Here is a 138,609-nt window from a genome sequence, read left to right as displayed (position 1 = left end):
AGATTTAAAGCTTTCGTGACTGCTAGGATCCATACTCTCGTCCCTTCACCTGATGAAGGCCGCTTGTGTTGTGGCGAAACGTCGTGATTTTTTATTTGATTTTCACCTACGTGACTTTACCCAATAGAACCAAATCGAAATAGCTTTAACCGTTCGGATAGCTACCGCCTTAGTGCTGCGTGTGAGCGAATCATCAAATAATGCATTAGTTAAATGCATGCCTACAAAGGGCGGCGTACTTCAACAGGGATTATCGTTGGTCGGGCTATTTTATTCAACACAATAGACAGGAAAGACAAGTGCAAAGGGCTCGCATAATGCACATGCCTCATGTGCCTTGCCTCAGTAATCACTCCACCCCCCCCACCCATGATTGTGCAAGAGCGCAGAAGGGTGGTCACCACATCTAGGCCTCTATATAAGGAACGAAACAGGAAGACTTCACAAATCTGTCTGTCGCCTGATGAAGCTGGTTGTAATTACTGGTGAAACGTCACGGTACTCAGACTGTAAATGTTGTGGCTTGGCTCTCCAACACACAACTGGTGTGCTGTACTAGTACACTACACTATACACTACACTATACACTACACACTAGTGTTGTACTAGTGACGAATTGGCACGTTCTGTTTACGTGAGAACCCTTACTAGTTGGCTGTGTCGGGTGGTGGCGGGTTTTAACGACACAACATTTATACATTTACGCGACCTAACCCAAAAACCTTTTATGGATGATATTGGTCGCGTACGCCAACTACGTGTTAACCTGAGCATCATCATCATCATCAGTAGTAGTAGCATCACCACCCACCCACTCAACCACCCACTCACCCACTCAATCACTCACCCACCCGCCCACTCACCCGCTCAATCACCCACCCACTCACCCACCACTCACTCATCCACCCGCTCACCCACCCGCCCACCCACCTACCCGCTCACTCAGCAGCTCAATCACCCACTCACCCACCCACTCACCCACCCACTCACCCACCCACTCACCCACCCACCCACTCACCCACCCACTCACCCACTCACCCACTCACCCACCCACTCACCCACCCACTCACCCACCCGCTCACCCACTCACCCACTCACCCACCCACTCACCCACCCACTCACCCACCCACTCACCCACCCACTCACCCACCCACTCACCCACCCACTCACCCACTCACCCACCCACCCACTCTCACCGTGCTCGTCACGCCCCTCCTTGTGGAGACCTCTGCCTGCAGGTGGTACAGCACGTCACACTGCGCCATCCTCCTCCTCCAACCACTCCTCATGGAGACCCCCACGGAGAGCTCCCACGCCTTCGGCTCTCCCTCGTCATCGTCGTCATCGTCGTCATCGTCGTCATAGTACTCATCGTCGTCGCCATCGCCGTCAGCCCCATCACCGTCGGCGCCAACACCCTCATCATCATCATCATCGTAGTCGTCATTGTCGTAGCCATCGTCGTCATCTTTGTAGACCTCATCCTCACCCTCACTACCACACTCCTCCTTCTCCTCACCACCATCACCACCCTCCTCCTCCACCGTCGCGTTCTTGTGAAGCATCACTGTGACAGTCGGAGCGCTGAGCACAGCTGAGACACGGGGGGGGAGGGGTAGTCACAGGTGGGGAGGGGTGAGTGACATCTCGCTCACCCGGTGAGGGAGGTGACATCTCACTCACCCGGTGAGGGAGGTGACGTCTCACTCACCCGGTGAGGGAGGTGACGTCTCACTCACCCGGTGAGGGAGGTGACGTCTCACTCACCCGGTGAGGGAGGTGACGTCTCACTCACCCGGTGAGGGAGGTGACGTCTCACTCACCCGGTGAGGGAGGTAACATCTCACTCACCCGGTGAGAGAGACACTCACACAGAGACACCCAAAGAGACACACACAGACACTCAACAACAACAACTGCCATTCGCCACCAAGTGGCGGTGACGTCACCACGATGCTTGTGCCAGGCTATGTGCACCCTGAGGCCACGTGAAGTGTCGAACGCCCGCTGGCAGGAGGTCACAGGGCAGACCCAGGTGCCACAGGTCGACTGACTGAGATGACTGGCTGATGCACCACCTGTTCCCCCTACTGTGGCAACCTGCTTTGCTTTAGCCACCCGGCGCTCCGCTCGTTGTTGTGAGCGTCACTCCTCCGCCCTCCGTTGTTGTTGGAGGGCGACTGCCTCCAACTGCCCAGTAGCGTCCTTCACGAGCCTCCCCCACAGAGGCTGATCTTGACACCGCTGGTACCAGTCATCGGCAAGTCCAATCAGCTCCACGTCCTCCTGTACCACAACACTCCATCTCTTCTCTAGCCCGTGCCGCGCCCGCTTAGCCCCCTCAATCCGGCCGAACAAAAGCTATTTCGGCATGCGGTGGCTGGGCATGCGGGCTACATGACCCAGCCATCGCAGCCTTCCCCACCGGAGGAGCTCACCGATGGGACCTTGCCCAGATCTTTCAAGGATTTGTGAGCTCCTCACACAATCCAGTCTGGTTAAACCCAGGATGGATCGTAGACAGGCCAGCCTAAATGTTTCTAACCGGCGAAGATGTTCCATTAGGGGGGTCCACGTTTCGCAAGCGTAGAGAAGGGAGGGAATGACCGTGGCCGAGAAGACCTGACGCTTAGTGCGGAGCGACAGACCAGGTAGCTTCCACACAGCGTTACGCAACCGATGAAAAGATATTGCCGCTCGACTGATTCGGAGTGAGACCTCTGCTGTTAAACTGGAGCCAGTCATAAGCACACTGCCCAGGTATGGGAAACTCTCCACTCTCTCCACAACTGCCCCATCACCGATAGGGAGTTGTGGGGGTGGAGTGTCCGATGGTACAAAATACCCAGGCAGGTGCTTAGTTTTGGTGGGGCTGATGGTAAGGCCCCACCTCTTAGTGGCACGCTCCAGTCTCAGCAGCAGCGGCTCCAACTCCTCCTCTGAATGAGCAGCTATTACCAAATCATCAGCATACATAACGTGGTTGAGCAATTGGGAGCCATCCCTTGACCGCACCCGGGCATCGATCAGCCTCCCATTATATCGGTACCATATGGAGATTCCCCCGGTACAGCGATTGAAGGCTTCACGAACTACGTGGTCAAAATAGATGTTAGCCAGAGGACATCCCTGTCGCACCCCAAGGTGTACAGGGAATGGCTCTGACTCCCGGCCACGTAGTTTTACCTGGGCCTGCTCACCATCATGATGGTCCTTAATGATCGTGAGCAGAGGGTCAGGTACTCCAAAAGCACGAAGAACAACCCAGAGCCCAGGCCTACTGATGGTATCATAGGCCTTGACCAGGTCAATAAAGCAGAGATGTAGGTCTTGTTGGAATTCCCTACACCTCTGCTGTAGCAGACGGACAGAAAATATGGCATCTGTGCAGGACCGCCCTTTCCTGAAACCGCATTGGGGCTCCGCAAGCCTCTCCTCAGCGTGCCTGGCAAGGCGATGCTGAATAATCCTTGCCAGGACCTTTCCCTGCACACTGAGGAGTGAGATGCCCCTGTAGTTGTTACATTCTGTGCGGTCCCCCTTCTTAAAAAGGGGGACCACCAGAGCATCCTTCCAATCCTGCGGAACCCGTCCAGTGGTCCAGACCGTTGTTATGATGTCATATAGGGCAGTCTGTGCACAAACGCCACCCTCCCTCAGCACCTCGCTTGGGAGATCATCTCTGCCCGTTGCCTTTCCTGGTCTCAGACTCCGGATCGCCTTCAGTACTTCCTCAACAGATGGCACCTCAGGCAGCCACTCACAGGGGGTGACTTCTTCCAATATTTGAGGCACCGCAGCCTCAGCAGGGTCATCCTCACTTTGTGCCACGATGTTTTCCTGGCTGAGGGATTTTTCCTCCCCCAGGATCTCACAGAAATGCTCAGCAAATCTGCAAACCTGTTGCTGGGGGTCGGAGATTGGATCACCGTTTTTTTCCCTAATGATGGTAATAGGTGTGGCGCTGCAGGTTACTTTTTTGATGGAGTTAAATAGAGATTTGTGATCACAGGCCACTGAGGCAGACTCCATCTCCTCAGCAACCCGCGACCACCACCCATCCTTGCAGCGCCTCACGGCTCTCTGAACCTCCGAGCGAAGGCTGCGGTAAGCCTCCTCATTCTCTGACGTGGGATTCTGTAGCCGATGACAGTGGGCCTGTCGCTTTTTCTCAACCATCCTGAACACCTCCTCTGTCAGCCAGGGTCTCTGGGGAGGTCTGGACCGCGTACCCAAAGCAGCCATTGTAGCTGCATGAGTCACAGTCCTAAACCTCGCCCATTTACCCTCGACATCAGGAGGAGTCGGGGACGATGCCAATCCCAGCCGCAAGCGATGATGAAATTCTCGCTTGCAACTTTCATCAGATAACTGAGACCAGGCCATTTTTGGTTGGAATGGGGTCCTGGGTGTACACCCACCACCGGAGTGGAAGAATGGCAGGTGCATCTTACAGATGACTAGTCGATGGTCAGAGGGTAGATCAGCTCCACGGTAGGTATTGGTATCAAGGACATGGGCTCGCATCCGCTGGTCCGTCACTATGTAGTCCAGCAGATGTTCTTGCTTGGACCCGGCACGCATCCATTGAAGTCACCCAACATGATGACTCTATCCCGAGGGGCCACTTTAGCCAGCACCTGTGACAGGAGGTCATAGAAGGCATCTGACTCATCGGCTTTGCTTGTGTAGAGGTGTTAACTACGCACTGTTGCGTAACCTGCGTTGCCACCAGGGCGGTGCAGCATTACCCCTGGGTACAACGGTTGGGGTCAGTCGGGGTGAAACGGATCGTGGCCAGGGTTTGGTGCGAACCAATCAGACGGTTCCACGTGGGAATGTATGATTGGTTCTACCTGGCCACGAAGGGGTATAAGACGGGTGACCCAACGGACCTGGGGGAGTTCTCTCCCTGCACGAAGACAGAAGACTGGACTGAAGCCTAGCTGGGACCCTGGACCAGCCTCCCAGCCCTTCTAAGGGCTAAGGCTCGGCATACCCAGTGGTCAGGACCCACCGGGCCAGCGGTGGGTCAGATAGCCTCCCCTAGGTCCTAGCCGGAGGACTATGATAGCGGTAGACGTGTGAGTCCCGCCAAGTCCGGAGGTTGTACCTCCTTAGGTATCAAGGAGGTTAGCGGTAGACGTGTGAGTCCCGCCAGGTCCGGAGGCTGTACCTTCCTAGGGTATCGGGTGAGGGGACCGAATATCCCTCTGTGTGTGTTAAGCGTTGTATAAGGAAATAATACAATAAACAGAGTGTGCCTCCTAAAGAAGTCTGCTCGTCCTTACAACACTACAACTGGAGTCAGAAGTGGTTGGAAATGGAAACCAGAAGTTCAGCCCACGCGCGGAGCCAGAACGAAGATAACGCTGTCTCACCTGCAAGCACCACCAGCTCCGCTGAAAACGCTGCCGCGTTGACGGCCGCCCAGCCACCGGTTGAGCAGCCGGTTGCTCCCCCTGCCATGGGGGACGGACTCAGGGCAGCACACGGCCGTCTCGCTCAACTCCTACACGCCGCGGCCTCCATTCTCGAAGAGATCAACTTGGAGGTTGCGGGCGGGCCGAGTCAGCCGCCGGCGGACGTTCCTGCCATCGACCAGGGCGAGGACATGTCGTTATTGAGGTTGCGTCGCCACGCGAATAATGCGGTTCCAAGACAGGACAAATTTAATTCATTTGTCATGAAGCGCGGCTTGTTGATGCATTGGGATGCTGACTCGTGTCAACATAAAATCGTCGTGCCATCCGCCTTGCGATGCAAGGCCGTATGGGCGGCGCATGAGCGTTTATTGCACCTGGGTGTTCATAAGACCATTGGGTTGTTGCGGTTGCAATTTTTCTGGCCGGGCATACTGCGCGACGTCACTGACATTTTGCTGGGATGCACCCATTGTGCGCAACGTAAACCGCCGGCTAAACCGGCATGCCCACCCCTGCAACCCATTTCGGTCTCTCGTATAAATGAGTTGGTGGCTCTCGATATTTTGGGCCCTTTTCCTACTATGCCACGGGGTAATAAGTACCTTCTGGTTGGGGTAGAGTATTTTACACGGTGGCCTATGGCCTGGGCCCTCCCCAACCAGTCGGCGGCGGCCGTTGTGGACGCCTTTGTTCAAGGCTACGTCCTGGACAAGGGCGCACCAGAACGGTTGCTGACCGATCAGGGAAGACATTTTTCAGGAGCCTTGCTGACTGATGTGTGCCGCCTGTTGGCCACTAAGAAAGTGCGCACTTCGCCCTACCATCCCCAGACCGACGGCATGGTGGAGCGCCTTCATAGAACTCTCACCGCTATGTTATGCCATCAGGTCGATGAATCCCACCTCGATTGGTACTTGCAGGTTCAGGGGGTCCTCGCCGCATACTGTATGGCACCTCACGCGGCGACGGGATTTTCACCGTTCTTTCTAAGGTACGGCAGGGATGCCTTTCCTCCCGCCGACATTCGGCTGGAAATCGAACAGCCACCGCAAAAGTCAAAGCTCGTTGACCACTTGCGATTCAACCTCCGTAAGTTGGCCGAGGCACGGGAGGCCGCCATTGAAAATTCGGCTTCCCGCCAAAGGGCGAATTTGCGACTGCGGGACCCTCGGTCGTACACGCATCGGTGGGCACCGGGAGACAGGGCATGGCTCCACTGCCCCCAGGTGCCGGTGTCCACGTCGGCCAAACTCCTCAGACCATGGCGAGGCCCGGTTGAGGTAGTGGAAGTCCTGCGTCCCCAATGTGTTAAAATTAGCTGGGGACGGCGTCGCTGGTGCGTTCACCCCTCTCGGTTAAAACCCTTCGTCACGCCACGCGTCCCTCCACAACACACGCGAGATGGGGGCCGAGTGTGCGACGCGTCCGACGAGCCGGATGTTGCCCCGTTGGTGCCTAACCCGCAGCGCAGGCGTGTCATTCCTCCTGCAGATGACGCGGGAGTGACGGCTCCATGCAGGCCACGTTCGGCCTCAATGGACCGTGGAGCAGCAGGTGTCCCCGTGGAGATGCATAAAGGCCCACCGGATGCTCTAGCTCATCCTCTTCCTTCCCTTGTGCCGCCGACAAAGCCTGCCATCCCCTACGATGGTCCCGCGAAACGCACGCGCGCGAAATCTCGCCGGTTGTTATAATGTATTTTTGGCATGTCTAGTGCCTTGTACATACGTTATGTTGTTAAGGGGGTATTTATAGGGGTTTAATTGTTCTTGTTGTTCGTGAGGCACACTCACAATTCTTCTACCATTGGTAATTTCGGAGTTTCCCATTGTTGCAGCCGGGATGGCTGGAGCTTCCGAAGGAGGGGGTGATGTAGAGGTGTTAACTACGCGCTGTTGCGTAACCTGCGTTGCCACCAGGGCGGTGCAGCATTACCCCTGGGTACAACGGTTGGGGTCAGTCGAGGTGAAACGGATCGTGGCCAGGGTTTGGTGCGAACCAATCAGACGGTTCCACGTGGGAATGTATGATTGGTTCTACCTGGCCACGAAGGGGTATAAGACGGGTGACCCAACGGACCTGGGGGAGTTCTCTCCCTGCACGAAGACAGAAGACTGGGCTGAAGCCTAGCTAGGACCCTGGACCAGCCTCCCAGCCATTCTAAGGGCTAAGGCTCGGCATACCCAGTGGTCAGGACCCACCGGGCCAGCGGTGGGTCAGATAGCCTCCCCTAGGTCCTAGCCGGAGGACTAGGATAGCGGTAGACGTGTGAGTCCCGCCAAGTCCGGAGGTTGTACCTCCTTAGGTATCAAGGAGGTTAGCGGTAGACGTGTGAGTCCCGCCAGGTCCGGAGGCTGTACCTCCCTAGGGTATCGGGTGAGGGGACCGAATATCCCTCTGTGTGTGTTAAGCGTTGTATAAGGAAATAATACAATAAACAGAGTGTGCCTCCTAAAGAAGTCTGCTCGTCCTTACAACACTACACTTGCATCCCTCCACGGATGTTCTTCTTCGGTGGGGGCATAAGTAACCACGACCACCATTCCTCGCCTCCGGTTGATAGGAAGGCGAGCCCAAAGTAGCCTGGGGCTTACAGCTTCCCACACCTCACCGCCACGCTCCCACGCCCCCTTCATTCTTTTGTTCAAAAGAAGAGCCTCACCCTGTTGTTTGGCAGTCTGCTGCCCCGAGTAGAGGACTGTCCACCCTTCATGGTGGCAGGAGCCAGAGCCGGTCCACCGGACTTCCTGAATGCCACATAGATCCAGGCGGTACCGGTACAACTCCCGAAAGAGGAGTGGCAGCCTCTCCTCCGCAGTGAGCGTTCGAACATTCCACGTGGCCACCCGTAGTGGCTTTTCGTTGTTTCTGGAGGAGCCCCGAGGGTAGATATTCAATCTCCTGGCTCCGCCAATTGGGGTTTGGCCAGGAGACGTCATAGACGCCTGGCCCCCCGGGGCCTCCGGCACAAGCTTATTAGTTACATATTTCAGTTTAACTCGTGGTTTAGTGGTAATTAATTGAAGGTGGAGGGGTTACCAGCCCCTCGCACCCGTCCAGAGCCCCCGTTTAGCCCCTGTGGTGGACACATATGCCATGAGGGGAGGAGCCAATCAAAATTGGACCTCCCCCCACAGCACTGTCCACGACAGAGTTGTCACACACAGAGACACACACACAGAGACACTCACACAGAGAGACACTCACACAGAGACACACAGACACTCACACACAGAGAGACACACAGAGACACTCACACACAGAGACACTCACACAGAGACACACAGAGACACTCACACACAGACACACACACAGAGACACTCACACAGAGAGACACACAGAGACACACAGACACTCACACACAGAGACACACACAGAGACACTCACACACAGAGACACTCACACAGAGACACAAACAGAGACACACACAGACACTCACACACAGAGACACACACACAGAGCACAGAGACACTCACACACAGAGACACTCACACAGAGACACACACAAAGACACACACAGACACTCACACACAGAGACACACACAGAGACACTCACACACAGAGACACTCACACAGAGACACACACAGACACTCACACACAGAGACACACACAGAGACACTCACACAGAGACACTCACACAGAGACACTCACACACAGACACACAGACACTCACACACAGAGACACACACAGAGACACTCACACACAGAGACACTCACACAGAGACACACACAGACACTCACACACAGAGATACACACAGAGACACTCACACACAGACACTCACACAGAGAGACACACACAGACACACAGACACTCACACACAGAGACACTCACACACAGAGACACTCACACAGAGACACACACAGAGACACATACAGACACTCACACACAGAGACACACACAGAGACACTCACATGCAGACACTCATACACACAAACACACACACAGACAGAGACAGAGACACACAGACACACACACAGACACACAGAGACAAAGCCACTGACTTGTCTTCAAGGGTAAGACCTCAACCACGACCCAGTGCAAGGAGATTGGTGCGGCCACCGGTGACGACGATGAAACAGTGGCTCTGACGCGCAGCTGATAGCGGTCACCGGGATGCCGCAGAGCTGAGGAGACGTCGCACCGAGTCTTTGTTGTGGCAGCGCAGACGGTCCGCCAGTGGGCTCGTCCATAGCTGCACAGACAGAGACACGGGGAGGAGGTGGTGAGGAGTGGGTGAGTGAGTGGGTGAGTGGGTGGGTGAGTGAGTGAGAGAGTGGGCGAGTGAGAGAGTGGGTGAGTAAGTGGATGCGTGAGTGGGTGAGTGGGCGAGTGAGTGAGTCAGTGAGTGAGTGGGTGGATGAGTGAGTGAGTGGGTGAGTTGGTGAGTGAGTGGCTGGGTGAGTGAGTGAGTCAGTGAGTGAGTGGGTGGGTGAGAGAGTAGGTAGGTGGGTGAGTGGGTGAGTGGGTGAGTGGGCGAGTGAGTCAGTCAGTGAGTGAGTGGGTGAGTGAGTAGGTGGGTGGGTGAGTGAGTGGGTGAGTCAGTGAGTGAGTGGGTGGTTGAGTGTGTGAGTGAGTGAGTGGGTGGGTGAGTGACTGAGTGAGTGAGTGGGTGAGTGAGTGAGTGGGTGAGTGAGTGAGCGAGCATCTCACCGTTTGCTCTCCACTCTGTAGGTGACGCTGCTGGTGGCGGGGTTCACGTCAGCTGGGTCCCAGCGGAGTTGTGTCAGCAGGTCTCGAGACTCCACGCGCACATTCAGTGGGGAAGCCGGGGCTGGGGAGATGGGCAAACGGCACTCAGTGTGCGCTAACCACTGCACCACCGCTCCCCACACATTCACAGTGCGCTAACCACTGCACCACCGCTCCCCACACTCATACACAGTGCGCTAACCACTGCACCACCGCTCCCCAGACAAACACAGTGCGCTCACCACTGCACCACCACTCCCCACTCACACACACAGTGCGCTAACCACTGCACCACCGCTCCCCACACACTCACAGTGCGCTAACAACTGCACCACCGCTCCCCACACACTCACACACAGTGCGCTAACCACTGCACCACCGCTCCCCACACACTCACAGTGCGCTAACCACTGCACCACCGCTCCCCTAACTCACACACAGTGCGCTAACCACTGGACCACCGCTCCCCACACTCACACAGTTCGCTAACCACTGCACAACCGCTCCCCACACACACACAGTGCGCTAACCACTGCACCACCGCTCCCCACGTCCACCACAACCTGGCACCCGATGTATCGACCGGCCTGGCTCACCGTGGCTGCTGCACCACGTGACGAGGTGGAGGAGGAGCAGGAGGAAGAGTAGGCCAAGTCTAGAGACGAGTTGAGAAATTCGATTCCCGGTTCGATTAACTATACTCGCATCGATTCTTAATGGGATAACATTAGGAATCGATTATTGTTGAGTAACGGATGTATAGAGTCGATTTCATTTGGGATAACATGGGAATCGATATACAGTTGATTAAGCTAATTAAATCGATTTCCGTTCGGATAACATGAGAATTAAGCGGTCGAAAATGAATCTTAATGAATCGATTCCTACTTTGATTACATGAGAATTGAACATGATCGACTATCGTGTGTGGGTGTGATGCCCACCTGTGTGTGTACCTGTGTGTGTGTGTACCTGTGTGTGTGTACCTGTGTGTGTACCTGTGTGTGTGTACCTGTGTGTGTACCTGTGTGTGTGTACCTGTGTGTGTACCTGTGTGTGTGTACCTGTGTGTGTACCTGTGTGTGTACCTGTGTGTGTACCTGTGTGTGTGTACCTGTGTGTGTACCTGTGTGTGTCTACCTGTGTGTGTACCTGTGTGTGTGTACCTGTGTGTGTGTACCTGTGTGTGTACCTGTGTGTGTGTGTACCTGTGTGTGTACCTGTGTGTGTGTGTACCTGAATGCCCCCACAACTCCCAATCGGTGATGGGGCAGTTGTGGAGAGAGTGGAGAGTTTCCCATACCTGGGCAGTGTGCTTATGACTGGCTCCAGTTTAACAGCAGATGTCTCACTCCGAATCAGTCGAGCGGCAATATCTTTTCATCGGTTGCGTAACGCTGTGTGGAAGCTACCTGGTCTGTCGCTCCGCACTAAGCTTCAGGTCTTCTCGGCCACGGTCATTCCCTCACTTCTCTACGCTTGCGAAACGTGTACCCCCCTAATGGAGCATCTTCGCCGGTTGGAAACATTTAGGCTGGCCTGCCTACGATCCATCTTGGGTTTAATCAGACTGGAATGTGTGAGGAGCTCACAAATCCTTGAAAGATCTGGGCAAGGTCCCATCGGTGAGCTCCTCCGGCGGGCAAGGCTGCGATGGCTGGGTCATGTAGCCCGCATGCCCAGCCACCGCATGCCGAAACAGCTTTTGTTCGGCCGGATTGAGGGGGCTAGGCGGGCGCGGCAAGGGCTAGAGAAGAGATGGAGTGATGTGCTACAGGAGGACGTGGAGCTGATTGGACTTGCCGATGACTGGTACCAGCGGTGTCAAGATCGGCCTCTGTGGAGGAGGCTCGTGAAGGATGCTACTGGGCAGTTGGAGGTAGTCGCCCTCCAACAACAACGGAGGGCGGAGGAGCGATGCTCACAACAACGAGCGGAGCGCCGGGTGGCTAAAGCACAGCAGGTTGGCACAGTAGGGGGCACAGGTGGTGCATCAGCCAGTCATCTCAGTCAGTCGACCCGTGGCACCTGGGTCTGCCCCGTGACCTCCTGCCAGCGGGCGTTCGACACTTAATGTGGCCTCAGGGTGCACATAGCCTGGCACTAGCGTCGTGGTGACGTCACCGCCACTTAGTGGTGAATGGCGGTTGTTGTTGTTGTGTGTACCTGTGTGTGTGTGTACCTGTGTGTGTGTACCTGTGTGTGTGCACCTGTGTGTGTACCTGTGTGTGTGTACCTGTGTGTGTACCTGTGTGTGTACCTGTGTGTATGTACCTGTGTGTGTGTGTACCTGTGTGTGTGCCTGTGTGTGTGTACCTGTGTGTGTGTACCTGTGTGTGTGTACCTGTGTATGTACCTGTGTGTGTGTGTACCTGTGTATGTACCTGTATGTGTGTGTGTACCTGTGTGTGTATGTGTGTGTGTAACTGTGTGTGTGTGGAGCGATAGTGTAGCGGTTAGCGCGCTGCGCTATGAACCTGGCGACCCAGGTTCGATTCCCGCTCACGGCCAACACCAGTGACGATTATCTGAACCGGTTCCGGGCCTCCCCTAGGTCGACTCAGCCTCAAATGAGTACCTGGTGCGGTGTGTAAACATTGCCACTAGGGAAACAAAGGTGGTCGGGCGTGGTGTTGGCCACCCACCCCCTCGTGTACCGTTCCGGCCTTCATAGGTGCTCGCTAACAGCACTTGCCCCTACAGTCTATTAAGGCTATATGGGGGTCCTTTGTCATTTGTGTGTACCTGTGTGTGTACCTGTGTGTGTGTACCTGTGTGTGTACCTGTGTGTGTGTACCTGTGTGTGTACCTGTGTGTGTGTACCTGTGTGTGTGTACCTGTGTGTGTACCTGTGTGTGTGTACCTGTGTGTGTACCTGTGTGTATGTATACCTGTGTGTGTACCTGTGTGTGTACCTGTGTGTGTACCTGTGTGTACCTGTGTGTGTGTACCTGTGTATGTACCTTTGTGTGTACCTGTGTGTGTACCTGTGTGTGTACATGTGTGTGTATGTACCTGTGTGTGTGTACCTGTGTGTGTACCTGTGTGTGTACCTGTGTGTGTGTACCTGTGTGTGTACCTGTGTGTGTGCACCTGTGTGTATGTACCTGTGTGTGTGTGTGTGTACCTGTGTGTGTGTACCTGTGTGTGTACCTGTGTGTGTGTACCTGTGTGTGTGTGTACCTGTGTGTGTGTACCTGTGTGTGTACCTGTGTGTGTGTGTACCTGTGTGTGTGTTCCGGTGGTGGGTGTACACCCAGGACCCCATTCCAACATAAAGTGGCCTGGTCTCAGTTATCTGATGAAAGTTGCAAGCGAGAATTTCATCATCGCTGGCGGCTGGGATTGGCATCGTCCCCGACTCCTCCTGATGTCGAGGGTAAATGGGCGAGGTTTAGGACTGTGACTCATGCAGCTGCAATGGCTGCTTTGGGTACGCGGTCCAGACCTCCCCAGAGACCCTGGCTGACAGAGGAGGTGTTCAGGATGGTTGAGAAAAAGCAACAGGTCCACTGTCATCGGCTACAGAATCCCACGTCAGAGAATGAGGAGGCTTACCGCAGCCTTCGCTCGGAGGTTCGGAGAGCCGTGAGGCGCTGCAAGGATGGGTGGTGGTCGCGGGTTGCTGAGGAGATGGAGTCTGCCTCAGTGGCCCGTGATCACAAATCTCTATTTAACTCCATCAAAAAAGTAACCTGCAGCGCCACACCTATTACCATCATTAGGGGAAAAAACGATGATCCAATCTCCGACCCCCAGGAACAGGTTCGCAGATTTGCTGAGCATTTCTGTGAGGTCCTGGGGGAGGGAAAATCCCTCAGCCAGGAAAACATCGTGGCACAAAGTGAGGATGACCCTGCTGAGGCTGCGGTGCCTCAAATATTGGAAGAAGTCACCCCCTGTGAGTGGCTGGCTGAGGTGCCATCTGCTGAGGAAGTATTGAAGGCGATCCGGAGTCTGAGACCAGAAAAGGCAGCGGGCAGAGATGATCTGCCAAGCGAAATGCTGAGGGAGGGTGGCGTTTGTGCACAGACTGCCCTATAGATGTCACAGTGATTCTGCAACATTGTTCTCCACTCCTTGAATCAATTTTTATAACCTGTAAACCTTTTTACTCGCCTCGCGAGTTCGCGTCGCTCATTTTGGTCGGAGTTTATTTGCCGCCTTGTCCTCAGGTTAAAGAGGCCCAACGCATGCTCGCCGATCAGATTCTGAGTGTGGAGCGAGCAAATCCAGATTCGTTGGTTATCGTACTTGGCGACTTTAACAAAGGTAATCTCAGCCACGAACTCCCCAAATACATACAATTCATTAAATGCCCAACCAGAGAAGGGAACACTCTGGATCACTGCTACACTACAGTCAGTAGAGCCTACCACGCCGTCCCCCGAGCAGCACTAGGACACTCTGACCATGCCATGGTCCACCTGATTCCTGCATACAGGCTGAAACTAAAACTCTGTAAACCTGCTGTGAGGACATCTAAACAGTGGACCAGTGAGGCTGTGGAAGATTTGCGGGCGTGCTTAGACTGTACTGACTGGGATATGTTCACGACTGCTACCAATAGTCTGGATGAACTCACAGAGGCTGTGACGTCCTACATCAGCTTCTGTGAGGACTGCTGTATCCCAACACGTACCAGGGTGAACTTTAACAACAATAAGCCCTGGTTCTCAGCAAAGCTCAGAAGGTTGAGGTTGGAGGAGGAAGCGTTTAGGAGTGGAGATAGAGAAAGATTCAAGGAGTCGAAGAACAGGTTTAGCAAAGCGGTGAGAGAGGCTAAACGACTGTACTCAGAGAGACTAAAACACCAGTTCTCTACAAACTACGCTGCTTCTGTCTGGAGAGGGCTCAGGCAGATCACCAACTACAAACCCAGAGTCCCCCACACCACTAACGACTCCCGCCTAGCCAACGACCTGAACGAGTTCTACTGTAGATTTGAAGGACAATTGGACTGTCCTGAACCACCCCTTCCGACCCAAGAGGCCCCATCCCCCACCAATACCACAGAGACGACTATTTCCTTTCAGGAGGGAGAAGTTAATAGACTTTTCAAGAGGCAGAATCCACGCAAAGCAGCCGGGCCGGACTTTGTCTCTCCAGCCACCCTCAGGCACTGCGCTGACCAGCTGTCTCCGGTGTTCACCAACATCTTTAACACCTCCCTGGAGACATGCCATGTACCAGCCTGTCTCAAGTCCTCCACCATCATCCCTGTGCCCAAAAAGCTAAGGCCAACAGGACTAAATTATTACAGACCGGTCGCCCTTACATCTGTGGTAATGAAGTCTTTTGAGCGCCTGGTCCTGGCACACCTCAAAACCATCACAGACCCTCTCCTGGACCCCCTTCAGTTTGCCTACAGAGCCAACAGGTCTGTGGACGACGCAGTTAACATGGCCCTCCACTTCACCCTACAGCATCTGGATGCCCCAGCATCCTACGCCAGGATCCTGTTTGTGGACTTCAGCTCTGCCTTCAACACCATCATCCCTGCCCTGCTTCAGGACAAGCTCTTCCAGCTGAACGTGCCCTACACCACCTGTAAATGGATCACACTTCCTGTCTGACAGGAAGCAGTGCGTTAAGCTGGGAACACAAATCTCCGACTCCAAGTCCTTCAGCACCGGAACTCCTCAGGGCTGCGTCCTTTCCCCTCTGCTCTTCTCCCTGTATACCAACAGCTGCACCTCCAATCATCTGTCCGTCAAACTCTTGAAGTTTGCGGACGACACCACCCTCATTGGGCTGATCTCTGGTGGGGATGAGTCTGACTATAGGTGGGAAGCTGACAACCTGGTCACCTGGTGTAGCCAGAACAACTTAGAGCTAAATGCTCTAAAGACAGTTGAGATGGTTGTGGACTTCAGGAAGAATACAGCCCCCCTCACCCCCATCACCCTGTTAGACTCCCCAGTCAAAATTGTAGAGTCCTTCCGCTTCCTGGGCACTATTCTCTCCCGGGACCTCAAGTGGGAACTGAACATCAGCTCCCTCAACAAGAGAGCTCAACAGAGGATGTACTTTCTACGGCAGCTGAAGAAATTCAACCTGCCAAAGACAATGATGGTGCAATTCTATACAGCGATCATTGAATCCATCCTCACCTCCTCCATAACCATCTGGTACGCTGCTGCCACTGCCAAGGACGAGAGCAGACTGCAGCGTATCATCCACACTGCTGAGAAGGTGATTGCCTGCAATCTACCAACCCTCGAGGACCTGCACACGACAAGGTCCATGAGGCGAGCGAGGAAGATTGTGGCGGATTCCTCCCACCCTGGACACTCTCTGTTTCAGCTACTCCCCTCCGGCAGAAGGCTTCGGTCCATCAGGACCAAAACCTCACGCCATAAAAACAGTTTCTTCCCATCTGCTGCTGGCCTGTTAAACGAGGCCAAGGGCTAACACTGATTCTAACATTTTATCTACATGATGACACCTTGCCGATATTAACTATGTTAACCTGTTTGTATTTTTTTATTTTTTAATTATATCTTAAAGCTATTTTATATTCGATATTTATTCAATTTTATATACTTCAGCCCCTTGGTGTTAGTTAGACTTTTAACCCTTATAATAGTAAGACTTGTTTAAAACTTATTTAAGATTTTAGATTCCTATATGTTGAATGTATGCACCATCCTGCCAAAGTAAATTCCGTATTTGTGTGAACTTTCATGGCGAAAAAAACCCTTTCTGATTCTGATTCATAGACTACAATGTTATATCAATAGGAATCGATTCAAACGCTCTCCTTTTCTAACACAATCGATTCTCATGGTAGGTATCCCAATGGGATTCGATTCTATACGCTTTAAATCACTAGCTAGATCGATTCCTATGTTATTAGAACAAATCGCCATAATCAATTCCCATGTTATCGAAAATGTATTCGATTCCATTTTACACTCACGACCAACGTCAATTCCAATGCAGTCCCAATAGGGATCGATGCCATCGGCTCCATTTTTGACCACTATCGATTCGCATATGTTATCCCCATAGGAATCGATCCGAGTTTTTAATTTAACCTTGAATCGATTTCCTCAGCACGTGACTTGGGTGAGGCGGGCGCGTGGGTGCGTGTGGGGTTAATGGCGATGTCGAAACTCTACAAACTTGGCCTACTCTTCCCCTTCATCCTGCCTCTCCTCCTCCTCCACCACCTCGTCACGTGCAGCAGCCACGGTGAGCAGAGCCCGAGGCGGTCGATAAATCGGGTGCCAGGTTGTGATTGTGGGGGGAGTGGTGGTGCAGTGGTTAGCGCACTGTGTGAGTGTGTGTGTGGAGAGTGGTGGTGCAGTGGTTAGCGCACTGTGTGAGTGTGGAGTGGTGGTGCAGTGGTTAGCGCACTGTGTAAGTGTGAGTGGGGAGTGGTGGTGCAGTGGGTAGCGCACTGTGTGAGTGTGGAGTGGTGGTGCAGTGGTTAGCGCACTGTGTGTGTGGGGGGAGTGGTGGTGCAGTGGTTAGCGCACTGTGTGTGTGAGTGAGGAGTGGTGGTGCAGTGGTTAGCGCACTGTGTGGGGAGTGGTGGTGCAGTGGTTAGCGCACTGTGTGTGCAGAGGGAGTGGTGGTGCAGTGGTTAGCACACTGTGTGAGTGTGGGGAGTGGTGATGCAGTAGTTAGCGCACTGTGTGTGTGAGTGAGGAGTGGTGGTGCAGTGGTTAGCGCACTGTGTGTGAGTGTGTGGGGAGTGGTGGTGCAGTGGTTAGCGCACTGTGTGTGCAGAGGGAGTGGTGGTGCAGTGGTTAGCACACTGTGTGAGTGTGGGGAGTGGTGATGCAGTAGTTAGCGCACTGTGTGTGTGAGTGAGGAGTGGTGGTGCAGTGGTTAGCGCACTGTGTGTGAGTGTGTGGGGAGTGGTGGTGCAGTTGTTAGCGCACTGTGTGTGTGTGAGTGGGGAGTGGTGGTGCAGTGGTTAGCGCACTGTATGTGTGTGGGGAGTGGTGGTGCAGTGGGTAGCACACTGTGTGTGTAAGTGTGTGGGGAGTGGTGGTGCAGTGGTTAACGCACTGTGTGTATGTGAGTGGGGAGTGGTGGTGCAGTGGTTAGCGCACTGTGTGTGTGTGAGTGGGGAGTGGTGGTGCAGTGGTTAGCACACTGTGTGGGTGTGAGTGGGGAGTGGTGGTGCAGTGGTTAACGCACTGTGTGTGTGTGGAGTGGTGGTGCAGTGGTTAGCACACTGTGTGTGTAAGTGTGTGGGGAGTGGTGGTGCAGTGGTTAACGCACTGTGTGTGTGAGTGAGGAGTGGTGGTGCAGTGGTTAGCGCACTCTTGAGTGTTTTTTCCCCATCTGCCCAGCTCCGCTGTTCCCACTGAATGTTCGTTTGGAGTCTCGAGACCTCCTGGCGACCCTTTGCTGGGACCCCGTTGAAGCGGCTCCCAGTGGGGAGGGAGGGGATAGACCCCCACTTGTTGATCCTTTAACCATCAACTCGACCACCACCACCACGACCAACTCAACGTTCCTGAATGTTACATACACAGTTCAGAGCAAACTGTGAGATGCTCACTCACTCACTCAGCCACTCACTCACCAACCCACTCACTCACCAACCCATTCACTCACCCACTCACTCAGCCACTCACTCACCAACCCACTCACTCACCCACTCACTCACCAACCCACTCACCAACCCACTCACCCACTCACTCACCCACTCACTCACCCACTCACTCACTCACCAACCTACTCACTCACCCACTCACTCACCAACCCACTCACCAACCAATTACCCACTCACTCACCAACCCACTCACCCACCCACTCACCCACTCACTCACCAACCCACTCACTCACCAACCCACTCACTCACCCACTCACTCACCAACCCACTCACTCACCCACTCACCAACCAACTTACCCACTCACTCACCAACCCACTCACCCACCCACTCACCCACTCACTCACCAACCCACTCACCAACCCACTCACTCACCAACCCACTCACTCACCCACTCACTCACCAACCCACTCACTCATCCACTCACCAACCAACTTACCCACTCACTCACCAACCCACTCACCCACCCACTCACCCACTCACTCACCAACCCACTCAATCACCCACTCACTCACCCACTCAATCACCCACTCACCCATTCACCCACTCACTCACCAACCCATTCACCCACTCACCAACCCACTCACCCACTCACTCACCAACCCAGTCACCCACCAACCCACTCACTCACACACACACCCATTCACCCACTCACTCACCAACCCACTCACCCACCAACCCACTCACACACACACGTCTCTCTCACCCACTGGCTCCTCACCACCCTCACCACTCCTCCCTGTGTCTCTGTCTGCGCAGCTTCAGACGAGCCCGCTGGCAGACCGTCTGCGCTGCCACAACGGAGACACGGTGCGACGTCTCCTCGGCGCTGGACGATCCCGGTGGCCGCTACCTCCTCCGTGTGAGATTCTCCTTCTCATCCTCGCCATCACGATCCTCACCCTGGGTAGCGGTTGTGGTCGTGCCCTTGAGGGAAAGTGAGTGGCACGAGATTGTACATATGCCTGTGTCTTTGTGTGTGTCTCTCTCTCTGTGTCTGTGTGTGTGTGTCTCTCTCTGTGTCTGTGTGTGTGTCTCTCTCTGTGTCTCTCTCTCTGTGTCTCTCTTTGTCCGTGCCTGTCTGGTGCTCACTAACAGCACTTGCCCCAACGGTGTTTTTCAGGCTACACGGAGGATCTTTGTCATCTTTGTCTGTGTGTGTCTCTCTGTGTGTTTGTGTCTCTGTGTATGTCTGTGACTTTTTCTGCCTGTGTGTGTGTCTTCGGCTCACAGGGGGAGATCACACAAACTCCACTCACTCGCTGTGTAGGACAGGGGAAGATCACACAAACTCCACTCACACTGTAGAACGGGGGGAGATCACACAAACTCCAGTCACTTGCTCTGTAGGACAGGGGAAGATCACACAAACTCCACTCACACTGTAGAACAGGGGGAGATCACACAAACTCCACTCACTCGCTGTGTAGGACGGGGGGATGATCACACAAACTCCACTCACACACTCTGTAGGACAGGGGGAGATCACACAAACTCCACTCGCTCTGTAGGACAGGGGGAGATCACACAAACTCCACTTGCTCTGTAGGACAGGGGGAGATCACACAAACTCCACTCACTCGCTGTGTAGGACAGGGGGAGATCACACAAACTCCACTCACACTGTAGAACAGGGGGAGATCACACAAACTCCACTCACTCACTCTGTAGGACAGGGGGAGATCACACAAACTCCACTCACTCGCTGTGTAGGACAGGGGGAGATCACACAAACTCCACTCACTCTGTAGAACAGGGGGAGATCACAAACTCCATTCACTCACTCTGTAGGACGGTGGGAGATCATACAAACTCAACTCACTCACTCACTCTGTAGGACAGGGGGAGATCACACAAACTCCACTCACTCTGTAGGACAGGGGGAGATCACACAAACTCAACTCACTTGCTGTGTAGGACAGGGGGAGATCACACAAACTCCACTCACACTGTAGAACAGGGGAGATCACACAAACTCCACTCACTCACTCTGTAGAACAGGGGGAGATCACACAAACTCCACTCACTCACTCACTCTGTAGGACAGGGGGAGATCACACAAACTCCACTCACTCTGTAGAACAGGGAGAGATCACACAAACTCCACTCACTCACTCTGAAGAACAGGGGGAGATCACACAAACTCCACTCACTCACTCTGTAGGACAGGGGGAGATCATACAAACTCCACTCTGTAAAACAGGGGGAGATCACACAAACTCCACACACTCACTCTGTAGAACAAGGGGAGATCACACAAACTCCACTCACTCTGTAGGACAGGGGGAGATCATACTAACTCCACTCACTCTGTAGGACAGGGGGAGATCATACAAACTCAACTCACTCACTCACTCTGTAGGACAGGGGGGGATCACACAAACTCCACTCACTCTGTAGGACAGGGGGAGATCACACAAACTCAACTCACTTGCTGTGTAGGACAGGGGGAGATCACACAAACTCGACTCACACTGTAGAACAGGGGAGATCACACAAACTCCACTCACTCACTCTGTAGAACAGGGGGAGATCACACAAACTCCACTCACTCACTCACTCTGTAGGACAGGGGGACATCACACAAACTCCACTCGCTCTGTAGGACAGGGGGAGATCACACAAACTCCACTCACTCGCTGTGTAGGACAGGGGGAGATCACACAAACTCCACTCACACTGTAGAACAGGGGGAGATCACACAAACTCCACTCACTCACTCTGTAGGACAGGGGGAGATCACACAAACTCCACTCACTCGCTGTGTAGGACGGGGGGATGATCACACAAACTCCACTCACACACTCTGTAGGACAGGGGGAGATCACACAAACTCCACTCGCTCTGTAGGACAGGGGGAGATCACACAAACTCCACTTGCTCTGTAGGACAGGGGGAGATCACACAAACTCCACTCACTCGCTGTGTAGGACAGGGGGAGATCACACAAACTCCACTCACACTGTAGAACAGGGGGAGATCACACAAACTCCACTCACTCACTCTGTAGGACAGGGGGAGATCACACAAACTCCACTCACTCGCTGTGTAGGACAGGGGGAGATCACACAAACTCCACTCACTCTGTAGAACAGGGGGAGATCACAAACTCCATTCACTCACTCTGTAGGACGGTGGGAGATCATACAAACTCAACTCACTCACTCACTCTGTAGGACAGGGGGAGATCACACAAACTCCACTCACTCTGTAGGACAGGGGGAGATCACACAAACTCAACTCACTTGCTGTGGAGGACAGGGGGAGATCACACAAACTCCACTCACACTGTAGAACAGGGGAGATCACACAAACTCCACTCACTCTGTAGAACAGGGGGAGATCACACAAACTCCACTCACTCACTCACTCTGTAGGACAGGGGGAGATCACACAAACTCCACTCACTCTGTAGAACAGGGAGAGATCACACAAACTCCACTCACTCACTCTGTAGAACAGGGGGAGATCACACAAACTCCACTCACTCACTCTGTAGGACAGGGGGAGATCATACAAACTCCACTCTGTAAAACAGGGGGAGATCACACAAACTCCACACACTCACTCTGTAGAACAGGGGGAGATCACACAAACTCCACTCACTCTGTAGGACAGGGGGAGATCATACTAACTCCACTCACTCTGTAGGACAGGGGGAGATCATACAAACTCAACTCACTCACTCACTCTGTAGGACAGGGGGGATCACACAAACTCCACTCACTCTGTAGGACAGGGGGAGATCACACAAACTCAACTCACTTGCTGTGTAGGACAGGGGCAGATCACACAAACTCCACTCACACTGTAGAACAGGGGAGATCACACAAACTCCACTCACTCACTCTGTAGAACAGGGGGAGATCACACAAACTCCACTCACTCACTCACTCTGTAGGACAGGGGGAGATCACACAAACTCCACTCGCTCTGTAGGACAGGGGGAGATCACACAAACTCCACTCACTCGCTGTGTAGGACAGGGGGAGATCACACAAACTCCACTCACACTGTAGAACAGGGGGAGATCACACAAACTCCACTCACTCACTCTGTAGGACAGGGGGAGATCACACAAACTCCACTCACTCGCTGTGTAGGACGGGGGGATGATCACACAAACTCCACTCACACACTCTGTAGGACAGGGGGAGATCACACAAACTCCACTCGCTCTGTAGGACAGGGGGAGATCACACAAACTCCACTTGCTCTGTAGGACAGGGGGAGATCACACAAACTCCACTCACTCGCTGTGTAGGACAGGGGGAGATCACACAAACTCCACTCACACTGTAGAACAGGGGGAGATCACACAAACTCCACTCACTCACTCTGTAGGACAGGGGGAGATCACACAAACTCCACTCACTCGCTGTGTAGGACAGGGGGAGATCACACAAACTCCACTCACTCTGTAGAACAGGGGGAGATCACAAACTCCATTCACTCACTCTGTAGGACGGTGGGAGATCATACAAACTCAACTCACTCACTCACTCTGTAGGACAGGGGGAGATCACACAAACTCCACTCACTCTGTAGGACAGGGGGAGATCACACAAACTCAACTCACTTGCTGTGTAGGACAGGGGGAGATCACACAAACTCCACTCACACTGTAGAACAGGGGAGATCACACAAACTCCACTCACTCACTCTGTAGAACAGGGGGAGATCACACAAACTCCACTCACTCACTCACTCTGTAGGACAGGGGGAGATCACACAAACTCCACTCACTCTGTAGAACACGGAGAGATCACACAAACTCCACTCACTCACTCTGTAAAACAGGGGGAGATCACACAAACTCCACACACTCACTCTGTAGAACAGGGGGAGATCACACAAACTCCACTCACTCTGTAGGACAGGGGGAGATCATACTAACTCCACTCACTCTGTAGGACAGGGGGAGATCATACAAACTCAACTCACTCACTCACTCTGTAGGACATGGGGGGATCACACAAACTCCACTCACTCTGTAGGACAGGGGGAGATCACACAAACTCAACTCACTTGCTGTGTAGGACAGGGGGAGATCACACAAACTCCACTCACACTGTAGAACAGGGGAGATCACACAAACTCCACTCACTCACTCTGTAGAACAGGGGGAGATCACACAAACTCCACTCACTCACTCACTCTGTAGGACAGGGGGAGATCACACAAACTCCACTCGCTCTGTAGGACAGGGGGAGATCACACAAACTCCACTCACTCGCTGTGTAGGACAGGGGGAGATCACACAAACTCCACTCACACTGTAGAACAGGGGGAGATCACACAAACTCCACTCACTCACTCTGTAGGACAGGGGGAGATCACACAAACTCCACTCACTCGCTGTGTAGGACAGGGGGAGATCACACAAACTCCACTCACTCTGTAGAACAGGGGGAGATCACAAACTCCATTCACTCACTCTGTAGGACGGTGGGAGATCATACAAACTCAACTCACTCACTCACTCTGTAGGACAGGGGGAGATCACACAAACTCCACTCACTCTGTAGAACAGGGAGAGATCACACAAACTCCACTCACTCACTCTGTAAAACAGGCGGAGATCACACAAACTCCACACACTCACTCTGTAGAACAGGGGGAGATCACACAAACTCCACTCACTCAGTAGGACAGAGGGAGATCATACTAACTCCACTCACTCTGTAGGACAGGGGGAGATCATACAAACTCAACTCACTCACTCACTCTGTAGGACAGGGGGGGATCACACAAACTCCACTCACTCTGTAGGACAGGGGGAGATCACACAAACTCAACTCACTTGCTGTGTAGGACAGGGGGAGATCACACAAACTCCACTCACACTGTAGAACAGGGGAGATCACACAAACTCCACTCACTCACTCTGTAGAACAGGGGGAGATCACACAAACTCCACTCACTCACTCACTCTGTAGGACAGGGGGAGATCACACAAACTCCACTCGCTCTGTAGGACAGGGGGAGATCACACAAACTCCACTCACTCGCTGTGTAGGACAGGGGGAGATCACACAAACTCCACTCACACTGTAGAACAGGGGGAGATCACACAAACTCCACTCACTCACTCTGTAGGACAGGGGGAGATCACACAAACTCCACTCACTCGCTGTGTAGGACAGGGGGAGATCACACAAACTCCACTCACTCTGTAGAACAGGGGGAGATCACAAACTCCATTCACTCACTCTGTAGGACGGTGGGAGATCATACAAACTCAACTCACTCACTCACTCTGTAGGACAGGGGGAGATCACACAAACTCCACTCACTCTGTAGGACAGGGGGAGATCACACAAACTCAACTCACTTGCTGTGTAGGACAGGGGGAGATCACACAAACTCCACTCACTCTGTACAACAGGGAGAGATCACACAAACTCCACTCACTCACTCTGTAGAACAGGGGGAGATCACACAAACTCCACTCACTCACTCTGTAGGACAGGGGGAGATCATACAAACTCCACTCTGTAAAACAGGGGGAGATCACACAAACTCCACACACTCACTCTGTAGAACAGGGGGAGATCACACAAACTCCACTCACTCTGTAGGACAGGGGGAGATCATACTAACTCCACTCACTCTGTAGGACAGGGGGAGATCATACAAACTCAACTCACTCACTCACTCTGTAGGACAGGGGGAGATCACACAAACTCAACTCACTTGCTGTGTAGGACAGGGGGAGATCACACAAACTCCACTCACACTGTAGAACAGGGGAGATCACACAAACTCCACTCACTCACTCTGTAGAACAGGGGGAGATCACACAAACTCCACTCACTCACTCACTCTGTAGGACAGGGGGAGATCACACAAACTCCACTCACTGTAGAACAGGGAGAGATCACACAAACTCCACTCACTCACTCTGTAGAACAGGGGGAGATCACACAAACTCCACTCACTCACTCTGTAGGACAGGGGGAGATCATACAAACTCCACTCTGTAAAACAGGGGGAGATCACACAAACTCCACACACTCACTCTGTAGAACAGGGGGAGATCACACAAACTCCACTCACTCTGTAGGACAGGGGGAGATCATACTAACTCCACTCACTCTGTAGGACAGGGGGAGATCATACAAACTCAACTCACTCACTCACTCTGTAGGACAGGGGGAGATCACACAAACTCCACTCACTCTGTAGGACAGGGGGAGATCACACAAACTCAACTCACTTGCTGTGTAGGACAGGGGGAGATCACACAAACTCCACTCACACTGTAGAACAGGGGAGATCACACAAACTCCACTCACTCACTCTGTAGAACAGGGGGAGATCACACAAACTCCACTCACTCACTCACTCTGTAGGACAGGGGGAGATCACACAAACTCCACTCACTCTGTAGAACAGGGAGAGATCACACAAACTCCACTCACTCACTCTGTAGAACAGGGGGAGATCACACAAACTCCACTCACTCACTCTGTAGGACAGGGGGAGATCATACAAACTCCACTCTGTAAAACAGGGGGAGATCACACAAACTCAACTCACTTGCTGTGTAGGACAGGGGGAGATCACACAAACTCCACTCACACTGTAGAACAGGGGAGATCACACAAACTCCACTCACTCACTCTGTAGAACAGGGGGAGATCACACAAACTCCACTCACTCACTCACTCTGTAGGACAGGGGGAGATCACACAAACTCCACTCACTCTGTAGAACAGGGAGAGATCACACAAACTCCACTCACTCACTCTGTAGAACAGGGGGAGATCACACAAACTCCACTCACTCACTCTGTAGGACAGGGGGAGATCATACAAACTCCACTCTGTAAAACAGGGGGAGATCACACAAACTCCACACACTCACTCTGTAGAACAGGGGGAGATCACACAAACTCCACTCACTCTGTAGGACAGGGGGAGATCATACTAACTCCACTCACTCTGTAGGACAGGGGGAGATCATACAAACTCAACTCACTCACTCACTCTGTAGGACAGGGGGAGATCACACAAACTCCACTCACACTGTAGAACAGGGGAGATCACACAAACTCCACTCACTCACTCTGTAGAACAGGGGGAGATCACACAAACTCCACTCACTCACTCTGTAGGACAGGGGGAGATCATACAAACTCCACTCTGTAAAACAAGGGGAGATCACACAAACTCCACACACTCACTCTGTAGAACAGGGGGAGATCACACAAACTCCACTCACTCTGTAGGACAGGGGGAGATCATACAAACTCCACTCACTCTGTAGAACAGGGGGAGATCACAAACTCCATTCACTCACTCTGTAGGACGGTGGGAGATCATACAAACTCAACTCACTCACTCACTCTGTAGGACAGGGGGAGATCACACAAACTCCACTCACTCTGTAGGACAGGGGGAGATCACACAAACTCAACTCACTTGCTGTGTAGGACAGGGGGAGATCACACAAACTCCACTCACTCTGTAGAACAGGGAGAGATCACACAAACTCCACTCACTCACTCTGTAGAACAGGGGGAGATCACACAAACTCCACTCACTCACTCTGTAGGACAGGGGGAGATCATACAAACTCCACTCTGTAAAACAGGGGGAGATCACACAAACTCCACACACTCACTCTGTAGAACAGGGGGAGATCACACAAACTCCACTCACTCTGTAGGACAGGGGGAGATCATACTAACTCCACTCACTCTGTAGGACAGGGGGAGATCATACAAACTCAACTCACTCACTCACTCTGTAGGACAGGGGGAGATCACACAAACTCCACTCACTCTGTAGGACAGGGGGAGATCACACAAACTCAACTCACTTGCTGTGTAGGACAGGGGGAGATCACACAAACTCCACTCACACTGTAGAACAGGGGAGATCACACAAACTCCACTCACTCACTCTGTAGAACAGGGGGAGATCACACAAACTCCACTCACTCACTCACTCTGTAGGACAGGGGGAGATCACACAAACTCCACTCACTCTGTAGAACAGGGAGAGATCACACAATCTCCACTCACTCACTCTGTAGAACAGGGGGAGATCACACAAACTCCACTCACTCACTCTGTAGGACAGGGGGAGATCATACAAACTCCACTCTGTAAAACAGGGGGAGATCACACAAACTCCACACACTCACTCTGTAGAACAGGGGGAGATTACACAAACTCCATTCACTCTGTAGGACAGGGGGAGATCATACTAACTCCACTCACTCTGTAGGACAGGGGGAGATCATACAAACTCAACTCACTCACTCACTCTGTAGGACAGGGGGAGATCACACAAACTCCACTCACTCTGTAGGACAGGGGGAGATCACACAAACTCAACTCACTTGCTGTGTAGGACAGGGGGAGATCACACAAACTCCACTCACACTGTAGAACAGGGGAGATCACACAAACTCCACTCACTCACTCTGTAGAACAGGGGGAGATCACACAAACTCCACTCACTCACTCACTCTGTAGGACAGGGGGAGATCACACAAACTCCACTCACTCTGTAGAACAGGGAGAGATCACACAATCTCCACTCACTCACTCTGTAGAACAGGGGGAGATCACACAAACTCCACTCACTCACTCTGTAGGACAGGGGGAGATCATACAAACTCCACTCTGTAAAACAGGGGGAGATCACACAAACTCCACACACTCACTCTGTAGAACAGGGGGAGATTACACAAACTCCATTCACTCTGTAGGACAGGGGGAGATCATACTAACTCCACTCACTCTGTAGGACAGGGGGAGATCATACAAACTCAACTCACTTGCTGTGTAGGACAGGGGGAGATCACACAAACTCCACTCACACTGTAGAACAGGGGAGATCACACAAACTCCACTCACTCACTCTGTAGAACAGGGGGAGATCACACAAACTCCACTCACTCACTCACTCTGTAGGACAGGGGGAGTTCACACAAACTCCACTCACTCTGTAGAACAGGGAGAGATCACACAAACTCCACTCACTCTGTAGAACAGGGGGAGATCACACAAACTCCACTCACTCACTCTGTAGGACAGGGGGAGATCATACAAACTCCACTCTGTAAAACAGGGGGAGATCACACAAACTCAACTCACTTGCTGTGTAGGACAGGGGGAGATCACACAAACTCCACTCACACTGTAGAACAGGGGAGATCACACAAACTCCACTCACTCACTCTGTAGAACAGGGGGAGATCACACAAACTCCACTCACTCACTCACTCTGTAGGACAGGGGGAGATCACACAAACTCCACTCTGTAGAACAGGGAGAGATCACACAAACTCCACTCACTCACTCTGTAGAACAGGGGGAGATCACACAAACTCCACTCACTCACTCTGTAGGACAGGGGGAGATCATACAAACTCCACTCTGTAAAACAGGGGGAGATCACACAAACTCCACACACTCACTCTGTAGAACAGGGGGAGATCACACAAACTCCACTCACTCTGTAGGACAGGGGGAGATCATACTAACTCCACTCACTCTGTAGGACAGGGGGAGATCATACAAACTCAACTCACTCACTCACTCTGTAGGACAGGGGGAGATCACACAAACTCCACTCACTCTGTAGGACAGGGGGAGATCACACAAACTCAACTCACTTGCTGTGTAGGACAGGGGGAGATCACACAAACTCCACTCACACTGTAGAACAGGGGAGATCACACAAACTCCACTCACTCACTCTGTAGAACAGGGGGAGATCACACAAACTCCACTCACTCACTCTGTAGGACAGGGGGAGATCATACACACTCCACTCTGTAAAACAAGGGGAGATCACACAAACTCCACACACTCACTCTGTAGAACAGGGGGAGATCACACAAACTCCACTCACTCTGTAGGACAGGGGGAGATCATACAAACTCCACTCACTCTGTAGGACAGGGGGAGAACATACAAACTCCACTCACACACTCTGTAGAACAGGGGCAGATCATACAAACTCCACTCACTCACTGTAGAACAGGGAGAGATCACACAAACTCCACTCACTCACTCTGTAGGACAGGGGGAGATCACACAAACTCCACTCACTCTGTAGAACAGGGGGAGATCACACAAACTCCACACACTCACTCTGTAGAACAGGGGGAGATCACACAAACTCCACTCACTCTGTAGGACAGGGGGAGATCATACTAACTCCACTCACTCTGTAGGACAGGGGGAGATCATACAAACTCAACTCACTCACTCACTCTGTAGGACAGAGGGAGATCACACAAACTCCACTCACTCTGTAGGACAGGGGGAGATCACACAAACTCAACTCACTTGCTGTGTAGGACAGGGGGAGATCACACAAACTCCACTCACACTGTAGAACAGGGGAGATCACACAAACTCCACTCACTCACTCTGTAGAACAGGGGGAGATCACACAAACTCCACTCACTCACTCTGTAGGACAGGGGGAGATCATACAAACTCCACTCTGTAAAACAAGGGGAGATCACACAAACTCCACACACTCACTCTGTAGAACAGGGGGAGATCACACAAACTCCACTCACTCTGTAGGACAGGGGGAGATCATACAAACTCCACTCACTCTGTAGGACAGGGGGAGAACATACAAACTCCACTCACACACTCTGTAGAACAGGGGCAGATCATACAAACTCCACTCACTCACTGTAGAACAGGGAGAGATCACACAAACTCCACTCACTCACTCTGTAGGACAGGGGGAGATCACACAAACTCCACTCACTCTGTAGAACAGGGGGAGATCACACAAACTCCACTCACTCTGTAGAACAGGGGGAGATCACACAAACTCCACTCACTCAATCTGTAGAACAGGGGGAGATCATACAAACTCCACTCACTCTGTAGTACAGGGGGAGATCACACAAACTCCAGTCACTCTGTAGAACAGGGGGAGATCACACAAACTCCACTCACACACTCTGTAGGACAGAGGGAGATCACACAAACTCCACTCACACTCACTCTGTGGAACAAGGGGAGATCACACAAACTCCACTCACTCTGTAGAACAGGGGGAGATCACACAAACTCCACTCACTCTGTAGAACAGGGGGAGATCACACAAACTCCACTCACTCACACTGTAGGACAGGGGGAGATCATAAAAACTCCAATCACACACTCTGTAGGACAGGGGGAGATCACACAAACTCCACTCACACTCACTCTGTGGAACAGGGGGAGATCACACAAACTCCACTCACTCTGTAGGACAGGGGGAGATCATACTAACTCCACTCACTCTGTAGGACAGGGGGAGATCATACAAACTCAACTCACTCACTCACTCTGTAGGACAGGGGGAGATCACACAAACTCCACTCACTCTGTAGGACAGGGGGAGATCACACAAACTCAACTCACTTGCTGTGTAGGACAGGGGGAGATCACACAAACTCCACTCACTCTGTAGGACAGGGGGAGATCACACAAACTCCACTCACTCACTCTGTAGAACAGGGGGAGATCACACAAACTCCACTCACTCACTCACTCTGTAGGACAGGGGGAGATCACACAAACTCCACTCACTCTGTAGAACAGGGAGAGATCACACGAACTCCACTCACTCACTCTGTAGAACAGGGGGAGATCACACAAACTCCACTCACTCACTCTGTAGGACAGGGGGAGATCATACAAACTCCACTCTGTAAAACAGGGGGAGATCACACAACCTCCACACACTCACTCTGTAGAACAGGGGGAGATCACACAAACTCCACTCACTCTGTAGGACAGGGGGAGATCATACAAACTCCACTCACTCTGTAGGACAGGGGGAGATCATACAAACTCCACTCACACACTCTGTAGAACAGGGGCAGATCATACAAACTCCACTCACTCACTGTAGAACAGGGAGAGATCACACAAACTCCACTCACTCACTCTGTAGGACAGGGGGAGATCACACAAACTCCACTCACTCTGTAGAACAGGGGGAGATCACACAAACTCCACTCACTCTGTAGAACAGGGGGAGATCACACAAACTCCACTCACTCAATCTGTAGAACAGGGGGAGATCATACAAACTCCACTCACTCTGTAGTACAGGGGGAGATCACACAAACTCCAGTCACTCTGTAGAAGAGGGGGAGATCACACAAACTCCACTCACACACTCTGTAGGACAGAGGGAGATCACACAAACTCCACTCACACTCACTCTGTGGAACAAGGGGAGATCACACAAACTCCACTCACTCTGTAGAACAGGGGGAGATCACACAAACTCCACTCACTCTGTAGAACAGGGGGAGATCACACAAACTCCACTCACTCACACTGTAGGACAGGGGGAGATCATAAAAACTCCAATCACACACTCTGTAGGACAGGGGGAGATCACACAAACTCCACTCACACTCACTCTGTGGAACAGGGGGAGCTCACACAAACTCCACTCACTCTATAGAACAGGGGGAGATCACACAAACTCCACTCACTCTGTAGAACAGGGGGAGATCACACAAACTCCACTCACTCTGTAGGACAGGGGGAGATCACACAAACTCCACTCACTCTGTAGGACAGGGGGAGATCACACAAACTCCACTCACTCACTCACTCTGTAGGACAGGGGGAGATCACACAAACTCCACTCACTCTGTAGGACAAGGGGAGATCACACAAGCTCCACTCATTCACTCTGTAGGACAGGGGGAGATCAAACAAACTCCACTCACACACTCTGTCGGACAGGGGGAGATCACACAAACTCCACTCACTCTGTAGGACAGGGAGAGGTCACACAAACTCCACTCACTCACTCTGTAGTACAGGGGGAGATCACACAAACTCCACTCATTCACTCTGTAGGACAGGGGGAGATCATACAAACTCCACTCACTCTGTAAAACAGGGGGAGATCACACAAACTCCACACACTCCTTCTGTAGAACAGGGAGAGATCACACAAACTCTACTCACTCTGTAGGACAGGGGGAGATCATACAAACTCCACTCACTCACTGTAGAACAGGGGGAGATCACACAAACTCCACTCACTCTGTAGGACAGGGGGAGATCACACAAACTCCACTCACTCACTCTGTAGGACAGGGGGAGATCACACAAACTCCACTCACTCTGTAGAACAGGAGGAGATCACACAAACTCCACTCACTCTGTAGGACAGGGGGAGATCACACAAACTCCACTCACTCTGTAGGACAGGGGGAGATCACACAAACTCCACTCATTCACTCTGTAGGTCAGGGGGAGATCACACAAACTCCACTCACTCACTCTGTAGGACAGGGGGAGATCACACAAACTCCACTCACTCTGTAAAACAGGGGGAGATCACACAAACTCCACACACTCACTCTGTAGAACAGGGGGAGATCACACAAACTCCACTCACTCTGTAGGACAGGGGGAGATCACACAAACTCCACTCACTCTGTAGGACAGGGGGAGATCACACAAACTCCACTCACTCTGTAGGACAGGGGGAGATCACACAAACTCCACTCACTCTGTAGAACAGGGGGAGATCACACAAACTCCACTCACACACTCTGTAGGACAGGGGGAGATCACACAAACTCCACTCACACACTCTGTAGGACAGGGGGAGATCACACAAACTCCACTCACTCTGTAGGACAGGGGGAGATCACACAAACTCCCCACACTCTGTAGAACAGGGGGAGATCACACAAACTCCACACACTCTGTAGGACAGGGGGAGATCACACAAACTCCACTCACTCACTCTGTAGGACAGGGTGGAGATCACACAAACTCCACTCACTCTGTAGAACAGGAGGAGATCACACAAACTCCACTCACTCACTCTGTAGGACAGGGGGAGATCACACAAACTCCACTCACTCTGTAGGACAGGGGGAGATCACACAAACTCCACTCACTCACTCTGTAGGACAGGGTGGAGATCACACAAACTCCACTCACTCTGTAGAACAGGAGGAGATCACACAAACTCCACTCACTCACTCTGTAGGACAGGGGGAGATCACACAAACTCCACACACTCACTCTGTAGAACAGGGGGAGATCACACAAACTCCACTCACTCTGTAGGACAGGGGGAGATCATACTAACTCCACTCACTCTGTAGGACAGGGGGAGATCATACAAACTCAACTCACTCACTCACTCTGTAGGACAGGGGGAGATCACACAAACTCCACTCACTCTGTAGGACAGGGGGAGATCACACAAACTCAACTCACTTGCTGTGTAGGACAGGGGGAGATCACACAAACTCCACTCACACTGTAGAACAGGGGAGATCACACAAACTCCACTCACTCACTCTGTAGAACAGGGGGAGATCACACAAACTCCACTCACTCACTCTGTAGGACAGGGGGAGATCATACACACTCCACTCTGTAAAACAAGGGGAGATCACACAAACTCCACACACTCACTCTGTAGAACAGGGGGAGATCACACAAACTCCACTCACTCTGTAGGACAGGGGGAGATCATACAAACTCCACTCACTCTGTAGGACAGGGGGAGAACATACAAACTCCACTCACACACTCTGTAGAACAGGGGCAGATCATACAAACTCCACTCACTCACTGTAGAACAGGGAGAGATCACACAAACTCCACTCACTCACTCTGTAGGACAGGGGGAGATCACACAAACTCCACTCACTCTGTAGAACAGGGGGAGATCACACAAACTCCACACACTCACTCTGTAGAACAGGGGGAGATCACACAAACTCCACTCACTCTGTAGGACAGGGGGAGATCATACTAACTCCACTCACTCTGTAGGACAGGGGGAGATCATACAAACTCAACTCACTCACTCACTCTGTAGGACAGAGGGAGATCACACAAACTCCACTCACTCTGTAGGACAGGGGGAGATCACACAAACTCAACTCACTTGCTGTGTAGGACAGGGGGAGATCACACAAACTCCACTCACACTGTAGAACAGGGGAGATCACACAAACTCCACTCACTCACTCTGTAGAACAGGGGGAGATCACACAAACTCCACTCACTCACTCTGTAGGACAGGGGGAGATCATACAAACTCCACTCTGTAAAACAAGGGGAGATCACACAAACTCCACACACTCACTCTGTAGAACAGGGGGAGATCACACAAACTCCACTCACTCTGTAGGACAGGGGGAGATCATACAAACTCCACTCACTCTGTAGGACAGGGGGAGAACATACAAACTCCACTCACACACTCTGTAGAACAGGGGCAGATCATACAAACTCCACTCACTCACTGTAGAACAGGGAGAGATCACACAAACTCCACTCACTCACTCTGTAGGACAGGGGGAGATCACACAAACTCCACTCACTCTGTAGAACAGGGGGAGATCACACAAACTCCACTCACTCTGTAGAACAGGGGGAGATCACACAAACTCCACTCACTCAATCTGTAGAACAGGGGGAGATCATACAAACTCCACTCACTCTGTAGTACAGGGGGAGATCACACAAACTCCAGTCACTCTGTAGAACAGGGGGAGATCACACAAACTCCACTCACACACTCTGTAGGACAGAGGGAGATCACACAAACTCCACTCACACTCACTCTGTGGAACAAGGGGAGATCACACAAACTCCACTCACTCTGTAGAACAGGGGGAGATCACACAAACTCCACTCACTCTGTAGAACAGGGGGAGATCACACAAACTCCACTCACTCACACTGTAGGACAGGGGGAGATCATAAAAACTCCAATCACACACTCTGTAGGACAGGGGGAGATCACACAAACTCCACTCACACTCACTCTGTGGAACAGGGGGAGATCACACAAACTCCACTCACTCTGTAGGACAGGGGGAGATCATACTAACTCCACTCACTCTGTAGGACAGGGGGAGATCATACAAACTCAACTCACTCACTCACTCTGTAGGACAGGGGGAGATCACACAAACTCCACTCACTCTGTACGACAGGGGGAGATCACACAAACTCAACTCACTTGCTGTGTAGGACAGGGGGAGATCACACAAACTCCACTCACTCTGTAGGACAGGGGGAGATCACACAAACTCCACTCACTCACTCTGTAGAACAGGGGGAGATCACACAAACTCCACTCACTCACTCACTCTGTAGGACAGGGGGAGATCACACAAACTCCACTCACTCTGTAGAACAGGGAGAGATCACACGAACTCCACTCACTCACTCTGTAGAACAGGGGGAGATCACACAAACTCCACTCACTCACTCTGTAGGACAGGGGGAGATCATACAAACTCCACTCTGTAAAACAGGGGGAGATCACACAACCTCCACACACTCACTCTGTAGAACAGGGGGAGATCACACAAACTCCACTCACTCTGTAGGACAGGGGGAGATCATACAAACTCCACTCACTCTGTAGGACAGGGGGAGATCATACAAACTCCACTCACACACTCTGTAGAACAGGGGCAGATCATACAAACTCCACTCACTCACTGTAGAACAGGGAGAGATCACACAAACTCCACTCACTCACTCTGTAGGACAGGGGGAGATCACACAAACTCCACTCACTCTGTAGAACAGGGGGAGATCACACAAACTCCACTCACTCTGTAGAACAGGGGGAGATCACACAAACTCCACTCACTCAATCTGTAGAACAGGGGGAGATCATACAAACTCCACTCACTCTGTAGTACAGGGGGAGATCACACAAACTCCAGTCACTCTGTAGAAGAGGGGGAGATCACACAAACTCCACTCACACACTCTGTAGGACAGAGGGAGATCACACAAACTCCACTCACACTCACTCTGTGGAACAAGGGGAGATCACACAAACTCCACTCACTCTGTAGAACAGGGGGAGATCACACAAACTCCACTCACTCTGTAGAACAGGGGGAGATCACACAAACTCCACTCACTCACACTGTAGGACAGGGGGAGATCATAAAAACTCCAATCACACACTCTGTAGGACAGGGGGAGATCACACAAACTCCACTCACACTCACTCTGTGGAACAGGGGGAGCTCACACAAACTCCACTCACTCGATAGAACAGGGGGAGATCACACAAACTCCACTCACTCTGTAGAACAGGGGGAGATCACACAAACTCCACTCACTCTGTAGGACAGGGGGAGATCACACAAACTCCACTCACTCTGTAGGACAGGGGGAGATCACACAAACTCCACTCACTCACTCACTCTGTAGGACAGGGGGAGATCACACAAACTCCACTCACTCTGTAGGACAAGGGGAGATCACACAAGCTCCACTCATTCACTCTGTAGGACAGGGGGAGATCAAACAAACTCCACTCACACACTCTGTCGGACAGGGGGAGATCACACAAACTCCACTCACTCTGTAGGACAGGGAGAGGTCACACAAACTCCACTCACTCACTCTGTAGTACAGGGGGAGATCACACAAACTCCACTCATTCACTCTGTAGGACAGGGGGAGATCATACAAACTCCACTCACTCTGTAAAACAGGGGGAGATCACACAAACTCCACACACTCCTTCTGTAGAACAGGGAGAGATCACACAAACTCTACTCACTCTGTAGGACAGGGGGAGATCATACAAACTCCACTCACTCACTGTAGAACAGGGGGAGATCACACAAACTCCACTCACTCTGTAGGACAGGGGGAGATCACACAAACTCCACTCACTCACTCTGTAGGACAGGGGGAGATCACACAAACTCCACTCACTCTGTAGAACAGGAGGAGATCACACAAACTCCACTCACTCTGTAGGACAGGGGGAGATCACACAAACTCCACTCACTCTGTAGGACAGGGGGAGATCACACAAACTCCACTCATTCACTCTGTAGGTCAGGGGGAGATCACACAAACTCCACTCACTCACTCTGTAGGACAGGGGGAGATCACACAAACTCCACTCACTCTGTAAAACAGGGGGAGATCACACAAACTCCACACACTCACTCTGTAGAACAGGGGGAGATCACACAAACTCCACTCACTCTGTAGGACAGGGGGAGATCACACAAACTCCACTCACTCTGTAGGACAGGGGGAGATCACACAAACTCCACTCACTCTGTAGGACAGGGGGAGATCACACAAACTCCACTCACTCTGTAGAACAGGGGGAGATCACACAAACTCCACTCACACACTCTGTAGGACAGGGGGAGATCACACAAACTCCACTCACACACTCTGTAGGACAGGGGGAGATCACACAAACTCCACTCACTCTGTAGGACAGGGGGAGATCACACAAACTCCCCACACTCTGTAGAACAGGGGGAGATCACACAAACTCCACACACTCTGTAGGACAGGGGGAGATCACACAAACTCCACTCACTCACTCTGTAGGACAGGGTGGAGATCACACAAACTCCACTCACTCTGTAGAACAGGAGGAGATCACACAAACTCCACTCACTCACTCTGTAGGACAGGGGGAGATCACACAAACTCCACTCACTCTGTAGGACAGGGGGAGATCACACAAACTCCACTCACTCACTCTGTAGGACAGGGTGGAGATCACACAAACTCCACTCACTCTGTAGAACAGGAGGAGATCACACAAACTCCACTCACTCACTCTGTAGGACAGGGGGAGATCACACAAACTCCACACACTCACTCTGTAGAACAGGGGGAGATCACACAAACTCCACTCACTCTGTAGGACAGGGGGAGATCACACAAACTCCACTCACTCTGTAGGACAGGGGGAGATCACACAAACTCCACTCACTCTGTAGAACAGGGGAGATCACACAAACTCCACTCACACACTCTGTAGGACAGGGGGAGATCACACAAACTCCACTCACTCTGTAGGACAGGGGGAGATCACACAAACTCCACTCACTCTGTAGAACAGGGGGAGATCACACAAACTCCACTCACACACTCTGTAGGACAGGGGGAGATCACACAAACTCCACTCACTCTGTAGGACAGGGGGAGATCACACAAACTCCCCACATTCTGTAGGACAGTGGGAGATCACACAAACTCCACACGCTCTGTAGGACAGGGGGAGATCACACAAACTCCACTCACTCACTCTGTAGGACAGGGGGAGATCACACAAACTCAACTCACTCTGTAGTACAGGGGGCTATGACACAAACTCCACACACTCTGTAGGACAGGGGGAGATCACACAAACTCCACTCACTCACTCTGTAGGACAGGGGGAGATCACACAAACTCCACTCACTCTGTAAAACAGGGGGAGATCACACAAACTCCACACACTCACTCTGTAGAACAGGGGGAGATCACACAAACTCCACTCACTCACTGTAGGACAGGGGGAGATCACACAAACTCCTCTCACACACTCTGTAGGACAGGGGGAGATCACACAAACTCCACTCACTCTGTAGGACAGGGGGAGATCACACAAACTCCACACACTCTGTAGGACAGGGGGAGATCACACAAACTCCACTCACTCTGTAGAACAGGGGGAGATCACACAAACTCCACTCACACACTCTGTAGAGCAGGGGGAGATCACACAAACTCCACTCACTCTGTAGAACAGGGGGAGATCACACAAACTCCACTCACTCACTCTGTAGAACAGGGGGAGATCACACAAACTCCACTCACTCACTCACTCTGTAGGACAGGGGGAGATCACACAAACTCCACTCACTCTGTAGAACAGGGGGAGATCACACAAACTCCACTCACTCACACTGTAGGACAGGGGGAGATCATAAAAACTCCAATCACACACTCTGTAGGACAGGGGGAGATCACACAAACTCCACTCACACTCACTCTGTGGAACAGGGGGAGCTCACACAAACTCCACTCACTCGATAGAACAGGGGGAGATCACACAAACTCCACTCACTCTGTAGAACAGGGGGAGATCACACAAACTCCACTCACTCTGTAGGACAGGGGGAGATCACACAAACTCCACTCACTCTGTAGGACAGGGGGAGATCACACAAACTCCACTCACTCACTCACTCTGTAGGACAGGGGGAGATCACACAAACTCCACTCACTCTGTAGGACAAGGGGAGATCACACAAGCTCCACTCATTCACTCTGTAGGACAGGGGGAGATCAAACAAACTCCACTCACACACTCTGTCGGACAGGGGGAGATCACACAAACTCCACTCACTCTGTAGGACAGGGAGAGGTCACACAAACTCCACTCACTCACTCTGTAGTACAGGGGGAGATCACACAAACTCCACTCATTCACTCTGTAGGACAGGGGGAGATCATACAAACTCCACTCACTCTGTAAAACAGGGGGAGATCACACAAACTCCACACACTCCTTCTGTAGAACAGGGAGAGATCACACAAACTCTACTCACTCTGTAGGACAGGGGGAGATCATACAAACTCCACTCACTCACTGTAGAACAGGGGGAGATCACACAAACTCCACTCACTCTGTAGGACAGGGGGAGATCACACAAACTCCACTCACTCACTCTGTAGGACAGGGGGAGATCACACAAACTCCACTCACTCTGTAGAACAGGAGGAGATCACACAAACTCCACTCACTCTGTAGGACAGGGGGAGATCACACAAACTCCACTCACTCTGTAGGACAGGGGGAGATCACACAAACTCCACTCATTCACTCTGTAGGTCAGGGGGAGATCACACAAACTCCACTCACTCACTCTGTAGGACAGGGGGAGATCACACAAACTCCACTCACTCTGTAAAACAGGGGGAGATCACACAAACTCCACACACTCACTCTGTAGAACAGGGGGAGATCACACAAACTCCACTCACTCTGTAGGACAGGGGGAGATCACACAAACTCCACTCACTCTGTAGGACAGGGGGAGATCACACAAACTCCACTCACTCTGTAGGACAGGGGGAGATCACACAAACTCCACTCACTCTGTAGAACAGGGGGAGATCACACAAACTCCACTCACACACTCTGTAGGACAGGGGGAGATCACACAAACTCCACTCACACACTCTGTAGGACAGGGGGAGATCACACAAACTCCACTCACTCTGTAGGACAGGGGGAGATCACACAAACTCCCCACACTCTGTAGAACAGGGGGAGATCACACAAACTCCACACACTCTGTAGGACAGGGGGAGATCACACAAACTCCACTCACTCACTCTGTAGGACAGGGTGGAGATCACACAAACTCCACTCACTCTGTAGAACAGGAGGAGATCACACAAACTCCACTCACTCACTCTGTAGGACAGGGGGAGATCACACAAACTCCACTCACTCTGTAGGACAGGGGGAGATCACACAAACTCCACTCACTCACTCTGTAGGACAGGGTGGAGATCACACAAACTCCACTCACTCTGTAGAACAGGAGGAGATCACACAAACTCCACTCACTCACTCTGTAGGACAGGGGGAGATCACACAAACTCCACACACTCACTCTGTAGAACAGGGGGAGATCACACAAACTCCACTCACTCTGTAGGACAGGGGGAGATCACACAAACTCCACTCACTCTGTAGGACAGGGGGAGATCACACAAACTCCACTCACTCTGTAGAACAGGGGAGATCACACAAACTCCACTCACACACTCTGTAGGACAGGGGGAGATCACACAAACTCCACTCACTCTGTAGGACAGGGGGAGATCACACAAACTCCACTCACTCTGTAGAACAGGGGGAGATCACACAAACTCCACTCACACACTCTGTAGGACAGGGGGAGATCACACAAACTCCACTCACTCTGTAGGACAGGGGGAGATCACACAAACTCCCCACATTCTGTAGGACAGTGGGAGATCACACAAACTCCACACGCTCTGTAGGACAGGGGGAGATCACACAAACTCCACTCACTCACTCTGTAGGACAGGGGGAGATCACACAAACTCAACTCACTCTGTAGTACAGGGGGCTATGACACAAACTCCACACACTCTGTAGGACAGGGGGAGATCACACAAACTCCACTCACTCACTCTGTAGGACAGGGGGAGATCACACAAACTCCACTCACTCTGTAAAACAGGGGGAGATCACACAAACTCCACACACTCACTCTGTAGAACAGGGGGAGATCACACAAACTCCACTCACTCACTGTAGGACAGGGGGAGATCACACAAACTCCTCTCACACACTCTGTAGGACAGGGGGAGATCACACAAACTCCACTCACTCTGTAGGACAGGGGGAGATCACACAAACTCCACACACTCTGTAGGACAGGGGGAGATCACACAAACTCCACTCACTCTGTAGAACAGGGGGAGATCACACAAACTCCACTCACACACTCTGTAGAACAGGGGGAGATCACACAAACTCCACTCACTCTGTAGAACAGGGGGAGATCACACAAACTCCACTCACTCACTCTGTAGAACAGGGGGAGATCACACAAACTCCACTCACTCACTCACTCTGTAGGACAGGGGGAGATCACACAAACTCCACTCACTCTGTAGAACAGGGAGAGATCACACAAACTCCACTCACTCACTCTGTAGAACAGGGGGAGATCACACAAACTCCACTCACTCAATCTGTAGAACAGGGGGAGATCATACAAACTCCACTCACTCTGTAGTACAGGGGGAGATCACACAAACTCCAGTCACTCTGTAGAAGAGGGGGAGATCACACAAACTCCACTCACACACTCTGTAGGACAGAGGGAGATCACACAAACTCCACTCACACTCACTCTGTGGAACAAGGGGAGATCACACAAACTCCACTCACTCTGTAGAACAGGGGGAGATCACACAAACTCCACTCACTCTGTAGAACAGGGGGAGATCACACAAACTCCACTCACTCACACTGTAGGACAGGGGGAGATCATAAAAACTCCAATCACACACTATGTAGGACAAGGGGAGATCACACAAACTCCACTCACACACTCTGTAGGACAGGGGGAGATCACACAAACTCCACTCACACACTCTGTAGGACAGGGGGAGATCACACAAACTCCACTCACTCTGTAGGACAGGGGGAGATCACACAAACTCCCCACACTCTGTAGAACAGGGGGAGATCACACAAACTCCACACACTCTGTAGGACAGGGGGAGATCACACAAACTCCACTCACTCACTCTGTAGGACAGGGTGGAGATCACACAAACTCCACTCACTCTGTAGAACAGGAGGAGATCACACAAACTCCACACACTCACTCTGTAGAACAGGGGGAGATCACACAAACTCCACTCACTCTGTAGGACAGGGGGAGATCACACAAACTCCACTCACTCTGTAGGACAGGGGGAGATCACACAAACTCCACTCACTCTGTAGGACAGGGGGAGATCACACAAACTCCACTCACTCTGTAGAACAGGGGGAGATCACACAAACTCCACTCACACACTCTGTAGGACAGGGGGAGATCACACAAACTCCACTCACTCTGTAGGACAGGGGGAGATCACACAAACTCCACTCACTCTGTAGAACAGGGGGAGATCACACAAACTCCACTCACACACTCTGTAGGACAGGGGGAGATCACACAAACTCCACTCACTCTGTAGGACAGGGGGAGATCACACAAACTCCCCACATTCTGTAGGACAGTGGGAGATCACACAAACTCCACACGCTCTGTAGGACAGGGGGAGATCACACAAACTCCACTCACTCACTCTGTAGGACAGGGGGAGATCACACAAACTCAACTCACTCTGTAGTACAGGGGGATATGACACAAACTCCACACACTCTGTAGGACAGGGGGAGATCACACAAACTCCACTCACTCACTCTGTAGGACAGGGGGAGATCACACAAACTCCACTCACTCTGTAAAACAGGGGGAGATCACACAAACTCCACACACTCACTCTGTAGAACAGGGGGAGATCACACAAACTCCACTCACTCACTGTAGGACAGGAGGAGATCACACAAACTCCTCTCACACACTCTGTAGGACAGGGGGAGATCACACAAACTCCACTCACTCTGTAGGACAGGGGGAGATCACACAAACTCCACACACTCTGTAGGACAGGGGGAGATCACACAAACTCCACTCACTCTGTAGAACAGGGGGAGATCACACAAACTCCACTCACACACTCTGTAGGACAGGGGGAGATCACACAAACTCCACTCACTCTGTAGGACAGGGGGAGATCACACAAACTCCCCACATTCTGTAGGACAGTGGGAGATCACACAAACTCCACACGCTCTGTAGGACAGGGGGAGATCACACAAACTCCACTCACTCACTCTGTAGGACAGGGGGAGATCACACAAACTCAACTCACTCTGTAGTACAGGGGGCTATGACACAAACTCCACACACTCTGTAGGACAGGGGGAGATCACACAAACTCCACTCACTCACTCTGTAGGACAGGGGGAGATCACACAAACTCCACTCACTCTGTAAAACAGGGGGAGATCACACAAACTCCACACACTCACTCTGTAGAACAGGGGGAGATCACACAAACTCCACTCACTCACTGTAGGACAGGGGGAGATCACACAAACTCCTCTCACACACTCTGTAGGACAGGGGGAGATCACACAAACTCCACTCACTCTGTAGGACAGGGGGAGATCACACAAACTCCACACACTCTGTAGGACAGGGGGAGATCACACAAACTCCACTCACTCTATAGAACAGGGGGAGATCACACAAACTCCACTCACACACTCTGTAGAACAGGGGGAGATCACACAAACTCCACTCACTCTGTAGAACAGGGGGAGATCACACAAACTCCACTCACTCACTCTGTAGAACAGGGGGAGATCACACAAACTCCACTCACTCACTCACTCTGTAGGACAGGGGGAGATCACACAAACTCCACTCACTCTGTAGAACAGGGAGAGATCACACAAACTCCACTCACTCACTCTGTAGAACAGGGGGAGATCACACAAACTCCACTCACTCAATCTGTAGAACAGGGGGAGATCATACAAACTCCACTCACTCTGTAGTACAGGGGGAGATCACACAAACTCCAGTCACTCTGTAGAAGAGGGGGAGATCACACAAACTCCACTCACACACTCTGTAGGACAGAGGGAGATCACACAAACTCCACTCACACTCACTCTGTGGAACAAGGGGAGATCACACAAACTCCACTCACTCTGTAGAACAGGGGGAGATCACACAAACTCCACTCACTCTGTAGAACAGGGGGAGATCACACAAACTCCACTCACTCACACTGTAGGACAGGGGGAGATCATAAAAACTCCAATCACACACTATGTAGGACAGGGGGAGATCACACAAACTCCACTCACACACTCTGTAGGACAGGGGGAGATCACACAAACTCCACTCACACACTCTGTAGGACAGGGGGAGATCACACAAACTCCACTCACTCTGTAGGACAGGGGGAGATCACACAAACTCCCCACACTCTGTAGAACAGGGGGAGATCACACAAACTCCACACACTCTGTAGGACAGGGGGAGATCACACAAACTCCACTCACTCACTCTGTAGGACAGGGTGGAGATCACACAAACTCCACTCACTCTGTAGAACAGGAGGAGATCACACAAACTCCACTCACTCACTCTGTAGGACAGGGGGAGATCACACAAACTCCACTCACTCACTCTGTAGGACAGGGGGAGATCATACAAACTCCACTCACTCTGTAGTACAGGGGGAGATCACACAAACTCCAGTCACTCTGTAGAAGAGGGGGAGATCACACAAACTCCACTCACACACTCTGTAGGACAGAGGGAGATCACACAAACTCCACTCACACTCACTCTGTGGAACAAGGGGAGATCACACAAACTCCACTCACTCTGTAGAACAGGGGGAGATCACACAAACTCCACTCACTCTGTAGAACAGGGGGAGATCACACAAACTCCACTCACTCACACTGTAGGACAGGGGGAGATCATAAAAACTCCAATCACACACTATGTAGGACAGGGGGAGATCACACAAACTCCACTCACACACTCTGTAGGACAGGGGGAGATCACACAAACTCCACTCACACACTCTGTAGGACAGGGGGAGATCACACAAACTCCACTCACTCTGTAGGACAGGGGGAGATCACACAAACTCCCCACACTCTGTAGAACAGGGGGAGATCACACAAACTCCACACACTCTGTAGGACAGGGGGAGATCACACAAACTCCACTCACTCACTCTGTAGGACAGGGTGGAGATCACACAAACTCCACTCACTCTGTAGAACAGGAGGAGATCACACAAACTCCACACACTCACTCTGTAGAACAGGGGGAGATCACACAAACTCCACTCACTCTGTAGGACAGGGGGAGATCACACAAACTCCACTCACTCTGTAGGACAGGGGGAGATCACACAAACTCCACTCACTCTGTAGGACAGGGGGAGATCACACAAACTCCACTCACTCTGTAGAACAGGGGGAGATCACACAAACTCCACTCACACACTCTGTAGGACAGGGGGAGATCACACAAACTCCACTCACTCTGTAGGACAGGGGGAGATCACACAAACTCCACTCACTCTGTAGAACAGGGGGAGATCACACAAACTCCACTCACACACTCTGTAGGACAGGGGGAGATCACACAAACTCCACTCACTCTGTAGGACAGGGGGAGATCACACAAACTCCCCACATTCTGTAGGACAGTGGGAGATCACACAAACTCCACACGCTCTGTAGGACAGGGGGAGATCACACAAACTCCACTCACTCACTCTGTAGGACAGGGGGAGATCACACAAACTCAACTCACTCTGTAGTACAGGGGGATATGACACAAACTCCACACACTCTGTAGGACAGGGGGAGATCACACAAACTCCACTCACTCACTCTGTAGGACAGGGGGAGATCACACAAACTCCACTCACTCTGTAAAACAGGGGGAGATCACACAAACTCCACACACTCACTCTGTAGAACAGGGGGAGATCACACAAACTCCACTCACTCACTGTAGGACAGGGGGAGATCACACAAACTCCTCTCACACACTCTGTAGGACAGGGGGAGATCACACAAACTCCACTCACTCTGTAGGACAGGGGGAGATCACACAAACTCCACACACTCTGTAGGACAGGGGGAGATCACACAAACTCCACTCACTCTGTAGAACAGGGGGAGATCACACAAACTCCACTCAGACACTCTGTAGGACAGGGGGAGATCACACAAACTCCACTCACTCTGTAGGACAGGGGGAGATCACACAAACTCCCCACATTCTGTAGGACAGTGGGAGATCACACAAACTCCACACGCTCTGTAGGACAGGGGGAGATCACACAAACTCCACTCACTCACTCTGTAGGACAGGGGGAGATCACACAAACTCAACTCACTCTGTAGTACAGGGGGATATGACACAAACTCCACACACTCTGTAGGACAGGGGGAGATCACACAAACTCCACTCACTCACTCTGTAGGACAGGGGGAGATCACACAAACTCCACTCACTCTGTAAAACAGGGGGAGATCACACAAACTCCACACACTCACTCTGTGGAACAGGGGGAGATCACACAAACTCCACTCACTCACTGTAGGACAGGGGGAGATCACACAAATTCCTCTCACACACTTTGTAGGACAGGGGGAGATCACACAAACTCCACTCACTCTGTAGGACAGGGGGAGATCACACAAACTCCACACACTCTGTAGGACAGGGGGAGATCACACAAACTCCACTCACTCTGTAGAACAGGGGGAGATCACACAAACTCCACTCACACACTCTGTAGGACAGGGGGAGATCACACAAACTCCACTCACTCTGTAGGACAGGGGGAGATCACACAAACTCCCCACATTCTGTAGGACAGTGGGAGATCACACAAACTCCACACGCTCTGTAGGACAGGGGGAGATCACACAAACTCCACTCACTCACTCTGTAGGACAGGGGGAGATCACACAAACTCAACTCACTCTGTAGTACAGGGGGCTATGACACTAACTCCACACACTCTGTAGGACAGGGGGAGATCACACAAACTCCACTCACTCACTCTGTAGGACAGGGGGAGATCACACAAACTCCACTCACTCTGTAAAACAGGGGGAGATCACACAAACTCCACACACTCACTCTGTAGAACAGGGGGAGATCACACAAACTCCACTCACTCACTGTAGGACAGGGGGAGATCACACAAACTCCTCTCACACACTCTGTAGGACAGGGGGAGATCACACAAACTCCACTCACTCTGTAGGACAGGGGGAGATCACACAAACTCCACACACTCTGTAGGACAGGGGGAGATCACACAAACTCCACTCACTCTGTAGAACAGGGGGAGATCACACAAACTCCACTCACACACTCTGTAGAACAGGGGGAGATCACACAAACTCCACTCACTCTGTAGAACAGGGGGAGATCACACAAACTCCACTCACTCACTCTGTAGAACAGGGGTAGATCACACAAACTCCACTCACTCACTCACTCTGTAGGACAGGGGGAGATCACACAAACTCCACTCACTCTGTAGAACAGGGAGAGATCACACAAACTCCACTCACTCACTCTGTAGAACAGGGGGAGATCACACAAACTCCACTCACTCAATCTGTAGAACAGGGGGAGATCATACAAACTCCACTCACTCTGTAGTACAGGGGGAGATCACACAAACTCCAGTCACTCTGTAGAAGAGGGGGAGATCACACAAACTCCACTCACACACTCTGTAGGACAGAGGGAGATCACACAAACTCCACTCACACTCACTCTGTGGAACAAGGGGAGATCACACAAACTCCACTCACTCTGTAGAACAGGGGGAGATCACACAAACTCCACTCACTCTGTAGAACAGGGGGAGATCACACAAACTCCACTCACTCACACTGTAGGACAGGGGGAGATCATAAAAACTCCAATCACACACTATGTAGGACAGGGGGAGATCACACAAACTCCACTCACACACTCTGTAGGACAGGGGGAGATCACACAAACTCCACTCACACACTCTGTAGGACAGGGGGAGATCACACAAACTCCACTCACTCTGTAGGACAGGGGGAGATCACACAAACTCCCCACACTCTGTAGAACAGGGGGAGATCACACAAACTCCACACACTCTGTAGGACAGGGGGAGATCACACAAACTCCACTCACTCACTCTGTAGGACAGGGTGGAGATCACACAAACTCCACTCACTCTGTAGAACAGGAGGAGATCACACAAACTCCACTCACTCACTCTGTAGGACAGGGGGAGATCACACAAACTCCACTCACTCACTCTGTAGGACAGGGGGAGATCACACAAACTCCACTCACTCTGTAAAACAGGGGGAGATCACACAAACTCCACACACTCACTCTGTAGAACAGGGGGAGATCACACAAACTCCACTCACTCTGTAGGACAGGGGGAGATCACACAAACTCCACTCACTCTGTAGGACAGGGGGAGATCACACAAACTCCACTCACTCTGTAGGACAGGGGGAGATCACACAAACTCCACTCACTCTGTAGAACAGGGGGAGATCACACAAACTCCACTCACACACTCTGTAGGACAGGGGGAGATCACACAAACTCCACTCACTCTGTAGGACAGGGGGAGATCACACAAACTCCACTCACTCTGTAGAACAGGGGGAGATCACACAAACTCCACTCACACACTCTGTAGGACAGGGGGAGATCACACAAACTCCACTCACTCTGTAGGACAGGGGGAGATCACACAAACTCCCCACATTCTGTAGGACAGTGGGAGATCACACAAACTCCACACGCTCTGTAGGACAGGGGGAGATCACACAAACTCCACTCACTCACTCTGTAGGACAGGGGGAGATCACACAAACTCAACTCACTCTGTAGTACAGGGGGATATGACACAAACTCCACACACTCTGTAGGACAGGGGGAGATCACACAAACTCCACTCACTCACTCTGTAGGACAGGGGGAGATCACACAAACTCCACTCACTCTGTAAAACAGGGGGAGATCACACAAACTCCACACACTCACTCTGTAGAACAGGGGGAGATCACACAAACTCCACTCACTCACTGTAGGACAGGGGGAGATCACACAAACTCCTCTCACACACTCTGTAGGACAGGGGGAGATCACACAAACTCCACTCACTCTGTAGGACAGGGGGAGATCACACAAACTCCACACACTCTGAAGGACAGGGGGAGATCACACAAACTCCACTCACTCTGTAGAACAGGGGGAGATCACACAAACTCCACTCACACACTCTGTAGAACAGGGGGAGATCACACAAACTCCACTCACTCTGTAGAACAGGGGGAGATCACACAAACTCCACTCACTCACTCTGTAGAACAGGGGGAGATCACACAAACTCCACTCACTCACTCACTCTGTAGGACAGGGGGAGATCACACAAACTCCACTCACTCTGTAGAACAGGGAGAGATCACACAAACTCCACTCACTCACTCTGTAGAACAGGGGGAGATCACACAAACTCCACTCACTCAATCTGTAGAACAGGGGGAGATCATACAAACTCCACTCACTCTGTAGTACAGGGGGAGATCACACAAACTCCAGTCACTCTGTAGAAGAGGGGGAGATCACACAAACTCCACTCACACACTCTGTAGGACAGAGGGAGATCACACAAACTCCACTCACACTCACTCTGTGGAACAAGGGGAGATCACACAAACTCCACTCACTCTGTAGAACAGGGGGAGATCACACAAACTCCACTCACTCTGTAGAACAGGGGGAGATCACACAAACTCCACTCACTCACACTGTAGGACAGGGGGAGATCATAAAAACTCCAATCACACACTCTGTAGGACAGGGGGAGATCACACAAACTCCACTCACACTCACTCTGTGGAACAGGGGGAGCTCACACAAACTCCACTCACTCTGTAGAACAGGGGGAGATCACACAAACTCCACTCACTCTGTAGAACAGGGGGAGATCACACAAACTCCACTCACTCTGTAGGACAGGGGGAGATCACACAAACTCCACTCACTCTGTAGGACAGGGGGAGATCACACAAACTCCACTCACTCACTCACTCTGTAGGACAGGGGGAGATCACACAAACTCCACTCACTCTGTAGGACAAGGGGAGATCACACAAGCTCCACTCATTCACTCTGTAGGACAGGGGGAGATCAAACAAACTCCACTCACACACTCTGTCGGACAGGGGGAGATCACACAAACTCCACTCACTCTGTAGGACAGGGAGACATCACACAAACTCCACTCACTCACTCTGTAGTACAGGGGGAGATCACACAAACTCCACTCATTCACTCTGTAGGACAGGGGGAGATCATACAAACTCCACTCACTCTGTAAAACAGGGAGAGATCACACAAACTCCACACACTCCTTCTGTAGAACAGGGAGAGATCAATCAAACTCTACTCACTCTGTAGGACAGGGGGAGATCATACAAACTCCACTCACTCACTGTAGAACAGGGGGAGATCACACAAACTCCACTCACTCTGTAGAACAGGGGGAGATCACACAAACTCCACTCACTCACTCTGTAGGACAGGGGGAGATCACACAAACTCCACTCACTCTGTAGAACAGGAGGAGATCACACAAACTCCACTCACTCACTCTGTAGGACAGGGGGAGATCACACAAACTCCACTCACTCTGTAGAACAGGGGGAGATCACACAAACTCCACACACTCTGTAGGACAGGGGGAGATCACACAAACTCCCCACACTCTGTAGAACAGGGGGAGATCACACAAACTCCACTCACTCACTCTGTAGGACAGGGGGAGATCACACAAACTCCACTCACTCACTCTGTAGGACAGGGGGAGATCACACAAACTCCACTCACTCACTCTGTAGGACAGGGTGGAGATCACACAAACTCCACTCACTCTGTAGAACAGGAGGAGATCACACAAACTCCACTCACTCACTCTGTAGGACAGGGGGAGATCACACAAACTCCACTCACTCACTCTGTAGGACAGGGGGAGATCACACAAACTCCACTCACTCTGTAAAACAGGGGGAGATCACACAAACTCCACACACTCACTCTGTAGAACAGGGGGAGATCACACAAACTCCACTCACTCTGTAGGACAGGGGGAGATCACACAAACTCCACTCACTCTGTAGGACAGGGGGAGATCACACAAACTCCACTCACTCTGTAGGACAGGGGGAGATCACACAAACTCCACTCACTCTGTAGAACAGGGGGAGATCACACAAACTCCACTCACACACTCTGTAGGACAGGGGGAGATCACACAAACTCCACTCACTCTGTAGGACAGGGGGAGATCACACAAACTCCACTCACTCTGTAGAACAGGGGGAGATCACACAAACTCCACTCACACACTCTGTAGGACAGGGGGAGATCACACAAACTCCACTCACTCTGTAGGACAGGGGGAGATCACACAAACTCCCCACATTCTGTAGGACAGTGGGAGATCACACAAACTCCACACGCTCTGTAGGACAGGGGGAGATCACACAAACTCCACTCACTCACTCTGTAGGACAGGGGGAGATCACACAAACTCAACTCACTCTGTAGTACAGGGGGATATGACACAAACTCCACACACTCTGTAGGACAGGGGGAGATCACACAAACTCCACTCACTCACTCTGTAGGACAGGGGGAGATCACACAAACTCCACTCACTCTGTAAAACAGGGGGAGATCACACAAACTCCACACACTCACTCTGTAGAACAGGGGGAGATCACACAAACTCCACTCACTCACTGTAGGACAGGGGGAGATCACACAAACTCCTCTCACACACTCTGTAGGACAGGGGGAGATCACACAAACTCCACTCACTCTGTAGGACAGGGGGAGATCACACAAACTCCACACACTCTGTAGGACAGGGGGAGATCACACAAACTCCACTCACTCTGTAGAACAGGGGGAGATCACACAAACTCCACTCACACACTCTGTAGAACAGGGGGAGATCACACAAACTCCACTCACTCTGTAGAACAGGGGGAGATCACACAAACTCCACTCACTCACTCTGTAGAACAGGGGGAGATCACACAAACTCCACTCACTCACTCACTCTGTAAGACAGGGGGAGATCACACAAACTCCACTCACTCTGTAGAACAGGGAGAGATCACACAAACTCCACTCACTCACTCTGTAGAACAGGGGGAGATCACACAAACTCCACTCACTCAATCTGTAGAACAGGGGGAGATCATACAAACTCCACTCACTCTGTAGTACAGGGGGAGATCACACAAACTCCAGTCACTCTGTAGAAGAGGGGGAGATCACACAAACTCCACTCACACACTCTGTAGGACAGAGGGAGATCACACAAACTCCACTCACACTCACTCTGTGGAACAAGGGGAGATCACACAAACTCCACTCACTCTGTAGAACAGGGGGAGATCACACAAACTCCACTCACTCTGTAGAACAGGGGGAGATCACACAAACTCCACTCACTCACACTGTAGGACAGGGGGAGATCATAAAAACTCCAATCACACACTCTGTAGGACAGGGGGAGATCACACAAACTCCACTCACACTCACTCTGTGGAACAGGGGGAGCTCACACAAACTCCACTCACTCTGTAGAACAGGGGGAGATCACACAAACTCCACTCACTCTGTAGAACAGGGGGAGATCACACAAACTCCACTCATTCACTCTGTAGGACAGGGGGAGATCATACAAACTCCACTCACTCTGTAAAACAGGGAGAGATCACACAAACTCCACACACTCCTTCTGTAGAACAGGGAGAGATCAATCAAACTCTACTCACTCTGTAGGACAGGGGGAGATCATACAAACTCCACTCACTCACTGTAGAACAGGGGGAGATCACACAAACTCCACTCACTCTGTAGAACAGGGGGAGATCACACAAACTCCACTCACTCACTCTGTAGGACAGGGGGAGATCACACAAACTCCACTCACTCTGTAGAACAGGAGGAGATCACACAAACTCCACTCACTCACTCTGTAGGACAGGGGGAGATCACACAAACTCCACTCACTCTGTAGAACAGGGGGAGATCACACAAACTCCACACACTCTGTAGGACAGGGGGAGATCACACAAACTCCCCACACTCTGTAGAACAGGGGGAGATCACACAAACTCCACTCACTCACTCTGTAGGACAGGGGGAGATCACACAAACTCCACTCACTCACTCTGTAGGACAGGGGGAGATCACACAAACTCCACTCACTCACTCTGTAGGACAGGGTGGAGATCACACAAACTCCACTCACTCTGTAGAACAGGAGGAGATCACACAAACTCCACTCACTCACTCTGTAGGACAGGGGGAGATCACACAAACTCCACTCACTCACTCTGTAGGACAGGGGGAGATCACACAAACTCCACTCACTCTGTAAAACAGGGGGAGATCACACAAACTCCACACACTCACTCTGTAGAACAGGGGGAGATCACACAAACTCCACTCACTCTGTAGGACAGGGGGAGATCACACAAACTCCACTCACTCTGTAGGACAGGGGGAGATCACACAAACTCCACTCACTCTGTAGGACAGGGGGAGATCACACAAACTCCACTCACTCTGTAGAACAGGGGGAGATCACACAAACTCCACTCACACACTCTGTAGGACAGGGGGAGATCACACAAACTCCACTCACTCTGTAGGACAGGGGGAGATCACACAAACTCCACTCACTCTGTAGAACAGGGGGAGATCACACAAACTCCACTCACACACTCTGTAGGACAGGGGGAGATCACACAAACTCCACTCACTCTGTAGGACAGGGGGAGATCACACAAACTCCCCACATTCTGTAGGACAGTGGGAGATCACACAAACTCCACACGCTCTGTAGGACAGGGGGAGATCACACAAACTCCACTCACTCACTCTGTAGGACAGGGGGAGATCACACAAACTCAACTCACTCTGTAGTACAGGGGGATATGACACAAACTCCACACACTCTGTAGGACAGGGGGAGATCACACAAACTCCACTCACTCACTCTGTAGGACAGGGGGAGATCACACAAACTCCACTCACTCTGTAAAACAGGGGGAGATCACACAAACTCCACACACTCACTCTGTAGAACAGGGGGAGATCACACAAACTCCACTCACTCACTGTAGGACAGGGGGAGATCACACAAACTCCTCTCACACACTCTGTAGGACAGGGGGAGATCACACAAACTCCACTCACTCTGTAGGACAGGGGGAGATCACACAAACTCCACACACTCTGTAGGACAGGGGGAGATCACACAAACTCCACTCACTCTGTAGAACAGGGGGAGATCACACAAACTCCACTCACACACTCTGTAGAACAGGGGGAGATCACACAAACTCCACTCACTCTGTAGAACAGGGGGAGATCACACAAACTCCACTCACTCACTCTGTAGAACAGGGGGAGATCACACAAACTCCACTCACTCACTCACTCTGTAAGACAGGGGGAGATCACACAAACTCCACTCACTCTGTAGAACAGGGAGAGATCACACAAACTCCACTCACTCACTCTGTAGAACAGGGGGAGATCACACAAACTCCACTCACTCAATCTGTAGAACAGGGGGAGATCATACAAACTCCACTCACTCTGTAGTACAGGGGGAGATCACACAAACTCCAGTCACTCTGTAGAAGAGGGGGAGATCACACAAACTCCACTCACACACTCTGTAGGACAGAGGGAGATCACACAAACTCCACTCACACTCACTCTGTGGAACAAGGGGAGATCACACAAACTCCACTCACTCTGTAGAACAGGGGGAGATCACACAAACTCCACTCACTCTGTAGAACAGGGGGAGATCACACAAACTCCACTCACTCACACTGTAGGACAGGGGGAGATCATAAAAACTCCAATCACACACTCTGTAGGACAGGGGGAGATCACACAAACTCCACTCACACTCACTCTGTGGAACAGGGGGAGCTCACACAAACTCCACTCACTCTGTAGAACAGGGGGAGATCACACAAACTCCACTCACTCTGTAGAACAGGGGGAGATCACACAAACTCCACTCACTCTGTAGGACAGGGGGAGATCACACAAACTCCACTCACTCTGTAGGACAGGGGGAGATCACACAAACTCCACTCACTCACTCACTCTGTAGGACAGGGGGAGATCACACAAACTCCACTCACTCTGTAGGACAAGGGGAGATCACACAAGCTCCACTCATTCACTCTGTAGGACAGGGGGAGATCAAACAAACTCCACTCACACACTCTGTCGGACAGGGGGAGATCACACAAACTCCACTCACTCTGTAGGACAGGGAGACATCACACAAACTCCACTCACTCACTCTGTAGTACAGGGGGAGATCACACAAACTCCACTCATTCACTCTGTAGGACAGGGGGAGATCATACAAACTCCACTCACTCTGTAAAACAGGGAGAGATCACACAAACTCCACACACTCCTTCTGTAGAACAGGGAGAGATCAATCAAACTCTACTCACTCTGTAGGACAGGGGGAGATCATACAAACTCCACTCACTCACTGTAGAACAGGGGGAGATCACACAAACTCCACTCACTCTGTAGAACAGGGGGAGATCACACAAACTCCACTCACTCACTCTGTAGGACAGGGGGAGATCACACAAACTCCACTCACTCTGTAGAACAGGAGGAGATCACACAAACTCCACTCACTCACTCTGTAGGACAGGGGGAGATCACACAAACTCCACTCACTCTGTAAAACAGGGGGAGATCACACAAACTCCACACACTCTGTAGGACAGGGGGAGATCACACAAACTCCACTCACTCTGTAGGACAGGGGGAGATCACACAAACTCCACTCACTCTGTAGGACAGGGGGAGATCACACAAACTCCACTCACTCTGTAGAACAGGGTGGAGATCACACAAACTCCACTCACACACTCTGTAGGACAGGGGGAGATCACACAAACTCCACTCACACACTCTGTAGGACAGGGGGAGATCACACAAACTCCACTCACTCTGTAGGACAGGGGGAGATCACACAAACTCCCCACACTCTGTAGAACAGGGGGAGATCACACAAACTCCACACACTCTGTAGGACAGGGGGAGATCACACAAACTCCACTCACTCACTCTGTAGGACAGGGTGGAGATCACACAAACTCCACTCACTCTGTAGAACAGGAGGAGATCACACAAACTCCACTCACTCTGTAGGACAGGGGGAGATCACACAAACTCCACTCACTCTGTAGGACAGGGGGAGATCACACAAACTCCACTCACTCACTCTGTAGGACAGACGGAGATCACACAAACTCCACTCACTCACTCTGTAGGACAGGGGGAGATCACACAAACTCCACTCACTCTGTAAAACAGGGGGAGATCACACAAACTCCACACACTCACTCTGTAGAACAGGGGGAGATCACACAAACTCCACTCACTCTGTAGGACAGGGGGAGATCACACAAACTCCACTCACTCTGTAGGACAGGGGGAGATCACACAAACTCCACTCACTCTGTAGGACAGGGGGAGATCACACAAACTCCACTCACTCTGTAGAACAGGGGGAGATCACACAAACTCCACTCACACACTCTGTAGGACAGGGGGAGATCACACAAACTCCACTCACTCTGTAGGACAGGGGGAGATCACACAAACTCCACTCACTCTGTAGAACAGGGGGAGATCACACAAACTCCACTCACACACTCTGTAGGACAGGGGGAGATCACACAAACTCCACTCACTCTGTAGGACAGGGGGAGATCACACAAACTCCCCACATTCTGTAGGACAGTGGGAGATCACACAAACTCCACACGCTCTGTAGGACAGGGGGAGATCACACAAACTCCACTCACTCACTCTGTAGGACAGGGGGAGATCACACAAACTCAACTCACTCTGTAGTACAGGGGGATATGACACAAACTCCACTCACTCTGTAGGACAGGGGGAGATCACACAAACTCCACTCACTCTGTAAAACAGGGGGAGATCACACAAACTCCACACACTCACTCTGTAGAACAGGGGGAGATCACACAAACTCCACTCACTCACTGTAGGACAGGGGGAGATCACACAAACTCCTCTCACACACTCTGTAGGACAGGGGGAGATCACACAAACTCCACTCACTCTGTAAAACAGGGGGAGATCACACAAACTCCACTCACACACTCTGTAGGACAGGGGGAGATCACACAAACTCCACTCACTCTGTAGGACAGGGGGAGATCACACAAACTCCACTCACTCTGTAAAACAGGGGGAGATCACACAAACTCCACTCACACACTCTGTAGGACAGGGGGAGATCACACAAACTCCACTCACTCTGTAGAACAGGGGGAGATCACACAAACTCCACTCACACACTCTGTAGGACAGGGGGAGATCACACAAACTCCACTCACTCTGTAGAACAGGGGGAGATCACACAAACTCCACTCACACACTCTGTAGGACAGGGGGAGATCACACAAACTCCACTCACTCTGTAGGACAGGGGGAGATCACACAAACTCCCCACATTCTGTAGGACAGTGGGAGATCACACAAACTCCACACGCTCTGTAGGACAGGGGGAGATCACACAAACTCCACTCACTCACTCTGTAGGACAGGGGGAGATCACACAAACTCAACTCACTCTGTAGTACAGGGGGATATGACACAAACTCCACACACTCTGTAGGACAGGGGGAGATCACACAAACTCCACTCACTCACTCTGTAGGACAGGGGGAGATCAAACAAACTCCACTCACTCTGTAAAACAGGGGGAGATCACACAAACTCCACACACTCACTCTGTAGAACAGGGGGAGATCACACAAACTCCACTCACTCACTGTAGGACAGGGGGAGATCACACAAACTCCTCTCACACACTCTGTAGAACAGGGGGAGATCACACAAACTCCACTCACTCTGTAGAACAGGGGGAGATCACACAAACTCCACACACTCTGTAGGACAGGGGGAGATCACACAAACTCCACTCACTCTGTAGAACAGGGGGAGATCACACAAACTCCACTCACACACTCTGTAGAACAGGGGGAGATCACACAAACTCCACTCACTCTGTAGAACAGGGGGAGATCACACAAACTCCACTCACTCACTCTGTAGAACAGGGGGAGATCACACAAACTCCACTCACTCACTCACTCTGTAGGACAGGGGGAGATCACACAAACTCCACTCACTCTGTAGAACAGGGAGAGATCACACAAACTCCACTCACTCACTCTGTAGAACAGGGGGAGATCACACAAACTCCACTCACTCAATCTGTAGAACAGGGGGAGATCATACAAACTCCACTCACTCTGTAGTACAGGGGGAGATCACACAAACTCCAGTCACTCTGTAGAAGAGGGGGAGATCACACAAACTCCACTCACACACTCTGTAGGACAGAGGGAGATCACACAAACTCCACTCACACTCACTCTGTGGAACAAGGGGAGATCACACAAACTCCACTCACTCTGTAGAACAGGGGGAGATCACACAAACTCCACTCACTCTGTAGAACAGGGGGAGATCACACAAACTCCACTCACTCACACTGTAGGACAGGGGGAGATCATAAAAACTCCAATCACACACTCTGTAGGACAGGGGGAGATCACACAAACTCCACTCACACTCACTCTGTGGAACAGGGGGAGCTCACACAAACTCCACTCACTCTGTAGAACAGGGGGAGATCACACAAACTCCACTCACTCTGTAGAACAGGGGGAGATCACACAAACTCCACTCACTCTGTAGGACAGGGGGAGATCACACAAACTCCACTCACTCACACTGTAGGACAGGGGGAGATCATAAAAACTCCAATCACACACTCTGTAGGACAGGGGGAGATCACACAAACTCCACTCACACTCACTCTGTGGAACAGGGGGAGCTCACACAAACTCCACTCACTCTGTAGAACAGGGGGAGATCACACAAACTCCACTCACTCTGTAGAACAGGGGGAGATCACACAAACTCCACTCACTCTGTAGGACAGGGGGAGATCACACAAACTCCACTCACTCTGTAGGACAGGGGGAGATCACACAAACTCCACTCACTCACTCACTCTGTAGGACAGGGGGAGATCACACAAACTCCACTCACTCTGTAGGACAAGGGGAGATCACACAAGCTCCACTCATTCACTCTGTAGGACAGGGGGAGATCAAACAAACTCCACTCACACACTCTGTCGGACAGGGGGAGATCACACAAACTCCACTCACTCTGTAGGACAGGGAGACATCACACAAACTCCACTCACTCACTCTGTAGTACAGGGGGAGATCACACAAACTCCACTCATTCACTCTGTAGGACAGGGGGAGATCATACAAACTCCACTCACTCTGTAAAACAGGGAGAGATCACACAAACTCCACACACTCCTTCTGTAGAACAGGGAGAGATCAATCAAACTCTACTCACTCTGTAGGACAGGGGGAGATCATACAAACTCCACTCACTCACTGTAGAACAGGGGGAGATCACACAAACTCCACTCACTCTGTAGAACAGGGGGAGATCACACAAACTCCACTCACTCACTCTGTAGGACAGGGGGAGATCACACAAACTCCACTCACTCTGTAGAACAGGAGGAGATCACACAAACTCCACTCACTCACTCTGTAGGACAGGGGGAGATCACACAAACTCCACTCACTCTGTAGAACAGGGGGAGATCACACAAACTCCACACACTCTGTAGGACAGGGGGAGATCACACAAACTCCCCACACTCTGTAGAACAGGGGGAGATCACACAAACTCCACTCACTCACTCTGTAGGACAGGGGGAGATCACACAAACTCCACTCACTCACTCTGTAGGACAGGGGGAGATCACACAAACTCCACTCACTCACTCTGTAGGACAGGGTGGAGATCACACAAACTCCACTCACTCTGTAGAACAGGAGGAGATCACACAAACTCCACTCACTCACTCTGTAGGACAGGGGGAGATCACACAAACTCCACTCACTCACTCTGTAGGACAGGGGGAGATCACACAAACTCCACTCACTCTGTAAAACAGGGGGAGATCACACAAACTCCACACACTCACTCTGTAGAACAGGGGGAGATCACACAAACTCCACTCACTCTGTAGGACAGGGGGAGATCACACAAACTCCACTCACTCTGTAGGACAGGGGGAGATCACACAAACTCCACTCACTCTGTAGGACAGGGGGAGATCACACAAACTCCACTCACTCTGTAGAACAGGGGGAGATCACACAAACTCCACTCACACACTCTGTAGGACAGGGGGAGATCACACAAACTCCACTCACTCTGTAGGACAGGGGGAGATCACACAAACTCCACTCACTCTGTAGAACAGGGGGAGATCACACAAACTCCACTCACACACTCTGTAGGACAGGGGGAGATCACACAAACTCCACTCACTCTGTAGGACAGGGGGAGATCACACAAACTCCCCACATTCTGTAGGACAGTGGGAGATCACACAAACTCCACACGCTCTGTAGGACAGGGGGAGATCACACAAACTCCACTCACTCACTCTGTAGGACAGGGGGAGATCACACAAACTCAACTCACTCTGTAGTACAGGGGGATATGACACAAACTCCACACACTCTGTAGGACAGGGGGAGATCACACAAACTCCACTCACTCACTCTGTAGGACAGGGGGAGATCACACAAACTCCACTCACTCTGTAAAACAGGGGGAGATCACACAAACTCCACACACTCACTCTGTAGAACAGGGGGAGATCACACAAACTCCACTCACTCACTGTAGGACAGGGGGAGATCACACAAACTCCTCTCACACACTCTGTAGGACAGGGGGAGATCACACAAACTCCACTCACTCTGTAGGACAGGGGGAGATCACACAAACTCCACACACTCTGTAGGACAGGGGGAGATCACACAAACTCCACTCACTCTGTAGAACAGGGGGAGATCACACAAACTCCACTCACACACTCTGTAGAACAGGGGGAGATCACACAAACTCCACTCACTCTGTAGAACAGGGGGAGATCACACAAACTCCACTCACTCACTCTGTAGAACAGGGGGAGATCACACAAACTCCACTCACTCACTCACTCTGTAGGACAGGGGGAGATCACACAAACTCCACTCACTCTGTAGAACAGGGAGAGATCACACAAACTCCACTCACTCACTCTGTAGAACAGGGGGAGATCACACAAACTCCACTCACTCAATCTGTAGAACAGGGGGAGATCATACAAACTCCACTCACTCTGTAGTACAGGGGGAGATCACACAAACTCCAGTCACTCTGTAGAAGAGGGGGAGATCACACAAACTCCACTCACACACTCTGTAGGACAGAGGGAGATCACACAAACTCCACTCACACTCACTCTGTGGAACAAGGGGAGATCACACAAACTCCACTCACTCTGTAGAACAGGGGGAGATCACACAAACTCCACTCACTCTGTAGAACAGGGGGAGATCACACAAACTCCACTCACTCACACTGTAGGACAGGGGGAGATCATAAAAACTCCAATCACACACTCTGTAGGACAGGGGGAGATCACACAAACTCCACTCACACTCACTCTGTGGAACAGGGGGAGCTCACACAAACTCCACTCACTCTGTAGAACAGGGGGAGATCACACAAACTCCACTCACTCTGTAGAACAGGGGGAGATCACACAAACTCCACTCACTCTGTAGGACAGGGGGAGATCACACAAACTCCACTCACTCTGTAGGACAGGGGGAGATCACACAAACTCCACTCACTCACTCACTCTGTAGGACAGGGGGAGATCACACAAACTCCACTCACTCTGTAGGACAAGGGGAGATCACACAAGCTCCACTCATTCACTCTGTAGGACAGGGGGAGATCAAACAAACTCCACTCACACACTCTGTCGGACAGGGGGAGATCACACAAACTCCACTCACTCTGTAGGACAGGGAGACATCACACAAACTCCACTCACTCACTCTGTAGTACAGGGGGAGATCACACAAACTCCACTCATTCACTCTGTAGGACAGGGGGAGATCATACAAACTCCACTCACTCTGTAAAACAGGGAGAGATCACACAAACTCCACACACTCCTTCTGTAGAACAGGGAGAGATCAATCAAACTCTACTCACTCTGTAGGACAGGGGGAGATCATACAAACTCCACTCACTCACTGTAGAACAGGGGGAGATCACACAAACTCCACTCACTCTGTAGAACAGGGGGAGATCACACAAACTCCACTCACTCACTCTGTAGGACAGGGGGAGATCACACAAACTCCACTCACTCTGTAGAACAGGAGGAGATCACACAAACTCCACTCACTCACTCTGTAGGACAGGGGGAGATCACACAAACTCCACTCACTCTGTAAAACAGGGGGAGATCACACAAACTCCACACACTCTGTAGGACAGGGGGAGATCACACAAACTCCACTCACTCTGTAGGACAGGGGGAGATCACACAAACTCCACTCACTCTGTAGGACAGGGGGAGATCACACAAACTCCACTCACTCTGTAGAACAGGGTGGAGATCACACAAACTCCACTCACACACTCTGTAGGACAGGGGGAGATCACACAAACTCCACTCACACACTCTGTAGGACAGGGGGAGATCACACAAACTCCACTCACTCTGTAGGACAGGGGGAGATCACACAAACTCCCCACACTCTGTAGAACAGGGGGAGATCACACAAACTCCACACACTCTGTAGGACAGGGGGAGATCACACAAACTCCACTCACTCACTCTGTAGGACAGGGTGGAGATCACACAAACTCCACTCACTCTGTAGAACAGGAGGAGATCACACAAACTCCACTCACTCTGTAGGACAGGGGGAGATCACACAAACTCCACTCACTCTGTAGGACAGGGGGAGATCACACAAACTCCACTCACTCACTCTGTAGGACAGACGGAGATCACACAAACTCCACTCACTCACTCTGTAGGACAGGGGGAGATCACACAAACTCCACTCACTCTGTAAAACAGGGGGAGATCACACAAACTCCACACACTCACTCTGTAGAACAGGGGGAGATCACACAAACTCCACTCACTCTGTAGGACAGGGGGAGATCACACAAACTCCACTCACTCTGTAGGACAGGGGGAGATCACACAAACTCCACTCACTCTGTAGGACAGGGGGAGATCACACAAACTCCACTCACTCTGTAGAACAGGGGGAGATCACACAAACTCCACTCACACACTCTGTAGGACAGGGGGAGATCACACAAACTCCACTCACTCTGTAGGACAGGGGGAGATCACACAAACTCCACTCACTCTGTAGAACAGGGGGAGATCACACAAACTCCACTCACACACTCTGTAGGACAGGGGGAGATCACACAAACTCCACTCACTCTGTAGGACAGGGGGAGATCACACAAACTCCCCACATTCTGTAGGACAGTGGGAGATCACACAAACTCCACACGCTCTGTAGGACAGGGGGAGATCACACAAACTCCACTCACTCACTCTGTAGGACAGGGGGAGATCACACAAACTCAACTCACTCTGTAGTACAGGGGGATATGACACAAACTCCACACACTCTGTAGGACAGGGGGAGATCACACAAACTCCACTCACTCACTCTGTAGGACAGGGGGAGATCACACAAACTCCACTCACTCTGTAAAACAGGGGGAGATCACACAAACTCCACACACTCACTCTGTAGAACAGGGGGAGATCACACAAACTCCACTCACTCACTGTAGGACAGGGGGAGATCACACAAACTCCTCTCACACACTCTGTAGGACAGGGGGAGATCACACAAACTCCACTCACTCTGTAAAACAGGGGGAGATCACACAAACTCCACTCACACACTCTGTAGGACAGGGGGAGATCACACAAACTCCACTCACTCTGTAGGACAGGGGGAGATCACACAAACTCCACTCACTCTGTAAAACAGGGGGAGATCACACAAACTCCACTCACACACTCTGTAGGACAGGGGGAGATCACACAAACTCCACTCACTCTGTAGAACAGGGGGAGATCACACAAACTCCACTCACACACTCTGTAGGACAGGGGGAGATCACACAAACTCCACTCACTCTGTAGAACAGGGGGAGATCACACAAACTCCACTCACACACTCTGTAGGACAGGGGGAGATCACACAAACTCCACTCACTCTGTAGGACAGGGGGAGATCACACAAACTCCCCACATTCTGTAGGACAGTGGGAGATCACACAAACTCCACACGCTCTGTAGGACAGGGGGAGATCACACAAACTCCACTCACTCACTCTGTAGGACAGGGGGAGATCACACAAACTCAACTCACTCTGTAGTACAGGGGGATATGACACAAACTCCACACACTCTGTAGGACAGGGGGAGATCACACAAACTCCACTCACTCACTCTGTAGGACAGGGGGAGATCAAACAAACTCCACTCACTCTGTAAAACAGGGGGAGATCACACAAACTCCACACACTCACTCTGTAGAACAGGGGGAGATCACACAAACTCCACTCACTCACTGTAGGACAGGGGGAGATCACACAAACTCCTCTCACACACTCTGTAGAACAGGGGGAGATCACACAAACTCCACTCACTCTGTAGAACAGGGGGAGATCACACAAACTCCACACACTCTGTAGGACAGGGGGAGATCACACAAACTCCACTCACTCTGTAGAACAGGGGGAGATCACACAAACTCCACTCACACACTCTGTAGAACAGGGGGAGATCACACAAACTCCACTCACTCTGTAGAACAGGGGGAGATCACACAAACTCCACTCACTCACTCTGTAGAACAGGGGGAGATCACACAAACTCCACTCACTCACTCACTCTGTAGGACAGGGGGAGATCACACAAACTCCACTCACTCTGTAGAACAGGGAGAGATCACACAAACTCCACTCACTCACTCTGTAGAACAGGGGGAGATCACACAAACTCCACTCACTCAATCTGTAGAACAGGGGGAGATCATGCAAACTCCACTCACTCTGTAGTACAGGGGGAGATCACACAAACTCCAGTCACTCTGTAGAAGAGGGGGAGATCACACAAACTCCACTCACACACTCTGTAGGACAGAGGGAGATCACACAAACTCCACTCACACTCACTCTGTGGAACAAGGGGAGATCACACAAACTCCACTCACTCTGTAGAACAGGGGGAGATCACACAAACTCCACTCACTCTGTAGAACAGGGGGAGATCACACAAACTCCACTCACTCACACTGTAGGACAGGGGGAGATCATAAAAACTCCAATCACACACTCTGTAGGACAGGGGGAGATCACACAAACTCCACTCACACTCACTCTGTGGAACAGGGGGAGCTCACACAAACTCCACTCACTCTGTAGAACAGGGGGAGATCACACAAACTCCACTCACTCTGTAGAACAGGGGGAGATCACACAAACTCCACTCACTCTGTAGGACAGGGGGAGATCACACAAACTCCACTCACTCTGTAGGACAGGGGGAGATCACACAAACTCCACTCACTCACTCACTCTGTAGGACAGGGGGAGATCACACAAACTCCACTCACTCTGTAGGACAAGGGGAGATCACACAAGCTCCACTCATTCACTCTGTAGGACAGGGGGAGATCAAACAAACTCCACTCACACACTCTGTCGGACAGGGGGAGATCACACAAACTCCACTCACTCTGTAGGACAGGGGGAGATCACACAAACTCCACTCACTCTGTAAAACAGGGGGAGATCACACAAACTCCACACACTCTGTAGGACAGGGGGAGATCACACAAACTCCACTCACTCTGTAGGACAGGGGGAGATCACACAAACTCCACTCACTCTGTAGGACAGGGGGAGATCACACAAACTCCACTCACTCTGTAGAACAGGGGGAGATCACACAAACTCCACTCACACACTCTGTAGGACAGGGGGAGATCACACAAGCTCCACTCACACACTCTGTAGGACAGGGGGAGATCACACAAACTCCACTCACTCTGTAGGACAGGGGGAGATCACACAAACTCCACTCACTCTGTAAAACAGGGGGAGATCACACAAACTCCACTCACACACTCTGTAGGACAGGGGGAGATCACACAAACTCCACTCACTCTGTAGAACAGGGGGAGATCACACAAACTCCACTCACACACTCTGTAGGACAGGGGGAGATCACACAAACTCCACTCACTCTGTAGGACAGGGGGAGATCACACAAACTCCACTCACTCTGTAGAACAGGGGGAGATCACACAAACTCCACTCACACACTCTGTAGGACAGGGGGAGATCACACAAACTCCACTCACTCTGTAGGACAGGGGGAGATCACACAAACTCCCCACATTCTGTAGGACAGTGGGAGATCACACAAACTCCACACGCTCTGTAGGACAGGGGGAGATCACACAAACTCCACTCACTCACTCTGTAGGACAGGGGGAGATCACACAAACTCAACTCACTCTGTAGTACAGGGGGATATGACACAAACTCCACACACTCTGTAGGACAGGGGGAGATCACACAAACTCCACTCACTCACTCTGTAGGACAGGGGGAGATCACACAAACTCCACTCACTCTGTAAAACAGGGGGAGATCACACAAACTCCACACACTCACTCTGTAGAACAGGGGGAGATCACACAAACTCCACTCACTCACTGTAGGACAGGGGGAGATCACACAAACTCCTCTCACACACTCTGTAGAACAGGGGGAGATCACACAAACTCCACTCACTCTGTAGAACAGGGGGAGATCACACAAACTCCACACACTCTGTAGGACAGGGGGAGATCACACAAACTCCACTCACTCTGTAGAACAGGGGGAGATCACACAAACTCCACTCACACACTCTGTAGAACAGGGGGAGATCACACAAACTCCACTCACTCTGTAGAACAGGGGGAGATCACACAAACTCCACTCACTCACTCTGTAGAACAGGGGGAGATCACACAAACTCCACTCACTCACTCACTCTGTAGGACAGGGGGAGATCACACAAACTCCACTCACTCTGTAGAACAGGGAGAGATCACACAAACTCCACTCACTCACTCTGTAGAACAGGGAGAGATCACACAAACTCCACTCACTCACTCTGTAGGACAGAGGGAGATCACACAAACTCCACTCACACTCACTCTGTGGAACAAGGGGAGATCACACAAACTCCACTCACTCTGTAGAACAGGGGGAGATCACACAAACTCCACTCACTCTGTAGAACAGGGGGAGATCACACAAACTCCACTCACTCACACTGTAGGACAGGGGGAGATCATAAAAACTCCAATCACACACTCTGTAGGACAGGGGGAGATCACACAAACTCCACTCACACTCACTCTGTGGAACAGGGGGAGCTCACACAAACTCCACTCACTCTGTAGAACAGGGGGAGATCACACAAACTCCACTCACTCTGTAGAACAGGGGGAGATCACACAAACTCCACTCACTCTGTAGGACAGGGGGAGATCACACAAACTCCACTCACTCTGTAGGACAGGGGGAGATCACACAAACTCCTCTCACACACTCTGTAGAACAGGGGGAGATCACACAAACTCCACTCACTCTGTAGAACAGGGGGAGATCACACAAACTCCACACACTCTGTAGGACAGGGGGAGATCACACAAACTCCACTCACTCTGTAGAACAGGGGGAGATCACACAAACTCCACTCACACACTCTGTAGAACAGGGGGAGATCACACAAACTCCACTCACTCTGTAGAACAGGGGGAGATCACACAAACTCCACTCACTCACTCTGTAGAACAGGGGGAGATCACACAAACTCCACTCACTCACTCACTCTGTAGGACAGGGGGAGATCACACAAACTCCACTCACTCTGTAGAACAGGGAGAGATCACACAAACTCCACTCACTCACTCTGTAGAACAGGGGGAGATCACACAAACTCCACTCACTCAATCTGTAGAACAGGGGGAGATCATACAAACTCCACTCACTCTGTAGTACAGGGGGAGATCACACAAACTCCACTCACTCTGTAGGACAGGGGGAGATCACACAAACTCCACTCACTCTGTAGGACAGGGGGAGATCACACAAACTCCACTCACTCACTCACTCTGTAGGACAGGGGGAGATCACACAAACTCCACTCACTCTGTAGGACAAGGGGAGATCACACAAGCTCCACTCATTCACTCTGTAGGACAGGGGGAGATCAAACAAACTCCACTCACACACTCTGTCGGACAGGGGGAGATCACACAAACTCCACTCACTCTGTAGGACAGGGGGAGATCACACAAACTCCACTCACTCTGTAAAACAGGGGGAGATCACACAAACTCCACACACTCTGTAGGACAGGGGGAGATCACACAAACTCCACTCACTCTGTAGGACAGGGGGAGATCACACAAACTCCACTCACTCTGTAGGACAGGGGGAGATCACACAAACTCCACTCACTCTGTAGAACAGGGGGAGATCACACAAACTCCACTCACACACTCTGTAGGACAGGGGGAGATCACACAAGCTCCACTCACACACTCTGTAGGACAGGGGGAGATCACACAAACTCCACTCACTCTGTAGGACAGGGGGAGATCACACAAACTCCACTCACTCTGTAAAACAGGGGGAGATCACACAAACTCCACTCACACACTCTGTAGGACAGGGGGAGATCACACAAACTCCACTCACTCTGTAGAACAGGGGGAGATCACACAAACTCCACTCACACACTCTGTAGGACAGGGGGAGATCACACAAACTCCACTCACTCTGTAGGACAGGGGGAGATCACACAAACTCCACTCACTCTGTAGAACAGGGGGAGATCACACAAACTCCACTCACACACTCTGTAGGACAGGGGGAGATCACACAAACTCCACTCACTCTGTAGGACAGGGGGAGATCACACAAACTCCCCACATTCTGTAGGACAGTGGGAGATCACACAAACTCCACACGCTCTGTAGGACAGGGGGAGATCACACAAACTCCACTCACTCACTCTGTAGGACAGGGGGAGATCACACAAACTCAACTCACTCTGTAGTACAGGGGGATATGACACAAACTCCACACACTCTGTAGGACAGGGGGAGATCACACAAACTCCACTCACTCACTCTGTAGGACAGGGGGAGATCACACAAACTCCACTCACTCTGTAAAACAGGGGGAGATCACACAAACTCCACACACTCACTCTGTAGAACAGGGGGAGATCACACAAACTCCACTCACTCACTGTAGGACAGGGGGAGATCACACAAACTCCTCTCACACACTCTGTAGAACAGGGGGAGATCACACAAACTCCACTCACTCTGTAGAACAGGGGGAGATCACACAAACTCCACACACTCTGTAGGACAGGGGGAGATCACACAAACTCCACTCACTCTGTAGAACAGGGGGAGATCACACAAACTCCACTCACACACTCTGTAGAACAGGGGGAGATCACACAAACTCCACTCACTCTGTAGAACAGGGGGAGATCACACAAACTCCACTCACTCACTCTGTAGAACAGGGGGAGATCACACAAACTCCACTCACTCACTCACTCTGTAGGACAGGGGGAGATCACACAAACTCCACTCACTCTGTAGAACAGGGAGAGATCACACAAACTCCACTCACTCACTCTGTAGAACAGGGAGAGATCACACAAACTCCACTCACTCACTCTGTAGGACAGAGGGAGATCACACAAACTCCACTCACACTCACTCTGTGGAACAAGGGGAGATCACACAAACTCCACTCACTCTGTAGAACAGGGGGAGATCACACAAACTCCACTCACTCTGTAGAACAGGGGGAGATCACACAAACTCCACTCACTCACACTGTAGGACAGGGGGAGATCATAAAAACTCCAATCACACACTCTGTAGGACAGGGGGAGATCACACAAACTCCACTCACACTCACTCTGTGGAACAGGGGGAGCTCACACAAACTCCACTCACTCTGTAGAACAGGGGGAGATCACACAAACTCCACTCACTCTGTAGAACAGGGGGAGATCACACAAACTCCACTCACTCTGTAGGACAGGGGGAGATCACACAAACTCCACTCACTCTGTAGGACAGGGGGAGATCACACAAACTCCACTCACTCACTCACTCTGTAGGACAGGGGGAGATCACACAAACTCCACTCACTCTGTAGGACAAGGGGAGATCACACAAGCTCCACTCATTCACTCTGTAGGACAGGGGGAGATCAAACAAACTCCACTCACTCTGTAGGACAGGGGGAGATCACACAAACTCCACTCACTCTGTAGAACAGGGGGAGATCACACAAACTCCACTCACACACTCTGTAGGACAGGGGGAGATCACACAAGCTCCACTCACACACTCTGTAGGACAGGGGGAGATCACACAAACTCCACTCACTCTGTAGGACAGGGGGAGATCACACAAACTCCCCACACTCTGTAGAACAGGGGGAGATCACACAAACTCCACACACTCTGTAGGACAGGGGGAGATCACACAAACTCCACTCACTCACTCTGTAGGACAGGGTGGAGATCACACAAACTCCACTCACTCTGTAGAACAGGAGGAGATCACACAAACTCCACTCACTCTGTAGGACAGGGGGAGATCACACAAACTCCACTCACTCTGTAGGACAGGGGGAGATCACACAAACTCCACTCACTCACTCTGTAGGACAGGGGGAGATCACACAAACTCCACTCACTCACTCTGTAGGACAGGGGGAGATCACACAAACTCCACTCACTCTGTAAAACAGGGGGAGATCACACAAACTCCACACACTCACTCTGTAGAACAGGGGGAGATCACACAAACTCCACTCACTCTGTAGGACAGGGGGAGATCACACAAACTCCACTCACTCTGTAGGACAGGGGGAGATCACACAAACTCCACTCACTCTGTAGGACAGGGGGAGATCACACAAACTCCACTCACTCTGTAGAACAGGGGGAGATCACACAAACTCCACTCACACACTCTGTAGGACAGGGGGAGATCACACAAACTCCACTCACTCTGTAGGACAGGGGGAGATCACACAAACTCCACTCACTCTGTAGAACAGGGGGAGATCACACAAACTCCACTCACACACTCTGTAGGACAGGGGGAGATCACACAAACTCCACTCACTCTGTAGGACAGGGGGAGATCACACAAACTCCCCACATTCTGTAGGACAGTGGGAGATCACACAAACTCCACACGCTCTGTAGGACAGGGGGAGATCACACAAACTCCACTCACTCACTCTGTAGGACAGGGGGAGATCACACAAACTCAACTCATTCTGTAGTACAGGGGGATATGACACAAACTCCACACACTCTGTAGGACAGGGGGAGATCACACAAACTCCACTCACTCACTCTGTAGGACAGGGGGAGATCACACAAACTCCACTCACTCTGTAAAACAGGGGGAGATCACACAAACTCCACACACTCACTCTGTAGAACAGGGGGAGATCACACAAACTCCACTCACTCACTGTAGGACAGGGGGAGATCACACAAACTCCTCTCACACACTCTGTAGGACAGGGGGAGATCACACAAACTCCACTCACTCTGTAAAACAGGAGGAGATCACACAAACTCCACTCACACACTCTGTAGGACAGGGGGAGATCACACAAACTCCACTCACTCTGTAGGACAGGGGGAGATCACACAAACTCCACTCACTCTGTAAAACAGGGGGAGATCACACAAACTCCACTCACACACTCTGTAGGACAGGGGGAGATCACACAAACTCCACTCACTCTGTAGAACAGGGGGAGATCACACAAACTCCACTCACACACTCTGTAGGACAGGGGGAGATCACACAAACTCCACTCACTCTGTAAAACAGGGGGAGATCACACAAACTCCACACACTCTGTAGGACAGGGGGAGATCACACAAACTCCACTCACTCTGTAGGACAGGGGGAGATCACACAAACTCCACTCACTCTGTAGGACAGGGGGAGATCACACAAACTCCACTCACTCTGTAGAACAGGGGGAGATCACACAAACTCCACTCACACACTCTGTAGGACAGGGGGAGATCACACAAACTCCACTCACACACTCTGTAGGACAGGGGGAGATCACACAAACTCCACTCACTCTGTAGGACAGGGGGAGATCACACAAACTCCCCACACTCTGTAGAACAGGGGGAGATCACACAAACTCCACACACTCTGTAGGACAGGGGGAGATCACACAAACTCCACTCACTCACTCTGTAGGACAGGGGGAGATCACACAAACTCCACTCACTCTGTAAAACAGGGGGAGATCACACAAACTCCACACACTCACTCTGTAGAACAGGGGGAGATCACACAAACTCCACTCACTCACTGTAGGACAGGGGGAGATCACACAAACTCCTCTCACACACTCTGTAGAACAGGGGGAGATCACACAAACTCCACTCACTCTGTAGAACAGGGGGAGATCACACAAACTCCACACACTCTGTAGGACAGGGGGAGATCACACAAACTCCACTCACTCTGTAGAACAGGGGGAGATCACACAAACTCCACTCACACACTCTGTAGAACAGGGGGAGATCACACAAACTCCACTCACTCTGTAGAACAGGGGGAGATCACACAAACTCCACTCACTCACTCTGTAGAACAGGGGGAGATCACACAAACTCCACTCACTCACTCACTCTGTAGGACAGGGGGAGATCACACAAACTCCACTCACTCTGTAGAACAGGGAGAGATCACACAAACTCCACTCACTCACTCTGTAGAACAGGGAGAGATCACACAAACTCCACTCACTCACTCTGTAGGACAGAGGGAGATCACACAAACTCCACTCACACTCACTCTGTGGAACAAGGGGAGATCACACAAACTCCACTCACTCTGTAGAACAGGGGGAGATCACACAAACTCCACTCACTCTGTAGAACAGGGGGAGATCACACAAACTCCACTCACTCACACTGTAGGACAGGGGGAGATCATAAAAACTCCAATCACACACTCTGTAGGACAGGGTGGAGATCACACAAACTCCACTCACTCTGTAGAACAGGAGGAGATCACACAAACTCCACTCACTCTGTAGGACAGGGGGAGATCACACAAACTCCACTCACTCTGTAGGACAGGGGGAGATCACACAAACTCCACTCACTCACTCTGTAGGACAGGGGGAGATCACACAAACTCCACTCACTCACTCTGTAGGACAGGGGGAGATCACACAAACTCCACTCACTCTGTAAAACAGGGGGAGATCACACAAACTCCACACACTCACTCTGTAGAACAGGGGGAGATCACACAAACTCCACTCACTCTGTAGGACAGGGGGAGATCACACAAACTCCACTCACTCTGTAGGACAGGGGGAGATCACACAAACTCCACTCACTCTGTAGGACAGGGGGAGATCACACAAACTCCACTCACTCTGTAGAACAGGGGGAGATCACACAAACTCCACTCACACACTCTGTAGGACAGGGGGAGATCACACAAACTCCACTCACTCTGTAGGACAGGGGGAGATCACACAAACTCCACTCACTCTGTAGAACAGGGGGAGATCACACAAACTCCACTCACACACTCTGTAGGACAGGGGGAGATCACACAAACTCCACTCACTCTGTAGGACAGGGGGAGATCACACAAACTCCCCACATTCTGTAGGACAGTGGGAGATCACACAAACTCCACACGCTCTGTAGGACAGGGGGAGATCACACAAACTCCACTCACTCACTCTGTAGGACAGGGGGAGATCACACAAACTCAACTCATTCTGTAGTACAGGGGGATATGACACAAACTCCACACACTCTGTAGGACAGGGGGAGATCACACAAACTCCACTCACTCACTCTGTAGGACAGGGGGAGATCACACAAACTCCACTCACTCTGTAAAACAGGGGGAGATCACACAAACTCCACACACTCACTCTGTAGAACAGGGGGAGATCACACAAACTCCACTCACTCACTGTAGGACAGGGGGAGATCACACAAACTCCTCTCACACACTCTGTAGGACAGGGGGAGATCACACAAACTCCACTCACTCTGTAAAACAGGAGGAGATCACACAAACTCCACTCACACACTCTGTAGGACAGGGGGAGATCACACAAACTCCACTCACTCTGTAGGACAGGGGGAGATCACACAAACTCCACTCACTCTGTAAAACAGGGGGAGATCACACAAACTCCACTCACACACTCTGTAGGACAGGGGGAGATCACACAAACTCCACTCACTCTGTAGAACAGGGGGAGATCACACAAACTCCACTCACACACTCTGTAGGACAGGGGGAGATCACACAAACTCCACTCACTCTGTAAAACAGGGGGAGATCACACAAACTCCACACACTCTGTAGGACAGGGGGAGATCACACAAACTCCACTCACTCTGTAGGACAGGGGGAGATCACACAAACTCCACTCACTCTGTAGGACAGGGGGAGATCACACAAACTCCACTCACTCTGTAGAACAGGGGGAGATCACACAAACTCCACTCACACACTCTGTAGGACAGGGGGAGATCACACAAACTCCACTCACACACTCTGTAGGACAGGGGGAGATCACACAAACTCCACTCACTCTGTAGGACAGGGGGAGATCACACAAACTCCCCACACTCTGTAGAACAGGGGGAGATCACACAAACTCCACACACTCTGTAGGACAGGGGGAGATCACACAAACTCCACTCACTCACTCTGTAGGACAGGGGGAGATCACACAAACTCCACTCACTCTGTAAAACAGGGGGAGATCACACAAACTCCACACACTCACTCTGTAGAACAGGGGGAGATCACACAAACTCCACTCACTCACTGTAGGACAGGGGGAGATCACACAAACTCCTCTCACACACTCTGTAGAACAGGGGGAGATCACACAAACTCCACTCACTCTGTAGAACAGGGGGAGATCACACAAACTCCACACACTCTGTAGGACAGGGGGAGATCACACAAACTCCACTCACTCTGTAGAACAGGGGGAGATCACACAAACTCCACTCACACACTCTGTAGAACAGGGGGAGATCACACAAACTCCACTCACTCTGTAGAACAGGGGGAGATCACACAAACTCCACTCACTCACTCTGTAGAACAGGGGGAGATCACACAAACTCCACTCACTCACTCACTCTGTAGGACAGGGGGAGATCACACAAACTCCACTCACTCTGTAGAACAGGGAGAGATCACACAAACTCCACTCACTCACTCTGTAGAACAGGGAGAGATCACACAAACTCCACTCACTCACTCTGTAGGACAGAGGGAGATCACACAAACTCCACTCACACTCACTCTGTGGAACAAGGGGAGATCACACAAACTCCACTCACTCTGTAGAACAGGGGGAGATCACACAAACTCCACTCACTCTGTAGAACAGGGGGAGATCACACAAACTCCACTCACTCACACTGTAGGACAGGGGGAGATCATAAAAACTCCAATCACACACTCTGTAGGACAGGGGGAGATCACACAAACTCCACTCACACTCACTCTGTGGAACAGGGGGAGCTCACACAAACTCCACTCACTCTGTAGAACAGGGGGAGATCACACAAACTCCACTCACTCTGTAGAACAGGGGGAGATCACACAAACTCCACTCACTCTGTAGGACAGGGGGAGATCACACAAACTCCACTCACTCTGTAGGACAGGGGGAGATCACACAAACTCCACTCACTCACTCACTCTGTAGGACAGGGGGAGATCACACAAACTCCACTCACTCTGTAGGACAAGGGGAGATCACACAAGCTCCACTCATTCACTCTGTAGGACAGGGGGAGATCAAACAAACTCCACTCACTCTGTAGGACAGGGGGAGATCACACAAACTCCACTCACTCTGTAGAACAGGGGGAGATCACACAAACTCCACTCACACACTCTGTAGGACAGGGGGAGATCACACAAGCTCCACTCACACACTCTGTAGGACAGGGGGAGATCACACAAACTCCACTCACTCTGTAGGACAGGGGGAGATCACACAAACTCCCCACACTCTGTAGAACAGGGGGAGATCACACAAACTCCACACACTCTGTAGGACAGGGGGAGATCACACAAACTCCACTCACTCACTCTGTAGGACAGGGTGGAGATCACACAAACTCCACTCACTCTGTAGAACAGGAGGAGATCACACAAACTCCACTCACTCTGTAGGACAGGGGGAGATCACACAAACTCCACTCACTCTGTAGGACAGGGGGAGATCACACAAACTCCACTCACTCACTCTGTAGGACAGGGGGAGATCACACAAACTCCACTCACTCACTCTGTAGGACAGGGGGAGATCACACAAACTCCACTCACTCTGTAAAACAGGGGGAGATCACACAAACTCCACACACTCACTCTGTAGAACAGGGGGAGATCACACAAACTCCACTCACTCTGTAGGACAGGGGGAGATCACACAAACTCCACTCACTCTGTAGGACAGGGGGAGATCACACAAACTCCACTCACTCTGTAGGACAGGGGGAGATCACACAAACTCCACTCACTCTGTAGAACAGGGGGAGATCACACAAACTCCACTCACACACTCTGTAGGACAGGGGGAGATCACACAAACTCCACTCACTCTGTAGGACAGGGGGAGATCACACAAACTCCACTCACTCTGTAGAACAGGGGGAGATCACACAAACTCCACTCACACACTCTGTAGGACAGGGGGAGATCACACAAACTCCACTCACTCTGTAGGACAGGGGGAGATCACACAAACTCCCCACATTCTGTAGGACAGTGGGAGATCACACAAACTCCACACGCTCTGTAGGACAGGGGGAGATCACACAAACTCCACTCACTCACTCTGTAGGACAGGGGGAGATCACACAAACTCAACTCATTCTGTAGTACAGGGGGATATGACACAAACTCCACACACTCTGTAGGACAGGGGGAGATCACACAAACTCCACTCACTCACTCTGTAGGACAGGGGGAGATCACACAAACTCCACTCACTCTGTAAAACAGGGGGAGATCACACAAACTCCACACACTCACTCTGTAGAACAGGGGGAGATCACACAAACTCCACTCACTCACTGTAGGACAGGGGGAGATCACACAAACTCCTCTCACACACTCTGTAGGACAGGGGGAGATCACACAAACTCCACTCACTCTGTAAAACAGGAGGAGATCACACAAACTCCACTCACACACTCTGTAGGACAGGGGGAGATCACACAAACTCCACTCACTCTGTAGGACAGGGGGAGATCACACAAACTCCACTCACTCTGTAAAACAGGGGGAGATCACACAAACTCCACTCACACACTCTGTAGGACAGGGGGAGATCACACAAACTCCACTCACTCTGTAGAACAGGGGGAGATCACACAAACTCCACTCACACACTCTGTAGGACAGGGGGAGATCACACAAACTCCACTCACTCTGTAAAACAGGGGGAGATCACACAAACTCCACACACTCTGTAGGACAGGGGGAGATCACACAAACTCCACTCACTCTGTAGGACAGGGGGAGATCACACAAACTCCACTCACTCTGTAGGACAGGGGGAGATCACACAAACTCCACTCACTCTGTAGAACAGGGGGAGATCACACAAACTCCACTCACACACTCTGTAGGACAGGGGGAGATCACACAAACTCCACTCACACACTCTGTAGGACAGGGGGAGATCACACAAACTCCACTCACTCTGTAGGACAGGGGGAGATCACACAAACTCCCCACACTCTGTAGAACAGGGGGAGATCACACAAACTCCACACACTCTGTAGGACAGGGGGAGATCACACAAACTCCACTCACTCACTCTGTAGGACAGGGGGAGATCACACAAACTCCACTCACTCTGTAAAACAGGGGGAGATCACACAAACTCCACACACTCACTCTGTAGAACAGGGGGAGATCACACAAACTCCACTCACTCACTGTAGGACAGGGGGAGATCACACAAACTCCTCTCACACACTCTGTAGGACAGGGGGAGATCACACAAACTCCACTCACTCTGTAAAACAGGGGGAGATCACACAAACTCCACTCACACACTCTGTAGGACAGGGGGAGATCACACAAACTCCACTCACTCTGTAGGACAGGGGGAGATCACACAAACTCCACTCACTCTGTAAAACAGGGGGAGATCACACAAACTCCACTCACACACTCTGTAGGACAGGGGGAGATCACACAAACTCCACTCACTCTGTAGAACAGGGGGAGATCACACAAACTCCACTCACACACTCTGTAGGACAGGGGGAGATCACACAAACTCCACTCACTCTGTAGGACAGGGGGAGATCACACAAACTCCACTCACTCTGTAGAACAGGGGGAGATCACACAAACTCCACTCACACACTCTGTAGGACAGGGGGAGATCACACAAACTCCACTCACTCTGTAGGACAGGGGGAGATCACACAAACTCCCCACATTCTGTAGGACAGTGGGAGATCACACAAACTCCACACGCTCTGTAGGACAGGGGGAGATCACACAAACTCCACTCACTCACTCTGTAGAACAGGGGGAGATCACACAAACTCCACTCACTCTGTAGAACAGGGGGAGATCACACAAACTCCACTCACTCACACTGTAGGACAGGGGGAGATCATAAAAACTCCAATCACACACTATGTAGGACAGGGGGAGATCACACAAACTCCACTCACACACTCTGTAGGACAGGGGGAGATCACACAAACTCCACTCACACACTCTGTAGGACAGGGGGAGATCACACAAACTCCACTCACTCTGTAGGACAGGGGGAGATCACACAAACTCCCCACACTCTGTAGAACAGGGGGAGATCACACAAACTCCACACACTCTGTAGGACAGGGGGAGATCACACAAACTCCACTCACTCACTCTGTAGGACAGGGTGGAGATCACACAAACTCCACTCACTCTGTAGAACAGGAGGAGATCACACAAACTCCACTCACTCACTCTGTAGGACAGGGGGAGATCACACAAACTCCACTCACTCACTCTGTAGGACAGGGGGAGATCACACAAACTCCACTCACTCTGTAAAACAGGGGGAGATCACACAAACTCCACACACTCACTCTGTAGAACAGGGGGAGATCACACAAACTCCACTCACTCTGTAGGACAGGGGGAGATCACACAAACTCCACTCACTCTGTAGGACAGGGGGAGATCACACAAACTCCACTCACTCTGTAGGACAGGGGGAGATCACACAAACTCCACTCACTCTGTAGAACAGGGGGAGATCACACAAACTCCACTCACACACTCTGTAGGACAGGGGGAGATCACACAAACTCCACTCACTCTGTAGGACAGGGGGAGATCACACAAACTCCACTCACTCTGTAGAACAGGGGGAGATCACACAAACTCCACTCACACACTCTGTAGGACAGGGGGAGATCACACAAACTCCACTCACTCTGTAGGACAGGGGGAGATCACACAAACTCCCCACATTCTGTAGGACAGTGGGAGATCACACAAACTCCACACGCTCTGTAGGACAGGGGGACATCACACAAACTCCACTCACTCACTCTGTAGGACAGGGGGAGATCACACAAACTCAACTCACTCTGTAGTACAGGGGGATATGACACAAACTCCACACACTCTGTAGGACAGGGGGAGATCACACAAACTCCACTCACTCACTCTGTAGGACAGGGGGAGATCACACAAACTCCACTCACTCTGTAAAACAGGGGGAGATCACACAAACTCCACACACTCACTCTGTAGAACAGGGGGAGATCACACAAACTCCACTCACTCACTGTAGGACAGGGGGAGATCACACAAACTCCTCTCACACACTCTGTAGGACAGGGGGAGATCACACAAACTCCACTCACTCTGTAGGACAGGGGGAGATCACACAAACTCCACACACTCTGTAGGACAGGGGGAGATCACACAAACTCCACTCACTCTGTAGAACAGGGGGAGATCACACAAACTCCACTCACACACTCTGTAGAACAGGGGCTGATCACACAAACTCCACTCACTCTGTAGAACAGGGGGAGATCACACAAACTCCACTCACTCACTCTGTAGAACAGGGGGAGATCACACAAACTCCACTCACTCACTCACTCTGTAGGACAGGGGGAGATCACACAAACTCCACTCACTCTGTAGAACAGGGAGAGATCACACAAACTCCACTCACTCACTCTGTAGAACAGGGGGAGATCACACAAACTCCACTCACTCAATCTGTAGAACAGGGGGAGATCATACAAACTCCACTCACTCTGTAGTACAGGGGGAGATCACACAAACTCCAGTCACTCTGTAGAAGAGGGGGAGATCACACAAACTCCACTCACACACTCTGTAGGACAGAGGGAGATCACACAAACTCCACTCACACTCACTCTGTGGAACAAGGGGAGATCACACAAACTCCACTCACTCTGTAGAACAGGGGGAGATCACACAAACTCCACTCACTCTGTAGAACAGGGGGAGATCACACAAACTCCACTCACTCACACTGTAGGACAGGGGGAGATCATAAAAACTCCAATCACACACTCTGTAGGACAGGGGGAGATCACACAAACTCCACTCACACTCACTCTGTGGAACAGGGGGAGCTCACACAAACTCCACTCACTCTGTAGAACAGGGGGAGATCACACAAACTCCACTCACTCTGTAGAACAGGGGGAGATCACACAAACTCCACTCACTCTGTAGGACAGGGGGAGATCACACAAACTCCACTCACTCTGTAGGACAGGGGGAGATCACACAAACTCCACTCACTCACTCACTCTGTAGGACAGGGGGAGATCACACAAACTCCACTCACTCTGTAGGACAAGGGGAGATCACACAAGCTCCACTCATTCACTCTGTAGGACAGGGGGAGATCAAACAAACTCCACTCACACACTCTGTCGGACAGGGGGAGATCACACAAACTCCACTCACTCTGTAGGACAGGGAGAGATCACACAAACTCCACTCACTCACTCTGTAGTACAGGGGGAGATCACACAAACTCCACTCATTCACTCTGTAGGACAGGGGGAGATCATACAAACTCCACTCACTCTGTAAAACAGGGGGAGATCACACAAACTCCACACACTCCTTCTGTAGAACAGGGAGAGATCAATCAAACTCTACTCACTCTGTAGGACAGGGGGAGATCATACAAACTCCACTCACTCACTGTAGAACAGGGGGAGATCACACAAACTCCACTCACTCTGTAGGACAGGGGGAGATCACACAAACTCCACTCACTCACTCTGTAGGACAGGGGGAGATCACACAAACTCCACTCACTCTGTAGAACAGGAGGAGATCACACAAACTCCACTCACTCTGTAGGACAGGGGGAGATCACACAAACTCCACTCACTCTGTAGGACAGGGGGAGATCACACAAACTCCACTCATTCACTCTGTAGGTCAGGGGGAGATCACACAAACTCCACTCACTCACTCTGTAGGACAGGGGGAGATCACACAAACTCCACTCACTCTGTAAAACAGGGGGAGATCACACAAACTCCACACACTCTGTAGGACAGGGGGAGATCACACAAACTCCACTCACTCTGTAGGACAGGGGGAGATCACACAAACTCCACTCACTCTGTAGGACAGGGGGAGATCACACAAACTCCACTCACTCTGTAGAACAGGGGGAGATCACACAAACTCCACTCACACACTCTGTAGGACAGGGGGAGATCACACAAACTCCACTCACACACTCTGTAGGACAGGGGGAGATCACACAAACTCCACTCACTCTGTAGGACAGGGGGAGATCACACAAACTCCCCACACTCTGTAGAACAGGGGGAGATCACACAAACTCCACACACTCTGTAGGACAGGGGGAGATCACACAAACTCCACTCACTCACTCTGTAGGACAGGGTGGAGATCACACAAACTCCACTCACTCTGTAGAACAGGAGGAGATCACACAAACTCCACTCACTCTGTAGGACAGGGGGAGATCACACAAACTCCACTCACTCTGTAGGACAGGGGGAGATCACACAAACTCCACTCACTCACTCTGTAGGACAGGGGGAGATCACACAAACTCCACTCACTCACTCTGTAGGACAGGGGGAGATCACACAAACTCCACTCACTCTGTAAAACAGGGGGAGATCACACAAACTCCACACACTCACTCTGTAGAACAGGGGGAGATCACACAAACTCCACTCACTCTGTAGGACAGGGGGAGATCACACAAACTCCACTCACTCTGTAGGACAGGGGGAGATCACACAAACTCCACTCACTCTGTAGGACAGGGGGAGATCACACAAACTCCACTCACTCTGTAGAACAGGGGGAGATCACACAAACTCCACTCACACACTCTGTAGGACAGGGGGAGATCACACAAACTCCACTCACTCTGTAGGACAGGGGGAGATCACACAAACTCCACTCACTCTGTAGAACAGGGGGAGATCACACAAACTCCACTCACACACTCTGTAGGACAGGGGGAGATCACACAAACTCCACTCACTCTGTAGGACAGGGGGAGATCACACAAACTCCCCACATTCTGTAGGACAGTGGGAGATCACACAAACTCCACACGCTCTGTAGGACAGGGGGAGATCACACAAACTCCACTCACTCACTCTGTAGGACAGGGGGAGATCACACAAACTCAACTCACTCTGTAGTACAGGGGGATATGACACAAACTCCACACACTCTGTAGGACAGGGGGAGATCACACAAACTCCACTCACTCACTCTGTAGGACAGGGGGAGATCACACAAACTCCACTCACTCTGTAAAACAGGGGGAGATCACACAAACTCCACACACTCACTCTGTAGAACAGGGGGAGATCACACAAACTCCACTCACTCACTGTAGGACAGGGGGAGATCACACAAACTCCTCTCACACACTCTGTAGGACAGGGGGAGATCACACAAACTCCACTCACTCTGTAGGACAGGGGGAGATCACACAAACTCCACACACTCTGTAGGACAGGGGGAGATCACACAAACTCCACTCACTCTGTAAAACAGGGGGAGATCACACAAACTCCACACACTCACTCTGTAGAACAGGGGGAGATCACACAAACTCCACTCACTCACTGTAGGACAGGGGGAGATCACACAAACTCCTCTCACACACTCTGTAGGACAGGGGGAGATCACACAAACTCCACTCACTCTGTAAAACAGGAGGAGATCACACAAACTCCACTCACACACTCTGTAGGACAGGGGGAGATCACACAAACTCCACTCACTCTGTAGGACAGGGGGAGATCACACAAACTCCACTCACTCTGTAAAACAGGGGGAGATCACACAAACTCCACTCACACACTCTGTAGGACAGGGGGAGATCACACAAACTCCACTCACTCTGTAGAACAGGGGGAGATCACACAAACTCCACTCACACACTCTGTAGGACAGGGGGAGATCACACAAACTCCACTCACTCTGTAAAACAGGGGGAGATCACACAAACTCCACACACTCTGTAGGACAGGGGGAGATCACACAAACTCCACTCACTCTGTAGGACAGGGGGAGATCACACAAACTCCACTCACTCTGTAGGACAGGGGGAGATCACACAAACTCCACTCACTCTGTAGAACAGGGGGAGATCACACAAACTCCACTCACACACTCTGTAGGACAGGGGGAGATCACACAAACTCCACTCACACACTCTGTAGGACAGGGGGAGATCACACAAACTCCACTCACTCTGTAGGACAGGGGGAGATCACACAAACTCCCCACACTCTGTAGAACAGGGGGAGATCACACAAACTCCACACACTCTGTAGGACAGGGGGAGATCACACAAACTCCACTCACTCACTCTGTAGGACAGGGTGGAGATCACACAAACTCCACTCACTCTGTAGAACAGGAGGAGATCACACAAACTCCACTCACTCTGTAGGACAGGGGGAGATCACACAAACTCCACTCACTCTGTAGGACAGGGGGAGATCACACAAACTCCACTCACTCACTCTGTAGGACAGGGGGAGATCACACAAACTCCACTCACTCACTCTGTAGGACAGGGGGAGATCACACAAACTCCACTCACTCTGTAAAACAGGGGGAGATCACACAAACTCCACACACTCACTCTGTAGAACAGGGGGAGATCACACAAACTCCACTCACTCTGTAGGACAGGGGGAGATCACACAAACTCCACTCACTCTGTAGGACAGGGGGAGATCACACAAACTCCACTCACTCTGTAGGACAGGGGGAGATCACACAAACTCCACTCACTCTGTAGAACAGGGGGAGATCACACAAACTCCACTCACACACTCTGTAGGACAGGGGGAGATCACACAAACTCCACTCACTCTGTAGGACAGGGGGAGATCACACAAACTCCACTCACTCTGTAGAACAGGGGGAGATCACACAAACTCCACTCACACACTCTGTAGGACAGGGGGAGATCACACAAACTCCACTCACTCTGTAGGACAGGGGGAGATCACACAAACTCCCCACATTCTGTAGGACAGTGGGAGATCACACAAACTCCACACGCTCTGTAGGACAGGGGGAGATCACACAAACTCCACTCACTCACTCTGTAGGACAGGGGGAGATCACACAAACTCAACTCACTCTGTAGTACAGGGGGATATGACACAAACTCCACACACTCTGTAGGACAGGGGGAGATCACACAAACTCCACTCACTCACTCTGTAGGACAGGGGGAGATCACACAAACTCCACTCACTCTGTAAAACAGGGGGAGATCACACAAACTCCACACACTCACTCTGTAGAACAGGGGGAGATCACACAAACTCCACTCACTCACTGTAGGACAGGGGGAGATCACACAAACTCCTCTCACACACTCTGTAGGACAGGGGGAGATCACACAAACTCCACTCACTCTGTAAAACAGGGGGAGATCACACAAACTCCACTCACACACTCTGTAGGACAGGGGGAGATCACACAAACTCCACTCACTCTGTAGGACAGGGGGAGATCACACAAACTCCACTCACTCTGTAAAACAGGGGGAGATCACACAAACTCCACTCACACACTCTGTAGGACAGGGGGAGATCACACAAACTCCACTCACTCTGTAGAACAGGGGGAGATCACACAAACTCCACTCACACACTCTGTAGGACAGGGGGAGATCACACAAACTCCACTCACTCTGTAGGACAGGGGGAGATCACACAAACTCCACTCACTCTGTAGAACAGGGGGAGATCACACAAACTCCACTCACACACTCTGTAGGACAGGGGGAGATCACACAAACTCCACTCACTCTGTAGGACAGGGGGAGATCACACAAACTCCCCACATTCTGTAGGACAGTGGGAGATCACACAAACTCCACACGCTCTGTAGGACAGGGGGAGATCACACAAACTCCACTCACTCACTCTGTAGAACAGGGGGAGATCACACAAACTCCACTCACTCTGTAGAACAGGGGGAGATCACACAAACTCCACTCACTCACACTGTAGGACAGGGGGAGATCATAAAAACTCCAATCACACACTATGTAGGACAGGGGGAGATCACACAAACTCCACTCACACACTCTGTAGGACAGGGGGAGATCACACAAACTCCACTCACACACTCTGTAGGACAGGGGGAGATCACACAAACTCCACTCACTCTGTAGGACAGGGGGAGATCACACAAACTCCCCACACTCTGTAGAACAGGGGGAGATCACACAAACTCCACACACTCTGTAGGACAGGGGGAGATCACACAAACTCCACTCACTCACTCTGTAGGACAGGGTGGAGATCACACAAACTCCACTCACTCTGTAGAACAGGAGGAGATCACACAAACTCCACTCACTCACTCTGTAGGACAGGGGGAGATCACACAAACTCCACTCACTCACTCTGTAGGACAGGGGGAGATCACACAAACTCCACTCACTCTGTAAAACAGGGGGAGATCACACAAACTCCACACACTCACTCTGTAGAACAGGGGGAGATCACACAAACTCCACTCACTCTGTAGGACAGGGGGAGATCACACAAACTCCACTCACTCTGTAGGACAGGGGGAGATCACACAAACTCCACTCACTCTGTAGGACAGGGGGAGATCACACAAACTCCACTCACTCTGTAGAACAGGGGGAGATCACACAAACTCCACTCACACACTCTGTAGGACAGGGGGAGATCACACAAACTCCACTCACTCTGTAGGACAGGGGGAGATCACACAAACTCCACTCACTCTGTAGAACAGGGGGAGATCACACAAACTCCACTCACACACTCTGTAGGACAGGGGGAGATCACACAAACTCCACTCACTCTGTAGGACAGGGGGAGATCACACAAACTCCCCACATTCTGTAGGACAGTGGGAGATCACACAAACTCCACACGCTCTGTAGGACAGGGGGACATCACACAAACTCCACTCACTCACTCTGTAGGACAGGGGGAGATCACACAAACTCAACTCACTCTGTAGTACAGGGGGATATGACACAAACTCCACACACTCTGTAGGACAGGGGGAGATCACACAAACTCCACTCACTCACTCTGTAGGACAGGGGGAGATCACACAAACTCCACTCACTCTGTAAAACAGGGGGAGATCACACAAACTCCACACACTCACTCTGTAGAACAGGGGGAGATCACACAAACTCCACTCACTCACTGTAGGACAGGGGGAGATCACACAAACTCCTCTCACACACTCTGTAGGACAGGGGGAGATCACACAAACTCCACTCACTCTGTAGGACAGGGGGAGATCACACAAACTCCACTCACTCTGTAGGACAGGGGGAGATCACACAAACTCCACACACTCTGTAGGACAGGGGGAGATCACACAAACTCCACTCACTCTGTAGAACAGGGGGAGATCACACAAACTCCACTCACACACTCTGTAGAACAGGGGCTGATCACACAAACTCCACTCACTCTGTAGAACAGGGGGAGATCACACAAACTCCACTCACTCACTCTGTAGAACAGGGGGAGATCACACAAACTCCACTCACTCACTCACTCTGTAGGACAGGGGGAGATCACACAAACTCCACTCACTCTGTAGAACAGGGAGAGATCACACAAACTCCACTCACTCACTCTGTAGAACAGGGGGAGATCACACAAACTCCACTCACTCAATCTGTAGAACAGGGGGAGATCATACAAACTCCACTCACTCTGTAGTACAGGGGGAGATCACACAAACTCCAGTCACTCTGTAGAAGAGGGGGAGATCACACAAACTCCACTCACACACTCTGTAGGACAGAGGGAGATCACACAAACTCCACTCACACTCACTCTGTGGAACAAGGGGAGATCACACAAACTCCACTCACTCTGTAGAACAGGGGGAGATCACACAAACTCCACTCACTCTGTAGAACAGGGGGAGATCACACAAACTCCACTCACTCACACTGTAGGACAGGGGGAGATCATAAAAACTCCAATCACACACTCTGTAGGACAGGGGGAGATCACACAAACTCCACTCACACTCACTCTGTGGAACAGGGGGAGCTCACACAAACTCCACTCACTCTGTAGAACAGGGGGAGATCACACAAACTCCACTCACTCTGTAGAACAGGGGGAGATCACACAAACTCCACTCACTCTGTAGGACAGGGGGAGATCACACAAACTCCACTCACTCTGTAGGACAGGGGGAGATCACACAAACTCCACTCACTCACTCACTCTGTAGGACAGGGGGAGATCACACAAACTCCACTCACTCTGTAGGACAAGGGGAGATCACACAAGCTCCACTCATTCACTCTGTAGGACAGGGGGAGATCAAACAAACTCCACTCACACACTCTGTCGGACAGGGGGAGATCACACAAACTCCACTCACTCTGTAGGACAGGGAGAGATCACACAAACTCCACTCACTCACTCTGTAGTACAGGGGGAGATCACACAAACTCCACTCATTCACTCTGTAGGACAGGGGGAGATCATACAAACTCCACTCACTCTGTAAAACAGGGGGAGATCACACAAACTCCACACACTCCTTCTGTAGAACAGGGAGAGATCAATCAAACTCTACTCACTCTGTAGGACAGGGGGAGATCATACAAACTCCACTCACTCACTGTAGAACAGGGGGAGATCACACAAACTCCACTCACTCTGTAGGACAGGGGGAGATCACACAAACTCCACTCACTCACTCTGTAGGACAGGGGGAGATCACACAAACTCCACTCACTCTGTAGAACAGGAGGAGATCACACAAACTCCACTCACTCTGTAGGACAGGGGGAGATCACACAAACTCCACTCACTCTGTAGGACAGGGGGAGATCACACAAACTCCACTCATTCACTCTGTAGGTCAGGGGGAGATCACACAAACTCCACTCACTCACTCTGTAGGACAGGGGGAGATCACACAAACTCCACTCACTCTGTAAAACAGGGGGAGATCACACAAACTCCACACACTCTGTAGGACAGGGGGAGATCACACAAACTCCACTCACTCTGTAGGACAGGGGGAGATCACACAAACTCCACTCACTCTGTAGGACAGGGGGAGATCACACAAACTCCACTCACTCTGTAGAACAGGGGGAGATCACACAAACTCCACTCACACACTCTGTAGGACAGGGGGAGATCACACAAACTCCACTCACACACTCTGTAGGACAGGGGGAGATCACACAAACTCCACTCACTCTGTAGGACAGGGGGAGATCACACAAACTCCCCACACTCTGTAGAACAGGGGGAGATCACACAAACTCCACACACTCTGTAGGACAGGGGGAGATCACACAAACTCCACTCACTCACTCTGTAGGACAGGGTGGAGATCACACAAACTCCACTCACTCTGTAGAACAGGAGGAGATCACACAAACTCCACTCACTCTGTAGGACAGGGGGAGATCACACAAACTCCACTCACTCTGTAGGACAGGGGGAGATCACACAAACTCCACTCACTCACTCTGTAGGACAGGGGGAGATCACACAAACTCCACTCACTCACTCTGTAGGACAGGGGGAGATCACACAAACTCCACTCACTCTGTAAAACAGGGGGAGATCACACAAACTCCACACACTCACTCTGTAGAACAGGGGGAGATCACACAAACTCCACTCACTCTGTAGGACAGGGGGAGATCACACAAACTCCACTCACTCTGTAGGACAGGGGGAGATCACACAAACTCCCCACATTCTGTAGGACAGTGGGAGATCACACAAACTCCACACGCTCTGTAGGACAGGGGGACATCACACAAACTCCACTCACTCACTCTGTAGGACAGGGGGAGATCACACAAACTCAACTCACTCTGTAGTACAGGGGGATATGACACAAACTCCACACACTCTGTAGGACAGGGGGAGATCACACAAACTCCACTCACTCACTCTGTAGGACAGGGGGAGATCACACAAACTCCACTCACTCTGTAAAACAGGGGGAGATCACACAAACTCCACACACTCACTCTGTAGAACAGGGGGAGATCACACAAACTCCACTCACTCACTGTAGGACAGGGGGAGATCACACAAACTCCTCTCACACACTCTGTAGGACAGGGGGAGATCACACAAACTCCACTCACTCTGTAGGACAGGGGGAGATCACACAAACTCCACTCACTCTGTAGGACAGGGGGAGATCACACAAACTCCACACACTCTGTAGGACAGGGGGAGATCACACAAACTCCACTCACTCTGTAGAACAGGGGGAGATCACACAAACTCCACTCACACACTCTGTAGAACAGGGGCTGATCACACAAACTCCACTCACTCTGTAGAACAGGGGGAGATCACACAAACTCCACTCACTCACTCTGTAGAACAGGGGGAGATCACACAAACTCCACTCACTCACTCACTCTGTAGGACAGGGGGAGATCACACAAACTCCACTCACTCTGTAGAACAGGGAGAGATCACACAAACTCCACTCACTCACTCTGTAGAACAGGGGGAGATCACACAAACTCCACTCACTCAATCTGTAGAACAGGGGGAGATCATACAAACTCCACTCACTCTGTAGTACAGGGGGAGATCACACAAACTCCAGTCACTCTGTAGAAGAGGGGGAGATCACACAAACTCCACTCACACACTCTGTAGGACAGAGGGAGATCACACAAACTCCACTCACACTCACTCTGTGGAACAAGGGGAGATCACACAAACTCCACTCACTCTGTAGAACAGGGGGAGATCACACAAACTCCACTCACTCTGTAGAACAGGGGGAGATCACACAAACTCCACTCACTCACACTGTAGGACAGGGGGAGATCATAAAAACTCCAATCACACACTCTGTAGGACAGGGGGAGATCACACAAACTCCACTCACACTCACTCTGTGGAACAGGGGGAGCTCACACAAACTCCACTCACTCTGTAGAACAGGGGGAGATCACACAAACTCCACTCACTCTGTAGAACAGGGGGAGATCACACAAACTCCACTCACTCTGTAGGACAGGGGGAGATCACACAAACTCCACTCACTCTGTAGGACAGGGGGAGATCACACAAACTCCACTCACTCACTCACTCTGTAGGACAGGGGGAGATCACACAAACTCCACTCACTCTGTAGGACAAGGGGAGATCACACAAGCTCCACTCATTCACTCTGTAGGACAGGGGGAGATCAAACAAACTCCACTCACACACTCTGTCGGACAGGGGGAGATCACACAAACTCCACTCACTCTGTAGGACAGGGAGAGATCACACAAACTCCACTCACTCACTCTGTAGTACAGGGGGAGATCACACAAACTCCACTCATTCACTCTGTAGGACAGGGGGAGATCATACAAACTCCACTCACTCTGTAAAACAGGGGGAGATCACACAAACTCCACACACTCCTTCTGTAGAACAGGGAGAGATCAATCAAACTCTACTCACTCTGTAGGACAGGGGGAGATCATACAAACTCCACTCACTCACTGTAGAACAGGGGGAGATCACACAAACTCCACTCACTCTGTAGGACAGGGGGAGATCACACAAACTCCACTCACTCACTCTGTAGGACAGGGGGAGATCACACAAACTCCACTCACTCTGTAGAACAGGAGGAGATCACACAAACTCCACTCACTCTGTAGGACAGGGGGAGATCACACAAACTCCACTCACTCTGTAGGACAGGGGGAGATCACACAAACTCCACTCATTCACTCTGTAGGTCAGGGGGAGATCACACAAACTCCACTCACTCACTCTGTAGGACAGGGGGAGATCACACAAACTCCACTCACTCTGTAAAACAGGGGGAGATCACACAAACTCCACACACTCTGTAGGACAGGGGGAGATCACACAAACTCCACTCACTCTGTAGGACAGGGGGAGATCACACAAACTCCACTCACTCTGTAGGACAGGGGGAGATCACACAAACTCCACTCACTCTGTAGAACAGGGGGAGATCACACAAACTCCACTCACACACTCTGTAGGACAGGGGGAGATCACACAAACTCCACTCACACACTCTGTAGGACAGGGGGAGATCACACAAACTCCACTCACTCTGTAGGACAGGGGGAGATCACACAAACTCCCCACACTCTGTAGAACAGGGGGAGATCACACAAACTCCACACACTCTGTAGGACAGGGGGAGATCACACAAACTCCACTCACTCACTCTGTAGGACAGGGTGGAGATCACACAAACTCCACTCACTCTGTAGAACAGGAGGAGATCACACAAACTCCACTCACTCTGTAGGACAGGGGGAGATCACACAAACTCCACTCACTCTGTAGGACAGGGGGAGATCACACAAACTCCACTCACTCACTCTGTAGGACAGGGGGAGATCACACAAACTCCACTCACTCACTCTGTAGGACAGGGGGAGATCACACAAACTCCACTCACTCTGTAAAACAGGGGGAGATCACACAAACTCCACACACTCACTCTGTAGAACAGGGGGAGATCACACAAACTCCACTCACTCTGTAGGACAGGGGGAGATCACACAAACTCCACTCACTCTGTAGGACAGGGGGAGATCACACAAACTCCACTCACTCTGTAGGACAGGGGGAGATCACACAAACTCCACTCACTCTGTAGAACAGGGGGAGATCACACAAACTCCACTCACACACTCTGTAGGACAGGGGGAGATCACACAAACTCCACTCACTCTGTAGGACAGGGGGAGATCACACAAACTCCACTCACTCTGTAGAACAGGGGGAGATCACACAAACTCCACTCACACACTCTGTAGGACAGGGGGAGATCACACAAACTCCACTCACTCTGTAGGACAGGGGGAGATCACACAAACTCCCCACATTCTGTAGGACAGTGGGAGATCACACAAACTCCACACGCTCTGTAGGACAGGGGGAGATCACACAAACTCCACTCACTCACTCTGTAGGACAGGGGGAGATCACACAAACTCAACTCACTCTGTAGTACAGGGGGATATGACACAAACTCCACACACTCTGTAGGACAGGGGGAGATCACACAAACTCCACTCACTCACTCTGTAGGACAGGGGGAGATCACACAAACTCCACTCACTCTGTAAAACAGGGGGAGATCACACAAACTCCACACACTCACTCTGTAGAACAGGGGGAGATCACACAAACTCCACTCACTCACTGTAGGACAGGGGGAGATCACACAAACTCCTCTCACACACTCTGTAGGACAGGGGGAGATCACACAAACTCCACTCACTCTGTAGGACAGGGGGAGATCACACAAACGCCACACACTCTGTAGGACAGGGGGAGATCACACAAACTCCACTCACTCTGTAGAACAGGGGGAGATCACACAAACTCCACTCACACACTCTGTAGAACAGGGGGAGATCACACAAACTCCACTCACTCTGTAGAACAGGGGGAGATCACACAAACTCCCCTCACACACTCTGTAGAACAGGGGGAGATCACACAAACTCCACTCACTCTGTAGGACAGGGGGAGATCACACAAACTCCACACACTCTGTAGGACAGGTGGAGATCACACAAACTCCACTCACACTCACTCTGTAGGACAGGGAGAGATCACACAAACTCCACTCACTCTGTAGAACAGGGGGAGATCACACAAACTCCACTCACTCACTCACTCTGTAGGACAGGGGGAGATCACACAAACTCCACTCACTCTGTAGGACAAGGGGAGATCACACAAGCTCCACTCATTCACTCTGTAGGACAGGGGGAGATCAAACAAACTCCACTCACACACTCTGTCGGACAGGGGGAGATCACACAAACTCCACTCACTCTGTAGGACAGGGAGAGATCACACAAACTCCACTCACTCACTCTGTAGTACAGGGGGAGATCACACAAACTCCACTCATTCACTCTGTAGGACAGGGGGAGATCATACAAACTCCACTCACTCTGTAAAACAGGGGGAGATCACACAAACTCCACACACTCCTTCTGTATAACAGGGAGAGATCAATCAAACTCTTCTCACTCTGTAGGACAGGGGGAGATCATACAAACTCCACTCACTCACTGTAGAACAGGGGGAGATCACACAAACTCCACTCACTCTGTAGAACAGGGAGAGATCACACAAACTCCACTCACTCACTCTGTAGAACAGGGGGAGATCACACAAACTCCACTCACTCAATCTGTAGAACAGGGGGAGATCATACAAACTCCACTCACTCTGTAGTACAGGGGGAGATCACACAAACTCCAGTCACTCTGTAGAAGAGGGGGAGATCACACAAACTCCACTCACACACTCTGTAGGACAGAGGGAGATCACACAAACTCCACTCACACTCACTCTGTGGAACAAGGGGAGATCACACAAACTCCACTCACTCTGTAGAACAGGGGGAGATCACACAAACTCCACTCACTCTGTAGAACAGGGGGAGATCACACAAACTCCACTCACTCACACTGTAGGACAGGGGGAGATCATAAAAACTCCAATCACACACTCTGTAGGACAGGGGGAGATCACACAAACTCCACTCACACTCACTCTGTGGAACAGGGGGAGCTCACACAAACTCCACTCACTCTGTAGAACAGGGGGAGATCACACAAACTCCACTCACTCTGTAGAACAGGGGGAGATCACACAAACTCCACTCACTCTGTAGGACAGGGGGAGATCACACAAACTCCACTCACTCTGTAGGACAGGGGGAGATCACACAAACTCCACTCACTCACTCACTCTGTAGGACAGGGGGAGATCACACAAACTCCACTCACTCTGTAGGACAAGGGGAGATCACACAAGCTCCACTCATTCACTCTGTAGGACAGGGGGAGATCAAACAAACTCCACTCACACACTCTGTCGGACAGGGGGAGATCACACAAACTCCACTCACTCTGTAGGACAGGGAGAGATCACACAAACTCCACTCACTCACTCTGTAGTACAGGGGGAGATCACACAAACTCCACTCATTCACTCTGTAGGACAGGGGGAGATCATACAAACTCCACTCACTCTGTAAAACAGGGGGAGATCACACAAACTCCACACACTCCTTCTGTAGAACAGGGAGAGATCAATCAAACTCTACTCACTCTGTAGGACAGGGGGAGATCATACAAACTCCACTCACTCACTGTAGAACAGGGGGAGATCACACAAACTCCACTCACTCTGTAGGACAGGGGGAGATCACACAAACTCCACTCACTCACTCTGTAGGACAGGGGGAGATCACACAAACTCCACTCACTCTGTAGAACAGGAGGAGATCACACAAACTCCACTCACTCTGTAGGACAGGGGGAGATCACACAAACTCCACTCACTCTGTAGGACAGGGGGAGATCACACAAACTCCACTCATTCACTCTGTAGGTCAGGGGGAGATCACACAAACTCCACTCACTCACTCTGTAGGACAGGGGGAGATCACACAAACTCCACTCACTCTGTAAAACAGGGGGAGATCACACAAACTCCACACACTCTGTAGGACAGGGGGAGATCACACAAACTCCACTCACTCTGTAGGACAGGGGGAGATCACACAAACTCCACTCACTCTGTAGGACAGGGGGAGATCACACAAACTCCACTCACTCTGTAGAACAGGGGGAGATCACACAAACTCCACTCACACACTCTGTAGGACAGGGGGAGATCACACAAACTCCACTCACACACTCTGTAGGACAGGGGGAGATCACACAAACTCCACTCACTCTGTAGGACAGGGGGAGATCACACAAACTCCCCACACTCTGTAGAACAGGGGGAGATCACACAAACTCCACACACTCTGTAGGACAGGGGGAGATCACACAAACTCCACTCACTCACTCTGTAGGACAGGGTGGAGATCACACAAACTCCACTCACTCTGTAGAACAGGAGGAGATCACACAAACTCCACTCACTCTGTAGGACAGGGGGAGATCACACAAACTCCACTCACTCTGTAGGACAGGGGGAGATCACACAAACTCCACTCACTCACTCTGTAGGACAGGGGGAGATCACACAAACTCCACTCACTCACTCTGTAGGACAGGGGGAGATCACACAAACTCCACTCACTCTGTAAAACAGGGGGAGATCACACAAACTCCACACACTCACTCTGTAGAACAGGGGGAGATCACACAAACTCCACTCACTCTGTAGGACAGGGGGAGATCACACAAACTCCACTCACTCTGTAGGACAGGGGGAGATCACACAAACTCCACTCACTCTGTAGGACAGGGGGAGATCACACAAACTCCACTCACTCTGTAGAACAGGGGGAGATCACACAAACTCCACTCACACACTCTGTAGGACAGGGGGAGATCACACAAACTCCACTCAATCTGTAGGACAGGGGGAGATCACACAAACTCCACTCACTCTGTAGAACAGGGGGAGATCACACAAACTCCACTCACACACTCTGTAGGACAGGGGGAGATCACACAAACTCCACTCACTCTGTAGGACAGGGGGAGATCACACAAACTCCCCACATTCTGTAGGACAGTGGGAGATCACACAAACTCCACACGCTCTGTAGGACAGGGGGAGATCACACAAACTCCACTCACTCACTCTGTAGGACAGGGGGAGATCACACAAACTCAACTCACTCTGTAGTACAGGGGGATATGACACAAACTCCACACACTCTGTAGGACAGGGGGAGATCACACAAACTCCACTCACTCACTCTGTAGGACAGGGGGAGATCACACAAACTCCACTCACTCTGTAAAACAGGGGGAGATCACACAAACTCCACACACTCACTCTGTAGAACAGGGGGAGATCACACAAACTCCACTCACTCACTGTAGGACAGGGGGAGATCACACAAACTCCTCTCACACACTCTGTAGGACAGGGGGAGATCACACAAACTCCACTCACTCTGTAGGACAGGGGGAGATCACACAAACTCCACACACTCTGTAGGACAGGGGGAGATCACACAAACTCCACTCACTCTGTAGAACAGGGGGAGATCACACAAACTCCACTCACACACTCTGTAGAACAGGGGGAGATCACACAAACTCCACTCACTCTGTAGAACAGGGGGAGATCACACAAACTCCCCTCACACACTCTGTAGAACAGGGGGAGATCACACAAACTCCACTCACTCTGTAGGACAGGGGGAGATCACACAAACTCCACACACTCTGTAGGACAGGGGGAGATCACACAAACTCCACTCACACTCACTCTGTAGGACAGGGAGAGATCACACAAACTCCACTCACTCTGTAGAACAGGGGGAGATCACACAAACTCCACTCACTCACTCACTCTGTAGGACAGGGGGAGATCACACAAACTCCACTCACTCTGTAGGACAAGGGGAGATCACACAAGCTCCACTCATTCACTCTGTAGGACAGGGGGAGATCAAACAAACTCCACTCACACACTCTGTCGGACAGGGGGAGATCACACAAACTCCACTCACTCTGTAGGACAGGGAGAGATCACACAAACTCCACTCACTCACTCTGTAGTACAGGGGGAGATCACACAAACTCCACTCATTCACTCTGTAGGACAGGGGGAGATCATACAAACTCCACTCACTCTGTAAAACAGGGGGAGATCACACAAACTCCACACACTCCTTCTGTAGAACAGGGAGAGATCAATCAAACTCTTCTCACTCTGTAGGACAGGGGGAGATCATACAAACTCCACTCACTCACTGTAGAACAGGGGGAGATCACACAAACTCCACTCACTCTGTAGGACAGGGGGAGATCACACAAACTCCACTCACTCACTCTGTAGGACAGGGGGAGATCACACAAACTCCACTCACTCTGTAGAACAGGAGGAGATCACACAAACTCCACTCACTCTGTAGGACAGGGGGAGATCACACAAACTCCACTCACTCTGTAGGACAGGGGGAGATCACACAAACTCCACTCATTCACTCTGTAGGTCAGGGGGAGATCACACAAACTCCACTCACTCACTCTGTAGGACAGGGGGGAGATCACACAAACTCCACTCACTCTGTAAAACAGGGGGAGATCACACAAACTCCACACACTCTGTAGGACAGGGGGAGATCACACAAACTCCACTCACTCTGTAGGACAGGGGGAGATCACACAAACTCCACTCACTCTGTAGGACAGGGGGAGATCACACAAACTCCACTCACTCTGTAGAACAGGGGGAGATCACACAAACTCCACTCACACACTCTGTAGGACAGGGGGAGATCACACAAACTCCACTCACACACTCTGTAGGACAGGGGGAGATCACACAAACTCCACTCACTCTGTAGGACAGGGGGAGATCACACAAACTCCCCACACTCTGTAGAACAGGGGGAGATCACACAAACTCCACACACTCTGTAGGACAGGGGGAGATCACACAAACTCCACTCACTCACTCTGTAGGACAGGGTGGAGATCACACAAACTCCACTCACTCTGTAGAACAGGAGGAGATCACACAAACTCCACTCACTCTGTAGGACAGGGGGAGATCACACAAACTCCACTCACTCTGTAGGACAGGGGGAGATCACACAAACTCCACTCACTCACTCTGTAGGACAGGGGGAGATCACACAAACTCCACTCACTCACTCTGTAGGACAGGGGGAGATCACACAAACTCCACTCACTCTGTAAAACAGGGGGAGATCACACAAACTCCACACACTCACTCTGTAGAACAGGGGGAGATCACACAAACTCCACTCACTCTGTAGGACAGGGGGAGATCACACAAACTCCACTCACTCTGTAGGACAGGGGGAGATCACACAAACTCCACTCACTCTGTAGGACAGGGGGAGATCACACAAACTCCACTCACTCTGTAGAACAGGGGGAGATCACACAAACTCCACTCACACACTCTGTAGGACAGGGGGAGATCACACAAACTCCACTCACTCTGTAGGACAGGGGGAGATCACACAAACTCCACTCACTCTGTAGAACAGGGGGAGATCACACAAACTCCACTCACACACTCTGTAGGACAGGGGGAGATCACACAAACTCCACTCACTCTGTAGGACAGGGGGAGATCACACAAACTCCCCACATTCTGTAGGACAGTGGGAGATCACACAAACTCCACACGCTCTGTAGGACAGGGGGAGATCACACAAACTCCACTCACTCACTCTGTAGGACAGGGGGAGATCACACAAACTCAACTCACTCTGTAGTACAGGGGGATATGACACAAACTCCACACACTCTGTAGGACAGGGGGAGATCACACAAACTCCACTCACTCACTCTGTAGGACAGGGGGAGATCACACAAACTCCACTCACTCTGTAAAACAGGGGGAGATCACACAAACTCCACACACTCACTCTGTAGAACAGGGGGAGATCACACAAACTCCACTCACTCACTGTAGGACAGGGGGAGATCACACAAACTCCTCTCACACACTCTGTAGGACAGGGGGAGATCACACAAACTCCACTCACTCTGTAGGACAGGGGGAGATCACACAAACTCCACACACTCTGTAGGACAGGGGGAGATCACACAAACTCCACTCACTCTGTAGAACAGGGGGAGATCACACAAACTCCACTCACACACTCTGTAGAACAGGGGGAGATCACACAAACTCCACTCACTCTGTAGAACAGGGGGAGATCACACAAACTCCCCTCACACACTCTGTAGAACAGGGGGAGATCACACAAACTCCACTCACTCTGTAGGACAGGGGGAGATCACACAAACTCCACACACTCTGTAGGACAGGGGGAGATCACACAAACTCCACTCACACTCACTCTGTAGGACAGGGAGAGATCACACAAACTCCACTCACTCTGTAGAACAGGGGGAGATCACACAAACTCCACTCACTCACTCTGTAGGACAGGGGGAGATCACACAAACTCAACTCACTCTGTAGTACAGGGGGATATCACACAAACTCCACACACTCTGTAGGACAGGGGGAGATCACACAAACTCCACTCACTCACTCTGTAGGACAGGGGGAGATCACACAAACTCCACTCACTCTGTAAAACAGGGGGAGATCACACAAACTCCACACACTCACTCTGTAGAACAGGGGGAGATCACACAAACTCCACTCACTCACTGTAGGACAGGGGGAGATCACACAAACTCCACTCACACACTCTGTAGGACAGGGGGAGATCAAACAAACTCCACTCACTCTGTAGGACAGGGGGAGATCACACAAACTGCACACACTCTGTAAGACAGGGGGAGATCACACCAACTCCACTCACTCTGTAGAACAGGGGGAGATCACACAAACTCCACTCACACACTCTGTAGAACATGGGGAGATCACACAAACTCCACTCACTCTGTAGAACAGGGGGAGATCACACAAACTCCCCTCACACACTCTGTAGAACAGGGGGAGATCACACAAACTCCACTCACTCTGTAGGACAGGGGGAGATCACACAAACTCCACACACTCTGTAGAACAGGGGGAGATCACACAAACTCCACACACTCTGTAGGACAGGGGGAGATCACACAAACTCCACTCACACTCACTCTGTAGGACAGGGGGAGATCACACAAACTCCACTCACTCTGTAGAACAGGGGGAGATCACACAAACTCCACTCACTCACTCTGTAGGACAGGGGGAGATCACACAAACTCCACACACTCTGTAGGACAGGGGGAGATCACACAAACATCCCTCGCCATGACCCCCCCTCTCCCGTGTCTCAGCTGTGCTCAGCGCTCCGTCGTTCACCCTGAGGCTCGACAAACTGACGCTGGGGAAGGAGGAGGAGGGCGATGGTGGTGGTGAGGAGGAGGAGGAGGATGAGGAGTGCGGTGTTGTGGGTGACGATGAAGACAACGACGATGACGATGTCCGTGACGGCGGTGATGATGACCGCCGTGACTATAACGTTGAGGTCGATGGCGACGACTTCGACGACGATGACGATGTCCGTGACGACGACGATGACGACCGCCGTGACGGCGGTGATGACAATGGCCGTGACGGCGGTGATGACGATGGCCGTGACGGCGACGATGATGGCCGTGACGGCGGTGATGACAATGGCCGTGACGGCGGTGATGACGATGGCCATGACGACGATGATGATGACCGTGACGGCGGTGATGACGATGGCCGTGACGGCGGTGATGACGATGGCCATGACGACGACGATGATGACCGTGACGGCGGTGATTACGATGGCCGTGACGGCGGTGATGACGATGGCCGTGACGACGGTGATGACGATGGCCGTGACGGCGGTGATGACGATGGCCGTGACGACGACGATGATGGCCGTGACGGCGGTGATGACGATGACCGTGACGGCGGTGATGACGATGGCCATGACGGCGGTGATGATGACCGCCGTGACGACGACGTCGAGGTCGATGGCGACAACCTCGACGACGGTGGTCCTGGGGAGGCTGGGGAGTTGGAGGCGGCGGTTGACGGAGAGCCGGAGGTGTGGAAGCTGTCGTTGTTGGTCTCCGTTGGGCGTGGGTTGAGGACGCTGGTGTCCCACGACGTGGAGTTCCACCATCAGGTTGACATCTCGACAAGAGGCGGCGTTCGACGCACGGTGAGAGGTTGCCGGAGTTGTGACGGGGGTCGGGAGGTTGTGGCGGGAGATGTGTGTGGTTGGGTGGGTGGGTGGTGATGCTGCTACTGATGATGATGATGATACTACCAATGACACTACTACTGATGATGCTACTACTACTGATGATGATGCTGTTGCTGCTACTACTGCTGCTACTACTGATGATGATGATGCTTACTGCCAGGAGCGCTTCATCGGATGCCGGTACCAACACCAAATGATGCTTCTGCCGGGACGGGAGGATGAGTACTGCGTCCGCGTGAGAATGGTAGCCGACTTGCCACGGTGGAAGGCAGGGGAGTGGTCTCCACTGTCGTGTGTCTCCGTCTCTCCACCACACAGCACCGTGGGTGAGTGGGTGGCTGAGTGAATGAGTGAGAGGTATTTTTGTGCGTGTGAAGTGGGTCTCTGTGTGAGTAGTCTTGTGGATCCCTATGAGTGGTCTATGGGTCTCTGCGTGAGTAATCTATGGGTCTCTGCGTGAGTAGTCTATGGGTCTCTGCGTGAGTAGTCTATGGGTCTCTGTGTGAGTAGTCTATGGGTCTCTATGAGTAGTCTATGGGTCTCTGTGTGAGGAGTCTATGGGTCTCTATGAGTAGTCTATGGGTCTCTGCGTGAGTAATCTATGGGTCTCTGCGTGAGTAGTCTATGGGTCTCTGCATGAGTAGTCTATGGGTCTCTGTGTGACTAGTCTATGGGTCTCTGTGTGAGTGGTCTATGGGTCTCTATGAGTAGTCTTTGGGTCTCTGCGTGAGAAGTCTATGGGTCTCTATGTGAGTAGTCTATGGGTCTCTGTGTGAGTAGTCTTGGGTCTCTGCGTGAGAAGTCTATGGGTCTCTGTGTGAGTAGTCTATGGGTCTCTGTGTGAGTAGTCTATGGGTCTCTATGCGAGTAGTCTATGGGTCTCTGTGCAAGTAGTCTATGGGTCTCTGTGTGAGTAGTCTATGGGTCTTTGTGTGAGTAGTCTATGGATCTTTGTGAGTAGTCTATGGGTGTCTGTGTGAGTAGTTTATGGGTCTCTATGAGTAGTCTATGGGTCTCTATGCGTAGTCTATGGGTCTCTATGAGTAGTCTATGGGTCTCTGCGTGGTCTTCCCACCCAGCCCCTCGTGTGGGTGTCGACACGGACGGCCAGGTCACGGCGGTGGTCGGCCAGAAGGTGGCGCTGCTGCGCTGCGTCCTGTGGGGAGCGGCCGTGGTGGTGGTGCAGGCCAACTGGCTGAAGGCCTCCCGTGACGACGTCTGGGCGGGGGCCAATTTGGCCGCGCTCAGCCCGCTGCACGGCACGGCGTACACCAACTCGTCCCTCGCGGGCCGACTGCGGTTCCGTGTTGGGGGGCATCCCGGCGACGTCTCGCTGGAGCTGCTGGACGTGCAGGCTGGCGACGGGGGCCTCTTCCTCTGCCACGTGGCCACCTTCCCCCACGGCAACTACGAGGGGAGGGTCAGCCTCTCTGTCATCGGTGAGGATTGGCACTGCCCCACGCAGAGACCCATAGACTCATCACGCAGAGACCCATAGACTCATCACACAGAGACCCATAGATCCATAGACTACTCACACAGAGACCCATAGACTCATCACACAGACACCCATAGACTACTCACACAGACCCATAGACTCATCACACAGAGACCCATAGATTCACACAGAGACCCATAGACTACTCACGCAGAGACCCATAGACTACTCACACAGACACCCATAGACTCATCACACAGACACCCATAGACTACTCACACAGACACCCATAGACTACTCACACAGACACCCATAGACTACTCACACATACACCCATAGACTACTCACACAGAGACCCATAGACTCATCACACAGACACCCATAGACTATTCTAGATTTAAAGCTTTCGTGACTGCTAGGATCCATACTCTTTGGTTCTATTGGGTAAAGTCACGTAGGTAAAAAATTAAATAACAAAAAAAACAACCATTGGAAAGATGTTCTAAATCGAACTAAACATTAAACTAATTTAAATGGTACAGTATATTTTTTCAAGTAGTGGTACCCCAAACTTTCGCAGCTCTTATAAATTCCCTTTTCACACCATCAATAGGTAAATTCCCCCTCCCCCCCCCGCGCCAAACGGCAAGTCCACCGGCACGTACACCACCTCTTTTCTAAAATCGGCCAATCAAATACTAATTTTTATGCTAATTTCTTTGGCAGGACACCTTGTTTGCTCGCACACAGTTTAAAGGTCCGCGGTCTGAGCGTGGTTGTGTTTCGCTAAATTCTCCTGTTTGATTTGTACTAGGTGCCTCGGTGAATGTATATGCTCTGACTTTAACATAGCTATTTCTGTGACCAGTTACAAGCTAATCACTCAGCTATTTCATTGCTAAATTCTATGCTAATTCCTTTGTCAAGGCACTTGGCCTTTTTCTTCTCACACAGCTTAAAGGTCGTGATCTGAGCGTGGCTTTTTTCACTCCAGCGCTGTCCTCCAGATAGTCTCGTCCCTTCACCTGATGAAGGCCGCTTGTGTTGTGGCCGAAACGTCGTGATTTTTGTTATTTTATTTTTTACCTACGTGACTTTACCCAATAGACCCATAGACTACTCACACAGAGACCCATAGACTCACACAGAGACCCATAGACTACTCACACAGAAACCCATAGACTCATCACACAGACACCCATAGACTACTCACACAGACACCCATAGACTTCTCAGACAGAGACCCATAGACTCACACAGAGACCCAAAGCTCATTATCTTCTGCAGATGTAGATGCCACTGGTTCTTCACGTTCTGCAGATGTAGATGCCACTGGTTCTTCACGTTCTGCAGATGTAGATGCCACTGGTTCTTCACGTTCTACAGATGTAGATGCCGCTGGTTCTTCACGCTCTGCAGATGTAGATGCCACTGGTTCTTCACGTTCAGCAGATGTAGATGCTGCTGGTTCTTCACGCTCTGCAGATGTACATGCCACTGATTCTTCACGTTCTGCAGATGTAGATGCCGCTGGTTCTTCACGCTCTGCAGATGTAGATGCCACTGGTTCTTCACGTTCTGCAATGTAGATGCCACTGGTTCTTCACGTTCTGCAGATGTAAATGACACTGGATCTTCACGTTCTGCAGATGTAGATGCCACTGGTTCTTCACGTTCTGCAGATGTAGATGCCACTGGTTCTTCACGTTCTACAGATGTAGATGCCACTGGTTCTTCACGTTCTACAGATGTAGATGGCACTGGTTCTTTAAGTTCTACAGATGTAGATGCCACTGGTTCTTCACGTTCTGCAGATGTAGATGCCACTGGTGCTTCACATTCTATTGATGTAGATGCCACTGGTTCTTCACGTTCTACAGATGTAGATGCCACTGGTTCTTCACGTTCTGCAGATGTATATGCCACTGGTTCTTCACGTTCTACAGATGTAGATGCCACTGGTTCTTCACGTTCTACAGATGTAGATGCCACTGGTTCTTCACGTTCTACAGATGTAGATCCCACTGGTTCTTCACGTTCTGCAGATGTAGATGCCACTGGTTCTTTATGTTCTGCAGATGTACATGTCACTGGTTTTTCGTATTCTGTTGATGTTAATGTCACTGGTTCTTCTCGTTTTGCAGATGTAGATGCCACTGGTTCTTCACCTTCTGGAGATGTAGATGCCACTGGTTCTTCACCTTCTGGAGATGTAGATGCCACTGGTTCTTCACGTTCTACAGATGTAAATGACACTGGATCTTCACGTTCTACCGATGTAGACGCCACCACCGCCGTCTGTTGCACGCCGGTTGAACTCACAACTTTCGGTCCAAACAGGCAACTGGACACACGAACAGGTTTGTTTGCATCTCTGAATGTTGCATGCGTGTGTGTCCATGTACCTGTGTGCGTGCATGCATGTGTGTTAGTGCGTGTCTGTCCGAGTGCGTGTGCATGCATGTCTGTCCGTGTGTGTGTGCGTGTGTGTGTGCGTGTGTGTGTGCGTGGGGAGCGGTAGTGTAGCGGTTAGCGCGCTGCGCTATGAACCTGGCGACTCGGGTTCGATTCTCGCTCGCGGCCAACACCAGTGTTAGTGCGTGTCTGTCCGAGTGCGTGTGCATGCATGTCTGTCCGTGTGTGTGTGCGTGTGTGTGTGCGTGTGTGTGTGCGTGGGGAGCGGTAGTGTAGCGGTTAGCGCGCTGCGCTATGAACCTGGCGACTCGGGTTCGATTCTCGCTCACGGCCAACACCAGTGACGATTATCTGAACCGGTCCCGGGCCTCCCCTAGGTCGACTCAGCCTCAAATGAGTACTTGGTGCGGTGTGTAAACATTGCCACTAGGGAGACAAAGGCGGTCGGGCGTGGTGCTGGCCACCCACCCCCTCGTGTACCGTTCCGGCCTTCATAGGTGCTCGCTAACAGCACTTGCCCCTACAGTCTGTTAAGGCTATACGGGGGATCTTTGTGTGTGCGTGTGTGTGTGCGTGTGTGTGTGCGTGCATGTCCGGCAAAACAACCCCCTACCTCCTCGCGGTGCCGGACGGGCAACTCTGTCGTGGACAGTGCTGTGGGGGGAGGTCCAATTGTGATTGGCTCCTCCCCTCATGGCATATGTGTCCACCACAGGGGCTAACGGGGGCTCTGGACAGGTGCGAGGGGCTGGTAACCCCTCCACCTTCAATTAATTACCACTAAACCGCGAATTAAGTATATAACTAATAAGCTTGTGCCGGAGGCCCCGGGGGGCCAGGCGTCTATGACGTCTCCTGCCCAAACCCCAATTGCCGGAGCCAGGAGATTGAATATCTACCCTCGGGGCTCCTCCAGAAACAACGAAAAACCACTACGGGTAGCCACGTGGAATGTTCGAACGCTCACTGCGGAGGAGAGGCTGCCACTCCTTTGTCGGGAGCTGGACCGGTACCGCCTGGATCTATGTGGCATTCAGGAGGTCCGGTGGACCGGCTCTGGCTCCTGCCACCATGAGGGGTGGACAGTCCTCTACTCGGGGCAGCAGACTGCCAAACAACAGGGTGTGGCTCTTCTTTTGAACAAAAGAATGAAGGGGGCGTGGGAGCGTGGCGGTGAGGTGTGGGAAGCTGTAAGCCCCAGGCTACTTTGGGCTCGCCTTCCCATCAACCGGAGACAAGGAATGGTGGTCGTGGTTACTTATGCCCCCACCGAAGATGAACATCCGTGGAGGGATGCAGGCAAAGCCGATGAGTCAGATGCCTTCTATGACCTCCTGTCACAGGTGCTGGCTAAAGTGGCCCCTTGGGATAGAGTCATCATGTTGGGTGACTTCAATGCCTGAGTTGGTCATTATACTGCACCTGGTCTGGAGTGATTGGAGGGCATGGGCCAGATCAGCTCAATAACAACGGTAGGAGGCTGCTAGATTTTTGTGCAGCCCATGGGCTTGTAATTACCAACACGTTGTTCCGGCATCGGCGCATCCACACAACATCATGGATGCATGCCGGGTCCAAGCAAGAACATCTGCTGGACTACATAGTGACGGACCAGCGGATGCGATCCCATGTCCTTGACACCAGGACCGACCGTGGAGCTGACCTGCCCTCTGCCCATCGACTAGTCATATGTAAGATGCGCCTGCCATTCTTCCACTCTGGTGGTGGGTGTACACCCAGGACTCCATTCCAACCTAAAGTGGCCTGGTCTCACTTATCTGATGAAAGTTGCAAGCGAGAATTTCATCATCGCTGGCGGCTGGGATTGGCATCGTCCCCGACTCCTCCTGATGTCGAGGGTAAATGGGCGAGGTTTAGGACTGTGACTCATGCAGCTGCAATGGCTGCTTTGGGTACGTGGTCCAGACCTCCCCAGAGACCCTGGCTGACAGAGGAGGTGTTCAGGATGGTCGAGAAAAAGCGACAGGTCCACTGTCATCGGCTACAGAATCCCACGTCAGAGAATGAGGAGGCTTACCGCAGCCTTCGCTCGGAGGTTCGGAGAGCCGTGAGGCGCTGCAAGGATGGGTGGTGGTCGCGGGTTGCTGAGGAGATGAGTCTGCCTCAGTGGCCCGTGATCACAAATCTCTATTTAACTCCATCAAAAAAGTAATCTGCAGCGCCACACCTATTACCATCATTAGGGGAAAAAACGGTGACCCAATCTCCGACCCCCAGGAACAGGTTTGCAGATTTGCTGAGCATTTCTGTGAGGTCCTGGGGGAGGGAAAATCCCTCAGCCAGGAAAACATCGTGGCACAAAGCGAGGATGACCCTGCTGAGGCTGCGGTGCCTCAAATATTGGAAGAAGTCACCCCCTGTGAGTGGCTGCCTGAGGTGCCATCTGTTGAGGAAGTACTGAAGGCGATCCGGAGTCTGAGACTAGGAAAGGCAGCGGGCAGAGATGATCTCCCAAGCGAAATGCTGAGGGAGGGCGGCGTTTGTGCACAGACTGCCCTATATGACATCATAACAACAGTCTGGACCACTGGACGGGTTCCGCAGTTACAGTCTGTGCGGGGGACCGCACAGACTGTAACAACTACAGGGGCATCTCACTCCTCAGTGTGCCGGGAAAGGTCCTGGCAAGGATTATTCAACATCGCCTTGCCAGGCACGCTGAGGAGAGGCTTGCGGAGCCCCAATGCGGTTTCAAGAAAGGGCGGTCCTGCACAGATGCCATATTTTCTGTCCGTCTGCTACAGCAGAGGTGTAGGGAATTCCAACAAGACCTACATCTCTGCTTTATTGACCTGGTCAAGGACTATGATACCATCAGTAGGCCTGGGCTCTGGGTTGTTTTTTGTGCTTTTGGAGTACCTGAATCTCTGCTCATAATTATTAAGGACCTTCATGATGGTGAACGGGCCCGGGTAAAACTACGTGGCCGGGAGTCAGAGTCATTCCCTGTACACCTTGGGGTGCGACAGGGATGTCCTCTGGCTCCCACATTATTTAACATCTATTTTGACCACGTAGTTCGTGAAGCCTTCAATAGCTGTACCGGGGGAATCTCCATATGGTACAGATATGATGGGAGGCTGGTCGATGCCCGGGTGCGGTCAAGGGATGGCTCCCTATTGCTCAACCACGTTATGTATGCTGATGATTTGGTAATAGCTGCTCATTCAGAGGAGGAGTTGGAGACGCTGCTGCTGAGACTGGAGCGTGCCACTAAGAGGTGGGGCCTTACCATCAGCCCCACCAAAACTAAGCACCTGCCTGGGTATTTTGTACCATCGGACACTCCACCCCCACAACTCCAAATCGGTGATGGGGCAGTGATGGGGCAGTTGTGGAGAGAGTGGAGAGTTTCCCATACCTGGGCAGTGTGCTTATGACTGGCTCCTGTTTAACAGCAGAGGTCTCCGAATCAGTCGAGCGGCAATATCTTTTCATCGGTTGCGTAACGCTGTGTGGAAGCTACCTGGTCTGTCGCTCCGCACTAAGCTTCAGGTCTTCTCGGCCACGGTCATTCCCTCCCTTCCCTACACTTGCGAAACGTGGACCCCCCTAATGGAACATCTTCGCCGGTTAGAAACATTTAGGCTGGCCTGCCTACAATCCATCCTGGGTTTAACCAGGCTGGATTGTGTGAGGAGCTCACAAATCCTTGAAAGATCTGGACAAAGTCCCATCGGTGAGCTCCTCCGGCAGGCAAGGCTGCGTTGGCTGGGCCATGTAGCCCGCATGCCCAGCCACTGCATGCCGAATCAGCTTTTGTTCGGCCGGATCGAGGGGGCTAAACGGGCGCGGCACGGGCTAGAGAAGAGATGGAGTGATGTGGTACAGGAGGACGTGGAGCTGAGTGGACTTGCCGATGACTGGTACCAGCGGTGTCAAGATCGGCCTCTGTGGAGGAGGCTCGTGAAGGACGCTACTAGGCAGTTGGAGGCAGTCGCCCTCCAACAACAACGGAGGGCGGAGGAGCGACGCTCACAACAACGAGCGGAGCGCCGGGTGGCTAAAGCACAGAAGGTTGCCACAGTAGGGGGCACAGGTGGTGCATCAGCCAGTCATCTCAGTCAGTCGACCCGTGGCACCTGGGTCTGCCCCGTGACCTCCTGCCAGCGGGCGTTCGCCACTTCACGTGGCCTCAGGGTGCACATAGCCTGGCACAAGCGTCGTGGTGATGTCACCGCCACTTAGTGGCGAATGGCGGTTGTTGTTGGTACGTTTCCGTGTGTGTGTCCCTGTTCTGGCCACCCATCCCCTCGTTTGTCACAATCACGGCCTTCACAGCTGCTGATACTCGCTAACGGCACCCGACCCGACCGTCCGCCGGGGCCTTTACGGGGGAACTTTGTCTCCGTCCGTCCCTCCGTCTCGCTCCCTCGACCCGCAACGCCCGGGTGCGAGCGGCACGAGCCTCAAAGCGCACCTAGCCTGGCACGTGTGGTCATCGCGGCGGTTGTCGTCGTCGTGCTACGGCGGCACGCTGACGCCACGCGGGGGATCGTTGTTGTGCCACGCAGAGAAGGCGGCCGCGGCGGGCCGGGCCAGCTGGGCCGCTCCGGCCGCAATCCTCGCCGTGTCCCTCGCCCTGGTGGCCACGCTGCTGCTGCTGCTGCTCTACCGCCGCCGCCGCCGTCAGCAGCAGCATTGGCAGGAGCCCTGGGGCCCCACGTGAGTCGCTCGCTTCTCTCGGACGTCGGGCGGACGTCGACGGTGCCCGCGGAGTCATCTGTGTGACGACCTGCCGCTGTGCCCCCCCCCACCACCCCCCCCCCCCCGCTACCCCCCCACCACCCCCTCACTACCCCCCCACTACCCCCCCACTACCCACATGCGTGCAGGGAGGATCCCCCCACTCTCCCCAAGGCACCGCGGAGAAATGCGGAGGGTGACCGTGGCTACGTGAGTGTAGTGTATAGTGTAGTGTATAGTGTAGTGTGTAGTATAGTGTAGTGTATAGTGTAGTGTATAGTGTAGTGTATAGTAGTGTATAGTAGTGTGTAGTGTATAGTGTAGTGTATACTAGTGTAGTGTGTAGTGTAGTGTATAGTGTAGTGTATAGTGTAGTGTATAGTGTAGTGTGTAGTGTAGTGTATAGTGTAGTGTATAGTGTAGTGTATAGTGTAGTGTGTAGTGTAGTGTATAGTGTAGTATATAGTGTAGTGTATAGTAGTGTAGTGTATAGTAGTGTGTAGTGTATAGTGTAGTGTATAGTGTAGTGTGTAGTTTATAGTATAGTGTATAGTGTAGTGTATAGTGTAGTGTATAGTAGTGTAGTGTATAGTGTAGTGTATATATAGAGACACACTTAGACTCGACCTAAAGCTTTCGTGACTGCAGGAATTCATTTTCTTTGGGTCTTTCGGTAAAGTTGTGCCCACTTCGTTTATGACCCTTGGGCTACACCCAACTTTAAAACTTTAAAACAGCCTGCTGCCTGCTCAGCAGCTTTCTTACCCCTCGTTTCTCCTCCTGATGACGATTGCCCATAGACTCACCACACAGAGACCCACAGACTCACCACACAGACACCCATAGACTCACCACACAGAGACCCATAGACTCACCACACAGAGACTCACATACTCACCACACAGAGACCCACAGACTCAACACACAGAGACCCACAGACTCACCACACAGACACCCATAGACTCACCACACAGACACCCATAGACTCACCACACAGAGACTCATAGACTCACCACACAGAGACCCATAGACTCACCACACAGAGACCCATAGACTCACCACACAGAGACCCACAGACTCACCACACAGAGACCCATAGACTCACCACACAGAGACCCACAGACTCACCACACAGAGACCCACAGACTCACCACACAGAGACCCACAGACACACCACACAGAAACCCATAGACTCACCAGACAGAGACCCACAGACTCACAACACAGAGACCCATAGACTCACCACACAGAAACCCATAGACTCACCACACAGAGACCCATAGACTCACCACACAGAGACCCACAGACTCACAACACAGAGACCCATAGACTCACCACACAGAAACCCATAGACTCACCACACAGAGACCCATAGACTCACCACACAGAAACCCACAGACTCACCACACAGAGACCCATAGACTCACCACACAGAGACCCACAGACTCACCACAGAGACCCACAGACTCACTACACAGAGACCCACAGACTCACCACACAGAAACCCATAGACTCACCAGACAGAGACCCACAGACTCACAACACAGAGACCCATAGACTCACCACACAGAAACCCATAGACTCACCACACAGAGACCCATAGACTCACCACACAGAGACCCACAGACTCACAACACAGAGACCCATAGACTCACCACACAGAAACCCATAGACTCACCACACAGAGACCCATAGACTCACCACACAGAGACCCACAGACTCACAACACAGAGACCCACAGACTCACCACACAGAGACCCATAGACTCACCACACAGAGACTCACAGACTCACCACACAGAGACCCATAGACTCACCACACAGAGACCTATAGACTCACCACACAGAGACCCATAGACTCACCACACAGAGACCCACAGACTCACCACACAGAGACCCACAGACTCATCACACAGAGACCCATAGACTCACCACACAGAGACCCACAGACTCACCACACAGAGACCCATAGACTCACCACACAGAGACCCATAGACTGACCACACAGAGACCCATAGACTCACCACACAGAGACCCACAGACTCACCACACAGAGACCCACAGACTCACCACACAGAGACCCACAGACTCACCACACAGAGACCCACAGACTCACCACACACTGTGCGTGTTGTGGGGATGCTCCGTGTGTAGTTGCTAACGCTAGAGAGTGGCAACAAGGCGGATATGGAGCTGCACGAGTTGCCACCGCAGCCTCAGCACCAAGACAGCGGAGCTGGCAGCTACGACTACACGGTGAGGAGGGGTGGGTGGCGAGCGAGCGAGCGGTGAGCGAGTGTCCGCCCACTACTTAGGCTGAGTGAGCGATCCACTTCTGGCCACCCCAGTGGGTGGGGGTGGGTGGGGGTGGGGTCGGTCACCGTCTCTCTAATTTATTCCGACCCCCGCAGGTTTTCACAGACGAAGATGACGACGAGGAGTGGAAGGAAGAGTTTTGAGAAGCGGCTCGGGGTGGGGCGGGGGGGGGAGGAGCGAGAGTGCTCCACCTTGCCGTGCTCCACCTTGCCGTGCTCCACCTTGGAGTGCTCCGCCTTGCCGTGCCTCCGGTTGCCAGGGGCAACGCCGGGGATTGTCGCTTCGCGAGCGGGTGAACCCCCCCCCCCCCCCCGAAAGAACCAAGAAGAATTGTTGTTGTTGTTGTTTGATCCCAACTGAGCGATGTTTTTCAGCATTGGGGGATATTTGCCTCGTGCCGGTTACAATCGGTGCCCCGAGTTTGGCTTTTCACTTTTTTTTTGGGTGGGGTGGGGGTGGGAATTTTGTTTTACGAAAGAGCTCTCCGTTAACCGGACGCAGTGTTTTTGTTATTTTATTTTAGTCTTCGCGACGGTCTCTCACCTCCCAGCGCTTTCCCCCGGCGTTGTGCCGCTGGACGGGAGGCGATCGGGCGTCGTGCCAGGGAGCCAGGGAGAAGGGGGTGGGGGGTGGGGGGAGAATTTAAATTCTCCCTCGCGTGGCTGGGGGTCGACGAGCGGCGACATCGGCACGGTCCGTCACGACGTCCGGCACCGAGAGGGAGTTCCGCGTGTTTATATTATTGTTTTGTCGGGGCGACAGGCGGCGTCACGATGGTGCGTACAACGCCGTGGGCCTTCGTGCGCCACGTCAGCGTCTCGGTTTTTTTATTTCTCCCCGAACCCGGCCAGTTTCATCGGCCGCTCCCGCGATGCCACGACACTTTCGTAGTTTGACGCTGTTGGTTTTCGGCGAGCCGATATCAGCCGGGTTAGATTGTGTGAATGAATAAATGCACAAATGTGGCTGTCGCCTGACGAAGCTGGTTGTTGTGATTGCTGGCGAAATGTCACGGTGTCCAGAGTGCAAATGTTGTTGCTTGGCTCGCTAACCCACCAGTGTGATGTGCTAGTGTACTACACTACACTACACACTACACTATGCATTACACTATACACTACACTATATATACTACACTATACTGTACACTACACTATACACTACACTATACATTACACTATACACTACACTATACACTACACTATACTCTACACTATACAATACACTGTACACTACACTATACACTACTATACACTACACGATACACTACACTATACACTACACTATACACTACACTATACACTACACCATACACTACACTATACACAGGTTGAAATTGTGTCTGCTGTGTATATGGATGGCTTCATGAACGAATCTTTGTTGATGGCCATCGTCTTAGAGAAATCAACTTTGTGTGAGCCAGCCGTAGTATTAAAATAATCATCAGCCACGGTAGAAGCGTTGGTCCTACCGTGTTACCAAATCTGCCTTCTGCTCACGAACACGGTCTGAGACACGTCGCTTAGTTTCCCCAATGTAACTGCAGACACAGCTTAGTTTGTAGACGCCGGGATATTGCATGTCAGGAATCTTGTCTTTCACAGATGGGATCAGATCGTGAATTTTATGTACTGTGTTAAATCGTACCTGGATCTTGTGTTTGTTCATGATTTTGGAAATCCTTTTGGTTACCCCTGCTATGTATGGCAGGGTGATGGTTTTTATTGGATCCTCAGATGGCTCCTTCCTCACGTACTCTTTGGTTCTATTCGGTAAAGTCACGTAGGTTAAAAAAATAAAACAACAAAAATCACGACGTTTCGGCCACAACACAAGCGGCCTTCATCAGGTGAAGGGACCGGGCTGTCTCGAGGACAGAGCTGGAGTGAAACACAGCCACGCTCAGACCGCGACCTTTAAGCTGTGTGCGAGGAAACAAGGTGCCTTGACAAAGGAATTAGTGTAAAAAATTAGCATTTGATTGGCCGACTTAGCATGATGAATGGTGTACATGCGGGTGCACATGCCGGTTGGCGCAGGGGGGGGGGAGGGGGAGTTTACATATTGATGGTGTGAAAAGAGAATTTTTAAGAACTGCGAAAGTTTGGGGTACCACTACTTTGCGGATTGTGTAGTCAGACAATCCATTCGCCTTGAGGGCTTGGTGTACGTGTTTTGAGTTCACTGGTCAGGCGTTCGTGGCCGGAGATGCACTGAGCTCTGTGGTGTAGCGTTTTGACGAGGGAATTCTTCCGGGATGGATGGTGCTGGGATTCGGGTTTTAGGTAGCCGTCAGGCTGGGTTACTCTCCTTTAGACAGAATGGCTCATTGAGCCATCTGGTCTCTCTTTGAGACATACAAGAAAGGTAGCATGCCATCCGTTTCTACCTCCGTGGTGAATTTGATGGCTGGGTTTATGGAATTGATGTGGTTGAGGAATTTTATTTTGAGCCGGTCGGCCATGTGGCCAGATGACAAACGTGTCATCCACATAGCTCTTCCACAAGGACGGACGTAGAGTGGATGCCTGGATGGCGTCCGTCTCAAAAATTTTCCATGAAAACATTGGCCACAACCGGTAATAAGGGAGAACCCATAGGGGTGCCTTCAACTTGTTTGTCGAATGTTCCATTCCGGGTGAGTATTGGTGAGGCAGTGTCTCGCCAGGACCGGTACATCGGCATTCAATCCTCGTTGGACCAAATCCTCAATGATTGCAATGGGTATCGGGCACAGGAACTTTGGTGAACAAAGAAACTACATCGAAACTGACGAGTAAGTCACCTGGGAACAGTGAGATGTCTTTCATTGACGATACCAGGTGAGCTGAGTTAAGTACAGAAGAGGTGGTCTTACCAGTGAATGGCTGAAGGTCTCAGATATCGGGCCAGTTCGTAGGTGGGTGAGCCAATGGTGGAGACGATGGGATGGAGTGGTGTACCTTCTTTATGGATTTTTGGTAAGCCATATAATCTGGGTGGTCTAGCAGCAGAAGGTTTTAAGGAAAACCGTTTTGGTCTGTTCAATTAATGAAGCTGAATCAGTGATGATGCTGTTCGTTTTTGTAACGAGGCTGTTGGTGGGATCTCTTTAAATTGTTTGTGTAGCTACCATCATTAAGTAGCTCCTGAATTGTTATTGTTCTATGTGATTTTGTCCATGATGACCGTGGCATTGCCCTTATCGGCTGAGAGGATCACGATATCATCTCTCTTTTTCAATTGAGATTATACATGTATTTATTTACTGCCAAGATGGCGCCGATGATGGCAGCCTCGGCCGGTTGGTGCGCCCTGTTTTGTCCAGTTTTGTCTTGAGAGGGGCTTGCTGTTCAACACACTCGTGCTGGTGAGAGAGGCCTGCTGTTCATCACACCCGTGCTGGTGAGAGAGGCCTGCTGTTCAGTACACCCGTGTTGAGGGGCCTGCTGTTCAGCACACCCTTGCTGGTGAGAGAGGCTTGCTGTTGAGAGGCCTGCTGTTCAGCACACCTGCGCTGGTGAGAGAGGCCTGCTGTTGAGGGGCCTGCTTTTCAGCACACCCGTGCTGGTGAGAGGGGCCTGCTGTTCAACACACCCGTGTTGAGGGGCCTGCTGTTCAGCACACCCGTGCTGGTGAGAGGGGCCTGCTGTTCATCACATCCGTGTCGGTGAGAGGGGCCTGCTGTTCAGCACAACCGTGCTGGTGAGAGAGGCCTGCTGTTCAGCACACCCGTGTTGAGGGGCCTGCTTTTCAGCACACCCGTGTTGGTGAGAGAGGCCTGCTGTTCAGCACACCCGTGCTGGTGAGAGAGGCCTGCTGTTCAGCACACCCGTGTTGAGGGGCCTGCTGTTCAGTACACCCGTGCTGGTGAGAGGGGCCTGCTGTTGAGGGGCCTACTGTTCAGCACACCCGTGTTGGTGAGAGAGGCCTGCTGTTCAGCACACCCGTGCTGGTGAGAGAGGCCTGCTGTTCAGCACACTTGTGTTGAGGGGCCTACTGTTCAGCACACCCGTGCTGGTGAGAGGGGCCTGCTGTTCAACACACCCGTGCTGGTGAGAGGGGCCTACTGTTCAGCACACCCGTGCTGGTGAGAGGGGCCTGCTGGTCAACACACCCGTGCTGGTGAGAGGGGCCTGCTGTTCAACACACCCGTGCTGGTGAGAGGGGCCTGCTGTTCAACACACCCGTGCTGGTGAGAGGGGCCTGCTGTTCAACACACCCGTGCTGGTGAGAGAGGCCTACTATTCATCACACCCGTGCTGGTGAGAGGGGCGTGCTGTTCAGCACACCCGTGCTGGTGCGAAGATGGCGCTGATGATGGTAGCCTCAGCCGGTCGGTGCGCCCTGTTTTGTCTTGTTTTGTCTGTCAATTCAGTGTTTTGCCAAGATTTTCGGAGTTCTCTAACAAGAGACGAACTTTTAAATATCAGGGAAACAACTCCTGTGGATTTAATTCCTACTTTTCTGCTTCCAGCGGCAGAATTAGTAGGCATTCTAGTCAATGCCGCGCTAGGCTTTGCTCAAGCAACGAAACGCCGCCCAAGGGGTAAACGGTCGGGGGCTCTAGTACGGCTACGCAGACGCGGAATCCGAACAGTGCTGCCGAGCTTTTTCCTCTCCAATGTACGTTCAACAACAAAATGGATGAACTTCAGCTACTGATGGTAAAAAACAAAGACTTTCTTTCAGCTTCTACATTGTGCTTCACGGAAACATGGCTGTGTGATTTGATTCCGGACACTTCGCTACAACTAGCAGGATTCCATCTTGTAAGATCGGATCGTGACATAGCACTCTCCGGCAAGACGAAAGGCGGTGGTATTTGTTTTTACATTAACAGTGGCTGGTGTGTAGATGTCACAGTGATTCTGCAACATTGTTCTCCACTCCTTGAATCAATTTTTATAACCTGTAAACCGTTTTACTCGCCTCGTGAGTTCGCGTCGCTCATTTTGGTCGGAGTTTATTTGCCGCCTTGTCCTCAGGTTAAAGAGGCCCAACGCATGCTCGCCGATCAGATTCTGAGTGTGGAGCGAGCAAATCCAGATTCGTTGGTTATCGTACTTGGCGACTTTAACAAAGGTAATCTCAGCCACGAACTCCCCAAATACATACAATTCATTAAATGCCCAACCAGAGAAGGGAACACTCTGGATCACTGCTACACTACAGTCAGTAGAGCCTACCACGCCGTCCCCCGAGCAGCACTAGGACACTCTGACCATGCCATGGTCCACCTGATTCCTGCATACAGGCAGAAACTAAAACTCTGTAAACCTGCTGTGAGGACATCTAAACAGTGGACCAGTGAGGCTGTGGAAGATTTGCGGGCGTGCTTAGATTGTACTGACTGGGATATGTTCACGACTGCTACCAATAGTCTGGATGAACTCACAGAGGCTGCGACGTCCTACATCAGCTTCTGTGAGGACTGCTGTATCCCAACACGTACCAGGGTGAACTTTAACAACAATAAGCCCTGGTTCTCAGCAAAGCTCCGAAGGTTGAGGTTGGAGAAGGAGGAAGCATTTAGGAGTGGAGATAGAGACAGATTCAAGGAGTCGAAGAACAGGTTTAGCAAAGCGGTGAGAGAGGCTAAACGACTGTACTCAGAGAGACTAAAACACCAGTTCTCTACAAAAGACGCTGCTTCTGTCTGGAGAGGGCTCAGGCAGATCACCAACTACAAACCCAGAGCCCCCCACACCACTAACGACTCCCGCCTAGCCAACGACCTGAACGAGTTCTACTGTAGATTTGAAAGACAATTGGACTGTCCTGAACCACCCCTTCCGACCCAAGAGGCCCCATCCCCCACCAATACTACAGAGACGACTATCTCCCTTCAGGAGGGAGAAGTTAATAGACTTTTCAAGAGGCAGAATCCACGCAAAGCAGCCGGGCCAGACTCTGTCTCTCCAGCCACCCTCAGGCACTGCGCTGACCAGCTGTCTCCGGTGTTCACCAACATCTTTAACACCTCCCTGGAGACATGCCATGTACCAGCCTGTCTCAAGTCCTCCACCATCATCCCTGTGCCCAAAAAGCTAAGGCCAACAGGACTAAATGATTACAGACCGGTCGCCCTTACATCTGTGGTAATGAAGTCTTTTGAGCGCCTGGTCCTGGCACACCTCAAAGCCATCACAGACCCTCTCCTGGACCCCCTTCAGTTTGCCTACAGAGCCAACAGGTCTGTGGACGATACAGTTAACATGGCCCTCCACTTCACCCTACAGCATCTGGACGCCACAGCATCCTACGCCAGGATCCTGTTTGTGGACTTCAGCTCTGCCTTCAACACCATCATCCCTGCCCTGCTTCAGGACAAGCTCTTCCAGCTGAACGTGCCATACACCACCTGTAAATGGATCACAGACTTCCTGTCTGACAGGAAGCAGTGCGTTAAGCTGGGAACACAAGTCTCTGACTCCAGGTCCATCAGCACCGGAACTCCTCAGGGCTGCGTCCTTTCCCCTCTGCTCTTCTCCCTGTATACCAACAGCTGCACCTCCAATCATTTGTCCGTCAAACTATTGAAGTTTGCGGATGACACCACCCTCATTGGGCTGATCTCTGGTGGGGATGAGTCTGACTATAGGTGGGAAGCTGACAATCTGGTGACCTGGTGTAGCCAGAACAACTTAGAGCTAAATGCTCTAAAGACAGTTGAGATGGTTGTGGACTTCAGGAAGAATACAGCACCACTCACCCCCATCACCCTGTTAAACTCCCCAGTCAAAATTGTAGAGTCCTTCCGCTTCCTGGGCACTATTCTCTCCCGGGACCTTAAGTGGGAATTGAACATCAGCTCCCTCACCAAGAAAGCTCAACAGAGGATGTACTTTCTACGGCAGCTGAAGAAATTCAACCTGCCAAAGACAATGATGGTGCAATTCTATACAGCGATCATTGAATCCATCCTCACCTCCTCCATAACCGTCTGGTATGCTGCTGCCACTGCCAAGGACAAGAGCAGACTGCAGCGTATCATCCACACTGCTGAGAAGGTAATTGCCTGCAATCTACCAACCCTCGAGGACCTGCACACGACAAGGTCCATGAGGCGAGCGAGGAAGATTATGGCCGATTTCTCCCACCCTGGACACTCTCTGTTTCAGCTACTCCCCTCCGGCAGAAGGCTTCGGTCCATCAGGACCAAAACCTCACGCCATAAAAACAGTTTCTTCCCATCTGCTGCTGGCCTGTTAAACAAGGCCAAGGGCTAACACTGTTTTTAACATTTGATCTACAGAATGACACCTTACCGATATTAACTATGTTACCCTATTTGTATTTTTTATTTTTAAATTATATCTTAAAGCTATTTTATATTCGATATTTATTTAATTTTATATACTTCAGCCCCTTGGTGTTAGACTTTTAACCCTTATTATAGTAAGACTTGTTTAAAACTTATTTAAGATTTTAGATTCCTATATGTTGAATGTATGCACCATCCTGCCAAAGTAAATTCCGTGTCGGTGTGAACTTACATGGCGAATAAAACCCTTTCTGATTCAAAACGCTCATCCTTACTGACGTTGCTGGCTGGCATCTTAGCGCTCTTGAGGGTTGCAGCGATCTCAGATCTTGTCGCGTCTGCAGCCACGTGTCCCCAAACCCTTAAGAGCGACATGGACCTGGGCAACGATATCATCCGCTGGTTTGTGTTTGTGGTGACTACAAAGTTTAACCGTTAGCCAAAGCCGGCTTCAGACCATTGCAAATAGGGCTATTACTCAAGATTAATAACAACCTCGTCAACGTCAAACTTTTTAACGTGTTGATCTGACTTCTTCTTGGAAAGGAGGTTGAACTTGGAAATCAGGTTATCTTTACATTCAGCTGACACGTTATCTACACGTTCCCAATCAGACGTAGACATTTTATTTCCCCCCCGTCATTGTTAAGTGCGATTTCCAGAGTGTCTCGTCCGCGTGATCTAGTTCAGCGCGTAGCAGTCTAATTCTCTCTTAGATCAGGGGCCAAGCTATAGGCCCCTGAACAAGATTCGTTTGGCATTGGAAGACGTGATGTGTGGTGCCACCGGAGCGGGGCAGCTCGGCCTCCCCCCCCCCACGAACGCACGCACGCCCCCACTAAACACTCGCATGCACCCCCCTAGGGTCTCGAGGAGGAATCACTTGGTACGATGGGTTTTCACCCGAAGACCCCACTAGCAGGGATCACGTGGTACGATGGGTTTTCACCCGAGGACTCCGCTAGCAGGGATCACGTGGTACGATGTGTTTTCACCCGAGGACCCCGCTAGCAGGGATCATGTGGTACGATGGGCTTTCACCCGAGGACCCCACTAGCAGGGATCACGTGGTATGATGGGTTTTCACCCGAAGACCCCACTAGCAGGGATCACGTGGTACGATGGGTTTTCATCCGAGGACCCCACTAGCGGGGACGTTCCACGGCTTCCCCGGACCAGGAAATTTTCCGAGCCCCCCCCAGACAGGATTATGTGGCGCCCTCCCCCCACAAAAAAGGGGGGCATAGAGCTTAGAGCTTTACAGGCCGGCCGCGATGAAGCATACACAACACGTGGGGGGTGGTGGGAACTTCATCCAGCACCCAGCGTCAGAGTAAACAGCGGGCTGGGAGGGTTAAAGCAACAGGCCGATAATAAGTAGACACACAGAGAGAGGGACAATGGGGAGGGGGGTGGATGACGCGACCACCCCCTCCTCCCATCCCCAACGGCCAGAGCGCTCCTAACGGCCGCAAAGAGGATTCGATTGGATGCGCAGGATGATGTCACATGACCCGGGGGAGGGGGTGGGGGGGATTCGATTAGATGCACAGGATGACGTCATATGACCCGGGGGGGGGGGTGGGGGGCGGAGTTAAGGGGCTTGGGACATATATAAGGGTGGTGCAGGAGGGAGAATTTGTGGCAGAGTCCTTCTGGAGCGGCGGCGGTGGCGGGAGACAAGTTAGCCGTCCTCAGGGTCCGCGCTCGGGACGCCCGCAGGGTGGAGCTGAGAGCGATCGACGAGACAAAGTCCCCCAAGGCGAGAGAGAGAGAACATCTCCCTCGGCCCCGTTGGGCAGCGGCGGCAGCGGCCGCAGAGGTGAGCGGCGGACACGGACAAAGGAGGTCAGTTCGGTCGGCTCGGGCTCAGGCGGTGGACGCACTCTGAGACGGGTAGGTGAGAGAGGAGGAAGGGCTGCTGCTGGCTGGAGGGGGACATACACGGGAAAAAAATCTTAGCGCAGACTACTGACTTTGTGACGCATGTGTGTGCGTGTGTGTGTGTGTGAAGAGCGGTGGGACAGCGATCGGCGTACGACGGTGTGCGTGTGTGTGCATGTGTGAAGAGCGGTTACGGCCTTCATAGGTGCTGCTCGCTAACAGCACTTGCCCCTACAGTCTGTTAAGGCTATATGGGGGATCTTTGTGAAGAGCGGTGGGACAGCGATCGGCGTACCACGCTGTGCGTGTGTGTGGGTGGCTTTAATCAGCATAGGCACCCGTAAATAATTAATTAAACAGAGGGACGTTTGACTTTCACCGTAAGCGAGCGCGCAGAGATTAATTAATTAAGTGCTTACCGAGCGCGTGCAGAGATTAATTAATTAATTGCTTACCCAGCGCGTGCATATTAAACTACCCTACTACGGCTGCCCGCACCCACGCGCGTGGGTGGTCGCGCGCGTGGGTGGGGGGGTCACGTGGGTGGGGGAGGGCCGTCCAGCGCCCGTTGGCTGTTGACACAACGGCTTAGTATAAATAAATAATTAACTCTGAGCAGCCGCCAGCGGCGAGTGGGGGGGGTGGAGGGGTGCTGATGTCACCCCACCCGCTCGCGGGGGAGGGGGGAGGGGAAGATCAGCCCCCCCCCCACCTAGTGGGGAGTGGGGAGGGGGAGATCAGTCCCCCCCCACCTAATGGGGAGTGTGGAGGGGGGCATTAGCCCCCCACAGATGGAACCAGGGGGGTCGGTGTGTAAATGAGACCGGCGTTCCCTTTGAGAGTGGCTCACATCTCTTCAGGACACGTGAGCGACTCGATCGGGATGAGCTTTCTTGTGCTCGGGAGTTTGTTAAAAGATCTTCACGGCGACGTGGAAACGCTCCCTGTAGAGGCTTCACAGCTCTTGGGATTCTCCTCCTGCAAGCTGAACACAACAGCAGCCTCCATCTGTCACGCACCGGGGCTGTGGGCGGGGCTGTGGGTGGGGCTGTGGGCGGGGCTGTGGGCGGGGGCGGAGCCTTGAGGGGCGGGGCTTTGTGGGGTAGTGAGTGTGTGTGGAGTGTGACCTCTGTGGAGGAGGCTCGTGAAGGACGCTGCTGCTGCTGGGTAGTTGGAGGCAGTCGCCCTCCAACAACAACGAAGGGTGGAGAAGCGACGCTCAGAACAACGAGCGGAGCGCCGGGTGGCTAAAGCACAGCAGGTTGGCACAGTAGGGGGCACAGGTGGTGCATCAGCCACTCATCTCGGTCACCCGTGGCACCTGCTGGGTCTGCCCCGTGACCTCCTGCCAGCGGGCGTTCGACACACCACGTGACTGCCTCAATGTGCACCTAGCCTGGCACAAGCGTCGTGGTGACGTCACGTTGTGTAGTGTGAGGCTGTGTGTGTGGTGTGAGGCTGTGTGTGTGTAGTGTGAGGCTGTGTGTGGTGTGAGGCTGTGTGTAGTGTGAGGCTGTGTGTGTGTGGTGTGAGGCTGTGTGTAGTGTGAGGCTGTGTGTGTGTAGTGTGAGGCTGTGTGTGGTGTGGGCTGTGTAGTGTGAGGCTGTGTGTGTAGTGTGAGGCTGTGTGTAGTGTGAGGCTGTGTGTGTGTAGTGTGAGGCTGTGTGTGTACTGTGAGGCTGTGTGTAGTGTGAGGCTGTGTGTGTGGTGTGAGGCGTGTGTTGCCCTGGCTTGCCCTGGCTTGCCCCGGCAACGTCACGTGGTGTGTCTCGTGACTGCTGCTGCTGCCACCACAACACGCTTAGGGCTTTAAGGCTTTTCTGTTTATTATTAATCTGTCATTTTCCATGATTAGTCTGTGGTTTTCATTATTAATCTGTCATTGTTCATTATGAGTCTGTCATTAATCTGTCATTTTTCATTATTAACCTAATTTGTGTTTATTATTAATCTGTCATTTTTCATTATTAACCTAATTTTTGTTTATTATTAATCTGTCATTTTACGATGGCAAAAACGTGGTAGTCACGGAGACATTTGTCATCAGTGTTGTGAGTAGCCCGCAGTGAGAGCACGACTACAAAGAGAAAAAGATCCCCCATATAGCCTGTAACAGACTGTAGGGGCAAGTGCTGTTAGCGAGCACCTATGAAGGCCGGAACGGTACACGAGGGGGTGGGTGGCCAGCACCACGCCCGACCGCCTTTGTCTCCCTAGTGGCGATGTTTACACACCGCACCAGGTACTCATTTGAGGCTGAGTCGACCTAGGGGAGGCCCGGGACCGGTTCAGATAATCGTCACTGGTGTTGGCCGTGAGCGGGAATCGAACCCAGGTCGCCAGGTTCATAGCGCAGCGCGCTAACCGCTACACTACCGCTCCCCACGACTACACACACACAGACATACACACACACACAGACACACAGGTTGTGTGTGTGTGTGGGGTGAGGTTGCACAAGAGACACACACACAGACAGACACAGACACACAGAGACACACACACAGGTTGTGTGTGTCTGTGTGTGTGTGTCTCTTGTGCAACCTCACCCCACACACACAGGTTGTGTGTGTGGGGTGAGGTTGCACAAGAGACACACACAGGTTGTGTGTGTGGGGTGAGGTTGCACAAGAGACACACACACACAGACACACACAGAGACACACACAGACACACAGGTTGTGTGTGTGGGGTAAGGTTGCACCACAGACACACACACACAGAGACACAGACACACACAGACACACACACACAGACACAGAGGTGGTTGTGTGTGTGGGGTGAGGTTGCACCAGAGACACACACACACAGACACACACACAGCCACACAGAGAGACACACACACAGACACACAGAGGTTGTTGTGTGTGTGTGGGGGGTGAGGTTGCACCAGAGACACACACACAGACACACACAGACACACACAGAGACACACAGACACACACAGACTCACAGAGACACACACACAAACACACACACAGACACACACAGGTTATTGTGTGTGTATGTGTGGGGTAAGGTTGCACCAGAGACACACACAGACACACACACACAGAGACACAGGTTGTTGTGTGTGTGTGTTTGTGTGTGTGTCTGTGTGTATCTGTGTTTGTGTATCTGTGTGTGTGTCTGTGTGTGTGTGTCTGTGTGTGTGTCTGTGTGTGTGTCTCTGTGTGTGTGTCTGTGTGTGTGTATGTGTGTGTGTCTCTGTGTGTCTGTATGTGTCTGTCTGTGTGTGTGTGTTAAGGTTGCACCATGTCGAGCCCATTGAAGCTGATCGTGAGCGCCGATTCCAACCGTGGGGGGCGGCGCTACATGGAGGACATCACAGAGGTGGGCGGAGTCTCTGTGTGTGTGTGTCTATGTGTGTGTGTCTGTGTGTCTCTGTGTGTGTCTGTGTGTGTCTCTGTGTGTGTGTCTCTGTGTGTGTGTCTCTGTGTGTGTGTGTCTCTGTGTGTGTGTCTGTGTGTGTCTCTGTGTGTCTCTGTGTTTGTCTGTGTGTGTGTCTCTGTGTGTGTCTGTGTGTGTCTCTGTGTGTGTGTCTCTGTGTGTGTGTCTCTGTGTGTGTGTCTGTGTGTGTCTCTGTGTGTCTCTGTGTTTGTCTGTGTGTGTGTCTCTGTGTGTGTGTCTGTGTGTGTGTCTCTGTGTGTGTCTCTGTGTGTGTGTCTCTGTGTGTGTGTCTCTGTGTGTGTCTGTGTGTGTGTCTGTGTGTGTATCTGTGTGTGTCTCTGTGTGTGTGTCTGTGTGTGTCTGTGTGTGTGTCTGTGTGTGTGTCTGTGTGTGTGTCTCTGTGTGTGTCTCTGTGTGTGTGTCTGTGTGTGTCTCTGTGTTTCTCTGTGTGTGTCTGTGTGTGTCTGTGTCTCTGTGTGTCTCTGTGTGTGTCTGTGTGTATGTGTGTCTCTGTGTGTCTGTGTGTGTCTCTGTGTGTGTCTGTGTGTGTGTCTGTGTGTGTCTGTGTGTGTGTCTGTGTGTGTGTCTGTGTGTGTCTGTGTGTGTCTGTGTGTCTGTGTGTGTGTCTGTGTGTGTCTGTGTGTCTGTGTGTGTGTGTCTCTGTGTGTGTCTGTGTGTGTGTGTCTCTGTGTGTTTGGGGAGCGATAGTGTAGCGGTTAGCGCGCTGCACTATGAACCTGGCGACCCCGAGTTCGATTCCCGCTCACGGCAAACGCCCAGTGGCGATTATCTGAACCGGTCCTGGGCCTCCCCCTAGGTCGATTCGGCCTCAAACGAGTACCCGGTGCGGTGCGTGAACATCGCCACCGGGGAGACAAAGGCGGCCGGGCGTGGTGCCGGCCACCCACCCCCTCGTGTGCCCTCGCGGCCATCGCTGGCGCCGCTCGCTAACGGCACTCGCCTCTACGGTCCGCCAAGGCTGCACGGGGGATCTTTGTCCTCTTTGTCCGCCGGGTCGCCGGTCGAGGCCTAGGACCGACCCACAATGCACCGCTCGCGTCACGTGACGTTCCCCTCGCCGCCCCGTGCCCGCAGGTCTCCACCGAGGGCGACGGGGACGCCATCTTCCTGGCCGTGTTCGACGGCCACGGCGGTCCCCAGGCCGCTCGATTCGCCCGCCGCTGCCTCTGGCCCTCGATCCGCGCCCAGCCCGGGCTGTGGGGCGCCGCCGACCCCGTGGGAGTTTGCCACGCCATCCGTGACGGCTTTCTGGCGTGCCAGCGCGCCATGGGGGAGGAGCTGGGTGGTCTCACGCGTGCTGCGCTATACACTACACTATACACTACTATACTATACTATACACTACACTATACACTACTATACACTACTATATACACTACTATACTATACACTACTATACTATACACTACTATACTATACACTACACTACTATACACTACTATATACACTACACTATACACTACACTATACACTACACTATACACTACACTATACACTACACTATACACTACACTATACACTACACTATACACTACACTATACACTACACTATACACTACTATACACTACACTATACACTACTATACACTACACTATACACTACACTATACACTACACTACTATACACTACACTATATACTACACTATACACTACACTATACACTACACTACTATACATTACTATACACTACACTATACACTACACTACTATACACTACACTATACACTACTATACACTACTATGCACTACACTACTATACACTACACTATACACTACACTATACACTACTATACACTACTATACGCTACACTACTATACACTACTATACACTACACTATACACTACACTACTATACACTACACTACTATACACTACACTATACACTACACTATACACTACACTATACACTACTATACACTACTATACACTACACTATACACTACACTATACACTACACTACACTATATACTACACACTACACTACACACTACATTACACTATACACTACACTATACACTACACTAAATTAACGTTTTGTTCCACCATTTGAACCTCGTTTGCCTGTAGCACAATATGATAAAAAAAAAATTTTACCCTTTCATCTGGCAACAAAACTGACACCATTTTTTTCGTGTACAAGGAGTCATTGTTTGTGCATTGAGCACAATACCTGCGGTCGGAATGCAAACACAAAACACACAGCTCTGATAATGCATTGGCGGTGGAATTGATAAGTCCACACCCGAGACAGCTTCCCTTAGAGCCTCGTCTCACACATGACGTCTCACACGCGGTGTTAGACCAGATGATGATGATGACGTCTCACACTTGCGGTGTTAGACCAGGTGATGATGACGTCTCACACGCGGTGTTAGACCAGATGATGATGACGTCTCACACTTGCGGTGTTAGACCAGGTGATGATGACGTCTCACACTTGCGGTGTTAGACCAGGTGATGATGACGTCTCACACTTGCGGTGTTAGACCAGGTGATGATGACGTCTCACACACGCGGTGTTAGACCAGATGATGATGTCTCACACGCTGTGTTAGACCAGGTGATGACGACGTCTCACACTTGCGGTGTTAGACCAGGTGATGATGATGTCTCACACTTGCGGTGTTAGACCAGATGATGATGACGTCTCACACGTGGTGTTAGACCAGATGATGATGATGACGTCTCACACTTGCGGTGTTAGACCAGATGATGATGACGTCTCACACTTGCGGTGTTAGACCAGATGATGATGACGTCTCACACTTGCGGCGTTAGACCAGGTGATGATGACGTCTCACACACGCAGTGTTAGACCAGGTGATGATGACGTCTCACACAGGCGGTGTTAGACCAGGTGATGATGATGTCTCACACTTGCGGTGTTAGACCAGGTGATGATGACGTCTCACACACGCAGTGTTAGACCAGGTGATGATGACGTCTCACACAGGCGGTGTTAGACCAGGTGATGATGACGTCTCACGCTTGCGGTGTTAGACCAGATGATGATGATGACGTCTCACACTTGCGGTGTTAGACCAGGTGATGATGACGTCTCACACTTGCGGTGTTAGACCAGGTGATGATGTCATACACACGGTGTTAGACCATATGATGATGACGTCTCACACTTGCGGTGTTAGACCATATGATGATGACGTCTCACACTTGCGGTGTTACACCAGGTGATGATGACGTCTCACACACGCGGTGTTAGACCAGATGATGATGACGTCTCACACGCTGTGTTAGACCAGGTGATGACGACGTCTCACACTTGCAGTGTTAGACCAGGTGATGATGACGTCTCACACTTGCGGTGTTAGACCAGATGATGATGACGTCTCACACGCGGTGTTAGACCAGATGATGATGATGACGTCTCACACTTGCGGTGTTAGACCAGGTGATGATGACGTCTCACACTTGCGGTGTTAGACCAGATGATGATGACGTCTCACACTTGCGGTGTTAGACCAGGTGATGATGACGTCTCACACTTGCGGTGTTAGACCAGGTGACGATGACGTCTCACACTTGCGGTGTTAGACCAGGTGATGATGACGTCACACACTTGCGGTGTTAGACCAGGTGATGATGACGTCTCACACTTGCGGTGTTAGACCAGGTGATGATGACATCTCACACTTGCGGTGTTAAAGCAGATGATGATGACGTCTCACACTTGCGGTGTTAGACCAGATGATGATGACGTCTCACACGCGGTGTTAGACCAGATGATGATGATGACGTCTCACACTTGCGGTGTTAGACCAGATGATGATGACGTCTCACACTTGCGGCGTTAGACCAGATGATGATGATGACGTCACACACTTGCGGCGTTAGACCAGGTGATGATGACGTCTCACACTTGCGGTGTTAGACCAGGTGATGATGACGTCTCACAAACGCAGTGTTAGACCAGATGATGATGATGTCTCACACTTGCGGTGTTAGACCAGATGATGATGATGTCTCACACTTGCGGTGTTAGACCAGGTGATGATGACGTCTCACACTTGCGGTGTTAGACCAGGTGATGATGACATCACACACACGGTGTTAGACCATATGATGATGATGACGTCTCACACTTGCGGTGTTAGACCAGGTGACGATGACGTCTCACACTTGCGGTGTTAGACCAGGTGATGATGACGTCACACACTTGCGGTGTTAGACCAGGTGATGATGACGTCTCACACTTGCGGTGTTAGACCAGGTGATGATGACATCTCACACTTGCGGTGTTAAAGCAGATGATGATGACGTCTCACACTTGCGGTGTTAGACCAGATGATGATGACGTCTCACACGCGGTGTTAGACCAGATGATGATGATGACGTCTCACACTTGCGGTGTTAGACCAGATGATGATGACGTCTCACACTTGCGGCGTTAGACCAGATGATGATGATGACGTCACACACTTGCGGCGTTAGACCAGGTGATGATGACGTCTCACACTTGCGGTGTTAGACCAGGTGATGATGACGTCTCACAAACGCAGTGTTAGACCAGATGATGATGATGTCTCACACTTGCGGTGTTAGACCAGGTGATGATGACGTCTCACACACGCAGTGTTAGACCAGGTAATGATGACATCTCACACAGGCGGTGTTAGACCAGGTGATGATGTCTCACGCTTGCGGTGTTAGACCAGATGATGATGATGTCTCACACTTGCGGTGTTAAAGCAGATGATGATGACGTCTCACACTTGCGGTGTTAGACCAGGTGATGATGACATCACACACACGGTGTTAGACCATATGATGATGACGTCTCACACTTGCGGTGTTAGACCAGGTGATGATGACGTCTCACACTTGCGGTGTTAGACCAGATGATGATGACGTCTCACACTTGCGGTGTTAGACCAGGTGATGATTACGCCAAAAGGCGCAACGTTTTGTCGTGTGATTGGGGCCAAATGTAGCTGATAGAGGCAAAATAAACATTGAAATTGGTTTAATTTGTGGATCAGGGAAGGCTCTAAGAAAAGCCGTCTCGGGTGTGGACCAATCAAATTCAAGGACAGTCCCAATATTATTATCAGAGTTGTCTCTTTTGTTTGCATTTTGACTGCTTGTGTTGTGGTTATTGCAAACATGATGCCTTGAATAAAGGTGTCAGTTTTTCTGCCAGTTAAAAGGGTAAAACCTATTACTATATCTTGTTACTGGCAAAGGAGGTCTCATAATGAATTTGATCTTCTCCGATGGATGCTGCTTGATAGTTGGAGAGTGAAGAAACGTGAGTGTGGCTGATGCTGTCTGAAGTTACTTAGGAAATAACGAAGAGCAAAGAGAAGTGGTAGAGTTACCAATAAATTGATCAGAGTCTAATTTTATTTTGTCTCAATGTAATGGCAGGGAATATTGACAGAAATAATGTCATCAAACACTTCGCTGCATTTCACTGTAGCACTGCATTAATGGCAGTGAATGTTGCACAATACATTTATTTCACCCATGGCTAATGTGTAAGAGATTCTCGCAACATTTTTCATATTTGATATATTTTTGTTCAATAACATTGAAAATTGTAAAACGTTTCAAAATACCAAAAAACTTTTACAATTTAATTTTTGTTATAACAAATTTAATAACATAAAATTCCGAGCAACAATTGTCCATCTTACCTTCCAGAGGTTTTTTTGGCACACCACCCACCCACTCAATCACTCACCCACCCACCCACTCACACAGTCACTCACCCACTCAGTCACTAACCCACCCACACAGTCACTCACCCACCCACTCACACAGTCACTCACCCACCCACACAGTCACTCACCCACTCAGTCACTAATCCACCCACACAGTCACTCACCCACCCACTCAATCACTCACCCACCCACCCACCCACTCACACAGTCACTCACCCACTCAGTCACTCACCCACCCACACAGTCACTCACCCACTCAGTCACTCACCCACCCACCCACACAGTCACTCACCCACTCAGTCACTCACCCACCCACCCACTCACACAGTCACTCACCCACTAATTCACCCACCCACTCAATCACTCACCCACCCACTCACCCACAGTCACTCACCCACTCAGTCACTCACTCACCCACCCACCCACACAGTCACTAACTCACTCAGTCACTCACCCACCCACTCAATCACTCACCCACCCACCCACTCACACAGTCACTCACCCACCCACCCACTCAATCACTCACCCACCCACCCACTCAGTCACTAACCCACTCAGTCACTCACCCACCTACTCAGTCACTCACCCACCGACCCACTCACACAGTCACTCACCCACTCAGTCACTCACCCACCCACTCAATTACTCACCCACCCACTCACACAGTCACTCAATCACCCACCTACCCACCCACTCAGTCACTCACCCACACCTCTGTCTAACCCCCCCCCCCTACAGTTAACTGGCCGCGCACACCGCAGGGCCATCCCAGCACGGCAGGCACCACGGCTTGCTGCTGCCTCATCAGGGGCGGTGACGAGCTCTACGTCGCCCACGTGGGAGACTCGCGAGCCGTCATCGCCCAGCGGCACCCCCGGGGGGGGGGCACCCCCGCCGACGGACCCCCCCCCCCTTCAATGCACCCCGTCTATTCATTGGCCCCCCCTTCCTCACTGCGACCCATTTATTCAGCGGGCCCCCCTTCTTCCTTGCGCCCCATTTATTCAGCGGACCCCCCTTCGGACATGGGCCCCCCTTCTGTGAAGGCCCACCTAGCCTGGGACGGAACCCCACCTACACATGGCCAAGTTGTGGCGGACTTCATAGCGGCCATCGGCCAAGCCATGGCAACACCGCAACCACCGCCACTGTCACAACCACCACAACTACAACCACAACCACCACTGTCACAACCACCACAACCACCACCACCACTGTCACAACCACCACCACCACTGTCACAACCACCACCACTGTCACAACCACCACCACCACCACGGCCACCACTGTCACAACCACCACCACTGTCACAACCACCACCACCACCACGGCCACCACCACTGTCACAACCACCACCACCACTGTCACAACCACCACCACCCCTGTCACAACCACCACCACTGTCACAACCACCACCACCACTGTCACAACCACCACTGTCACTACCACCACTGTCACAACCACCACTGTCACAACCACCACTGTCACAACCACCACTGTCACAACCACCACTGTCACAACCACCACCACTGTCACAACCACCACTGTCACAACCACCACCACTGTCACAACCACCACCACCACCACCACCACCACCACGGCCACCACCACTGTCACAACCACCACCACCACGGCCACCACTGTCACAACCACCACCACCACGGCCACCACCACTGTCACAACCACCACCACGGCCACCACCTCTGTCACAACCACCACCACCACTGTCACAACCACCACCACTGTCACAACCACCATCACCACCGCCACCACTGTCACAACCACCACCACCACTGTCACAACCACCACCACCACCACTGTCACAACCACCACCACCACTGTCACAACCACCGCCACCACCACGGCCACCACTGTCACAACCACCACCACTACAACCACCGCCACGGCCACCACTGTCACAACCACCACCACCACTGTCACAACCACCACCACCACCACTGTCACAACCACCACCACCACTGTCACAACCACCGCCACCACCACGGCCACCACTGTCACAACCACCACCACCACCGCCCCGGCAGGAGGTGGACAAGGAGGAGGTGGTGGACGAGGTGGAGGAGGAGGTGGACGAGGTGGTGGACGAGATGGAAGAGGAGGAGGTGGACAAGGAGGTGGTGGTGGACAAGGAGGTGGACAAGGTGGTGGAGGTGGACGAGGTGGTGGAGGAGGTGGACGAGGTGGTGGATGAGGAGGTGAACGAGGTGGAGGAGGAGGTGGTGGACGAGGTGGTGGACGAGGTGGTGCCGCTACTTGCCGTGGCGTTGACGCGCGACCACAAGCCGGAGGATCCAGTGGAGAGGGAACGCATCGAGAGGCTGGGCGGGCGGTAAGACATTCGTGTGTATGTGTGTGTGTGCCTATGATACCATCAGTAGGCCTGGGCTCTGGGTCGTTCTTCGTGCTTTTGGAGTACCTGACCCTCTGCTCACGATCATTAAGGACCTTCATGATGGTGAGCGGGCCCGGGTAAAACTACGTGGCCGGGAGTCAGAGCCATTCCCTGTACACCTTGGGGTGCGACAGGGATGTCCTCTGGCTCCCACATTATTTAACATCTATTTTGACCGCGTAGTTCGTGAAGCCTTCAGTAGCTGTACCGGGGGAATCTTCATATGGTACAGATATAATGGGAGGCTGATCGATGCCCGGGTGCGGTCAAAGGATGGCTCCCTATTGCTCAACCACGTGATGTATGCTGATGATTTGGTAATAGCTGCTCATTCAGAGGAGGAATTGGAGACGCTGCTGCTGAGACTGGAGCGTGCCACTAAGAGGTGGGGCCTTACCATCAGCCCCACCAAAACTAAGCACCTGCCTGGGTATTTTGTACCATCGGACACTCCACCCCCACAACTCGCAATCGGTGATGGGGCAGTTGTGGAGAGAGTGGAGAGTTTCCCATACCTGGGCAGTGTGCTTATGACCGGCTCCAGTTTAACAGCAGAGGTCTCACTCCGAATCAGTCCAGCGACAATATCTTTTCATCGGTTGTGTAACGCTGTGTGGAAGCTACCTGGTCTGTCGCTCCACAGTAAGCTTCAGGTCTTCTCGGCCACGGTCATTCCCTCCCTTCTCTACGCTTGCGAAACGTGGACCCCCCTAATGGAACATCTTCGCCGGTGTGAAACATTTAGGCTGGCCTGCCTACGATCCATCCTGGGTTTAACCAGGCTGGATTGTGTGAGGAGCTCACAAATCCTTGAAAGATCTGGGCAAGGCACCATCGGTGAGCTCCTCCGGCAGGCAAGGCTGCGATGGCTGGGTCATGTAGCCCGCATGCCCAGCCACCGCATGCCGAAACAGCTTTTGTTCGGCCGGATTGAGGGGGCTAAACGAGCGCGGCACGGGCTAGAGAAGAGATGGAGTGATGTGGTACAGGAGGACGTGGAGCTGAGTGGACTTGCCGATGACTGGTGCCAGCGGTGTCAAGATCGGCCTCTGTGGAGGAGGCTTGTGAAGGACGCTTCTGGGCAGTTGGAGGCAGTCGCCCTCCAACAACAACGGAGGGCGGAGGAGCGACGCTCACAACAATGAGCGGAACGCCGGGTGGCTAAAGCACAGCAGGTTGCCACAGTAGGGGGCACAGGTGGTGCATCAGCCAGTCGTCTCAATCAGTCGACCCGTGGCACCTGGGTCTGCCCCGTGACCTCCTGCCCGCGGGCGTTCGAGACTTCACGTGGCCTCAGGGTGCACATAGCCTGGCACAAGCGTCGTGGTGACGTCACCGCCACTTAGTGGCGAATGGCGGTTGTTGTTGTGTGTGTGTATATATGTGTGTGTGTGTATGTGTGTATGGGTGTATGGGGAGGAGTAGTGTAGTGGTTTGCGCGCTGTGCTACGAACCTGATGACCCGGGTTCGATTCCCGCTCACAGCCAACACCAATCACGATTATCTGAACCGGTCCAGGGCCTCCCCTAGGTCGACTAAGCCTCAAATGAATACCTGGTGCGGTGTGTAAACATCGCCTCTAGGGATACAAAGGCGGCCGGGCGTGGTGCTGGGCACCCACCCCCTCGTGTACCTTTCTGGCATTCGTAGGTGCTGCTCGCTAACAGCACTTGCCCCTACAGTCTGTTACAGGCTACACGGGGGATCTTTGTCTTTGTGTGTGCTCGCTAACAGCACTTGCCCCTACAGTCTGTTACAGGCTACACAGAGGATCTTTGTCTTTGTGTGTGCTCGCTAACAGCACTTGCCCCTACAGTCTGTTACAGGCTACACGGGGGATCTTTGTCTTTGTGTGTGCTCGCTAACAGCACTTGCCCGTACAGTCTGTTAAGGCTACACGGGGGATCTTTGTCTTTGTGTGTCTGCCCACCAGGGTGATGAGGAAGCCAGGGGGGCCTTGCCGTGTGGCCTGGAGGAGGCCCCTTGTGGCTCACTGCGGCCCTGGGCAGCAAAGCTCAGCGACGGAGGACATCCCCTTCCTGGCCGTGTCACGCTCCCTCGGTACACACACACACACCTACACACACACCTACACACACACCTATACACACCTATACACACCTACACACACACCTACACACACCTACACACACCTACACACACACACACCTACACACACACACACCTACACACACACACACCTACACACACCCACACACACACACACCTACGCACACACCTACACACACACACCTACACACACACACACACCTACACACACACACAGCTACACACACACTTACACAACAACAACAACAACCGCCATTCGCCACTAAGTGGCGGTGACGTCACCACGACGCTTGTGCCAGGCTATGTGCACCCTGAGGCCACGTGAAGTGTCGAACGCCCGCTGGCAGGAGGTCACGGGGCAGACCCAGGTGCCACGGGTCGACTGACTGAGATGACTGGCTGATGCACCACCTGTGCCCCCTACTGTGCCAACCTGCTGTGCTTTAGCCACCCGGCGCTCCGCTCGTTGTTCTGAGCGTCGCTCCTCCGCCCTCCGTTGTTGTTGGAGGGCGACTACCTCCAACTGCCCAGTAGCATCCTTCACGAGCCTCCTCCACAGAGGCCGATCTTGACACCGCTGGTACCAGTAATCGGCAAGTCCACTCAGCTCCACGTCCTCCTGTACTACATCACTCTATCTCTTCTCTAGCCCGTGCCGCGCTCGTTTAGCCCCCTCAATCCGGCCGAACAAAAGCTGTTTCGGCATGCGGTGGCTAGGCATGCGGGCTACATGACCCAGCCATCACAGCCTTGCCCGCCGGAAGAGCTCACCGATGGTGCCTTGCCCAGATCTTTCAAGGATTTGTGAGCTCCTCACACAATCCAGCCTGGTTAAACCCAGGATGGATCGTAGGCAGGCCAGCCTAAATGTTTCACACCGGCGAAGATGTTCCATTAGGGGGGTCCACGTTTCGCAAGCGTAGAGATGGGAGGGAATGACCGTGGCCGAGAAGACTTGACGCTTAGTGCGGAGCGACAGACTAGGTAGCTTCCACACAGCGTTACGCAACTGATCAAAAGATATTGCCGCTCGACTGATTCGGAGTGAGACCTCTGCTGTTAAACTGGAGCCGGTCATAAGCACACTGCCCAGGTATGGGAAACTCTCCACTCTCTCCACAACTGCCCCATCACCGATTGGGAGTTGTGGGGGTGGAGTGTCCGATGGTACAAAATACCCAGGCAGGTGCTTAGTTTTGGTGGGGCTGATGGTAAAGCCCCACCTCTTAGTGGCACGCTCCAGTCTCAGCAGCAGCGTCTCCAACTCCTCCTCTGAATGAGCAGCTATTACCAAATCATCAGCATACATGACGTGGTTGAGCAATAGGGAGCCATCCCTTGACCGCACCCGGGCATCGATCAGCCTACCATTATATATGTACCATATGGAGAGTCCCCCGGTACAGCTATTGAAGGCTTCACGAACTACATGGTCAAAATAGATGTTAAATAATGTGGGAGCCAGAGGACATCCCTGTCGCACCCCAAGGTGTACAGGGAATGGCTCTGACTCCCGGCCACGTAGTTTTACCCGGGCCCGCTCACCATCATGAAGGTCCTTAATGATCGTGAGCAGAGGGTCAGGTACTCCAAAAGCACGAAGAACAACCCAGAGCCCAGGTCTACTGATGGTATCATAGGCCTTGACCAGGTCAAGAAAGCAGATATGTAGGTCTTTTTGGAATTCCCTACAACTCTGCTGTAGCAGACGGACAGAAAATATGGCATCTTTGCAGGACCGCCCTTTCCTGAAACCGCATTGGGGCTCCGCAAGCCTCTCCTCAGCGTGCCTGGCAAGGCGATGTTGAATAATCCTTGCCAGGACCTTTCCCGGCACACTGAGGAGTGAGATGCCCCTGTAGTTGTTACAGTCCTGCGGAACCCGTCCAGTGGTCCAGACTGTTGTTATGATGTCATATAGGGCAGTCTGTGCACAAACGCCGCCCTCCCTCAGCATTTCGCTTGGGAGATCATCTCTGCCCGCTGCCTTTCCTGGTCTCAGACTCCGGATCGCCTTCAGTACTTCCTCAACAGATGGCACCTCAGCCAGCCACTCACAGGGGGTGACTTCTTCCAATATTTGAGGCACCGCAGCCTCAGCAGGGTCATCCTCACTTTGTGCCACGATATTTTCCCGGCTGAGGGATTTTCCCTCCCCCAGGACCTCACAGAAATGCTCAGCAAATCTGCAAACCTGTTCCTGGGGGTCGAAGATTGGGTCACCGTTTTTTCCCCTAATGATGGTAATAGGTGTTGCGCTGCAGATTACTTTTTTGATGGAGTTAAATAGAGATTTGTGATCACGGGCCACTGAGGCAGACTCCATCTCCTCAGCAACCCACGACCACCACCCATCCTTGCAGCACCTCATGGCTCTCCGAACCTCCGAGCGAAGGCTGTGGTAAGCCTCCTCATTCTCTGACGTGGGATTCTGTAACCGATGACAGTGGGCCTGTCGTTTTTTCTCAACCATCCTGAACACCTCCTCTGTCAGCCAGGGTCTCTGGGGAGGTCTGGACCGCGTACCCAAAGCAGCCATTGCAGCTGCATGAGTCACAGTCCTAAACCTCGCCCATTTACCCTCGACATCAGGAGGAGTCGGGGACGATGCCAATCCCAGCCGCAAGCGATGATGAAATTCTCGCTTGCAACTTTCATCAGATAACTGAGACCAGGCCACTTTAGGTTGGAATGGGGTCCTGGGTGTACACCCACCACCGGAGTTGAAGAATAGCAGGCACATCTTACAGATGACTAGTCGGATGGTCAGAAGGCAGATCAGCTCCACGGTAGGTCCTGGTGTCAAGGACATGGGCT

General features: G+C 51.9%; 1 protein-coding gene across 1 annotated transcript; it reads left to right on the top strand.

Moving 5' to 3' along the window:
• Positions 1–17,172: 17,172 nt before the first annotated feature.
• On the top strand, positions 17,173–114,062 carry LOC142908933 (uncharacterized). Its single transcript, XM_076059607.1, has 11 exons — positions 17,173–17,315; positions 18,428–18,626; positions 19,451–19,629; positions 101,306–102,165; positions 102,371–102,536; positions 103,290–103,649; positions 105,793–106,008; positions 110,599–110,749; positions 110,920–110,980; positions 112,924–113,025; positions 113,181–114,062. The coding sequence occupies exons 1-11, from the start codon at positions 17,222–17,224 to the stop codon at positions 113,226–113,228; spliced, it is 2,436 nt and encodes an 811-aa protein (XP_075915722.1). The 5' UTR covers positions 17,173–17,221; the 3' UTR covers positions 113,229–114,062.
• The last annotated feature ends 24,547 nt before the right edge of the window (positions 114,063–138,609 follow it).

This window comes from Petromyzon marinus, unplaced genomic scaffold (genome assembly GCF_048934315.1).
Source record: "Petromyzon marinus isolate PM22_M1 ecotype Great Lakes invasive population unplaced genomic scaffold, UKy_Petmar_22M1.pri1.0 PM_G_Scaffold_11, whole genome shotgun sequence".
NCBI classification, from domain to species: domain Eukaryota; kingdom Metazoa; phylum Chordata; class Hyperoartia; order Petromyzontiformes; family Petromyzontidae; genus Petromyzon; species Petromyzon marinus.
The sequence above is the reverse complement of the archived record's forward strand: the minus strand, read 5'-3'. Positions and strand labels throughout refer to the sequence as shown.

Coding starts and splice junctions, on each gene's coding strand:
- LOC142908933 (XM_076059607.1), top strand. CDS start 17,222: ATGGCGATGTCGAAACTCTACAAACTTGGCCTACTCTTCCCCTTCATC. Junction 17,316..18,427: donor CGTCACGTGCAGCAGCCACG/GTGAGCAGAGCC, acceptor CCATCTGCCCAG/CTCCGCTGTTCCCACTGAAT. Junction 102,166..102,370: donor GAGGCGGCGTTCGACGCACG/GTGAGAGGTTGC, acceptor GCTTACTGCCAG/GAGCGCTTCATCGGATGCCG.